The sequence below is a fragment of the Argopecten irradians genome, chromosome 1 (assembly GCF_041381155.1).
Source record: "Argopecten irradians isolate NY chromosome 1, Ai_NY, whole genome shotgun sequence".
NCBI lineage: Eukaryota > Metazoa > Mollusca > Bivalvia > Pectinida > Pectinidae > Argopecten > Argopecten irradians.
The window spans coordinates 49377502-49504083 of record NC_091134.1 but is presented as its reverse complement, the minus strand read 5'-3'; the positions used below and the strand labels follow the sequence as shown (position 1 = coordinate 49504083).

The following is a 126582-nucleotide window of genomic DNA, read 5'->3' as shown; positions in this document are numbered from 1 at the left end:
CGGATGTCCTAATTAGATTAATAATTCCATCAACTCCTCAGTTGTTATGTATTGCATTTGTTTAACATGCGTGACTTTGGCTCGGGGTCATCCTCGATACTCCAGGGGTTCCGATCACATACGATCTCTACACCCCTGGACTATCTCATAGTAAAACTGAAGGCAGTTCAGAAGAAAATATCTGACCAATCACAGGCCTGCAAAGATTTCCTTTGAAGACTGCAGAGAGAGCGACACCCAACTTCAAAGCCACACAGTCAACCACAGTGTGCCGTTATACGGTTCTTTTGATGTACAAAAGGACTAAATTACCTGTTCTTTCCAGTTGCCTCCAGTTTTACTATGAGATAGTCCAGGGGTGTAGAGATCGTATGTGATCGGAACCCCTGGAGTATCGAGGATGGCTCGGGGTATGGGTACAGCGTTCATGTGGTTCCTGCATAATCGCATTGATTAACGATTTGGAATTTCAACGGTATCAATCAAATACTTAACAATGTCGTAAAATTTATCAATATTTTTTATATGTTTCATAAGGAATGTAGAACAATACATTAATGTCATATTTTGGTTCGTGGTTATGTAACAGAATTAGCCTCGCTGAATTGCAACTTTAATCAAAATATTTAAGAAATGCCTATAATTGTGTCCAGAAACTATAGCTCCAAATAAAATATATTATGAGAATTATGATAATTTATGCATGTCCCTTAAATGATATTTCTTGATTAACACATAAGTTATATGACTATCCTGAAAAGTATTCATTCATGGTACTTGACTAATATAATATTCTTATAGAACAGAGATGTTACGAATCCGATTTCCAGTATTTTCTATTTTATGCCGACGATTTGTTGCGTCTTGTCAAGTCACACTGTTTAAACAATTACTTATCAAAACGACAATTAATCGTTAGTATACAATTCCTGGTTTCTTAGCGTTTTGATTAATTCCTTCTTCAGGTCAAAGTGTATTTCTTTAAATAGAAATTCAATGGTTTAAATAGAATACCAATCGATCATACAGATTTATTAGGCTAAAAAGTATTGGGATGATGTACCGGCGTTAATGCTCTGTTGCTAAGCCAAACCTCCACGTCCTAGTAGCTACAGCAACGGGTAAGTGATCTTTGTTATATTATAATTAAACTACAATAATGCATTAATATATTTTGACCTAATTGAATTCAGAATTATTTGCACCACGTCCCACTGTCAGGTAAATACTGTAAATATGTGTTAGCCGCTAGATTCCGCGTTCCGTCTCAACTCGCCGGAAGGTTTATTGCGTTAAATCTTATTAAATTACTTGTTTCCTATGTCTCCTTAAAATTTGTACTGATTTTTCTTTATCATATATGATCGCGATTTATTGGGTCTAGATAAAAAGGCTGACTACATCCTTGTAAAGCAGGAGCATTAGGAGAAAAGTGTCTATCCACTTTCAGTACCTGATTACCCTATGTTGGTTTAGAGCTCGAAACCTAAAAGTGGATTGCTATTGATGTAATACCTAGGACATACTGTCAAACCTCGATGATTCGAACTTCGATGAATCGAATTTCTAGCTGTATCGAACTCTTTGCCTGGTCCCGAATTTCTTCACTATATAACATTACTAACTAACCCATGTATGAATCGAAGTTTTATGAATCGAAGTTCTCGATGTATCGAACTTTTTTCATGGACCATTTGTTATAGACTCATAGGTAACTGACACTATTATGTGATATAATGATTATAAAGTTTACGGAACGGAGACGACATGTACACAACTACCACAGTTGGTCATGGTAAAAAAACCAACATCGGTCTAATTTCAACCACGAATAATTCGAAGTCTCGTTGTTTCGAAGTTTTTCTGACGGTCCCTTGAACTTCGATACATCGAGGTTTGACTGTAGTTTTAAATAAGGAAAGCATTTAAGACTTACATGCAATGCCCTAAACCACTGGCAACATTATTTACATTGTATATGCTGGAATTACGTTATTGTTACGTCATATTCATAAATCTGACTAAGGCTGCTTAAATCTGACTTACTCATTCTGCTGCGTTCCGTTACACCATTTCGACTTAACATACAGAATCACGGATAGGTAATGATGTTAAGTGGATGTTAATTTTCCTGTGATGTACAGGACATATTTCCCTCTGTAAATCTCACATGAACAAATAAGGCTTACCTATATGATGTGCATGTTTATGTTAATGCTTGACATGACGGTGCACTCGCATCGCACGCTTACATGAATCATACGAAACAAAATATTCTACGAATATTTAATTACGTCTCTATTGCAGTCTATTTAGTACATACGTCTGCTTTGTTTGATGATAGACGTAATTTGACATATAAAAGACCCTCCTTTGTAACTATTGATAATCTTATTGAAGAGCTCTTTTCAATTAACCTGGAAAGTGAACCATTGCCAAGAATCAGCAAGTGATTTCTTCGCAACACAAAGTGAAAAGATATTATGCATGATAAATACATTTTTCATATAACTGACTTGTTCAGTCATGTCATACGACCAAGTCATAAATATCGAAACACATGTGTAATAACACTATTGTGATATCACGGGTAGTTATGACGTCATAATCAATAAGTGACGTTGTACAATGTATTCTTGACTCAGTAGACGGAAATTAAAATTTTGCTTATATTTCCGCGATTAAAAATTATGTGATAAATGAAATTTCACACTACTGCCTATAAAATAGGAAATTTATTAAAATCATTAAATAATTTGATATCAAATCATTGAAATTTCATATTACAAAGCCACACATGTAAGAACCTCTTTTTATGTAAGGTGTTGCAGTTGTTGTGTCGTATTTTGCAGGATTTTATATTTCCTTGAACAATGAGGCATAAGCCTAGTTTTTAGTTTTACCTTATGATATATACCATACATAGCTATGCAGATCCATCAGACTGGTGTAACACTTATGCATTAAGTATTTATAAGGTTAAAAGGAAAACGCCACAAGGCCGCAGTAGGTTTACACAGCGATTGGTGTATGTTGATACATAGTAATAAAGCTCAACTTTAAACAGGAATACGCATATATTTTATTTACCCGTAGACTGACGTTTACTATAGGAATCGATAGATGATATCATTATGATAGATTTGAATACTGATAAATACATAAAACAACTTAAAGGATAAAGAAAGCAATTATAAACAATAACATTGTTGATATTCATAAATATGTGAAAAAGTCATGTTCTGAAAAATAACTTAATTTAGTGGGACAGTAGTTTACATGTTATAAAGAGAATAATATGATAAATTCTAGGTGGCGTTATTCTAATCAATCTTTTATGCTTCAAGTATAATTCCCGAATCTAGACGGGAAAGCCTGTGTGTTGGTGATTCTTAGCATATCAGAGAATCTAATTATCTTATAACAGATTCAAAAAGTGCGTAGGACGAGTGGCGTCATCAACATTAATTAAGAATTGAATTAATTAAGAAAACATGAGTATAGAGATGTCTTGACTACTATCCTGTCATATGAAGAGTTGTAATTACAAAGACAAAGAATATTAAATAGCTTCCGAATCATATGTGGCAGTGTTTATTCATTCGTAATTTTAATCATTGGCACCCAATATGAACCAATATCTAATAACATTCAATCCACGTGTTTCATTTGGAAAATGAAGCACTAAACATGCTCAAAGCTAGTCGATTCTTAAGTTCATTACGCAATATCAACTAAATATTTGCTTTCTATAGCAAGCAATCTTTAACTCGGTCAACAAACTGTTCTTGCATTATAAAAATTAAATACAAATAAATACTAACTTATATCCAATACGTTCCTATCATTTATTGAAAGTTGAACTAAGGACGCATATATAAATTTTCAGACTGATGATCATGTGCATAAAAAACTATTTGAATTCTTTATCTTAAAGATACATCTTTGTTATTGATGAAGGACGAAAACTTTTCGCTAAATCATTTATCGTTAATCAATATTTCAGAGATTTGTTTTAACTTTTTTATACTATTTAAAAACAACGATATAATCACATTGAATAAGACTTAAGGAAGAACAATCCATCAACCTGTGCTATCTACTTCTGATGTAATGATATGTGGTGGAGACAGAATCACATGAATTTCGCTCTTGTCATCCATCCATTTCTGATTGTATGATAGAGCAGTTTATTAATCAAATTAGCATTTCATTGATGTCATGTAAGCTGTACTGGGCGATATTACTCTGAGGAATAGGTGACAGTACATGAGTTTGCACAAGTACCAACATAAGACATAGGTGTATACGACAGGGTTGGGTCATTTCAACGGAATTATAAATACTACCATTGGACTTTCCACACAACATTGGCGTCAGTAAAAATGATAAACATTGAGAACTGTATATACGTTAGTTTACTAAAGAAAAACACAAAATGCATAACGTTTTCAAATATTACCTTCATAAAAATTGATCAAAATATGTATCGTTTTTACCTTTCCAATAGGCTTTTCAGTCGTCATTTATTCTTGTCATCCCATTTTATTGGCTAAATCAACTGTATCTTAAAAAAGAAATTAAAACTAAAAGAAAAATAAGAAAATATGATGATAAAAAAATCCTTTTCCTGTGTTTTCAATAGGTTTTGTACAGTTTATAACTTATACTTCGGAAATCATGATGTTAGAGGTAAAAGGATATACGAGCTCTATAGTGCAGAGACCTGATAATACCAGGAAAGTAAACTTGCTAGTAAATTTGAATTATTTATCGAATATTCCATGAACACATCGCTTTGTAAATGAACGCTCGACTTGCAAATCATCCATCTAATAGTAATTGCAATGTTGAAGGTTCTGACGCACTTATGAAGCTTTGAAAAAGAGTCGATATGATAAATGGATAGGCATGTATACTTGAGTATTACCGTTTCTATTATTTCTTCAGGGGTTGGTATTCCAACTTGTGCATGCGCAGTTGTTAAATATTAAAAATAAATCAAAAAGGGGTTAAAATCTGTAAAGCTATAAACAATCAAAGACAATTATAGTCTTATTATGGAGAATTAATGTTATGTTTCTAAATGAATTCAAATAAGTCACTTATGTATTGCGATCGATTGTCAAATATCTATCGATGATTAACATTAATATCTAACTATATATAGATAAAAATAAATTTGTATTTATTATGGAAATGACATTATTTGAGATAATACGCCAAAAATGCTTACAGACATTTACATTGTTTCCTAAATAAGCCTTTTGAATATTCATTAGAGTCTATTTTTTCAAAAATAGGAGTTGAATAACACCTTAACTACATCACTTGTAAAAAGGTTAACGGAAATATTATCTTGATGAATATGCATTACATGTTTAATATTATGTAAACTCGGTGACATTTCATTTGTATTTAATGCTACTTTTATTCATACTAACTCAGCTTTTCACTGAAATACATACATAATTAAATCAGAGACTCCTTAACAAGATAGTTGACACCAGCGAGAGGCGTGAAGTGACAGCGTCTCTTGTAACCGTTTACATCATCCATTGGATGGTAAATGGTAGGTGTAACGCCTTCTCTGGGTCACCCTGTCTCTAGGTATATATAATCAGCCGTGAACAGGACAGGTAATACACTTAACTGTGGTGCCCGATCACTTGTGATAACTGTTTTACCCATTCTACCACCAAGATGGGGCCAACTCACAAGTATGTGGATCCAGAGATCGCCAATTCTAAGGTAGGTTCTACCGACTTGGATTATTTCTACACTCAATTGGAAAATTGTCATAAATGAGAAATACCATTACAGTGATACGTAAGTGCAAATTTCTTCACTGAATCAGATATAAACAGCCTGGATAATAAATGACAATGTAGATAAATTAATCATGCAGAAGTAACAGTTTAATAATAATCAAAAGGCAATAAAGATGTCGAAACATAACATTATCAGGTAAATTAAAGCATATTATACAAATATGAAAAATCTTTCAAAATGCTTTAATTATGTTAAATCAAAAAGTTATAAAAACCGTGTTGAAAACCGTCTACTCTTTTGTAAGAGCTGTCATCTTAAATTTACCTTTGGATGTTATTGAAAATATAAGTATTTTATTCAGGAATTACCGAACAATTGTTGTTATTAAATTATATATCAAGTTTGCAAGCTTAAAATTCAAAAGCGCCTATTTTTCATATTTTTTATAAATATAAAGCATATCCATTTCAAAGATCTCAAAGATAAAGATCGCTTCAAATAATTGCAAACAAAAAAGTAACCTGAGATTAGAATTAGGTCATGTTGTCGTTTAAAAGCTTGCTCTTCCGGTAATAGGTTTGTGAAGTGTCTTGTGTGATTAAATACCTTTTCCGCTGATATATAAATTAAATGCTGACTTGTCATAAGAAATAATCATGACTTTAGTTTTTGTCAGTGATCATATTATGAATTTAAAACAATACCTTTGTAACTCGTGTTATAACGACGCGTACCGCTTGTCACTTTGGTGACGAATAGTCGCCACCAGTTAGTGTCCGCAGTGTACAGACATCATATAACACTTTACCTAGGCCTAACGCTGCCATTTTTTTGCATGATGATTTACTTTCATATTGACTGATTGAGAAGAGTATCACTCCTACACAACTATGTCTATTTAAGTAACAATGACAAAACACTGTTAGGGGGATCTTTGTTGATATAGTGTACACGTATACCATCTGTACGGTTCTTTATATTTAACAGAGACCTCAATATTGGGATATATTTAGACACATGTGTCTTGCTAACACTTACACGAGTGTTCTATAGTATATTAGTAATAGTATTCCAATGTTAATTGTGATCATTATCTGTATATCTCAATAAGAAAAAAAGCATCGACGAACAAAAGCGCTAGAAGACCTGGATTTTTTAGAAAACGAGTAACCACTGTATGGTAAGCTTTCGGTTTCGCTCTTTCAGTTCAATAAGCATTCTGTACAATTACTTTTTGATTTTCAGTCGTGATCCAAAGACTTTATTCTTACGAAATCAAAAATAAATTGTGCAAGTATCTTGTGTAAAAAATGTTAAATCACTCATAATGTTAATATATAGATATTATTGTTAGTGGTTATTAATAATAATAGTAGAACAAATTTAACAATTAAAGTTTGTAATCTTAAACGCACCAACTTCTTACTTTGGCCTTTGTTTTGTGTGTTCTGTATTTGAATAAAAATAACATAAGCTGGTTACAAGATCAGCAAAGTGAATCTGGGAATAAATATCAATATAATCACTAGAACATTGCGTGAGGTGAAATGTCATTACAAATGGTACCTCCTTATATAAAATCTGTAAGATCAATTGCCATATATATTCCTTATCTTTAACCTATTTCTTCCTAATATCGCTTACATTCTTATAATCAAAGTACTCAAAGTACTGCAAATACAACGCAGCAGAAACAGAAAAATAGAATGAAATAAAATGAATTTCCAAAATCAAAACATATAAACCATATCATAAAGACTTTTGATATCAATTATTTCAAGAACATTCAACTGATCACAGAAAATACATATGTTTTGTTTGACATTTTTCTTAATTAAAGTTCCTACATGAAAATTACAAAGAAAACATAAGTCTTCATTAAAATGAGTTTTTATCCTTAATATACTCTTGTTTCTTATGTTGCACATATACACTTATATTGGTAAAACCATGTACATATGAGGGCAGCCTTATAAGTTATTTTGCCTTTACCTCAAATCTATGTTTAATATTCATTTAAAAAAATTATTTTAAAGTACACAAAAAGGGCATGTGAATAGCTTACTTTAAAATTCTTATGTCTATAAGCCTTAGATAGTAAGTCCAATTTGAATTATCATTAACAGAGATTATGTAATTTGGACAGAGGAGTCACCAGCAGGCAACAGTTGACCTAGATGGGCTGTGTATTATATAACACTCTGTGTATTCTATACACACTCTGTGTGTTCTACCAATCAGAAGGCAGTCTTCCCATGACTACTGATTGGTCCAAAGGAATATTATTCAATGAATAGGGAATTTATGAATGGAAGTTTATGAATGAAATGGTTCAAAAGGTCACCACTAGATGTCATTGTAGGGCAAGTCCTACTCAGTCCTACACATCAATAGTAAACCGGATAGCATTAATACAAACGCTAGTCGCGTTGTATTAAAAATCAGGTATACACAAAATATAACCTTGACCTTCAACCTATGATTTTTTTTCATATGATCCGTAGCTACATAATGTGAAACATTCGTGAATACTTCCTCTTGTGGTTTGAACATTCAAATTACCTAATGGACAGAAACAATACTGTGGTTCATCTTTGTAACAATATCTCCACTATTGTTTTGGGCAAAATGTTTTGTTTTTATATTCCATAGCAACCACAAACCCAATTCTACACAGTGATAATTCAGTGTTATACAGTAGTCTTGACTGCCTTACCTCCTTGTATAGGTCATGTATGCCCCAGTAGAAAAAGCGCACTGATACACAGCCAAACCGTAGATGGGGACTCATGCTAGTTGGAGGACCAATTAGGTCTGGTAAAAACTGATTAGGCAGCATGATCTTATCTGTCATAGGCTGAAACCAAAAATTGTATTTTTTTCAAAGATTTTCAGAACACATCTGCAATATTGTATAAAATACTTACTGGTGAGTCCAGTATGCCATGTCCAGCAATGGAAATTAGTCAATTAAATCAAGGACGTATATGAGAAGGGTAAGTCACACTGAGTTTTGGGCAAAGACAGCGCAGGCGCTTTTGTGTTTGTGCACTGACCGTGACGTTGGGCGACGACTGATTTCCTTTGATATCTGCCGCCGCAGCCTTTGATGTAGCATGGGGGTGCGAGGGTTACCTTCTTACTTTCTGAAGCGTGCTGCCATTTCATAAGCGGTCGTGTTTTTTTAACGAAAGTTTAAGACATTTCTTCTATATCTTCCGTCTTTAAAGCAAGTCATAAACGTTGTGTAATTTCATTTACTTTACAGTGGTGTTTCGTTTGACTCGATAAGACAAGTATTTGTTGAGAAAAACGGTTTTTATTCCCGGTTCATAAGTGTCTCGCGTGGTGTTTAGTAGTGTAAAGAGACAGACACGAATCCTTCTCACTTATAAATCCTTGATTAAATATCCTAATATTTACCATGTCCAGCAATGGAAATTAGTCAATTAAATATCCTAATATTTGCCATGTCCAGCAATGGAAATTAGTCAATTAAATGTTCTTATATTTGCCATGTCCAGCAATGGAAATTAGTCAATTAAATATCCTAATATTTACCATGTCCAGCAATGGAAATTAATCAATTAAATATCCTAATATTTACCATGTCCAGCAATGGAAATTAGTCAATTAAATATCCTAATATTTACCATGTCCAGCAATGGAAATTAGTCAATTAAATATCCTAATATTTGCCATGTCCAGCAATGTAAATTAGTCAATTAAATATCCTAATATTTACCATGTCCAGCAATGGATTTACCATGTCCAGCAATGGAAATTAGTCAATTAAATATCCTAATATTTACCATGTCCAGCAATGGAAATTAGTCAATTAAATATCCTAATATTTACCATGTCCAGCGATGGAAATTAGTCAATTAAATATCCTATTATTTACCATGTCCAGCAATGGAAATTAGTCAATTAAATATCCTATTATTTACCATGTCCAGCAATAGAAATTAGTCAATTAAATATCCTAATATTTACCATGTCCAGCAATGGAAATTAGTCAATAAAATGTTCTTATATTTGCCATGTCCAGCAATGGAAATTAATCAATTAAATATTATAATATTTTTCATGTCCAGCAATGGAAATTAGTCAATTAAATATTCTAATATTTGCCATGTCCAGCAATGGAAATTAGTCAATTAAATATCCTAATATTTACCATGTCCAGCAATGGAAATTAGTCAATTAAATATCCTATTATTTACCATGTCCAGTAATAGAAATTAGTCAATTAAATATCCTAATATTTACCATGTCCAGCAATGGAAATTAATCAATTAAATATCCTAATATTTACCATGTCCAGCAATGGAAATTAGTCAATTAAATATCCTAATATTTACCATGTCCAGCAATGGAAATTAGTCAATTAAATATCCTAATATTTACCATGTCCAGCAATGGAAATTAGTCAATTAAATGTTCTTATATTTGCCATGTCCAGCAATGGAAATTAGTCAATTAAATATTCTTATATTTGCCATGTCCAGCAATGGAAATTAATCAATTAAATATTATAATATTTGCCATGTCCAGCAATGGAAATTAATCAATTAAATATTATAATATTTGCCATGTCCAGCAATGGAAATTAGTCAATTAAATATCCTAATATTTACCATGTCCAGCAATGGATTTACCATGTCCAGCAATGGAAATTAGTCAATTAAATATGCTAATATTTACCATGTCCAGCGATGGAAATTAGTCAATTAAATATCCTAATATTTACCATGTACAGCAATGGAAATTAGTCAATTAAATATCCTAATATTTGCCATGTCCAGCAATGGAAATTAGTCAATTAAATATCCTAATATGTACCATGTCCAGCAATGGAAATTAGTCAATCAAATGTTCTTATATTTGCCATGTCCAACAATGGAAATTAGTCAATTAAATGTTCTTATATTTGCCATGTCCAGCAATGGAAATTAATCAATTAAATATCCTAATATTTACCATGTCCAGCAATGGAAATTAGTCAATTAAATATCCTAATATTTACCATGTCCAGCAATAGAAATTAGTCAATTAAATATCCTAATATTTACCATGTCCAGCAATGGAAATTAGTCAATTAAATGTTCTTATATTTGCCATGTCCAGCAATGGAAATTAGTCAATTAAATGTTCTTATATTTGCCATGTCCAGCAATGGAAATTAGTCAATTAAATATCCTAATATTTACCATGTCCAGCAATGGAAATTAATCAATTAAATATCCTAATATTTACCATGTCCAGCAATGGAAATTAGTCAATTAAATATCCTTATATTTACCATGTCCAGCAATGGAAATTAGTCAATTAAATGTTCTTATATTTGCCATGTCCAGCAATGGAAATTAGTCAATTAAATATCCTAATATTTACCATGTCCAGCAATGGAAATTAGTCAATTAAATGTTCTTATATTTGCCATGTCCAGCAATGAAAATGAATCAATTAAATGACCTAATATTTGCTAAACACAATAAAGCAAATTATTTAGGATTTAATGAGTAATAATTTGGTCTATTGATGTATTGTCAATAAGATAACATTTTTCATCTTACATACCTTCCTCTCATTCTTGAGTCGTTCCTCCAGCAGCTGTAGCGCCTTTGTCTCACCCCCCAACCAATCATTGATACGCTCCATCTGTTCCTTACACTCCGGCTCATATCCTGATCAAGCAATCAAGACTGACTTTAAATGACATATCAGAAATTGTTAGAATAGAACATGCCAATCTAATGTAAACAATTTGGATTGGCAATGACATCAGTTAAACCATATTTTTGAAAAGGAATGGCTGCAACACATACGTATTCATGACTTGTCTCCTTGGGGAAGACTTAATTTCAGCTTTTCACGGCTATACCATACTGAAGCATTCTACTGCAGACATCAAGCCAAGACATTTCATCCACCCCAGTCATAATTGACAGATTGCCAGGCAGTTAACAAAGCCAAGCCTCGTGCTTGCACATACACATGTTCTCATTCAATGTCAGAACAAACATCATAGCATATACAATTAATACAGCAAATACTGCAAAGTCACCTGCTGTTTATCATGACAACTGAAAAATCCTACTCCCAAAGATACTGACAACTTTGTAAAAGTAGAAAAGACCTACCTAGATCTTTGACACTGGGGAGAGCAAACTTTTCATCAAAGTTGTTGGGCACAGGTTTGTTGACTATGCTCAGATCAGGGACTGGTATAGGGCGGTCTGGTGGGCCAAGCAGTTGGGTGGTCAGATCAAAATGTCGGAAGGTGACTGGTGGAGTACCGCCATTCTTTTCTATAACCCTATTAAAAAGTAGTAATATGACCATTTCTTCAAACTTTCTCATAACTATTTCTTCAAACTTTCCCATGACCATTTCTTCAAACTTTCTCATAACTATTTCTTCAAACTTTCCCATGACCATTTCTTCAAACTTTCTCATGACCATTTCTTCAAACTTTCTCATGACCATTTCTTCAAACTTTTTCATGATCATTTCTTCAAACTTTCTCATAACCATTTCTTCAAACTTTCTCATGACCTTTCTTCAAACTTTCTCATGACCATTTCTTCAAACTTTTTCATGATCATTTCTTAAAACTTTCTCGTGACCATTTCTTCAAACTTTCTCATGACCATTTCTTAAAACTTTCTCATGACCATTTCTTGAAACTTACTCATTACAATTCATCCAACAAAATCATCCCACTTGACTTAAAAATTTTGTATTTACACCATAAGTCGAACTGAACCAGATACTTTAGTTTATGAGTAATAAAGAGTTATCTTCTCTTGACATGTAATAAAGAGTTATCTTCTCTTGTTGACATGTGGTGGCTTCAATATATTGTTTAGGGGAGTAATACTGTAATTTTTTATCAAACATTGTTTTTCTCCAAGCAATACAAAAACTGTTACAATCAATACCTTATTCTGAGGGTACATGGCTCTGCATTACCTCAAGAACTTATAATTACATGTATGTAGGTAGACCTGAAACTTATTTGGATAGCTAATCATAAGACAGATCATGAAAGGCCATTAAAGCCGAAACGTACAGTGACAAGTCCCATAATGATCCCTGATACTCACTGATGGTTCTGATACTGTTATCACATAATGGGACAGGGTCTATGTGTATGAGTTATTCCAGATACCTACTGAGCTGGGTCCCACAATGTATGAGAGATCCTGGAGATAAGTTCGATACCATGCTCCTTACAAAGTTCCTCCACCTCTTTGTCACGAGCCTCCCATATAGGTTCTACCTCTGCCTCGTATGTCAGGCGGGTCACATTCCACTCCTGTCACAATCAAGTCAAACTGGTATAATTTCTATATACCTTGACATATTTTACATGTAGGACAGTCAACAATGTTCATCTCAAAACGATTGATTAGTTTTTGACGATACTAGGTAATTTCTTATTGAAACCTTAGATATTCACAGTCAAAATCACTAATATATCAGTTTCAACATTTGATACATCTTTGACAAATGTAACCTGGAAAGTTGGGGCCATAAGACAGAAGAAATTATTTATGCTCGAAGTTTGCATGTTGTGATTTACAAAATACACATTGTACTGACAGGAAGTTTATAAACCCGAAACAGATTCAATCTAATTATCATTAGACTTGTTATTCCGCTCACCTGCGATGTTCTACAATACGCTCCAATACAAGATCTAACAACTCCTCGTTCTGGGTCACCTCTGCATGACTCCCTGGCCTACAAACGGAACATCTCGGGATGTATTGTCAGTTTTTTATACTTCCGAGAGAATCAACCAAACCAAAGGTTCCGTAGGCGAGATGCTGATTGGCTAACCACAGAGGTCATGCTGAGGTGACCCTGAATGGAGAGTTGTTAGATCTTTTTGTAGAGGACGTATCTTAAAGAATCGTAGTGTAGCAGACTTTTAATTCGAATGGAAACTGATTTTAAACTCATTATAGCATTACCTTTACAAAACCTTCATTTTCCCAGACAAACAAAATGTATGATATACATATATAACTCATACCTGTAGCAAACCTTTCAATACATCCCTTGCCTGCCCGTGAAAGGTGTATAATCGGCCTCCACTCTTTTTAAAAGTATTGTCTAGATCCTCAAGACTTTCATGTAAAAAGCGCATACGGTTGAATCCAGAAAATTTGGTTCCTGTGATAGAAAAGGTTGCAGATTGCAAAATAAGAGATGTGCATTTAGAAGTTGTTATAGAAGCATGCATTGTGTCATTTTTTTTTATTTTCTCACTGTATTGAAAATTGATAACAGTACAATTTACATCTGCTAACATAATATTTATCATATAAGAATATCTTACTTGAAAAGATGAAAGTCATGTATAATACTAATTTACTTAGATTGTATATGTACATTAACTTACTTGTATATGTTTAGGATTTTAATACTGAAGTTTTAAAAAATGCTGTCGAAACATATATACTATTTCCTTAAAAAAATCAGCTGGTTTCAGAGATGGTAATTACCAACCAGTGGTTTTCATCAGCAACCGGCTTCTATTAGCGCTGTCAACATTTGAAATCCTGGATTAAAACTTCACATTTACATATTGGTAGAGATATAATATCCACCAATTTAGGAACAACCGAAGCTACAACCAGCAAAGACAATCAAGAGGAATCATTACAAGCTTAAACAAGGACATAGTCATTCAGACCCCCCCCCAATGGAGATATCAAAGCTGATTGTGGAGACTTATGTGTATGAAAAAAACCCAGGAAAAAGGAAGTTGAGCTAAAGAAAGATGGAGTATAATTCAAGTAGAGGGGGGCTGCAATTGTTGAATCAGGTATACAGTCTTGACATTTATATTAGACTATATACACAAAGATGGATGGAGTTTTGCAAAGTAACATTTACCATTTACCATGATATTTTCAGCAATGTTTCCAAGGTAACGGAAAAGGTGCTGGTTTTAGAGTTGTGCTCCGGAAACGATTCTTACACAAAAATCTGCCATTTTCAGCAATGTTTCCATGGTTACAGAAAAAAAATACAAAAAGTGAAAACCTTAAAATAGCAAAAGGCACTACAAGACCATAAGACTAATGTGCCTATGGAGTTCCGTGCATATATCTCAACCGGTTTTCCAGTTATGCTGCAGAAACGAACCTGGTACAAAAATATGATATTTTCAGCAATGTTTCTATGGTTACGGAAAAAGTGCAAAAAATGAAAACCTAAAAATAGCAAAAGGCACTACTATACCATAAGAACAATGTGTCTATGAAGTTTCGTGGAAATATCTCTACTGGTTTTAGAGTTATGCTCCGGAAACCATTCGTACGGACGGACGGACGGAACCCATTTGTATATCCCTCGCCAACTTCGTTGGGCGGGGGATAACTATAGCTTCCTTTGATGTGGAGTTCAGCCAAACTACCGCTTTCTTTGATGTGGAGTTCAGCCAAAGTTCAGCCAAACTGCCAAAGTATAATATGGATACAATCAAGAGGCATCATTACAAACAAGCTAATACATTGAACTAGCTTCCTTTGATGCGGAGTTCAGCCAAAGTATAATATGCATACGTTATGCTATAATTTATTGATAAATTGCTTTGTATATGTACCTGACACTTCTCCATCAAATATAAAGATGGGGTAAAACTCATCACAGTTTTCTAATGCATCACAGATGGCTGGGTTGTCATGGATACGAAGTCCATTCCTGAACCAATGAATAGCCACGACTTTCTGTTTTCCTGATTGCTTCTCCATTAATTTTTACTTTACCTGAAAAAAAAATATGCAGCATTGTTTGTATGATTTAGTAATAGTAATTTTTAAATCTATCCATAGATAATGAATTATTGCCCATTACATAAGTTCCCATTCACATGATCCACATCTTTACTGTAAAGTTGTGAAGATTGTGCATGGAAAAAGTATTTCCAGTATACCCAACTTCAATACAGATATGTAAATATTTGGATGGATTTGGTGACCTTTTTGGACTTTCGCATATTCATACTCATACTGGTTTACATGAAGAATTCTGGTTTTGGTAAAGTGGAATTTAGTCTAAGAAATACGTCTTGTCAGGTTGCATTTTTACATTGGTGACAGTTGACATGGAAACAATGCTAGTTCATCGAGGGGAGAGGCTTTACTTTCATTTGATTATGGTCAGGGGTTAGCGCGAACGCAGACCCCCACACTAAAAAATAGCGTACCCGAGTAATCCGCATTTGGGATTATCGCAGGGTTCAGCCCGACCGGAGTGCAATGGAAGGGCCTCGACCTGGGGGAACCGCCTTGCTGATCACGGTATCCCCTGTACCAGGTAAGTATGTTTGTTAAATTGTAATGCTACTTAATATATTGCTCGAAAGACGTTTCTACCCAGTCCCATTTGTATTAGCATCCAAAACATTATATTTATAATTTTAACTACAAGGAAGTGTTTGACGGATTGAAAAGGTAAATATTTTCTTTATAATGATATTTAGAAGATTCTTGCAGATATCTTTGTTAAATTTTCGCCTTGAATATCGTGTATTTGCAAATTTTCTTCAATAAGTTTTACAATATTATATAATGGACTACTACTGCCACCTGGTGTCAAGATGTAGTACACTATAGTCTATATAGTCTCAATCAAGTGGAGATAACTGTGTAAGGGTAGACGTCATAGTGTGGAAAAGAACTGTTATCCGACACTGCAAAGTGCTATTCATATATCGTTATAAAATGCATGTATTATATGAAGTAATCTTGCATTAACATTGGCAACTTGTGTATTTCATTACAGATCGTATTCATAATGTTCTTCATAATAGTATCACTGTAAACAATGATCTACAGTGGTTGCAGGTGCCCGTAGCTTTCGTAAACACATATTAGTCTAAATCTATATGTATCCTTTTAAGTATGGTCACTATGGTGTCTATTGTTTACAGTGCTATGTTATAAACTGTTTTAGATATAAACAATACAGCAAGATTCTTTACAATACCAGCTACGTAGACATCATATCTAAGTATCTGTTAAGCCTAATATACTTACATGTAAACGGTTTCCCCTGCTCATCGACCTGGAAAGATTAACGGCCCTCGCCCGCTTGACATCCATCGCCTAGGTCGTGATACGTCTGTTCTTTCAGGTTAGAAACACCCGCACGTGTATCTCCATGTGCTCGTTCGCGTCGGAGTCTGGTTACATGTATCTATTGTAATTTGAGACTACGTTAGCCCAGAAATTTAAAAATAATTATTATATTACAATTTAAATCTCAGGTTAGCCTATTAGTCCAGTAAAAAAACGAAAAATAGAGGCCTAACCTCCAAATAATTGCAACAGAATTTGTTTTCTGGTTTTTGGGTTAGAGGATCTTAGTATTTTACCGTGAAAAAAGTCGCCAAGAATCATGTTCGGAAAGTCGTTTTTTTAACACCCGAAAAATAAGAAAATATAAAGAAATCACACTTTTGACCACTTTAAAAGTACAATATCTGCTATTTTTGCAATATTTGAAATATGAAATCGGGTATATAGTAAGACAAACTTTAGGTTAGTACAAATTTAAGTTGAAATGATACAATAATTTCAGTCAATCAAAGAAATAAAGAAGGATGAAAACGGCTGAATACCAAAATATGTCTAAGTCTATAAATCTACAATACAAAAATCTTTATTTTTTGAATATGCTTTATTCGTTTGTCATAAAATTTTGCCAGTAAATAAATCAGAACTGTGATGATTTTCAGCTATAAAATTGAAATTGAACTCTTATTTATTTCCTTTATCTCATTGAAAATTGTGGTAACCCCCATCCGGTTCCATTATGGAAAAATAAAAAACTGACCTATTCAAATATTTGATAAAAAAAAAACCTTCAGTCTAACTTTATGAAGAACGCTCCATTATGGTGGTAATATCTGCCAAAGGATTTTGCAATCTGATAAGTCACAAAATAGATATTCACATTTTTGATATTTCAACTTAAGGACTTAAAGCCAATTTGAGAAGTTTACTTCTCAAATTGGCACTAAATGAGGATTTGATCGACCTCACGTCTTTTATATTTGTGGATATTTTGATATAGTTGTCTCTATTAGGTGAGAATAGCCTACATAGAATCTGAATTAATAACTATCTAAACACTTAAGACGGTACTTACTCAATAATTATTGAATAAAAAACACATATTATTCAATTTGGACTTAAAAACATCATTGGAAAAGGCCAAAAGACTAACTCTGAGCAACCATGATATCTCAGATAGTGAAAGTAAAATGTTTTACTTTTAAATCCTTTAATCAACAAGTTTTATTTTAAAAGATTCCACCAAAATGAGTATCAATGGTATTGTTGATAATAACAAATGTTTATCCTAACAATCCAACAAAAGCATATTTGGCTGTTACAAGGACATAATTATGCAATTTTCTTGTTGTCATACTTTTCCCCTGTGTTGATTTCAACTTATGGTTTTGGCATTCTGTGCTATCCTTATAACGTTCTTGCAATACAGTAGATTTTCTAGTATCTCATGATAACCATGTAAGTTTATATTTGGCTTCAAAGTTCGCAAATTATGCAAATATCCCTATTTTTCTGATTTTTGAGGGTCAAGAAAAACACTTTCCCAAACTTTTATATGGGGCGACTTTTTTCTTGTATAAAACAAAGTCAGATCGGTATGAAAAACACAGAAAAAATTCTGTTGCAATTATTTTGGGGTAACACCCTATCTTTACTGGACTATATATAGATTTTATATATTGGCGTCGAACATTCTTTTCCTTTGATTAGACGTGTCTGCCCATGCATCATGATTATGACACTTGCAAGCATTTACTGGTTAATCAATGCCCAATCTGATTAAATACAGATCCTTATAACAGAAACATATATACATGTATATATGTTTCTGCTTATAACCATTACGTTCAATAGAGGATCTGACATCAGGGGTCATGTTCGGATGACCTTTTTACCACGTGTACTTCAGATCAAATGCATTTTCTACACATTGTCATTTGATTACTCCAATTCGTCCCAGTATACATATACATTTAGCTTTGTTGTGCTCTCCATATATAGGAAAATAATTATGGCAGCCTTTTCAAACTATTTCGTCCCCAGTCAGGATTCTGGCAGTAGCAATTTGATTGGCCATGTTCAAAGGTCACCAGCACGTGACCCTTAATTGGATGTTGTCAGATCCTCTTATCAAACGTGGTGATAATAGGGATCTGTATTTTTATCAGATTGATCAATGCCGGACAGCTGTCAGATTATCTTTTTCATATATAAATGAGAGTGCCCGGCCGTAGTTCATGTTGATCAGCAATATAATGTGGATGCTTAAATTTCATGTTTCTGTACAATTTAAAGAAAGTTTCTGTATCTATAAGCAGGGGCTTCATAGTAACTTGTGTATAAAATGCACGTACTTGATATTTTATACATGTAATACTGCCTAGTGACACGGAACTGTATTCAATTATTAAATTTTTAGTTTAAACAGTATTTTATTTTCAATTAACTGCATCAAGGATAATCGTAAATCCTTGAGTGAATAAATATAACAATATATCTTATAGTAAGGAGTCAGAAAAAAGTATACAATGCTTATATGAAATTGTCCCCCTTAGTATATATATTACTAGAAACGCATTATGCATAATACATGTTTCTGATATTACAGACTGGTGATAACACTAAATAAAGTTCTAGCTAGGTTTTACATGTATTTGACTAATGCTTCTACTTTGGAGAAAAACAGAATGGAGAGGGCTGAGGGTAGTACGTAAAAGATGAGAACAATACCTCTTCAGGGACCTGCAAAACTAATTAAATATTAATTACAAAGCGTTCATTTCGAGAAATAAAGTTATAAAAGCAGCGGAATATGAATTTGTTGCCGACAATGGCCATGTTGGATTGTGATCTAGGAGATAGAAAATATAGTGTGTCTTATATCTCAACAAAGTGTTCACTGCATGATCTCGTTTGTCTGACTACAGGAGCAGAGGGTCTTTCTTAGGGTTTTTTTCCATGCCGCGTCTAAATTTCAATCGATCCCACCCAGTTTCTCTGTACATATTTTTCATGACTAGTAAGTTTAGTTTTCCCGTAATTGTTCTTGCAGATTTTAGTTGAATAATTTCTAGTATTTAACACTGATGATTTGTTAAGTTGTCCAAAACAATATCTGCATTTTAGCCTTAAAGGATTTGTGCAGCCAAATTTTTTTTTCTTGTAATACGTCAGGATATTGCTTTGGATGAATGAAAAATTAAGTCCCACCCAACGAATCGCCTATCTTTTAGCGCTATCGGTTGGTTTTGGTCGTGATTTACGGGTAGTGTCGACTACGGTTTAGAGTAATTCACACAATGCATTCAAAATACAAGTTTATTGAAAGAAGCCTCACACTCAATCAGGTAAAATGTAACTTACCTTCGATCACGATCACGATTCTATTCTTTTGTTGCTTTGTGCCTACCTAACTCTTCATTTCTTGAATTGCATGGTTGTGATTCCTTGGATTAAAACATTGGGATTAGTATATGAAGATTGGTAGATTGGAGTTGGTCGCTATTTGTGCACAAATCTGATCTACTTCCTCCAAGGATGTGTTTGACCATGTACTTACGTGTATAGTAAAATACGATTTTCTACCATTTTCTTTATCTAGACCCCTAAAACATCTAAAATGGTATATGGGCTCTCTGGTGGGTCCATGATTATATGAAATTTAACTAATTCTCAGATCCCTGTGTTAACTATAATGGCTAGTAGCAAAATATTAATTGACAAATAATGGATGCAAATGTGGGGACAATCTTTAGGTTATTTAATTACTGTTATTAAACATATGTTTGTTGTATAAATGTGTAATGCTTCTATGGTTATATATTCAATTAAGATCACGGATAATTCATGGACTGATGAATTCTTCTATCATAATAACCTACAAAATTTATAAATGATTCCTTTATGTATCCAAAGGAGCAAAAACTGTATCCATGCAACCCAAAAAGTTCCCGGGACGCTCAATGGGACCAATATAGGCATTTCACAATTTTTTTTGCATTACATTAGATTTTTTGCACAAAGTCATGCAGGCACAAATCAATTTGCCAAAGAAATATGATATGATATACAGTTTAATTTACTATATTTCAAAATCTGCATTGGGTAATTTTAATTCAAGGTACATGTAAGCCTAGAAAAGGGGAATAGGGTCAAATTCAGTATGTCTGATAATAAAAACATAATAAAAACAAAAGTGTAATTACTGTTGATTTTATATAATTCCATGATAATTTGAACTTTCGAAGTTATAAATATTGTTGAATTGATGAATTTCTCTGTACATAATTTATCAAATAAACATTGTGTAGATTTCCATCTGCTTAAATCTATCTTTGTATAATTAATTAACACAAAAACACCACATTTTCTGGAAACTTCAGTTATGATTGGTGATAATTGTTTCACAATTAAATCCTCTAGAATCTTGGATTTCAAATCAATAAAACAATGTTCACAAAATAACAAATAATTGAATGGTGGCCATTTGATAATACCAAAGAATTTTGGTAATGTAAAAGTTGAGACAATGGAAAAACATCTCAAAATACAAATATATAGCAAAATTGTATCTCAACATTAAATACTAGAGTACAATAAATAGCATATCATTCTGATTAAATAAAGTGAAAAAAAATAATACATGAACTTTTTACACAAAAGGACTTTTAAAGAAATGTCTTACCCAAAGTATTTAAATATATAAACAATAGGCTGGGTAATGAATTCATGCCAAATTCTTGTGTTAATAAACACTACAGCAGATAAATCTAAGTGAGTGTATTACTGCTTATCTCAAACTAAACATTAGATATTTAATGAGTATGCATCTGGGATTGACTGCACAACCAAAAGTCCCAAAAGGTGCTACTACTTTTGTTTTGATCAGTTACCTTATTAATCAACCCTTGATTCAAGGGTTGTTTCAAATTCTCAACTTAGACTAAAGAGACCACTTGCTAGTTAAAACAAATATTATCTATTTCTGCAGATTAAATTTCTAATTTTCATTGAGAATAATGTAAATCATATACCCAGTACTTAAATCACACAATTGTGGCAGAAGTAAAAAAAAAAAAAAAAAAAAAAAAGAAAAAAAAAAAAATTACAATTTTAATGTACAAATATTATGTACTGCTGCAAATAGTGTTGATTTGAAGTTTTGATTGACTACAGTATCAACAGAAATAAATAACAGGGTAGAATTTAAGATCTTATGGTATAAAGTAAAAACATAAAATTAACTCTGCCAGTGAAAACTGAATCTAGTCAGACATTAAACGTCCCTTGCCTGGAATAGCTTCATGATTTAAACAGCATTGAAAGACATGTCAGAGAAGCAATTATTTATACACTGTAGTTTACATAGTATATTGTTAAAAACGGTGAACAAATATTCTGATATAAATGAATATGATTCATACATGTATGAATGGCAGTGTTCAAGATTCAACGGCATATGAAAAACATTGATATTAAACATACAAATGTGTGGTTGATGTTTATGTTTTAGTCAAAGGCACTTTTAAGATGTTAAACATATAAATCTTTAACAATCTATACAAAACAATTTAAGTTCATTATTTCTTATATCTTCTCTCTAGACATATGTATACATACACACTTTCAATAATGAATAACATCATAGTAATAATATCTAGCACTAGTTTTATCTAGCACTGTCTATCTGATATAAATGTAAAGCCTACAACCTAACTTTCATATCTTAGATGTACACAAAAGCAATTTTTTTTCAAAATTACGTACTTTGTATTTCATTTGATTTCCTCTTTGATAATTCATCACTTAGGAAGGAATAACATAACTACAAATAGGGTATATGGTACAATTTCATATTTTTCCACAATATATTAAGCTATGGTATCACAATCTTTAAAATTTAAAGGAAATGCTGCTAAATACAAGAATTAAGATCGAAGAATGTTCTGAAACAAAATTTCTTCACTTTTCCTACCGTTTAATGATTCTGATTAAGGCCAGAACTAATGTGATGTAGTAAGTATAGTCAGCTCCTGCATGGAAACACTCTAAACTGTCACATGAATTGTGTATCCTCCCATGATGTTGTAAGACTACATTTTGCTGATGTCTACGTTTACTGTTGCAGCCTTTTTCTAAATTCTACCTCCAGTTTAACGGAATCAGCAGCAAATTTGCGGATACCTTCAGCAAGTTTTTCTGTAGCCATGGCATCCTCATTCATTTCCCAACGGAATATATTCTCATTGCATTCTACCGGATCAATGTCTGCCAATTTTGCTGTGGAAGAGAAGAAACTTTTATAAACGAACAATTTGAAAATTTCAAATATTTCCAAGGGAGACAAATTCTCATTAGCAATAAAAAATTTCCAAGGGAGATAACAAGGTCAGAGGAAAGATACTAATATCAAGAGAGAAACTTAACAGTATAACAGAGTTCTGTATTACCTCCTTTCTCTGATAACTGCTGATCAACTGTCTCAGAAGAGTCTGCAAGTTTCTGTAGTAAGGATGGCCTGAAATTAATACAAGTTTTATGGATAAATCACTTTAATATCATGATATGTGTACATACAAACACAAAAGCAAGAGAAATTGTGGTCATGTATAAGTAATATTATTTAGGAAGTGGTTTATATACAATGGCCCTTTGGACCCCATGATAGTGGTATTATTTAGGAAGTGGTTTATATACAATGGACCTTTGGACCCCATGATAGTGGTATTATTTAGGAAGTGGTTTATATACAATGGACCTTTGGACCCCATGATAGTGGTATTATTTAGGAAGTGGTTTATATACAATGGCCCTATTTAGGAAGTGGTTTATATACAATGGACCTTTGGACCCCATGATAGTGGTATTATTTAGGAAGTGGTTTATATACAATGGACCTTTTGACCCCATGATAGTGGTATCATTTAGGAAGTGGTTTGTATACAATGGACCTTTGGACCCCATGATAGTGGTATTATTTAGGAAGTGGTTTATATTCAATGGACACATGATAATCCAAACACTTAATTGTGTCCCTTCCTCAAAATGTCTGGATTGACATTTTTTTGGACTGCCAAATTCTGTTGACTTAGTCAATGAAAAACTTAATTCTTAATATATCAGTCTGGATTGTTTTATTTGACTATAAATGTGGTGATTATCACAGGTGTACAGTATAGGAAGTTGCTAAAGCAGGATTTACTGTACAACGTATTTCTACATACGAAATTGTGAGCAGATCACAGCCAGCCAGTCCCATGATCTGGTCCGTGTTCCGGAATGAAGCACCCATCACGACTGTTTTGTAACCAAACTTCTTGTAGTAGTTGTAAATCCTTGTTACACTTTTCACACCTACAGAAAATAACAATAGTCTAAAAAGTCTCTCACATTACTTAGTGTAGACACTTTATACTCATTAAAGATGTATTTAAAGTTCAACAAGAGGCCCATGCGCCTTAACGGTCACCTGATATTTGATACAAATTAGTTATGTCATTTACTAGCCAACTGATGTCTTTTGTTCACGAAATAGGAACATACATGTAATTGGTCTACATACAAAGGTTCATTAAAGTGAACAGTCGGGCAAGGATGGCTAAAGTCGGTAAAAATGGTGTGAATGTATCCAGTATAATTTCTTATGAAATGGAAAAATAAAATCTCTCGTCAAAATCTGTCTGCGTACGAAGAAATTAATTTAAAGTATGGGAATTCTAAAATGTCCTCCCGGCTCACTATGTCCGTGGTTACATTTCCACACAGCCTCGCTTTCAATGCTTTCAACTTTTCTTTACTATAATGGTCAGAACTGGGAAACTAAGCAGAACTTGACCGTCGCATTAATATGTGAGAACTTTTGGAAGGCCAATGAACGCATTTAGACTGGTTTTCTTTGCCCGACTATTCACTTTAAGCTTGGTGCATGTTTACTCACATTATTGTGTTCACAATTTTCAATAATTATTATGGCAAAGGGCAATAACTCCATAAATAAGTTAGAGTGGAATCAAGCTGATTTTCAAACTCCTATGAGATCTTACCAATGTTAGTCTACATACAAAGTTTAAATTAATCTAGGTGCATATTTACTCACATTATCGTGTTCACAAGGTCCAATCATAATTATTATTTAAAGGAACAATAACTCTGTCAATTATAGTCGAAACAAGCTTATTTTCAAAATTGTTGAGATATTTCCAATGTTAATCTATATAAAAGTTTCATTAAGCTCAATGTGTATTAACTGAAGTTATCATGTTCACAAGGTCCAATAATTATGATTGCAGAGGGCAATAACTCCGTAAGTTACAATTGAATCAAGCTGATATTCAAATTATTCCGAGATCTTTACAATGTTAGTTTACATACAAAGTTTTGTTAAGCTTGGTTCATATTTACATAAGTTATCATGCCCACAAGGTTCAATAATTATAATTATAAAGGGCAATAACTCTTGTTAGTTACAATTAATCAGTCTGATTTTTGAATTGTCTGAGAAGTCTTTCCAATTTAAGCCTAACTACAAAGTTACATGAAGCTGATTGCATACTTACTCAAGTTATCGTATTTACAAGGTCCAATAATATTAGTGCAAAGGGCAATAACCCCGTAAATTATAGTCAAATCAAGCTGATTTTCAAACTCGTCCCAGATATTTCCAATGTAAGTATACATACAAAGTTTCATTAATTAAGCTCAGTTTATATTTACTCAAGTTATTGTGTTCACAAGGTTCAATAATTATTATTGCAAAGGGCAATAACTCAGTAAGTTATGATCGAATCAGGCCAATTTTTATACCCATCCAAGATCTTCCCATTGTTAGTCTACATACAAAGTTTCATTAAGCTTGGTGTATATTTACCCAAAATATTGTGTTCATAATACTTATTAGTGCAAAGGGCAATAACTTCTAAAATTACTGTCCATTCAAGCTGATTTTCAAACTCGTCTAAGATATTTCAAATGTTAGTCTTATATAGTCTACATACAAAGTTTCATTAAGCTCGGTTTGTATTTACTAAAATTATCACGTTCACAATGTCCAATAATAATTATCATTGCAAAGGGCAATAACTCTGTAATTTACAGTCAAAACAAGCCGATTTTCGAACTCGTCCAAGATATTTCCAATGTTAGTCTACATATCAAGGTCAGGTGACCTAAAAATTAGTATCTCTAACAATACTTTCTTAAAGAAGAAAATTTATATTTCAGAATTTTCTAAATGCAAAGGACATATGTGTATATCGATAGAAGTATACATGGTTAATGGCTTTTGAATTTTAGAACCCTGAAAGAATATCTTGTTTCAACAGATCTAGACCTCATGATCACAGAAATTGAATCATTCCACTAATCAAAAAAAAAATTGCCTCTGATCTTACCTGGGTCTTCAAGCATAGCATATGTCTTTTTATCAGTGTTCTTGACATACCAGTCAAAGATACGACCAACAAAGGGTGAAATCAAAGTTACTTTTGCCTCCGCACATGCAACAGCCTGTCAATCAAATAAACATTCTCAAGATTCTTAAAAAATTATACATGTTCATGTACAAAATGCTCCTGAAACTCTATAAGTTACTTCAACTATTTATTTGAAGACTTTAAACTTGAATGAAGGTCAATTTGGTTATTTATTTTTTTAAATTAACTTGACATTTTGTGAAATAGTAAAAAAGATGAAGTTTTTTCAGCTTTTTGCAGTTGAAAAGCGGAGTATATTCATCCCAGCACGATGAAGACTAACCGTAAAGGTAATGTAAATATGTCGTTGAGTGTCTTTTGTATTAATTGGTCAATGATGTTTTAAACATGGAAAAGCTAACATGACACCAGACAATATAAATAAAGTGTAAGTAAGGCTCTAAAAGGTGATATATGACAAATGCCTTTTATCACAAGCTCAGTTGTCCCTCAGTCAAGTGAGCAGAATGCTTTTAACAAGGGGAGATAAGTTAACAACATGGTACAGAGTACTATTAGAAACAGAGAATGATTTTCCCTGCACCCCCTTATTCTGTGCACTGATATATAATATGGATTATTATTGATGATTTATGAAGTGATATAATACACAGTGAGCAAAGCAAATGCATCAGAAAATCTTACTTAAGGTTGTGTAGCACAAATACAAATACATGTACTAACTAAAAGTTTATCAATTTATTTTTTACAAAATGATTACAAATACATAATTTCATTTTCCTGAACAGAAAAAAAAGTACAAGAGTATTTCAGATGTTTTATATCGTATTTTTTTGTAAGACTCCTTGTATTCTTACCTGATGAAAGTTGAACAAGAGAGTCATGTTACAATGAATACCATGCTGAGATTCCAAAACCCTATAAAACAGAAGATCATCATCATCTGGTTTTAAATGAAATAAGTTTACGTATTTTCAACAAAGAATGCTATCCTTCAGCATAAGGGGTTAAGAACTTCACAATGTCTATAACATAGGTGATTTCAAAATTGATTGATAATTGTGATTATCATGATAATAAATTGAAATAAAAATATGGCAAATACTTTTGTTTCTAGAAATTCTCTTCCATTAAAATATTTGTGACATGTACAGTACATAACCAAATTCATCTTTTGATATAAATCTTTATCATTTAATATGAAGAACTAACCTGGCAGCCTCAATTCCCTCCCATGTAGATGAAAGTTTGATGAGAATCCTTTCTTTGCTGATGCCTTCCTTCTCGTATAAACCTATCAGTTTCAAAGCCTTCTTAATCATGGCATCTTTATCAAACGACATTCTAAAAAATAATTTTGATGAACAAAATTACACTGATATACTGGTGTCTGTATAATCAACAACAACAACAAACAAAAAAATGGTTGAAATTATGTTGAAAATCACTCTCTTTATCTAAAACAAAAACGAAAATTGTTTATAGTTTTCTATCATATAATTCTATATTCTGTAATTAAGCCTTCTGAGATTCTTTGCAAAAAAAGTTTCAGTAGTAAGACATTATCATAAAATTGTTGAAAACTGTTTCACACCACTGTAAAGACACATCAACAGAAGTACACAGTTACCTTGCATCTACCTCTGTAGACACTCGTCCAGGGATGATTTTCAGGATTTCGCATCCAAATTTGACGTAGACAATATCTACTGCATTGGTTAACTGTTCTTCTACTGATCTGAATAAAAAAAAACATTATACACAGCCTACATTTACATCATATTTCATAGCAGTCAGCATTGACTTTTGTTCACATTTTTTAAGTAATTTAAGTGGGAACAAAGAACTGCAAAGTGTGGCAATACAGTATACCCATGCCCAACTGAATCAGTATGAAGTTCAATAATTTGTGAACTGTGAACTCAATATGTAGGACCATTTTTTTTATTGATACATATGTTATTTAAAATTGCAGTGCCTTCTCAACTAACTCTGGAAATAGTAACAACAAGTTGTTTTCTTGATTTATAATAAACCTGTATCTAATGAGCAGAGTACATAGAGATGTATTACATGTAGTTTAAAACTATTACCCGCCCATGTTCTTGGCATTGGTGATCGCCTCTTCAACAAGCCTCTGATACTGTGGCATCTGTGAGGCAGCGTATATGAGGGACGGGTTTGTTGTGGCATCTGTTGGTTTGTATTTTGCAATAGCTGAAAACATATATACCGTATATATATATATATTTTTTGTGGTATTTTTCATTCAAAAAGGTTTATATGGAAGACAAAAAGGTATATCAAGAGGGATTTTGCCATATTTCAATTTGCAAAGGGACCTTGTATTTGCCTAGGGTTATCAAAGATGATAACATCTATACATGTAGTTTATACTCATAGTCATTAACAGTTAATATAGGAGGATAACTTTGATATGTAACATGTCATTGCATGTTAAATTTAAGAAAATTTCAGATGGGGTTTGAACAATATTTACAGTTTTTTATTGAAAATAAATTATTAAATAAATAATTTCCTATAACCAAAACAACACATTTATGTTGTCGTCCTACAATCTATAGATTCTACTTAAATGCTGGAATCGGGTTCACTTAATTAACTGACTTTTCAGACAGTGATCTTAATTTTAAAGGGCCACTACCGAAACGGCTTTTGATTTTTTAAATGGGAATGTAAAACGAAATTGATAATTTTGTAGAGATGCAAATGTTATTAACTTCACATTAATACTACACTTGTTATCAATTCCTAAATGATTTAATCAAAATAAATTAAAAGCTTATTTTCATTAATCTTAGAGCGGGTCGTATTAGGTTTCCCATCGTCGTCCTAAATACTGCTCATTTAACTGATTATCACTGTGCCAGACGGCAAAACAGTGAACTGAATCTTTACTGTAAATATAGATTATGCAGGAAAATTTGCATTTGTTTGGTGTTGTAACCTAAAATAAATATATTAGGCAATTAACATAAATTTTTGTTTGTTATTTATGTTTTTTAGAAACTATATTTTTTGTTTTGGAAAAGTAGTGGGCCTTAAAGAGCCTGTTCTCAAAATCCTGTAAAATGTATTTCCTCCCTAAAATCATTGCACTTTTTTTTAAATAATTAAAATTACATTCAAAACTAAAGAAATTTTACTTTAGATATACTAAAATGTTAAAATTGTTATTCACGTCATCACTTGATTTTGTTTCATGTATTAATTAACACTTGTCTTCTTGTTACCCGCTGTGGGCCCCTAAACCGGATAAACTACAGACTAATTCTGCCGGCCGTTGTCGACTCAGTATTTCGTGTAGTTTATTTTATGCTTACCCTCGAAATCCCCGGTGTCGGCAACTACAACTGTTAATGCTTTGAGTTGGTCTAAAGCTGTCACAGCTTGTCGTTTTGTTTGGGGTTCAGACATTTTGATTTAACAAATATATATCACGGCCTCTGCTCAAAATATTCTATCCTGCTTGTGAAGTTGCCGGAAGTTTGTTTTGGAAAGTGCTTCGTTCTGTGACGTCACAGCATCGGGGAGAAGTCATTATTCTAGTTGTAAAATTGAATTTAAAAAAAAAAAAAAACAATAAACAGGTATGTATAGGCCTACGTTGGAAACGCTTTGTGTTTCTTCATTTTGAGTGACTTTAAAGTTCTTAAAGGGCCACTACCTTTCCGGAGCAAAATTTAAAGGTTTCTTGTAATAACATAAGAATATATATATATATCGATGGCCTAAGATGAGGTAACAACACCAAACAAATGCAAGATTTCCTGCGTAATATGTGATAAATGTCGAGATCCACTTCGCTGTTTTGCCGTCTGGCGCAGTAATAATCAACTACCGCGCGGTATTTAGGACGACGGCGGGAAACATAAGACGACCCGCGTTATGAAATTAACATTTTATTTATTTTAATTATTTTTTCCTACGATGATGATGAGTGAGTATTAACGGTAAGTTAATAACTTTTGCGACTCTACAAAATTATCGACCTCGTTTTCCATTCCCATTTTAAAAATTAATAGCTGTTTCGGAAAGGTAGTGGACCTTTAATCAAACAGCAATTGTACATGTATTGTACTAATATAAGCTACAGTAGGGTCAAAGATCAAGTTAAATTTTGAAACAAACTTAAAAGAGAAAAAAAAAAGAAGAAGAAAATAAATGAAACAGATATTTAATTATTATACTGTGATATGCCTTTTAACATATATACATGTATTTCGTTAGCAAACGCTTTTGTAAAGGGCATTACCATTGATTTGTACTGGCTTGATCAAAGGTTAGGGATCAGCATTTGTCTGCTTAAAAAGATCGGAGGTCAAAATGTCTGTTTACTACCCAAAATTTCTATAGTGAGTTTATGAAAGGTCAAGGTCAAATTAGTTTTCAAATAATAACAAATGAGCAAAAGTCAAAATGTTTAGATTTTAAACAAACAGACAAAATTGAAGAAAAAAGTCACGGTTCAAAATGTCAAAAGATAAAAGTCAAAGCACTTTCAAACATTTTAAAAAGGGTCAGAGGTTAAAATAGCAATTGGGCAAATATTACAGAAAGTCAGAGATCAAAATATTGAAAGTCAGTCTGTCGAAATAGAGCTAAAGATAACACATGCATGTACCATATATATAGCTTACGCAAAGTTATTGTTTCTAAATTCTTAAGTTGGAGAACGTTTTTGATTGGAGTAACACGAGTATTTAAGTCACGAGTAATCGGATATGAAATGTGAAGTCATGCGTTATTGCTATCTAACAGTCTACTGGATACACATATTGTTGCGCGCAAAAATATGACCATAACAATTTACTCTGAAGTTAAAAAATCGACTAATAAAACCATACTTCATCTTTGATGTAATATGTGTCGAGTGGGGAGATAGCTAAAACGTAATGAAGGTCTATACTAATTAGTGTGGTTTGTTAGCATGGTTGTACAAACTAATTCTTACACTACCATGCATCAGTGTATTGCTTTATCACTTTTCTTCCGCTTACAGCCACTTTTGATATTTGTACCTCTACGCAGAATATGTGATAAATGGATCGGATTCACAGATTCTTACTGTTTATCGAGCCCCTACGTCAAAAATATCCCCAAATTTTCAATGACCATGCATAATTATTACAAGTCCCTGTATCTGTGCTAGGTTTGAAATTATGACTATCAGTATCAGGTCCCTGAGACCTCCGAGGCACGAATTTTTTTAACCAATAGTATACAATATAGTATACTGTTAGTTTAAAAAAAATCGTGCCAGGTCCCTGTGCTCACATCAGTAGACTCTTCACTGCCAGGTTCCTGTATCTAGGATAGGACCGAGTTCACATGGATCCTAACTATCAGGTCCCTGTGACTAGGATAGGATTGCACTCACGTGGACCCTATCTATCAGGTCCCTGTGACTAGGACTGGACCGAGCTCACATGGACTCATTCTAAATAATCATCAGGTCCCTGTGAATACAGATTCTGCAGTAATGATGCAGCAAGCCATAAATAGCCGCATTGCAGTGACATACCTTCAAAGTCTCCAGTGTCTGCTACTATTGTTGTGTAGCTCTTCATCCTTTCTAAGACAGTAGCCATTTTGGAAATAATTGACGATTCCGACAGCCGTTCCTAGTCCCAGAGAAGTCGATATGTCACCAGGATTTCCGACGTTCACTAAGGAAGACTTTCCAGTCAATACTCCGGAACATGCGCAGACAACACACGACTGCCAGTACACAGTATTAGCGCCGTTTACTATGATTTGCTAAGATGACTATGTATATATACCTTTAGGATATAAGTGATACATTAAGTGTTTACATCTAAGATAAAAAAAAAGTTCAATTTGTATCGTGTACACAAAACGTGTTATACGGTCGAGGATTTCGTTTAATTTTTTCTCACGGAAAAAACGTATTAGACTTGAAGTATAGAATGAAAGTTTACTACTTCAAATCGCAAACGTAGGAGATTCTTTTATGTTAACATAGGCCAGGGTAATTTGATATAACCGCAAAGAAAGATAAAGTTGAGACATACCTGAGTAAATATCTGAATTCCATAAAAGGTCGATCATGTTTCCTTTAATTGTTCCAATCCATGTTCAATGTGCTTTTGGATGCAATCCAAAATATATAAATGCCGATATTTAAGAAGCCATCTTGGGCATGCATCTATGCAATATATGTGGTATCAAAGGATTCATTCATGTCTAATCCACTGAACAGAGAAATAGACATTTCAAGTTCCTGTCAGACTGGTTGCCAAGGAAGCTAACATCTTTAGTATTTCTGTACAAATATATACATGTATACATATACATACATGTCTGTATACATGTAGATAGTCAATATTGCTCTAAATGTTCGGGTTCACGTTAAGAAATATTACCGTAAGTAAAACTAATAGAGAAGAAAAACTATGCTTTCCTTTACGACATTGATTTGTCAATCATTATAAGAGCTATCAATAAAAGTACACAATGTACATGTACGCGAGACATGGATCTCTACTTTTAGTGTTAACAGAAGATTGTGGACTTTGTATTCATGTCCAGAAAGATTTATATTGATCGTCATATCAATCTTTCAATATCATCTGATAGGGCATTATTAAACAGTATAACATGAATTTTTGACAATGAAGCTAATGGAAAATGTAATGTAATAAAAGGTCAACTCTACATGATTCGTAGCAGCCGGAAGGTCCTCAGAATATCCACATATATATACATGTAATTTCGTACACTACAGGAAAAGTTCTGACGAATTTATATTGAAGTTCCGGATATACTTACAATGACCGTGGTATTTGGACAATATCCGGAAACTCATCTTTACCTCAGTATATGGTAAATCTCTCTACCACAGGGGTTCGGCGTATAACGGGATCGACAAGTACCACCAATATATGGTATTTACAATAGAAGTCTATATAACGAGTTTCTACCATATCTCCAGAACAGGACATATATATATATATATAGTAAGAGTAAATCTCTACAAACACAGGGTCTCGACACATGCCCATGGTCTATATAATGAATTTCTCCTGAAATTCTCCGAAATATGTCTCTCCAACACATGCATTTTCTAATAGTGACTCTCTACCACAGGGACCCGACACATGTCTTCAATAATAAAATACATAACTGTTACTCATGTCATTTATATATATCACCGTGATACACTATATTTTAGTGCATGAAATCAATAAAAATATTCCAATGTCGTTTGTCGTATTAGCTAGCTAGTGCACAGGGGTCTGAGAAATACTTAATAGTTTAAATCACTGTGGACCAAACAGAGTGGACATAAATCATTTTAGACAGTTTAGGGATTCAGATAAAAAAAAATCGATTTAACCCGTATTCTACATGTACTATACGAATTTTACCGAAGGTTGATCTAGAACTGGTCAATGGTCACTCTTAGATAATGATGAGTTTCCGGATATTGTCCAAATAACACTGTCATGTTGAGTATATTTCGGAGCTTCAAAAGTGACCATTGATCAGTTTACGAAGTTTTAGGGGTCCAAACGTTTATAAACTGTATTTAATTCTCATAATTCTTTAATTCTCCGTCCAAACGTTTATAAACTGTATTTAATTCCCATAACCCTGTGAACTAGTAACTTGTGGGTTTCAAAAGTTTATTTTTGCATACATAACAAGTATGTTGTACATTACAGATATAGTATACGAATTACATATATACAATGTATACTAATTACACCGGTACTTTTATTGTATACATAGTTGTGATTCGTCCATGCTGTTTACAGACACTTATAATTATTTGTTTATTCTACCATTTTCAGAGTACGCAATATTTCAGTAGAATGTATTTTGGACGTCCGAGTGTTTATAGTTGTTGTTATGGTATTGTCTGTATTGCGTGACTGTGTGTGATTAACACGATACGGAGGTAATATTTCACAGCTAACAATTCAGTTTCAGTGTGTGGGCGTCTAGCTGAGCTTATTAAAGATTCGGTGATAATATAATATTTCTCAGGTAACAATTCTCAATCTCAGTGTGTGGGCGTCAACACGCACAAGTTATTCATAACACACGAAATATGTTGGTGTGCTGTCACGATATGCAGTGGCAACTCTCTTTAAAAAAAAAACATAAAATAAAAAAAGGAAAGTATCAATTTTTTATTACCACATATTTTCGCACGTGCATTATGCAATGGACATTTGACAGCAAAACAAACATTTTTTCGTACAATCAAAATTGCTTTATTTTGATACTGTATATGTTTTCATGCATTCAAAGTAAATTGAAAAAAAGTTTCAATACTATAATTCATTATCAGGCTCCCTTCTACATGTATTTATCAGTTCATATAGCCGATAGCCCATAGCAGATATAAGGAAGTATACGGTTTTATAGCTAATACATGTTTGTATTAGACCAAACATTGAACTACTTCAAAATGTCGTGTGAAAAATTACATTTTTATTAAATCGGAACATGTCACGGTTAGACGTACCTTTTTGTTAGAGTTAGAAGTGGTGTACATGGAGAGAAGAATTATACCATGGGCTGATGCATTCCGACATTATAAGAATATTGACATTTGATAGTTTTATACCCGGTATCTCTTACATCAAAGTCAACACGGATCCGTGTACCTGCTCAATAGACGGGGACTTCCACAACTTAATTTCTTCATTAAAAATGTTAACCTTTTTAAAAGCCTATTTTTACCTTCCTCTTTTCCACGCTTTAGTAAATAGACCAATCTTACCACTTACCTAAGAATATTAAATACACCTAAGTGGTAACAAAATAACTCCAAACGGATGTTAGATTCACATGTAATGAACGCTTCATTAACTACTACATGTACCTCATTTCCGTATTTAATAAGTTTTCTTTATAAACTTTGGCCGGGGGGACCCAAAGGATACACGCTGACTGTGCTATTTGTAAAACTATTGAAACCCGTGTGATTCAATAATGAGCGATAGTAAACTGATTTGTCTCGGTTATTATAATATATTACTGATAGTAAACCGATTTTGTCTCGGTTATTGTGATATATTACTGATAGTAAACCGATTTTGTCTCGGTTATTATAATATATTACTGATATAAAACTGATTTAGTCTCAGTTATTGTAATATATTATTGATAGTAAACTAATTTTGTCTCGGTTATTGTGATATATTACTGATAGTAAACCGATTTTGTCTCGGTTATTGTAATATATTACTGATAGTAAACTGATTTAGTCTCGGTTATTGTAATATATTACTGATAGTAAACTGATTTAGTCTCGGTTATTGTAATATATCATTGATAGTAAACTGATTTTGTCTCGGTTATTGTGATATATTACTGATAGTAAACTGATTTAGTCTCGGTTATTGTGATATATTACTGATAGTAAACTGATTTTAGTCTCGGTTATTGTGATATATTACTGATAGTAAACTGATTTTGTCTCGGTTATTGTGATATATTACTGATAGTAAACTGATTTTGTCTCGGTTATTGTGATATATTACTGATAGTAAACTGATTTTAGTCTCGGTTATTGTGATATATTACTGATAGTAAACTGATTTTAGTCTCGGTTATTGTGATATATTACTGATAGTAAACTGATTTTGTCTCGGTTATTGTGATATATTACTGATAGTAAACTGATTTTGTCTCGGTTATTGTGATATATTACTGATAGTAAACTGATTTTGTCTCGGTTATTATAATATATTACTGATAGTAAACTGATTTTAGTCTCGGTTATTGTGATATATTACTGATAGTAAACTTATTTTGTCTCGGTTATTGTGATATATTACTGATAGTAAACTGATTTTGTCTCGGTTATTGTGATATATTACTGATAGTAAACTGATTTTAGTCTCGGTTATTGTGATATATTACTGATAGTAAACTGATTTTGTCTCGGTTATTGTGATATATTACTGATAGTAAACTGATTTTGTCTCGGTTATTGTGATATATTACTGATAGTTAACTGATTTTGTCTCGGTTATTGTGATATATTACTGATAGTAAACTGATTTTGTCTCGGTTATTGTGATATATTACTGATAGTAAACTGATTTTAGTCTCGGTTATTGTGATATATTACTGATAGTAAACTGATTTTGTCTCGGTTATTGTGATATATTACTGATAGTAAACTGATTTTGTCTCGGTTATTGTGATATATTACTGATAGTAAACTGATTTTGTCTCGGTTATTGTGATATATTACTGATAGTAAACTGATTTTGTCTCGGTTATTGTGATATATTACTGATAGTAAACTGATTTTGTCTCGGTTATTGTGATATATTACTGATAGTAAACTTATTTTGTCTCGGTTATTGTGATATATTACTGATAGTAAACTGATTTTGTCTCGGTTATTGTGATATATTACTGATAGTAAACTGATTTAGTCTCGGTCATTATAATATATGACTGATAGTAAACTGATTTTAGTCTCGGTTATTGTGATATATTACTGATAGTAAACTGATTTTGTCTCGGTTATTGTGATATATTACTGATAGTAAACTGATTTTGTCTCGGTTATTGTGATATATTACTGATAGTAAACTGATTTTAGTCTCGGTTATTGTGATATATTACTGATAGTAAACTGATTTTAGTCTCGGTTATTGTGATATATTACTGATAGTAAACTGATTTTGTCTCGGTTATTGTGATATATTACTGATAGTAAACTGATTTTGTCTCGGTTATTGTGATATATTACTGATAGTAAACTGATTTTGTCTCGGTTATTGTGATATATTATGATAATATATTACTGATAGTAAACTGATTTAGTCTCGGTTATTGTGATATATTACTGATAGTAAACTGATTTTGTCTCGGTTATTGTGATATATTACTGATAGTAAACTGATTTTGTCTCGGTTAGTATAATATATTACTGATATAAAACTGATTTAGTCTCGGTTATTGTGATATATTACTGATAGTAAACTGATTTTAGTCTCGGTTATTGTAATATATCATTGATAGTAAACTGATTTTGTCTCGGTTATTGTGATATATTACTGATAGTAAACTGATTTCGTCTCGGTCATTGTAATATATATTATTGATAGTAAACTGATTTTGTCTCGGTTATTTACATTTATGTCCCAAAAATTACAGATAGTAAATTATATTGATTTCAATTTTCTTAGGATACACGTACAATGTATTTAGTTATACGTATACGTGTTTCATCGAATAAGTTAATAATAATTAAGGGCCTTTACCTTTCCGAAAAAATTAAGTTTCTTAAAATTAGCATGAGAAAGTTTAAACTGGAATATTTCTTATATAATCTATGTTTACAGTAAATATTGATATTCAACTAACGCGCGGTAATAAGGCGAGGAACATAAGGCGACACGTGTTATGAAAATGTTATATACTCAGAAGATGATCATAAGTGTAGTTATAACGGAAGGCAATAACTTTTGTGACTCTTCAAATTAATCAATCTCGTTTTACATACCCGGCCATTAAAGTGAATACTCGGGCAAAGAAAACCAGTCTAAATGCCTTCATTGGCCTTCCAAAAGTTCTCACATATTAATACGACGGTCAAGTTCTGCTTACGTTTCCCAGTTCTGACCATTGGAAAAAAGATAAGTTGAAAGCATTGAAAGCGAGGCTGCGTGGAAATGTAACCACGGACATAGTCAGCCGAGAGGACGTTTTAGGATTCCTATACTTTAAATTAATTTCTTCGTACGCAGACAATTTTTGATGGGAGATTTTATTTTTCTATTTCATAAGAAATTATACTGGATACATTCACACCATTTTTACCGACTTTAGCTATCCTATCAGATTTTCACGGTAGCTGAATGGTTTGTTCAGATATATTACCACATACCCACCATCTCTGGATTTTTAGCTCACCTGGCCCGAAGCTTATGTCATGGCGCGGCGTCCGTCGTCCGTCCGTCCGTCCGTCAACATTTAATTTAAATCGCTACTAGTCATAGAGTTCCGCATGGATTGTGACCAAATTTGGCCACAAACATCCTTGGGTGAAGGGGAACAGAACTTGTATAAATTTTGGCTCTGACCCCCCAGGGGCAGGAGGGGCGGGGCCCAATAGGGGTAATAGAGGTAAATCCAATAAATCGCTACTTGTCCTAGAGTTCTACATGGATTGTAACCAAATTTGGCCACAATTAGGGGAAGAGGAACAGAACTTGTATAAATGTTGGCTCTGACCCCCCCCCCCCCCCCCCCCCCCCCCGGGGCAGGAGGGGCGGGGCCCAATAGGGGTAATAGAGGTAAATCCTATAAATCGCTACATGTCCTAGAGTTCTATATGGATTATAACCAAATTTGGCCACAAACATCCTTTGGGGAAGGGGAACAGAACTTGTATAAATTTTGGCTCTGACCCCCCAGGGGCAGGAGGGGCGTGGCCCAATAGGGGTAATAGAGGTAAATCCTATAAATCGTTACTTGTCTTAGAGTTCTACATGGATTGTAACCAAATTTGGCCACAAACATCCTTGGGGGAAGGGAAACAGAACTGTATAAATTTTGGCTCTGACCCCCCCCCCCCCCCCCCCCCCGGGGCAGGAGGGGCGGGGCCCAATAGGGGTAATAGAGGTAAATCCTATAAATCGCTACTTGTCCTAGAGTTCTATATGGATTGTAACCAAATTTGGCCACAAACATCCTTTGGGGAAGGGGAACAGAACTTGTATAAATTTTGGCTCTGACCCCCCAGGGGCAGGAGGGGCGTGGCCCAATAGGGGTAATAGAGGTAAATCCTATAAATCGTTACTTGTCCTAGAGTTCTACATGGATTGTAACCAAATTTGGCCACAAACATCCTTGGGGGAAGGGAAACAGAACTGTATAGATTTCGGCTCTGACCCCACGGAGGCAGGAGGGGCGGGGCCCAATAGGGGAAATAGAGGTAAATCCTATAAATCGCTACTTGTCCTAGAGTTCTGCATGGATTGTAACCAAATTTGGCCACAAACATCCTTGGGGGAAGGGGAACAGAACTTGTATAAATTTTGGCTCTGACCCCCCGGGGGCAGGAGGGGCGGGGCCCAATAGGGGAAATAGAGGTAAATCCTATAAATTGCTTCTTGTCCTAGAGTTCTGCATGGATTGTAACCAAATTTGGCCACAAATATCCTTGGGGGAAGGGGAACAGAACTTGTATAAATTTTGGCTTTGACCCCCCCCCCAAACGGGGGCAGGAGGGGCGGGGCCCAAGAGGTAAATATTAAAATTCCTTCAGAAAAGAAACAGTGAACCTGTATTCATAACATGACTTGACATTACAAACCAGGTGAGCGATACAGGCCCTCTGGGCCTCTTGTTTCCGTGTACTCCCGTTTTCCTCTGCCATCTAAACCTGGCACGTGCTTATAATAAACTTTGAAAAAGTATTTTTCGGAGGTAATTTTCTTGAAGCTTTGAGCGTGCAATATGATAGATCTAAATGACCGTTTTCGAATATGGATATAGCGTATACATGTACATGTACACGTGTATCTATGTACCATTCCGTTTATTTAAATGTCATACCACTTTAAAACGCCGTTTTTTCATCTTCTATCGAGTTATCACGAACATTATATTCATTTATTTAAGTTTTTGGTGTTTTACTCCCTCTTTTCTTTTGTCTTGTTCTTTTATCTTTACCGCTATTTCTGCATCGTCGATCAACCTGAACAGAAAAGCTGATCGCGAGTTCGAGTTACGCTATTGGTGTTAGTAATTTCAATTTTACTTTTTCAGATTTCTGTTATAATTTTTTCTTGTTTTTTTTTTCAAACCGTTTGTGAATGCACATCAGTTTAAATGCGACGAACATCAATTCAATTATATACGCTTGTGAATTTAAATTTGCAATGTGTCAATATGTAAAAGAAATAATGATTTCTCCCCTACTTTCATTGCGCATGCGTGTTGAATAACTTGTCAACTTCCGACCATGCTGTCGTTATCCATGAAGGAGGTTAGTTTCACTTCAGCTTGCATTTGTTTATTTTCAGTTCATATCATAAATTTATGAATTTAATTTTAACATGTATTTCTGAAAGTTTGTTTATCTACATTGACAAAATTCAATAGAGTGCATAGGCTAACTTTGACAATCAGCTGACAAATGACAATGTAACAGTTACTGAAGTCACACTGGGTTTTGGGGAAGTCCAAGGCAGGCGTTGGGCGACGACTGATTTTCCTTTGATATCCGGGATCCGCCGGCGCAGCCTTTGATGTAGCTTGCGGGTGCGAGGGTTACCGTCTTACTTTCTGAAGCGGGCCGTCATTTAATGAGCTGTCGTAATTTTTTCATGAAAATTTAAGACATATTCTCTAAATCTTCCGTCCTTAAAGCAATTGATAAACGTTGTGAAATTTAATAAACTTTTTATTGGGGTTTCATTTGATTCCATAAGACAAGTATTTGTTGAGAAAAATGGTTTTTATTCCCGGTTCATATGCTTCTTGCGTGGTGTTAGTAATGTAAAGAGACAGTCACGAATCTTTCTCACTTATAAATCCTTGACTGATGTAATGTAAATCACTAAATGCCTGAAAATATCTGAGCTGATATTTAAGGTTCGCCGGGTTACGTAAGCCTGAAAATATCTGAGCTGATATTTAAGGTTCGCCGGGTTACGTAAAATTTACACGGGCTCCATTATCATTATACCCTCATAACCTCAACAAAATAAAGAGCTATTCCTTATATTTACAGTTTTTCAAGTAAATGAATGTTATTTTTTCCCGCGGCAGTTGCATATTTTTTATCAAAATACCCATATTTTTTTTCTCTCCCGTTATCGTCAACAAATTCATTTGAACAGTTGATTGGAATCGAGTCATTCATATCTTCCCGCCAAAAGTGGGGTCATGACCTCACGTTGCTACGCCATCGACTATTCACGTAAAAATAGAATCGCTGCGCGTGTTGTGCTAACATTATACACTGATAATGATAATACTAGAAAGCATGGTTATTGAGTCCATGTCAGTGCAAACTGTAAATATATAAAAATATATATAGGAGTCTGATGGTAGCTTTGACCCTTGTATTACATTTACTGTACAATGTAGGACCTAGTATGGACACTTTTTACGACTTCAAAGTCAATACCCAATTAGGTACACGTACTTGTCATCAGATGTACATGAACTATACAATTATCCAGCTGACGATACTGTCAGGCATACTCCCATAACAAGATTTTCATCTGGTCAGCAGGTTTCTTATTAGACTTTATTATTTTGTTGTACGTCCGAGACATATTTAACACTTTGCAACATGTACAACTAAGCCACATGCAGTTATGGCCCCTGTTAATTTTACACATGTACACACTGTGACATTGTACCAGAAACTAACATTCAAGCTCATTTGTTTCATTTATTGTAGGCTCTTAGCCGTCTGAAAGATGGGAATTTATCTGCAAAAGAACTTTGTGAGAAATGTATTGACAGAGCTGTAAAGACAAGGGAGATAAATGCCATTGTCACTCCAACATACAGCCAGGCTAAAAAACAGGCAGAGGTGGCGGCTAAAACATGGTCCAGGACAGGTGAGTACATAGTACAGCCAGGCTCAAAAACAGGCAAAGGTGGCGGCTAAAACCTGGTCCAGGACAGGTAAGTACTTAGTACAGCCAGGCTCAAAAACAGGCGGAGGTGGTGGCTAAAACATGGTCCAGGACAGGTGAGTACATAGTACAGCCAGGCTACAAAACAGGCAGAGGTGGCGGCTAAAACATGGTCCAGGACAGGTGAGTACATAGTACAGCCAGGCTACAAAACAGGCGGAGGTGGTGGCTAAAACATGGTCCAGGACAGGTGAGTACATAGTACAGCCAGGCTAGAAAACAGGCGGAGGTGGTGGCTAAAACATGGTCCAGGACAGGTGAGTACATAGTACAGCCAGGCTACAAAACAGGCGGAGGTGGTGGCTAAAACATGGTCCAGGACAGGTGAGTACTTAGTACAGCCAGGCTAAAAAACAGGCGGAGGTGGCGGCTAAAACATGGTCCTGGACAGGTGAGTACATAGTACAGCCAGGCTCAAAAACAGGCGGAGATGGCAGCTAAAACATGGTCCAGGACAGGTGAGTACATAGTACAGATGTCCAGGACAGGTGAGTACATAGTACAGCCAGGCTAAAAAACAGGCGGAGGTGGTGGCTAAAACATGGTCCAGGACAGGTAAGTACATAGTACAGCCAGGCTACAAAACAGGCAGAGGTGGCAGCTAAAAGATGGTCCAGGACAGGTGAGTACATAGTACAGCCAGGCTAAAAAACAGGCAAAGGTGGTGGCTAAAACATGGTCCAGGACAGGTGAGTACATAGTACAGCCAGGCTCAAAAACAGCCATAGGTGGCGGCTAAAACATGGTCCAGGACAGGTGAGTACATAGTACAGCCAGGCTCAAAAACAGCCATAGGTGGCGGCTAAAACATGGTCCAGGACAGGTGAGTACATAGTACAGCCAGGCTACAAAACAAGCGGAGGTGGCAGCTAAAACATGGTCCAGGACAGGTGAGTACATAGTACAGCCAGGCTACAAAACAGGCGGAGGTGGCAGCTAAAACATGGCCCAGGACAGGTGAGTGCATAGTACAGTCAGGCTCTAAAACAGGCGGAGGTGGCGGCTAAAACATGGTCCAGGACAGGTGAGTACATAGTACAGCCAGGCTCAAAAACAGCCATAGGTGGCGGCTAAAACATGGTCCAGGACAGGTGAGTACATAGTACAGCCAGGCTACAAAACAGGCGGAGGTGGCGGCTAAAACATGGTCCAGGACAGGTGAGTACATAGTACAGCCAGGCTCTAAAACAGCCATAGGTGGCGGCTAAAACATGGTCCAGGACAGGTGAGTACATAGTACAGCCAGGCTACAAAACAGGCAGAGGTGGCGGCTAAAACATGGTCCAGGACAGGTGAGTACATAGTACAGCCAGGCTAAAAACAGGCAGAGGTGGCGGCTAAAACATGGTCCAGGACAGGTGAGTACATAGTACAGCCAGGCTAGAAAACAGGCGGAGGTGGCGGCTAAAACATGGTCCGGGACAGGTGAGTACATAGTACACAGCCAGGCTATAAAACAGGAGGAGATGGTGGTGGCTAAAACATGGTCCAGGACAGGTGAGTACATAGTACAGCCAGGCTAGAAAACAGGCGGAACTGGTGGCTAAAACATGGTCCAAGACAGGTGAGTACATAGTACAGCCAGGCTACAAAAACAGGCGGAGGTGGCGGCTAAAACATGGTCCAGGACAGGTGAGTACTTAGTACAGCCAGGCTAGAAAACAGGCGGAGGTGGCGGCTAAAACATGGTCCAGGACAGGTGAGTACATAGTACAGCCAGGCTCAAAAAACAGGCGGAGGTGGCGGCTAAAACATGGTCCAGGACAGGTGAGTACATAGTACAGCCAGGCTACAAAACAGGCAGAGGTGGCGGCTAAAACATGGTCCAGGACAGGTGAGTACATAGTACAGCCAGGCTCAAAAACAGCCATAGGTGGCGGCTAAAACATGGTCCAGGACAGGTGAGTACATAGTACAGCAAGGCTACAAAACAGGCAGAGGTGGCGGCTAAAACCTGGTCCAGGACAGGTAAGTACTTAGTACAGCCAAGCTCAAAAACAGGCGGAGGTGGTGGCTAAAACATGGTCCAGGACAGGTGAGTACATAGCACAGCAGGCCAGGCTACAAAACAGGCAGAGGTGGCGGCTAAAACCTGGTCCAGGACAGGTAAGTACTTAGTACAGCCAAGCTCAAAAACAGGCGGAGGTGGTGGCTAAAACATGGTCCAGGACAGGTGAGTACATAGCACAGCCAGGCTACAAAACAGGAGGAGATGGTGGCTAAAACATGGTCCAGGACAGGTGAGTACATAGTACAGCCAGGCTAGAAAACAGGCGGAGGTGGCGGCTAAAACATGGTCCAGGACAGGTGAGTACTTAGTACAGCCAGGCTAGAAAACAGGCGGAGGTGGCGGCTAAAACATGGTCCAGGACAGGTGAGTACTTAGTACAGCCAGGCTAGAAAACAGGCGGAGGTGGCGGCTAAAACATGGTCCAGGACAGGTGAGTACATAGTACAGCCAGGCTACAAAACAGGCGGAGATGGTGGCTAAAACATGGTCCAAGACAGGTGAGTACTTAGTACAGCCAGGCTAAAAAACAGGCGGAGGTGGTGGCTAATACATGGTCCAGGACAGGCGAGTACATAGTACAGCCAGGCTAAAAAACAGGCGGAGGTGGTGGCTAAAACATGGTCCAGGACAGGTGAGTACATAGTACAGCCAGGCTACAAAACAGCCGGAGGTGGCGGCTAAAACATGGTCCAGGACAGGTGAGTACATAGTACAGCCAGGCTACAAAACAGGCGGAGGTGGCGGCTAAAATATGGTCCAGGACAGGTAAGTAAATAGTACAGATGTCCAGGACAGGTGAGTACATAGTACAGCCAGGCTAAAAAACAGGCGGAGGTGGCGGCTAAAACATGGTCCAGGACAGGTGAGTACATAGTACAGCCAGGCTAAAAAACAGGCGGAGATGGCAGCTAAAACATGGTCAAGGACAGGTGAGTACATAGTACAGCAAGGCTACAAAACAGGCAGAGGTGGCGGCTAAAACCTGGTCCAGGACAGGTAAGTACTTAGTACAGCCAAGCTCAAAAACAGGCGGAGGTGGTGGCTAAAACATGGTCCAGGACAGGTGAGTACATAGTACAGCCAGGCTACAAAACAGGCAGAGGTGGCGGCTAAAACCTGGTCCAGGACAGGTAAGTACTTAGTACAGCCAAGCTCAAAAACAGGCGGAGGTGGTGGCTAAAACATGGTCCAGGACAGGTGAGTACATAGTACAGCCAGGCTACAAAACAGGCGGAGGTGGTGGCTAAAACATGGTCCAGGACAGGTGAGTACATAGTACAGCCAGGCTAGAAAACAGGCGGAGCTGGTGGCTAAAACATGGATCAGGACAGGTGAGTACATAGTACAGCCAGGCTACAAAACAGGCGGAGGTGGCAGCTAAAACCTGGTCCAGTACAGGTGAGTACTTGGTACAGCCAGGCTACAAAACAGGCGGAGGTGGCGGCTAAAACATGGTCCAGGACAGGTGAGTACATAGTACAGCCAGGCTCAAAAACAGGCGGAGATGGTGGCTAAAACATGGTCCAGGACAGGTGAGTACATAGTACAGCCAGGCTAGAAAACAGGCGGAGGTGGTGGCTAAAACATGGTCCAGGACAGGTGAGTACATAGTACAGCCAGGCTCAAAAACAGGCGGAGGTGGTGGCTAAAACATGGTCCAGGACAGGTAAGTAAATAGTACAGATGTCCAGGACAGGTGAGTACATAGTACAGCCAGGCTAAAAAACAGGCGGAGGTGGTGGCTAAAACATGGTCCAGGACAGGTAAGTACATAGTACAGCCAGGCTACAAAACAGGCAGAGGCAGCTGCTAAAACATGGTCCAGGACAGGTGAGTACATAGTACAGCCAGGCTCAAAAACAGCCATAGGTGGCGGCTAAAACATGGTCCAGGACAGGTGAGTACATAGTACAGCCAGGCTCAAAAACAGCCATAGGTGGCGGCTAAAACATGGTCCAGGACAGGTGAGTACATAGTACAGCCAGGCTAAAAAAACAGGCGGAGGTGGTGGCTAAAACATGGTCCAGGACAGGTGAGTACATAGTACATACAGCCAGGCTACAAAACAAGAGGAGGTGGCAGCTAAAACATGGTCCAGGACAGGTAAGTAAATAGTACAGATGTCCAGGACAGGTGAGTACATAGTACAGCCAGGCTAAAAAACAGGCGGAGGTGGTGGCTAATACATGGTCCAGGACAGGCGAGTACATAGTACAGCCAGGCTAAAAAACAGGCGGAGGTGGTGGCTAAAACATGGTCCAGGACAGGTGAGTACATAGTACAGCCAGGCTACAAAACAGGCGGAGGTGGCGGCTAAAACATGGTCCAGGACAGGTGAGTACATAGTACAGCCAGGCTCAAAAACAGGCGGAGGTGGCGGCTAAAACATGGTCCAGGACAGGTGAGGACATAGTACAGCCAGGCTCAAAAACAGGCGAGGTGGCGGCTAAAACATGGTCCAGGACAGGTGAGTACAGTACAGCCAGGCTAAAAATCAGACAGAGGTGGTCGCTAAAACATGGTCCAGGACAGGTAACATAGTACAGCCAGGCTAGAAAACAGGTAGTGATTTTGTTACAGTCATCAAAGGTACTGTACTGAATTCATTTTATGATGTTACAGGAAAGTCACCAGCATCTGCCAGAAAGCTGGAAGGTCTGCCAATTGTAGTAAAAGACAATTTCTGTACAAAGGATATACGTACAACCTGTGCTTCCCACATGTTAGAGAAGTATGTACCACCATACAATGCAACAGTGGTTCAACGACTACTTGATCAAGGGGCTGTTCTTATGGGGAAAAGCAACATGGACGAATACGGAATGGGGTAATTATGTTTCATTGTAAGGATAAGCATAACATCAAGAGAGGTTACATTTGCATAACTGGTATTTTTTGCTGTCTCATTTTCATGTGTTCTGTTTTGATTTTGTATGCAGGTGGGGCATTAATTTCTTTTAGATATTTCCATTTCTATCATGTAGAATTATATCTGTCAACATACTTGTTTTTTAGTATGTTCAAATATTTGATTAACATAATAAATTACCTTACATACTGTTTTTACTGGTGAGGAAGATAATCAATTAAATATTTTCAGTGTTAATTACATTTTACATTACAGTACAGATAAGAATACTGTTCACAAATATTTACAATTGTACATGTTCTCCTACAGATTTGTAATGCACAAATGTTGTTTTGTTTGGCTGACAGGTCTGGAAGTGTAGATAGTATATTTGGTCCAGTAAGGAATCCATGGAAATACGAGTTTACAAACACACTGACATCATCTGACAACGTAATTGCCAATCCATCAACACACTCAGGGTCAAGGTCACAAGACTCCAGGGTAGCAACAGGGACCAGGGGACTCCATGGATCTACCAACCTCAGGAAGGATGCTGGAGAGTCGCAGCAGGAGGGGACGTGGCGTGTGGCTGGGGGAAGCTCAGGGGGCAGTGCAGCTGCAGTAGCTGCAGGTACATGTTTCGGGTAAGTTTGTAAAGGGAAGTAATCAATGTAAATGTTTGTTTATGGTTTAAGAAATTCCAGGATATGAGAGGGTTTATTGCATTATACCCAATTTTTAGCCCACCATCATCAGATGGTGGGCTATTCAAATCGCTTTTTGTCCGTGGTCCGTCCTTCCGTACGTCCTTCCGTCCGTCTGTTAACAATTCTTGTTATCGCTATTTCTCAGAAAGTACTGAAGGGATCTGTCTCAAAATTCATATGAAGGTTCCCCTAGGGGCCTAGTTGTGCATATTGCATTTTGGGATGGATCAGTCAACAAGATGGTCGCCAGGCAGCCATCTTGGATTTTGATAGTTAAAGTTTGTTATCGCTATTTCTCAGAAAGTACTGAAGGGATCTGTCTCGAATTTCATATGTAGGTTCCCCTAGGGACCTAGTTATGCATATTGCATGTTGGGACAGATCGGTCAACAAGACTTGGATTTTGATAGTTAAAGAGAGTGTTATCCCTATTTCTCAGAAAATGCTGAAGGGATATTTCTCAAATTTCATATGAATGTTCCCCTACGGACCTAGTTCATATGTGCATATTTGCGTTTTGGGACCGATCGTCAACAAGATGGCCACCAGGCAGCCATCTTGGATTTTGATAGCTAAAGTTTGTTATCGCTATTTCTCAGAAAGTACTGAAGGGATCTGCGTCAAATTTCATATGTAGGTTTCCCTAGCAATCTGATTGTGCATATTGCGTTTTGGGACCGATCTGTCAACAAGATGGCCGCCAGGCAGCCATCTTGGATTTTGATAATTAAAGATTGTTGTCGCTATTTCTCAGAAAGTACTGAAGTGATCTGTCTCAAATTTTATGTGTAGTATATGTTTGAAAAAGTTTAAAAAGTAGAGAAAAGATCCATTGTCAGACATAGATCATTCTTTGGTGGGCACCATGATCCCTCTGGTTTTTTTACAAATTTGTATCACTATATAAAAATAATATATGGTTTATTGAAATTTGTGTTTTTGTACTAAGAACCAATGAAAGAAAACATTGTCAACAAGATTTTGATATAGAATATCTTTAAAATAGCTAGAAGAAAACAAATCATGCCATGAATTAAAATTGAAGTTTAATCCAGTTCCATTTATTTGTTACTAAATACCTGTAAACAACTCACCATTTCCATACAAATCTGTTAGTTGTATTCCTCTGCATTGATTTCATTACAGGTCCCTGGGGTCTGATACAGGCGGGTCCACACGTAATCCCTCATCTTACTGTGGAGTGGTGGGGCTGAAGTCCTCCTACGGTCTCCTGTCTAGACATGGACTGATCCCTCTAGTCAACTCTCTCGAAGTACCTGGAATCATCGCTAGGACGGTAGATGATGTAAATACACTACAAAGTAGGTACAATAGACACTATTTATCCAGATACAATAAGTCTCCTTTCCCACTCACCTTTCTGTGTTGTGTGTCAGAACTTCATCAAGGAAAGAATATCAGATGTTGAAGGTCCAATAATAGACGTAATTCAGACCAGTACCCCAAATGGATAATTTGTGTAAGTGATAGCAAATTTAGTTCAAGAATGATGACATTTGTATTAGGTATATCAATTCAGCCTCGTAAATGGAACTTAAATTGCTTGTAACTAGATTTTTTTTAATATCTTCATGCAGGTACTCTTAACTTGAATATTTTAGTAAATTTTACTCTGAGTTTTTATGATACTCGTACCTACTTTGAGTTAACAAATTTGATTATACATGTACACTTTACTGACTACTGACATAAACCAGGTTTTTAGCAAACAGTAGACAATGTTTTAATTGGTCTTGTTATATGTCTTGATCTAGTTGTATTTTTCATCTGGTTTTATATTTACAGATATAATGGCTGGAACAGATGAGCAGGATTCCACGACACTTACAGATGAACGCTTCAGGATCTCAGATTTACCTTATGATATAGATGTTAAAAATTTACATATTGGGATTCCAAAGGTAGATCAACCATTACAATGGTATAATAATATATTGTAATTGGGAAATGTCCATTATAATAGAATAAGGAATGTACTAAGTCTGTTCCTCTATTTTTCTGTATTTTGTCTTTATAAAGTTATCCGTTCTTGTAAGTGGGTTGCGAATGTTTATTTGTTTTCGAGAAGTGAAAATAATTATTAGTTTACCAAGACCTGCTCAAAAGGGTAGACATCTCTGTCATACTAAAACTCAATTGAAAATTGTTGTTTTTATTTTGTATTCAACTGTCAGTTTCTTCCTTGGTACAGGAATATCATGCCCCTGGTCTGTCTGACGAGGTGTTGGATTACTGGAGACAAGCTGCGGACATGTTTGAGAGATCTGGAGCCAAAGTGACAGAGGTGTCCCTACCCCATACCCAGTACTCTATACTATGTTATATTGTGTTGTGCTGCTGTGAAGTCGCATCCAACATGGCTAGATACGATGGAATTGAGTTTGGTATGAGAAATAGAAATCTTAATATAAACAATTTTACAATGAGAGGCTATTTGATACGGATTACATTGATAAGACAAGTTAAATAATTATATCAAGACACAACCATTAAGATTTACAGTTGAAGAAAAGGCATCTTTTTTTTTTAATGTCACCAAACCCTTTTATGAAATGCGGAAGATTATTTAAAAATACTCTGAAGAAAATAGAAATATTTGTTGTACAGCTTAGATTATTTACCATAATGGTTAAGGTATCATCATATAATTAACCACTAGCCATATTTATGTACCAGGTAACTCTGGGTCACAAGTTTGAAGCATACACAGTTACGTTGCCAAGGTGATACATTCAATACATATAATAAAACATGGTAATGATAGATCATTAAATGGAAAGAAGAATACCTACTAGACTTCAGTAATTAATTTCCAGGTCACAGAGGAGAACAAGAACTATCCACAGAGCAGCTGTATGCTACATCTCGACATGAGGGATTCAATGAAGTCGTCCGAGGCAGAATATTTGCTGGAAATTTTTTCCTCCTAAGGAGGTATACTGCTCAGTCATATCTGTTATGTGATCTGTAGTGCTATACATGTATTGTAGAATAAGGAAATATGGGAGATGTGTGTACAAGTAACTTTAAACATTATGAAAACTTAAAGGTTTTGATTTTCTTTTGATATTTTTTTCAAAGTGCAGATATGTTCACGAAGTTTTGTCCCAGAGTTGTTTAGATCAATTTGTATATTTACAATATTTGTCTCTATAACTCCTTTGATTTTAACAATAATCATTACCTTGAAAGAACATTATAAAATTGCCAAGCTTGTATGAATGATAAATTAGATTCATTCTGTTAACAATGTTTTAAAAATTAAAATTCAGCCATTGCTATGATAAATCCAATTAAATTTACTCTCCTATGATTTTAACAATAACCATTACCTTGAAAGAACATTATAAAATTGCCAAGCTTGTATGAATGATAAGTTAGATTCATTCTGTTAACAATGTTTTAAAAATTAAAATTCAGCCATTGCTATGATAAATCCAACTAGATTTACTAGGTTGTATTATTTGAGGAAGTATTCTGTGTTATAATATTAATATATAGGTTCACCTTATTTGTAGGAACTATGAACAATACTTTCTCAAAGCCCAACGTGTACGTCGTCTGATCCAAGATGACTTTACTCAAGTGTTTAACGCGGGAGTTGATGTCCTATTGACCCCTACGACCCTGACAGATGCTCCAACCTACGACTGGTTTACAGCGGCAGATAATCGCACGAGGAACGAACAACAGGATGTCTTCACTCAACCTATCAATATGGCTGGTAAGGGTTGGAATTGTCTCATTATTGCTTTGGCTCCAACTGAAAATCATATTCATCTGAATCTTCGAAAATAAATTTCAGTCTATCGTTTATTTTAAGCTTGAACAGTTAAACAGAATATTGTGGATGTTGATTGTGTATTGTGGATTGAACTTGTTGGAAATGTTAGGATGAGTATCACAGAAGTTCATTAGAATAGATTTATATCAGTTATCTGAGTATCGGTTTATAAAGTAGTTTGTTGTAAGTATATTTTGTAAGCACATCTGCCCAGATCTAAAGGAGGTAATGCTGTGCTGGTTTATTCATCTGGCATCACCTGTAATCTGCAATTCTTTCGAATTCTAGGAAAATGAGGACTAGGGACCTGATATTAGGTCTGTAGTACTTGTATCATTTGTAAAGTGATTACGATTTGATATTAGTTAAATATATATTTACCATACTGTGGCATTCGATCGCCCATCAACAATTTACAACATTAGCTTCTTCTTACAGCACCATCTAGTGGATTTTAATGAAATGGGACAGTATCAGTTAGGTATTAAAATTGTCCAGATTGTAAACCTATCTGTGAGTTTACATTCTATTTACTAAATTAATCAGGAGAGCGATTCAGGTCCTCTGGGCCTCTTGTTAAAATATGAAAAACATCATCAAAGATATTGAAAGTCAGATATGAAATATTAGATTTGAATCAATTTGATTACATGTCTTTTCAGGAGTACCAGCAGTCACTGTTCCTGCTGGATTGACCACACAGGGACTGCCCATTGGTCTTCAGTTCATTGGTCAAATGTTCAAAGACAAAGAAATGTTGACTGTTGCTAAGTGGTATGAACAGCAGGTGAACTTTCAACCTTTAAATCTGGATCATTTAGATTTGGCAGACAGTTTGTGATAAGAGTGGTGCTTATTTGATCAAAGTATTGCTGTTCTTAAAATATGATTGTACCCTTGTCCAGGGTCGCATCAAGGTCAAAGTATACTTGTCATGGCAGTGATGACACAGCAGACTTTTCATCATCAAATAACTTTAATAAATTAATTTGTCATATTAAATTAAATCAGCTTCATTGATGTCTTTCCTCCTTTTTCAAAGTCAAGGTTCTCATACTTATGTGCAGCCTTAACATACCTGTTACCAGAATCATGCATCTTTCCATGTACCACTCTGGATGGAATTATCTCCCCTGTTTGGTAGAGACACAGCATTTCACAGACCCGAAACATTAATACTCGGGTTGTATAGGTAATATAAAAGTTGTCATTTGAGTAGTGATTAGTGTACTAAAATCCATCTCCCAGTGATTGTGACATCACACTGTAAATGTTGTCATTTGAGTAGGATTAGTGTACTAAATCCATCTCCCAGTGATTGTGACATCACACTGTAAATGTTGTCATTTGAGTAGGATTAGTACTAAATCCATCTCCCAGTGATTGTGACATCACACTGTAAATGTTGTCATTTGAGTAGGATTAGTGTACTAAATCCATCTCCCAGTGATTGTGACATCACACTGTAAATGTTGTCATTTGAGTAGGATTTAGTGTACTAAATCCATCTCCCAGTGATTGTGACATCACACTGTAAATGTTGTCATTTGAGTAGGATTAGTGTACTAAATCCATCTCCCAGTGATTGTGACATCACACTGTAAATGTTGTCATTTGAGTAGGATTAGTACTAAATCCATCTCCCAGTGATTGTGACATCACACTGTAAATGTTGTCATTTGAGTAGGATTAGTGTACTAAATCCATCTCCCAGTGATTGTGACATCACACTGTAAATGTTGTCGTTTGAGTAGGATTAGTGTACTAAATCCATCTCCCAGTGATTGTGACATCACACTGTAAATGTTGTCATTTGAGTAGGATTAGTGTACTAAATCCATCTCCCAGTGATTGTGACATCACACTGTAAATGTTGTCATTTGAGTAGGATTAGTACTAAATCCATCTCCCAGTGATTGTGACATCACACTGTAAATGTTGTCATTTGAGTAGGATTAGTACTAAATCCATCTCCCAGTGATTGTGACATCATACTGTAATCTAAATGTTGTCATTTGAGTAGGATTAGTGTACTAAATCCATCTCCCAGTGATTGTGACATCACACTGTAAATGTTGTCATTTGAGTAGGATTAGTACTAAATCCATCTCCCAGTGATTGTGACATCACACTGTAAATGTTGTCATTTGAGTAGGATTAGTGTACTAAATCCATCTCCCAGTGATTGTGACATCACACTGTAAATGTTGTCATTTGAGTAGGATTAGTACTAAAATCCATCTCCCAGTGATTGTGACATCACACTGTAAATGTTGTCATTTGAGTAGGATTAGTGTACTAAATCCATCTCCCAGTGATTGTGACATCACACTGTAAATGTTGTCGTTTGAGTAGGATTAGTGTACTAAATCCATCTCCCAGTGATTGTGACATCACACTGTAAATGTTGTCATTTGAGTAGGATTAGTGTACTAAATCCATCTCCCAGTGATTGTGACATCACACTGTAAATGTTGTCATTTGAGTAGGATTAGTACTAAATCCATCTCCCAGTGATTGTGACATCACACTGTAAATGTTGTCATTTGAGTAGGATTAGTGTACTAAATCCATCTCCCAGTGATTGTGACATCACACTGTAAATGTTGTCATTTGAGTAGGATTAGTGTACTAAATCCATCTCCCAGTGATTGTGACATCACACTGTAAATGTTGTCATTTGAGTAGGATTAGTACTAAATCCATCTCCCAGTGATTGTGACATCACACTGTAAATGTTGTCATTTGAGTAGGATTAGTGTACTAAATCCATCTCCCAGTGATTGTGACATCACACTGTAAATGTTGTCATTTGAGTAGGATTAGTGTACTAAATCCATCTCCCAGTGATTGTGACATCACACTGTAAATGTTGTCGTTTGAGTAGGATTAGTTTACTAAAATCATCTCCCAGTGATTGTGACATCACACTGTAAATGTTGTCATTTGAGTAGGATTAGTACTACTAAATCCATCTCCCAGTGATTGTGACATCACACTGTAAATGTTGTCATTTGAGTAGGATTAGTACTAAATCCATCTCCCAGTGATTGTGACATCACACTGTAAATGTTGTCATTTGAGTAGGATTAGTGTAAATGTATGTCATTTGAGTAGGATTAGTGTACTAAATCCATCTCCCAGTGATTGTGACATCACACTGTAAATGTTGTCGTTTGAGTAGGATTAGTGTACTAAATCCATCTCCCAGTGATTGTGACATCACACTGTAAATGTTGTCATTTGAGTAGGATTAGTGTACTAAATCCATCTCCCAGTGATTGTGACATCACACTGTAAATGTTGTCATTTGAGTAGGATTAGTGTACTAAATCCATCTCCCAGTGATTGTGACATCACACTGTAAATGTTGTCATTTGAGTAGGATTAGTACTAAATCCATCTCCCAGTGATTGTGACATCACACTGTAAATGTTGTCGTTTGAGTAGGATTAGTGTACTAAATCCATCTCCCAGTGATTGTGACATCACACTGTAAATGTTGTCATTTGAGTAGGATTAGTGTACTAAATCCATCTCCCAGTGATTGTGACATCACACTGTAAATGTTGTCATTTGAGTAGGATTAGTGTACTAAATCCATCTCCCAGTGATTGTGACATCACACTGTAAATGTTGTCATTTGAGTAGGATTAGTACTAAATCCATCTCCCAGTGATTGTGACATCACACTGTAAATGTTGTCATTTGAGTAGGATTAGTACTAAATCCATCTCCCAGTGATTGTGACATCACACTGTAAATGTTGTCATTTGAGTAGGATTAGTGTACTAAATCCATCTCCCAGTGATTGTGACATCACACTGTAAATGTTGTCATTTGAGTAGGATTAGTACTAAATCCATCTCCCAGTGATTGTGACATCACACTGTAAATGTTGTCATTTGAGTAGGATTAGTGTACTAAATCCATCTCCCAGTGATTGTGACATCACACTGTAAATGTTGTCGTTTGAGTAGGATTAGTGTACTAAATCCATCTCCCAGTGATTGTGACATCACACTGTAAATGTTGTCATTTGAGTAGGATTAGTGTACTAAATCCATCTCCCAGTGATTGTGACATCACACTGTAAATGTTGTCATTTGAGTAGGATTATGTACTAAATCCATCTCCCAGTGATTGTGTCACACGTACTAATCATTCAGTGATGTGACACACACTGTAAATGTTGTCATTTGAGTAGGATTAGTGTACTAAATCCATCTCCCAGTGATTGTGACATCACACTGTAAATGTAAATGTTGTCATTTGAGTAGGATTAGTGTACTAAATCCATCTCCCAGTGATTGTGACATCACACTGTAAATGTTGTCATTTGAGTAGGATTAGTGTACTAAATCCATCTCCCAGTGATTGTGACATCACACTGTAAATGTTGTCATTTGAGTAGGATTAGTGTACTAAATCCATCTCCCAGTGATTGTGACATCACACTGTAAATGTTGTCATTTGAGTAGGATTAGTGTACTAAATCCATCTCCCAGTGATTGTGACATCACACTGTAAACATTCTTATTTTAGTGGTAGTTTTCTTTTAGCACTTTTCGCATTGGCTTTGAAGAACTAACGTTTACATGTAATTCATGTACAGCACTAAGTTTTGTAAAAGAGTGTTTTTGGTATTGACCCACTGAATTGGGCTAATTTATATCTGCCTCAATAAATCATAACTTAAAAGTTATCAGCATTTGTGCTAAAATTTGACTGTGGTGAAAAAATAAGTACGTTTACAGTATTTTTTAGGTGGATTTATCTTTTCTAGAGCCAAATATTAATGTGAGATTATCTACATGTATGAAGCATTCGGCCAGCAAGGATGACGCCATATACATCAGTTCTAGCTCCATTTCCTTTGCACTATGAATGATGACAACAACTTAAAATTGTCTTTCAAGTTTTAATAGAGCACAAACAGTATACATAATTTACCTTTATCACAGCGTGTAACAGTTAAAAGAAATCACAATCTACTATAAAACAATTGGTCCACAGATCTTTACCCACAACAATTAATTTCTACAATTTTGTCTTCAAATCTGCCAAAGCAAGAAGAATTCATGATTACATATCAAAGAGAAAGATCTGAGTATGAATGATGAAGATTATAGAGATCTATCCATCTTTGTATATATTTCAGAGTTAGCTCCCTTGCGAGTAGGTATACATAATGACGTCATTATTTTGTAAGCGTAATTCACCTTGTTTTCTCCAAAACATATAATGTTATGCTTGCAAACATATGACGTCACAATCAATACCTACCCGCAAGGGCAGATAACTCTGTAATATGCAAATATAGAATACTTTTTTAAGTTCTAGATCAACATAGTATCTATCAACTTAATAAATGTATTTTATATCATTTGAAATTCTTCATGGAATTCTTTGATCAAAACAATTTCAAGAACAATGTACAAGATATAAGATGTTCGTTCCAAACAAAAACATGATGTTTGAATTGGCATAAACCATTAACTACTGGGAATACATAAATATATTGCTATCTTAAAGAGAAATAGAATACTGAACTAGTATGGTGGCTAACATACAAATGAACAAGTTTTGGCCAATGTAATAAATAAAGGGAGATACCTACTGGTAAAGGAAAATATTGAACACTGTTTAGGTGTTTATTGCTATAGAAGTTATAGTAAATATTGCAGGTGTACAATTCAATAAATAAATTAATGATGATGTGTGTGATAGATATAATGATAAATATGTTTATATGTATATATAAGTTATAGTAAATATTGCAGGTGTTCTAGTGTACAATTCAATAAATAAATCAATGATGATGTGTGTGATAGATATATTGATAAATATGTTTATATGTATATATACCTTGTGTATTCACAATCACATGATATTAACAGAATTTTGGTTCCTGTTTGATATAGATATGATTTAAATTGCAAGATTTATAGTCTTGGAAAAAGTCCTGTTCAAGTGTTGCAAGAAATGAAGAATAAATTGCTTTTCAATATTATAGAATCATTTACGGTTCCATTCAAAGTACAGCATACAGTTTAAGCGATGAAGCTGCTGACAAATAATGAGCACATTTTAATTCTAGGGAAGGGAGGGGAAGCTTATCTCAGATTCTGCATATAGATATATATAGCTCATGATTTAATTTCTCCATACCTTAATAATTCTGTCAAAATGTTCAACGTGAAGATATTAATTTTTCTAATTCATGCTGCACATTCTATATGTGTCTGCCATATCTTTTTAAGTAAAAATTTTGCGTAGGATAATATTGATATATTATGGACCAAAACATTGTTGATGAAATGAGGTTTCAATGAGATTTTTAGTTTTATACCTATTCTTTTTTTTAAAACTCTAATTTATGCAGGTTATCATAAAAAGGGAGTCGATTACCAGTTGTTTATTCTTTTGAACAATGGATACCACAACAGACAAGGAAAATTATAATTTTTCAAGTAAACGACTAATAAAAATAAATAACAAAATAATCATAGGGAACAACAAATCAATATCTACTCAATGCTACATCTATTTGATTTAATAATTAAGATTACAATTTATATATATGTTTACGTATATAACAAGTACTGCAATGATTAATTTACAAAATATAACATGAAATGCAGAAAATAAATATTAATAAATGATAATATGACTAAGATAATATGGATCATGATTAGAAATACTAAAACAAAGTAACTGTGCCAGTATACCTCACCAACGATGATAAAAACAATGTGTAGTGTATAAGTGCATTATTTTCGAGTCCAGATATAGGCCATCAAAACAGAATATTTTGACCATACATTAATTCTGATTTACCAGATGATTTTTTTTTTTACAAAATACAAACATTCCTGAATTTATATGCTTATTAACCCTAAAATTTAGATTTAGTTACTACCATTTCACTAATTTGATTCAAAGAATTATGTACTTGAAAACTACATAAGTTATTGCAAAACATGTATTTTTTCTATGAAGTTTAATTTGCATTGCCAGAGAGAATACAATCATGGTAGAAAAGAACTTGGCTTTATAGTTGAAAAATTACATTTATGAACCTGTTACATTACATATAGTCCATGTACAATTTAAACATATTGATCAATGCTTTAAATGCCATCAATTATTTCAAATGTTTGAGCAAACAATGCAATTGTTGATGAAAATTTGGATTTCTTTCAGAAATGCTAATGTACCAGTTAGTCTATTGTATGTATAGACTGTCTGTTGTTGTCGTAATTCTATCAACAATTTACAGTGAACTGCGTTCAAGCGTCCGGATTAGACTCCTCCCTCAAATGTTGTAACATTCTGTTACGACAGCCAATGAAATCTCTGGGAAGTTACCTCGATTGGTTAGACTCCATGTGGTGTAGCGCAAACAATGTTGACTTCAAAGAAATCTACTGATTTGACTTGGTCACACCTTTGTACGAAAGATTTGTTAGCATACACTTGGAGATAAAAGGTTTCAAACATGTTTTTTTAATTCAATAGTACCATATAACCAACGAAAGACAACAACACTATATCTTGATAGCTTCGTAAAACGTTCCCTGGAACATACACGGTTGTAGCTGTATATATAAGCTCAAAAAATATTTTTGTTTAGGGTTACATTGGCAAAAAAATAGGGTCGGTAGGTAGCGATTTAAAAAAATATATATATATATATATATATTTTTTGTCAAGTTCAGATGCAATAACGAGCTGTTTACTAAACAGATATATAGCTCCTATCTATCAATAAAATGATTTAACATTAGTGTCTTTTACTCTTGACTCTTTATTTAACAATGAATAATTGGAGATTTGACTAATAAAGAAGGTATTAACAGATTAGATTGGCCTAGAGTAAAACAGAAAATTAGGGTCGGGTAACCCTAAACAGACATTTTTTGGCCTAATATAGATGTTTCATCCGGAAGCAGACATCCCACGTCTAATTGTTAGTTGTTTGAATTGTAATGTTTAAAAGTATGCTTATAAATACAATGTATGTAGATTTCTATTCAAACCTATGATAAGATGTGTCTAAAAACACTCTATTGTAGTTCAAGAAAGCATAATTCGACGTTTGGAATATACATGTACATGTATAAAGTAACGACTCTCTAGCTCATGTGATTCCAAATAAGATAGTATTATCAAGTTAAGATACCAAATACCAAATTTCAACTCACTTTAACCTGTGACTATGGCTATGTACATGTAGGTCATGACTATATAATTACTTGTAATGCTGTTTTTATTTTACGATTTTTGCGGTATTAATGATTGAAATTGCGTACGCTTTTGAATGTGCAACAGCTATAACAGGTAAACTCCGCCCTTGGTTAGATTATCGCTGTTACTAAACTCCGCCCACAGTTTGACTGACGCTATTCCCGAGCCGATAAACGCGCATACGACTGGTTGAAACTATTCACGTGATTTGTGGTTTGAACGATCCGAAAGGCAATTCCGGACGCTTGAATGCATTTCACTGTACATCAGTAAATAAACATATCATAAATAACATCTCAAGGGGAAATCAATTCTATTTATACTGAATGTATAACAGAACCTCAGATAAAATGACTTTCATATGCCAACTGATATAATTAACAAGTAACAGATTTTGTAGAAATATTTTGACAACATGATCATGTAAATATAGTAGAAAACACAATAAAAAAAAACAAAAAAACTAAAGTATCCACATAACAACTAAAATAAGAATAAACAGAGCCAAAACTGTAAATATATATGACAATAAATATTTCTGTATATTGTGATTTCCTTTCATTGTTTGCAGCTTCAAATGTGTTTCCTACTTAATGAGTCCACGAATCAAATGAAAGTAATAAGTCATAAACACTACTGTTTTGTTTGTATAAATTTGTGATTGTATAGCAACAAGGGAAATAACTCCCAACAAACAGTTCTACAGTAGATGTAACTTTTCAGTATTTTTTCTGTAATCACAAACATTTACGAGAAAATTACCACCTTCTCTCTGCATAAAATATTGCTTAAAAAAACTGAAAAGTTATGTAAAGTGGGCCTTAAAATAACTGTTTATGTTATAATGATTTTCAACTTTAAAACAGGTGCATATCAGAAAGTATTAATAAAATCCTTTAGTGATTCATGTTAACGCCTTCAGACTGGGAAGGGTAAATGTACCAACCACATAGTTTGGCAGATGGGACAATTTTTTATTTCATATTATTAATGCTAGATCGATCTGTAGAACCAGAGCCATAACAGTAAATACCATATCAAATAAACACATTGAAAAATAATGAGGTAAAAGTGATTTGTACAATCACTGGTGATGCATTTTCTTTTTAAACTAACACTTGGAGAGTTCTGTGAATTACTTGATTTTCGCAAGATACAAGTTTCTGCGTAATTTCGCAAGAGAATGCAAACATAAATTCATAACATAATTACAAAATGTAAATACATGTATACTAATCAGTCTTTGATTGCCAATTAATGTATTTTGCAAAAATGTGTAAATGCAAAATTAGTAAACACGTACACACGGAAATAAAGAGTAACATCATGATTATATATAATACCAAGTTAAGAAAGCATTCATGTGAATTTCAATGAATGACTGAACTACTAAATTGATATTATGACTTCAACTTTAAATTAGTACCCAAGTATGTATTATTGAACTTTAATTCTAATACAGTGGTCAATGTTTTGTACAATAACGGCCTTAGACAAGAATAATAGGAGAAAAATAGGTGTATCAGACCATAGAAATTGAACTTAAGAGTAATACACTTGAGTATTCTAACAAGACAGAGAATGAAAGACCTTGGATATGGAAGATAACGTTTACACTACATTAATTGCACAAACAAAGTACCAGGACTTTGTTCTCAAGAGGATATTTGTACACTATAATGGACTTATTATCCAAGGTATTTACCACAAAGAAAGATGTAGGACAAAAGTATATACCACAAAAGGAAGATGTAGGACAAACGTATATATATAACAAAAGAAGATGTAGGACAAACGTATATATACCACAAAGGAAGATGTAGGACAAACGTATATATACCACAAAGGAAGATGTAGGACAAACGTATATATATACCACAAAGGAAGATGTAGGACAAACGTATATATACACAAGGAAATGTAGGACAACTATATACCACAAAGGAAGATGTAGGACAAACGTATATATACCACAAAGGAAGATGTAGGACAAACATATATATACCACAAAGGAAGATGTAGGACAAACGTATATATATATACCACAAAGAAAGATGTAGGACAAACATATATATATACCACAAAGGAAGATGTAGGACAAACGTATATACCACAAAGGAAGATGTAGGACAAACATATATATACCACAAAGGAAGATGTAGGACAAACGTATATACCACAAAGGAAGATGTAGGACAAACATATATATACCACAAAGGAAGATGTAGGACAAACGTATATACCACAAAGGAAGATGTAGGACAAACATATATATACCACGAAGGAAGATGTAGGACAAACATATATATACCACAAAGGAAGATGTAGGACAAACGTATATACCACAAAGGAAGATGTAGGACAAACATATATATACCACAAAGGAAGATGTAGGACAAACATATATATACCACAAAGGAAGATGTAGGACAAACATATATATACCACAAAGGAAGATGTAGGACAAACGTATATATACCACAAAGGAAGATGTAGGACAAACATATATATACCACAAAGGAAGATGTAGGACAAACGTATATATACCACAAAGAAGATGTAGGACAAACATATTATACCACAAAGGAAGATGTAGGACAAACATATATGTAGACAACATATATATACCACAAAGGAAGATGTAGGACAAACGTATATACCACAAAGGAAGATGTAGGACAAACATATATATACCACAAAGGAAGATGTAGGACAAACATATATATACCACAAAGGAAGATGTAGGACAAATGTATATATACCACAAAGGAAGCTGTAGGACAAGACATTAAAAGCCGTTAAGGTTCAGATCTTCATTTCTATTTAAAATAAATGCATGCATTAAGCAAACATGTACATGTATGCCCCTACATCAAGACGATTGCATTGGATGAGCACTCTTGATAATGATATGAAAACATTACTGATGTTAAACAATTAGACGTCACAAAAATAGCTGTCTATTACATATACAATCTCAAAAAATATTGATACAACAACCATTTGTTTCCCAGTATCTATCATAGCTATATAATAACTATTCAATCTGATATGGTCGACTTGTATAATAACAATTCAACAACCTTTAGCTTAAATACATTAATTATTCAAGCATACATAACATTACATATTACATAAGACTAAACCTTTATACAAGTATAATTTTAAAGCTGTGAAATTTTGGATGGGAGTATTTTCCCTTTATTGTCTATCTTAGCTCTCATTGTTAGATACGTATACAAGCAAGCTACAGCTTTACCCACACCTTACATAACAAGGGGAAGTAACTCTTGATGATTTTAGATTTTCTAATGTAAAATTAGGGTATGTATGACAAAGTGTGAAAAACAAAATTTAGAAACTCACAATTATATAATGTCAATGTCCCTATTCTGTGATGATGTATAACATTTTTTTGTGAGACTATAGCTATAGTAGCTGGTGTCTCATGAGATCAAGGGCAGAGGTAATAAAATTACACAATTTCCCAAAGTTGTATATAATTTGTTAAATAAAGTTCCCTTAAAATTTCAGATTTAAGCAGATATTATTTTTAATAAGCTATGTATATATAATAAGGGTAACTTTGCATATCTTTTGATACCTAGATGATATGTAACAATCTGAATTTACACTGCATGCCTTATTCAATTCATATACCGGTCATACAATTGCAAAAAAATCATTTTATCATTTTCCTAATTATACAATTTCTACTTTTGTAAAGTTTGCTTTTACATTTTTTAATTCTGAAATTTGTTTTACAAACTAAAACAAACTTGGTTCAATTGACAATCAGATTATCTCAATATACATAAACAATGATCTTAAAGTCAATCGTTTGCTGATTAGATTTTTTTTTAGTCAAGACAAGTCAGAATTTAATGGAATGCTAGATATGTGGCAATTAAATTGGAATGCTGAAACAACATCGTATTTCTTTTTTTTCACCTTTGCTATTATTGTCATGCAATTTCTAACTAAAACTTTTAACTACAATAGTACCAATTCTTATAAAACTATGTATTACTAAGTCTAGCTAATACTATTTAATGCTAATTCTTCCTAAAATCATTTACTGTTAATTTTACCTTTATACATATATTTACGGCTAAGTCTGTCTAAGCTATAGATCATATTCCATTCCATTTTGTCTTTACCTCTAGAACTGTTCAACATCTACATCTATATGAAGGTTATATGCATCAACATCGCTAGTCAAGGACTACTATAATTCAGTATGATACGTTACTCTCCCTTGGCTAGCCAAGTAATGCATGTGACAATTAAAATCAAACAATGTACCTGAGCTATATTCATGTATACACATATGAACATTTGTAGAAATTAGTTGTGATCTATCCTAAAAAGGCCACCAACAACTTTTAAAGCTTATAATTACTATATAGTGACCGGATAAGCTGTTCTGTATTTAACATCTATGGAGACCAAACCAATTTAAAATCACCAAATAACTAAAGAATTTCAAACATGAGAGATATGTAAAGGAAATTATTAAATGTCAATGCCATATAGCAACATGTGTCATAAAAATTTGCATGCTAAATGGGTTTTTTTTAATTGTAAATTGAAAATTCCTGAATTCTTCTCATCTTCTCATCTTTATCATTTTTGTGTTAATCTTTTTCAACCTATTACTTTTTAGTATATGGTATTGATATATATGGATGATGACCTTACCAACATTTTCTTGTCCTTATAGTAGCAATATTATATTTTATCTATATCTTTCAGTCTCTGTTGAATCCTAATCTATATCTGCATTTCATACGCCATTTCACAAACAAACAATAATGTAACAAGGATGAACGGCCATTTTACAGTTATACTCATAGATATGTAATGATATTAACAACAATATAGCATATACAAGATCTTTCATTAAAATTCTATTCAGAAAGTCTTAAACAATTCACAGGCAAGTCCAACCATATAACCCATATCCACAGAATCAACACTATTAACATACCTTATATATATAGCTTGAAGTGGACACAAACATTTCCCCTACACAATCTAGCTATAGTGCAAGGATTTAACAACACCTATAACCAAGGCTGTAATTATACATGTTTGACAACGATTGGTTCTCCCTTTATATGATTGTTCCAGAGCGATGCTTTATGGCAATAATATTATACAGTGACCATTCAAGAAAATCTTGCTATATTTATGTTCAATTAAAGATGTTTTAGATGACCTACAGATCTTCAGTATCATTTCTAGTTGATCAACATACCACACACATATTTGATCAATTTTTTTTTATGAAGACTATAAATCGTAACCTGTATAAGATAATACATGTACATGTGCTGAGAATGAAATTAGTCTCTCAAAGTACATCCTGATCTACCAGAGTTATGTCCCATCATTTCACTCTGCCAGTACTGATGGAGTGAAACAAAGGGAAGTCACTCTGGTAGATCAGCATGTTTGAAGTATTGAGAGCAGATGAAACAGCACTATATATTCAAAGCAGCATCCAACTACAGATGTACTTAATTGGAAGCTCATGATCATCAAATCATTTTTAGGACTATAAAAAGGTACATATATATGTCATTTGCATATTTCAAACTGGCTATTACTAATTATATACCCATGTAATACACTGTGTTTTACTTGGCTATTTATCCTATATTTATACTGCACATTCTTCAACCTATAATTTTTGGGACTTGGACTCTTCTCATCATTTGGGACTTGTGCAATTTGAAATAAATTAATGCTCTAGAAAATGTCTACAAACATTATCAACAAGGATTTGCGTCTGAAAGAGATACAAGTTCAAAGTTCTTATTTTTGACAAAAATCATATTCATGGGACTTCAAAGTTTGAGAATTTCTTAAACATCTAACCAATCATGTATAGGTTCACATCAATCTGAACTTTACAAAATATCTTGTTTACAAAACTCTTTCTATTTATTTAAAAGCATTATTTGGATTTCAATACCTTAATAACCAATTTAATGTTTTCCATATATCTACAATGGAATTTCAAATTTGAGACGTTTCCTAGGTTACCGTAGGTTGAGATACTTGTTAGGCCTAAACATCTATTTCTGTGACTGATCACCTTATATCTGTACAAGGTAATTAAGTTATTGTATGTACTTTACAGATAAATCATGCGTACCTGTACATTACAGGTAAATCAAAAAGTACCAGTACGTTACAGGTAAATCAAGAGTACCTGTACATTACAGGAAAATCCAGGGTACCTGTACTTTACAGGTGAATCATGGATACCTATATGTTACAGGAAAATCCTGGGTACCTGTACGTTACAAGTAAATCCTGAGTTCCTGTATGTTACAGGAAAATCCTGGGTACCTGTACGTTACAAGTAAATCCTGAGTTCCTGTATGTTACAGGTAAATAATGGGTACATGTATGTTACAGGTAAATCATGGGTACCTGTAAGTTACAGGTAAATCATTGGGTACATGTAAGTTGCAGATAAATCATGGGTACCTGTACATGTACGTTACAGGTAATTCATGGGTACCTGTACAGTACAGGTAAATCAATGGTACCTGTAAGTTACAGGTAAATCATGGGTACCTGTACATTACAGGTAAATTATTGGTACCTGTACGTAGGTCAGTATAGATAAGGCAACAATTAGTTTCGTTTCAAGGACATACAACCATATATAATAACAAGGCGACAGTATTTCACACAGAAACCAATTATCATACTGGTGATAAATTAAAATGGATGGCTACAGATTTAGCTGAACACAACTTCTGGAAACAATGGAGCTTCAGCTGGTGTTCAAATCAACAAAGTCTAAAACAAAATGTGTTGATCCTACTGTCCCGCACATGGCTTCTGGAACTCGACCTCGCTGTCACTGTCATCATTCATGCTGATCAGGGTCTGACCATTTGCACCAGTATGTATTAACCTTTTCATGGCCATTTCATTTTCATTGAAATCCTTAAACCTTTTATGAAAGCATGCGACGAAGCCTCCAATTGCACACATTATTAAGAAAACAGCACCACAATGCCAGGTGAAGAACATTGTTGCTATCATCAATGAATCATGATCCTCTGGATTCCACTTTTCAGCTGCTGGCGATGGATTATACAAGATGAATGCTACCTGCCAAAACCATGTTCCTTGCAAGAAAATGAAATAAGACCTGGCCAGTGCGACAAGAATATTGTTTCTCCACTTAATTTCGGCCATCAACGACAGCAAGTTGGCACCTATAGTATAAATCAGGAGTGTATGGAGCAATACGTCGAGTTCATCACGTCCATGTAGATGAAACTTGAACAGAAGCCCCTCTACTAGCAAGGCCAGCCACATGATGGCATAATCGAGGTCTTTAGGTACAGGAGCTCGGAAATACAGCAGCAAGTCTATCACACCCGTCAGTCCGAAGAAGAAGAACATAGTTGCATGTTGACCATTACCAAGAGCGGTGAATTTCCCATCGTTAAACCCGGTATAGATTTCCAAACTGAACCCAACAGTTACAAAGAATAATTTGACCAGAGGTTCTATTGGCCATTCTGACAATTTCCCACACAGACACGTACATGGATAGGTTGCCGTGGAGACGAAACGTGCATTCCGCTGACGACAGCTGTAGTATCGGTGGAACATTTGTACTGTCCACCATAGAGCAAACAGGATGAAGAACGATCCCGGAAGAGTGTGGCCGCCAAAGCTACCCATGTTTTCAAAAGTTCTGCAGAAATTCAAGCCCGTTTAGTTCTTAAATAATCCAAATACCTGAAAATTAAAAAAAGAGATTGTAAAATCAAACTGAAGAATAATCCAAGATGAACAAATGACATCATGAAATAATGATAATAATGAGTTTGACAACATGAAATAATGAAAAGAATGAGTTTGTAAGTGAATTTCATCATATACTGGTATATTGTTGTTACGTATACCCATGTTGTTATTTTTGTTGATGTCTAATTTTTTTTATTTATAAGTTTGGTGTTAGGGCCACAGGAAACTCTAAATCAGTAAAAGAAATTTCAAAATTTAAACTTTATAATTGCAGTAAAACAAGATATTAATGCATAATACGTAACTGAACAGATAAAACAGTACACTCCGTCATCAGTGAGCCAATGTTAATGGGTATAGGGGATAAGAACAACTTGAAAGATACTTTCTGACATAAACTTGCTGGAAGACATTCAAATCCTGATTTTGATTCATGCCCAAACACAGAGAATGTAAGAATCAATGTGAGCCTGTTGTTCTCACACCACATCCATCGTTCATACCCACAGCTCCTGTAATCAATGGCACACACAGGAAAGGTGGTGTTTATAAAGAAAAGCTGGTTTTATCTCATACCCGATTACATTAATCATTGATACAGAAAGCAGGAATCGATCTATAAACCTGCAATCACGGAGTCACAATAACGCGTTGTTAGATTTCAACAAAATACTCAGAACTAGTATAGGTAAAACATCAGAGTAGTACTCCCTGATCCATGTCTGAAGTCCCACTAGGGTTAAAAGTTTAGATTGATGATGCAGTTTGGCTTCTGTTAAAGACAACTTTAAAGATGACCTGCTGTGTATTAAACATGTAGGACTCAATTAGAATACAGTGCAAGTGCATATAATGTGTTTTGGAGATTACATGTGGTAATTGCAGTCTCCTTTATTATATAGCTTACAAAAGTGCATATAACTTTAATTAACTGTGCAGTACAATCTCAAAGTTATTGAATCATATTCTACAACAGAGGCTCTGTTGTTGATTATCATCATCATTTACCAAATTAAATTTTAATGAAATTGCCACTAGAATTAATTTTTCCAGTGGAATTCAATTGGATATATGGGCTTTCCAGTTTCCAATAAAGTTTTAAGTACGTATTATTATATATACTGTGCATATTTAATCGCTATCAGACTCTTTAAGATAAGTAATAACCATTAAAATTTGTCAGTTACTGTTATATATAACTACAAAATTTAGTTGAATGTGTACTGTAATTAACCCTACCATACTTTATTACATAACCCAACTGTCATGAGTGCATATATACAGAAATAAAATTGCTATCAGACTGATGTAACATGTACCACCTCACTCAATTTCCCCTTGTTAATCTGATTGACTCGGATGATCATAATGTCCGAACTTACCATAAAATGTCATAAAACACAATGGTATGGTAATGACCTGAAGTACAGTATTACAAGCAGACAAATCATGGACACAATTTTAAACAGATTGATTTTCCATATGTGACCAGTCTCATGTCCTGGAGCTTCAACTTGTATATATTATATATTATCCATTTTATAACTTCAATTAGTTTAATTGATCATGAGGCTCTTTTAATGAATTTGAGGTCACATATGTAGTCAACTTTGAGATAACAAAGCTTAATTGTATATTTATCATTTAAATTTTCCCTATGTTATTAGGTCGCAAGTTTGAATCCCACGAGTTACTGACTGCTGGACGGTGGTTTTTGTCTTTTATTTTCCGCCTTTCCTCCACTTATAAACCTGGCATAAAATGACCCTCCAGGGTCGTTATAGAATGTGAAACTATACATCAACTCATATATGATTATGAATTAATGATTTAAATGGAATTTACATATTTTCATCCAATTAATAGCAAATTGATAATCATATATCCCTGCAGCTATTGAAGAAAATTTCTACATGAACATTTTCCTTTTTCATTGCATCAGCATCTGAAACAATTCCATACATACAAACCTTTTTAAGACGTAATTTGCATCGCTGTCAATCTGTCTCTGACAGTCATTGAAATGAAGGGAGGTAATTCTGATACTTGAGTAAATATAAATCACTGTCATTACAGCACTATCCTGCAGACAATAGAGAAAAATCTATAAAATTCTAGAGACATCTGTCCCCACTATACAATATACTGATGGTTTGTGTACAGTCTGATTATTATGGATCAAACGAACCTGCAAGGTCACTGGAGTAAATTCAAATCAAGCCTACATTACAGTCTCTATGTAAGGAATACTAATATCTTATCAGGGAATAGAGATCATCCCGGCAGCTGTTGTAAATATAGAGGTATCATAACCACATGCTTAAGTGTTGTTAATTGTACAGGACATTATATTTAAGATTCATGGTTCACATTCACAGCACACATATGATGCAGCTACATGTATATATATGTAGGTCGTTGGTTTTTCCCTCGGTACTCCAGTTCCCCTCAACCTCCTAGCTAATAAACTGGCACTCATGGTGTTTCAATGGCAGTGGCTATGATAGGATATATTGGACAATAAAGAAATCAATATGTATAATCCTAACATGGTACAATATTCAAAACCTTGCCTATAACTGTTAAATTTAAAATCTATATAATACAATAATTCCTTCTACGTGTATAAATCTAATCAATAAATGTAAAATATGAAAAGGAAGTTCATTAACATCAAGATGAACATGTTTACCATTAACACCCACCAAATCACCATTAGACAGATCTAGACTACTACACATCCTAACTCAGGTCATCTAAATCTTCAACAAATGAAAACATTCCACTGAATACCTTTGTCAAACCCAGACTAGTAATTCTGTACCAACATGAACAACAAAATGGGCATGGAGTACTATAATGCATGACATGACAAAAATAACTCGCAGTCCTTTGATGCAGTAAATTGGTAATGTTTTAGCCTTAAATGATCAAAGGAAATTATATATCAGACTGAAATGAATAATTAAACAATAAGCCTTACATATTTCCCCACATGCAGGAAAGCTCTGCATGTTGTTGATACTGGTTCAATATGTATATACATGGTACATGTACATTTATTTGTTAAATGAACCAAAGAAATATTTTACAACTGAATTGTTGATATATATAGTGCAACAAATATAAATATAGGATGCTACTAGTAAATGAATGTTCATTTCATTTGAAATTGTAAGAAATAACTTTAGAAGGTTGTTTTTTTTTTTGAGCCTGTTCTAATTAATAAAGGACACCTTCATATAAAGGACACTGCCTGTACATACATGTCCCCAGGCCTATAAAGGATAAACCTTTTGATCCCATTTAGTTATTAATACCTCTGTAGAAAGGACACCAGTCTATAAAGGAAATTTTCCTACCCTGTATGTCCATTAAATTTGGTGTCCTTCATACAGACAGCCAAGATATTAGATATTATCAATCAGTCATGGTTCTTCGATGCAGGGGACTGAAGACTTTTCCCTGAAACGACTGATGAGCAAGATCTAATTGTGATGGGTGCCGTCACATAAAGTTTCCTCAATCTCCACAGAGCCTGATTTGACAAGAGTGACCTCCCCTGAATGATGACGTGACATTGTTTTACTGTAAATAAATTTTATTTCGCAGAAGAAAAATGCTTTTTGAAAAGTCACATCATTTAAAGTTAATATATCAACCATTGCAATGTCTATAATTGTATCAGATTTGTGTTCTCAACCATGTTCCTTTTTGTTCAATTTTGACCAATTGCATGCCGTGGCAGCCATCTTGGTTCCTGGTCTGCAAAAGTTGCACATCTACAGGTCACCAAAAATGACCTCAAAATAGTTTTATGTCACTAGTAACAATATGATCTATAACTTAAAAATACAACAAAAATGAACTTTGACCTAAAACGGATCCCTGCTGATCAGTGAATAAAGGGAGATAACTCTTACCGGTTTTAGAAAATTTGAAACAGTCACAAAATTTGTTTTTTTTCTTTACTCATAATTACGGTGTTTTTCACTTTTAAAGATTTAGAAACTGACTCCAGGCAAATTGGACCGGTAGTTAAATAACTATGAGCAGTTTAATTTTTAACAATGAAAGACTGTGGCCGCCATCTTGGATGCCGGTCGGAAAAAATCAAACGGGTCGACACATCTGCAGGTCACCAGAAATGACCTCGCAAAATTTCATGGCGATCTAACCTATAGTGTTTGAGAAAATGGCCAGACAAAGTCCCGGCGGAAAAAGAAGAAGATGAGAAAAATTATATCATTATTAAATAATAAGAAACGGAGCAAACACAATAAGTTCCCCAATCTGTTGGGGGAACTAAATTACTAAGTATAACAAAAATCTGATGCAAAATCCACTTACCTATATATGCCTTCTGTTATATATGTTTAAAGCTGTGATGGACACAAATATTGAAACGTAAAAATGAGCCACAAAACTGTGAATGATTAGCAATATGCTGAGCATGACTGTGACAAACAGACCATACAGACTTCATTCTCCTATCTAAAAACTTGTGCTAATTAACACTTTGACAAACAGAACTATACAGACATCAATCTCAGTTTTAAAATGTGTGTTATATATTAACACTTTTATGATACTGAAATTTAACAGCTGAAATACATGTAGTCAACAGTTTAATTTAGTTAACACACCAGATCTAATCTTAAAACATTTAACTTGCACTGTATATATACACTATGGTTTTCTATAATATTGGGAAAAGAATTTCATGTGATCAATTATAATTATAACCTAACAAACAATTATAAGAAATAAATAATAATTACATCTGTATATATAGAAATTTCATTAATAAATTATTCTACCAATAAACTTATATATTAGAATTTTAAGTTTCAAACTAGGGGGAGATAATCTAGTAACAAACTCTGCTGAGAAAGTACTAGTCTAACTACATGTAAACCGTGACTGGGCCTACAGACTAATATATATGTTAAATGTGATTGGCATGCATGGCTAATTATTAATTGTGATTTAAATGAGCAATTTTAACAGTTTTATTTCAGTAACCACGTGTCAATTACTAAATTATTTGTATGCATTAGCTACTATCTACTGTATTCGACCCAATAAGAGCCCAGGGCGCTTAAAAATTGATAAAAATGAAAAGGTGCTAATAAGTAAAAATTATTGCAAATCTATACTGTTTTATGTAATTTTGGTCCCTGTTTATGCATGGGCAATTGAAATTGAGGCCTCAAAAAGGGGGAGGGGCGCTTATTGGGTCGAATACGGTACCTGTTGCAATAGTTACTATCGTATTTATCCTATGGTGTGGGTGGGTATTGACGCCCCCAGGATTCTAAATCTTGAACTTCAGATATTATCAACCCATTTAATCTTTTCGCATATATTCACCACAGGTATTTATAGATAGTTATGCTTGAGCAATGTTACTAGGACACAATTTTTGAGTCAATTCATATTAGAAACCAAATGACTGGTAAAGCTTGTCATGATCATTAATTGATAAAAACTGATGATTTATATAGCTAGCTTTGCCATGATGCACATTGTACAATAGACATATACTAGTATGTAGTAGATTTGCAATTGAATGGAAGAATGTTGAGTATGTTGTCTCAGTTATTAAAACTATGAATATATATTGTCATATATACGTATTAAGATAAAAATCTATCTATAATATATCGATCAGCTATTACTCAGCTCTGATACAATCATACTAGCTCAATATATAAACAATAATTTAATTAGTATACTGTAAGTCATGCACTGTGACAGTATCTAACGGAATATGTTTATAGGCTGAATTAACACCATTCGGTTTGATAAAGTAAAACTTTCTAATAAAAGTATCATAAAGTTCTTATAATTAATTTGTTTGATAGTTATCTTCTTAACATTAATTAATACATCAATAACTGGAAAGGAAGAAATTAGTATTACAGACTAATTTTACTGACTTAATATAATAACTGTAATCAGTAATCATTGCGTAATACATATGGTATACGTACCATACATGGTATTTCGCAATTATAAGTTACTGGTATGTAACACACAGATTAATGTGGTCATGGCTATTTTTACATCCTTATTATATAATTGCTATATGTATATGGTAGGGTCATGCATGTGGGATTGAAACTCAAAACCCAGAAGTATAAGGCTAGGGCTTACTGGTATATAATAGTGTCAAAACACTTTAGGTTACACCAGGGCTCCTCAAATTCATACATGTACACCTGATACAGATGTCAATTTTGAAAGAAAAATTAACTTATATAAGTTTCTAAGCCATTGCAGTTCACATACAACAGTATATAACTCTATTGTAACAGGCCTAGGCCTGATTTTCCTATATAGTCACACTAAATAAATATATTACTGTTTGTACCCTTTGAATTCAAGTATAGTCCTTAAGTAAATAAAATCAAAATCAAATACTAATGTACCCATATATATATATACAGATCTGTATGGTCCCCATTACAAAAAGTGGCTGGGTCTAAACCCACATAAAAATTACCTGATTTTCTTCATTAGTAAATCTTCAGATATGGTCCAACCACACATCATGATATTGCAGCTACATGTATATGTAATGGGCAGTCTTTATGTAATAGTTTAATACTAAAGAATTTTACACTGAAGATATATAGCTAGCTGTCTTATTCTAGTTTTAGGTCATATTTCTTCCTTTCCAAACTCATCTCTCCATAATTGTGAGCACAAAAAACAATCTTAAATATCAAAAACAAGCTAATAATAGTTAAAATTTATCCCCAAAAATTAACCAACTGTAAGTTTGTATTACCTTGCTTCCTAGGCCAGCTCTTCCCTAGGCTTGACATAGAATTCAATAAAAATACTGAATAAAACCTATATTTATAGCATTCAATGACCTATGTCCTTACCTATATAATAAATAAATTGGATGTAAAGAGGACTGTAAATTAAGGTGCCTCAAAGAGAATGTAAAGGTTGACCTGCAACCATGACAACAGTAAACAAATACTTGGACTTCAAAATTGTACAGTTTTCAGTACTACTTCAATAACTTCAAGGAATTTGACAATTCACTGCAAATTTAATGTTAATCTACATAAAACTATATACGGTAAAGAGATATTTGTGGATTAACATTACTTGTAATATATATTATACCCATAGTAAGCTAGTCATACACTAGTTGATATTCATCTTGAATATACATATGTCTATTTACTGGTATACATGTTTATGTAATGTATATTTCAACTGCTGATCAGCCTGTTTTTAGGGGTCAGGTGTAGGTATATAGATGGCAATGATTGATAAATTATAATTAGAATGGCCACAACCATTTCATGACAAAGCAATTTTTTATAGTAATTTTATATAGATTTTACAGAGTTATACTAAAACAAAGTTCTTTCATGTTCTAAATTTGAGCTCAATACAGTGTATGAAATATTATCCATTAACAAATTATATTGTATTCTCATCTCGTGATCAGCCTGTAGCTGAATACATCAATCCGTTGCATGCAGCCATTACCCGGCTTCATATGTATAATGTTACTTTATATCGGTAAATGTGCATGATGTAAAAATATTTGTAGACTGCTGCTGGCCACTGCGATTCGCTAGAATATTAAAAACATCACTAAAATTTGGCTGTCTGATTCTTTGTTTCAAACAATGGGGAGACAATCTAGTAATTAACTCACATTGTCCTTTTCAGTCCCAATAAAAGCAGGGATCTTTATCTCACTGATATTCTGCCTAATCCAAGCAATAAAAGCAGGAATGTCTTGGCTATTATAACAAGAGATCCCAGAGGGATCTTGGCGCCCACCAAAGAATGATCTATATCTGACAAAGGAAAGATGGATCTTTTCTCTACTTTTTAAACTTTTTCAAACATACTACGGTACATATAAAATTTGAGACAGATCGCTTCAGTACCTTTTGAGAAATAGCGGTAACAAACTTCAACTATCAAAATCCAAGATGACTCCTTGGCGGCCATCTTGTTGATCAATCGGTCCCAAATCACAATATGCACAACTAGAGCCCTAGGGGAACCTACATGTGAAATTTGAGAAAGATCCATTCAATACTTTCTGAGAAATAGCAATAACAAACTTTGAATATAAAAATCCAAGATGGCAGCCTGGCGGCCATCTTGTACACCGATTGGTCCAAAAATGCAATATGCACAACAAGGGCCCTAGGGGAACCTACATATTGAATTTGAGAAAGATCCCTTCGGCACTTTTTGAGAAATAGGGATATCAAACCTTCACTATCAAAATCCAAGATGGCCGCCTGGCGGCCATCTTGTTTTTCCTATCAGCCTCAAAATCTGTATGGCACAAATAGGGACCAAGGGTAACCTCCATGTGAAGTTTGAACAAAATTCCTTCAGTAGTTCTCAAGAAATATCAATAACAAACTTCAACTGCCAAAATCAAAGATGGCCGCCTGGCGGCCATCTTGTTTTTCCTATCAGCCTCAAAATCTGTATGGCACAAATAGGGACCAAGGGTAACCTCCATGTGAAGTTTGAACAAAATCCCTTCAGTAGTTCTCAAGAAATATTGATAACAAACTTCAACTGCCAAAATCAAAGATGGCTGCCTGGCGGCCATCTTGTTTTTCCGATCAGCCTAAAAATCTGTATGGCACAACAAGGGCCCTAGGGGAACCTACATATTGAATTTGAGAAAGATCCCTTCAGCACTTTTTGAGAAATAGGGATATCAAAACCTTAACTATCAAAATCCAAGATGGCCGCCTGGCGGCCATCTTGTTTTTCCTATCAGCCTCAAAATCTGTATGGCACAAATAGGGACCAAGGGTAACCTCCATGTGAAGTTTGAACAAAATTCCTTCAGTAGTTCTCAAGAAATATCGATAACAAACTTCAACTGCCAAAATCAAAGATGGCTGCCTGGCGGCCATCTTGTTTTTCCTATCAGCCTCAAAATCTGTATGGCACAAATAGGGACCAAGGGTAACCTCCATGTGAAGTTTGAACAAAATCCCTTCAGTAGTTCTCAAGAAATATTGATAACAAACTTCAACTGCCAAAATCAAAGATGGCTGCCTGGCGGCCATCTTGTTTTTCCGATCAGCCTCAAAATCTGTATGGCACAACTAGGGACCAAGGGTAACCTCCATGTGAAGTTTGAACAAAATCCCTTCAGTAGTTCTCAAGAAATATCGATAACAAACTTCAACTGCCAAAATCAAAGATGGCGGCCTGGCAGCCATCTTGTTTCCGATCAGCCTCAAAATCTGTATGGCACAACTATGGACCAAGGGGACCCTCCATGTGAAGTTTGAACAAAATCCCTGCAGCAGTTTTTAAGAAATAGTGATAACAAGCATTGTTTACGGACGGACAACGGACGACTGAAGACGGACCACGGATACAGGGCGATTTGAATAGCCCACCATCTGATGATGGTGGGCTTAAAAAAATATGCGTATAACATACAAATGGTTCATTTGTTGTCAAGGTAACCGTCAACATGATCTTGAAAACTGATTTCTCGTGCCATTACGTACTGGTCTGTGAATAGATCTACAATTGTAGATAGTATAGATAGATATTGTATATGCTCATTTAAAGGTGATCAGTCACAAGTTGTGTATATACATGTCATATGGTCAAAAGCTGAGGTTTATAAAGTGATGGAAATTATATTTATATTAGTCACACTGAATAAACCTTCTTCAAAAACTCTACTCAGTAGTACCTTTACAAAAAGTAAATGTTCTGGACCTTCCCAGATATATCCATAGACTTCATGGAATCTTAAAATAGGCATATTGTTTTGTGTCAGATATATGCCTGAGGTGTAGAGAGTGGAGGAAAGCCAGAGTACAACAAAGAAAAAACACCGACCTGCAATCAGTACCTGGCAACTGTAACACAGGTTTCCAACATAGCAGTGGATTGAGGGCTATAGTGGTGGGATGTTGGATCACCTTGACGACTTATAGTCACTGTGACTCCCAACAGAATATTTGTTATAAATGAGATCACTCCATGGTTTGTGTATGTAACATATAGTATTGTATGCTGATCATGTTTCTTCTGAGTTCGTAAATAGTAATATATATTTTCTGAATGAAAACAAAAAATCAAATATATATATTATTATACTAGCTGGTACAAAAATTGTTTCTATACTGACATTTTGAAATGCAATATAACATACCCAGCTAATAAATGCATATACGTGTATTAGCTGGGGTGTATCTATATAATATTTATCACAGAAAATATTACATTATTACATCAACAAGTTAAAACTTAATTCTGATTTCAATTCATGCATAAATTGTATCAACTGATACTGTGGTGGGGCCGCGGTGGCCGAGTGGTTAAGATGTCCCGACATATTACCACAAGCCCTCCACCTCTGGGATGCGGGTTCGAATCCCATGTGGGGCAGTTGCCAGGTACTGACCGCTGGTCGGTGGTTTTTCTCCGGGTACTCCGGCTTTCCTCCACCAACAAACCTGGCACATCCTTACATGACCCTGGCTGTTAATAGGACGTAAAAATAAACAAACCAAACCAAACCAAAAGTATCAACTGAAAAATTCAAGAAATAAAAAAGAAGTATATATGCTGATCTATATAGTACATAATCTGAAAGTGTACTTCATTACGATATTCAGAAAATATTTTGTAATACCTTAATGAAACATTTTATCACTCTATTTACATTAGTACATACCTGCATAATGGGTTCCAACTAAAAGCTAATATTTGACTGTTTTGTTCCACACAACCTTTTAAATATACCTCGATTGACTGTAATATTCAGACGTTTAAAATTAAAACATTGTAAAACTATCTCTAAAATGCATTTTCACTTAATTTTGATATCTACATGGTCATTGTTGTCACGTGTAGGCACAAGGTATACCCAAGCTACAAAATGTAGCTATCACACTTTGTCATATACAATGTTTAATTCACTGCTATGGACAAACACTTTTATACCTCTAGGGTAGGACCTACAGTATTTTATTTATAGACACAGCATGACAACTTTGGCCCATTTCATGATTATAAGTTTAAAAGTCATTCCAAACAAGACAGGTGAATTTTAAGGTGTATAGTTGTAATTGGATTAATATTCCAGTAAGAAACTTTAAAGCTCCTATAGTACAACAAGAGGCCCAAGAGGCATTGACGGTCACCTCAGTGCTGATACAGAAAAAGTACTGCAAAGTTAATTGGTTCAAATCTGTAAAAGTATTTACGAATTAGAATAAACTTTAAAGTTGAACCTTCGTATTAGATTTTTTATTTTTTGTTTTTAATTTTGATAGTTAGTGTATTATGTTACCGAACCTTGTGCTTAAAATTCCAATGTGCTTTGCCAACGTTAAACAACAAAACCAAACTAGAAGTCAGTCAGTGTCAGTGATTTTATAAATTTCACTTTTTAATCTATGAAGATTATTTGGTTCCATCAAACCTGTGCATTCAGAAGAAGATTTTTGAAATTTTAGCCATTTTGACCCATTTTGGCCCCACCCCTCTGGTCTCTGGAGGTCGACCAGGACCAATATGGATATGATGTTAAAATGCTATCTCAGGAAACCCATTTTGACTAATTTCCTATGAAAACAAAGCAAATAATGTTCATAAATGTGTATTTGTTATATAAACTATAGTAAATTTGACCCCCTCACCAGGGGAAAATCTGAGATCCCAGGGCCATGAAATTCACAAATTTTGTAAAGGGCCATAATTAGGACCTTCCAATCTATGAAGAGTATCTGGTTCCATCAAATCTGTAAAATTCAGAAGAAGATTTTTGAAGTTTTAGCCTATTTGACCCCTTTTGACCCAGCCCCTTAGGCTCTTGTCAGCCAGGACCAATATGGATATGACGATAAAATGCTATATCAGGCTTATAATTCTAACTCAGTTTGACTAATTTCCCATGAAAAATAAGCAAATAAAGTCCATAAATGTGTTTTCCTATATAAACTTAAGTAAACTTGACCCCCTCCCCAGGGGGAAACATGAGACCCCAGGGTCATATAATTCACCATTTTTGTAAAGGACCTTAAGACCTATGAAGAGTATTTGATTCTACCTGTTCCAGAATTCCAGAAGAGTTTTAGCCTATTTGACCCCTTTTGGCCCTGCCCCTAAGGCCCCTGGGGGTCAGTCATGGAAAATTTGTTAAAAGGATTCAATGGTCATCGCATAGGGATAATCTGACAACATTTGACTAATTTTCTATTATAAATGACCAAATAAATCTCCAAAATGTGTTTTCACTACATAAACTATAGTAAACTTATATATAACCACCTCCCCAGGGAGAAACCGGAGACCCCAGGATCATATAATTCGCAATTTTAGTTGAGGGTCTTGAGACCTTTCTATCTATGAAGAGTATTTGATTCTACCACATCTGTGAGTGGAGAAGATTTTTGAAATTTTAGTCAATTTCACCCCTTATAGCCCCTCCCATAGCTCCCTGAGGGGTGCATGGGGGTCATATAATTCACAATTTTGATTGGCCTTATGCCTTAGAAGGTTTCTGTAAAGTTTCATTAAAATTGCTTCAGCAGTTTTCGAGAAGAAGTCGAAAAATGTAAATTGTTTACGAACACACGACGGACAACGACGGACAAAAGGCAATTAGAATAGGTCACTTGAGACTTCGTCTCAGGTGACCTTAAAATCTACAGACAGCCTGAAAGTTTTCATACCTATATTCACAACCTTTCATCAACAAATTAATTGTGTTAATTACACCCTAAAATAGTCAGTAACAGGGAAATTGAATTATGTTTAAGATCTTGTGTGTGTAGGGGTTGGGGTCGGTGGGGGTTTCTCAAAATACAACTAGCCAATTGCTTAATAAGCCTAGCCTTAATCCCCCCATCCCCCCACCATGTCCAACAAGGCATAAGAGATATTCCAACAAGTCTAATACTTGTAGCAATTAACATTTTCCACATAGACAAAGCAGACTACACAGTAGCAGATACACAGGCTGGCTTAGCTTTTGAAGGACCCTTTGGGAGATTAGATAAATTAGGAAGAGAGATTAGAAGAATGACTGCATGCCGACTGAAAGTCAGATCACTGACTATATTTATATCTGGAACTCTTGTAAACTCTATCAGATTACCGACTATATAACAGGAGTAAACTCAGTCAGATTACCGACTATATAACAGGAGTAAACTATGCATGCAGTCAGATTACTGACTATATAACAGGAGTAAACTCAGATTACCGACTATATAGCTGGAGTATTACTCCAGTCAGATTACCGACTATACAGCTGGAGTAAACTCAGTCAGATTACCGACTATATAGCAGGAGTAAACTCAAAGCAAACATAAGCAAATATGCGTGCAATGGTAACATTTTTCATGTTATCTAAGAGTGTGTATACTCACATTCTGTTTTCAAACATCATTTCCTGTAACAAAATGTTTGGTCTAAACCAGCAAAATCCTTCCCAAAAAAACCCAGCTAGCTGGCATGGGCTTAAAGTTATTCAAGTTATGAAATTATAATGAGGATCAGATTATTTTAAAATGCACCTTAGAATTCTAGCCTACAGTTTAATGTGTTTGTGTCAGATCAAAAAGAAGTACTGTAAATAGATCATGTGCATACAATTAAAACAAGTGTTATATATATGATATATATATGTATTTGTAGAACCATCCACGTGTGTAAATGTTATTGTATCGTGATGTGTTGTCTCCCTTTGTCTGCTTTTCAGAGTTTTAGTTCATATGTGTTATCTCCCCTTATGTGGAGCTCTCTAATAAATGAGTGAATAAAGTTATAACATGAGAAGAAGATGGTCTGTTTTCTACCTCGCAGCCAAGCGACGACATACATTTAACAATTCCCAGAGTCAACAATGAAATAAGACCATAACACAAGTCTAGAAGTTTAACATATCTGATTTCCCTATAAAAAAATATCATGTATGTACAATTAACACATCCCTGGCTTCAATCAACACACCTCATCGGTAGAATGGAAATCACTCTACATGCAAAAATTGTTGGTTTTTAATTTTCCTCTCAATATCTATGTCTATGATCACATTTAAAATGTAAACAACTACCGTCGGCCATTTTCTCGCTTTGAGCTCCCCCCATGCCGTCTAAGCGCCCCCTAAGTCAGAGGTATGCACCCCCTACCCACCCTGATTCCATGGTGGGCTAAATCAAACCAAACAAACATCATCAAACAAGTCTAAGAAAAAATTCAATTACTGTAAACTGGTTTATTTTTGCAGAAATTTGATTCAGCAAATTTCAGGGGTTTCATGTTCATGCAGAATTTTTTTCAAGCTGACTTAATTCCGCAAAAAATTGACATGCATGATTATATATATATATATATATATGCATGCAACGTAGCTTGTTAACATCTATGTACATTAATTATAACTTTGTAAAGATATATAATCGAATCAGAGCTTTTTTGTTCGTCAACCTAACTGGAGATTTCAAAAAATTATTAATAATTATGTTTGTTTCTAGTGTAAATCATCTACGTATTTATCAAGCGAATAAAATAATGTCTATTGACCCACATACCTGGTATGTATAAGGGGCCCTTATAATTACAAAGAGGTCGAACATCATCAAGGTGCAAAATTCCATCTATCTCCATATTTAATTTTATATAAGAAATGTCTGAATATACTCTAGTTATTTGAAAATTTACTTCTGGATTGAAAAACAACTATGTATATGCAAATATAGCGTAAACAGAAAAATTACTCTGTATATATTGACCTGAAATTAAAGCTAGTAAGATCGAGCAATAGTTATATAAAGGCTATATAATGGTGGAAAGCCATTAGTACTAAATCACCTAGGGCCATCACTTTTATCTGTTATAACAGGATATGTGACCGAGCTGTTTCCATTACCTACATATCCCTTGTAAGTATATAATGATATCTATTATCAAAGGTATGTTACATTAATACCAGCAAAAACAAGACACAATATACCACTGAACAATTGCAGCCCATTTGTACATATATTGAATTTAAAACAAACAGTTGGTTGTTCATATTATTTAATTCATGCTAATTTCAAATCAATTACACAGCGTACTTGACCCAAGAAGCCTATATCCAATATAAGCACCTATATAGCTAGCTCTTTACACAGACTGTAGAAGGGTATACATAATAAAGAGCTGTGTGGAATGTAGGGATATTACAACACTTTCATTAAAGTGTTTGGAAGCAATGCTGATTGACGTTGAAGCAAAATATTGTCATGTATTTCACTGTTTATGTCAAATATTGTCCAGTTTATAAACAATCAAAATACGATGACTTCCAAGATTCACACAGCCTGGCTATATATACCTAAAAGGACATTTATCAATCAGTTAAAAATCTTATCTTCAAGTCTGACAATGAGTATATATTCAGTCAGTGACCAGCTTCAGCTTGCAGCTATAGTGATGAAGTTTTGTCATTAGTTATATCAGCAGCTGAAACCACAGGTGTGACCGTCGTCGAGTCAGTCCATCGTGGAGTTCTCGGAGTCCAGTAATTGATTGACGTCAATACATGCTTCTGTAGTTGATGACCACCCCACTAATTGACAACATAACTGTTCCCAATCTAGGAGTTTATCACAGACAATCCCTGATTGATCAATTGCTTTATATATCGGCTATAGACTATAGTACTATTCATACAAATGGCGTTTTATAATGTGTCTGTTGAATTCTACAACATATATCAAACTGTCATATTTATAGAACATTATATATCAATTGGTTATTTTGTTTTACATTCTAAAAAGAACACTTAACCACCTAGGAGGTGGAGGTGGAGGAAAGCTGGAGTATGAGTACCAAGAGAAAAACCATCAAGCAATGGTCAGGATCTGGAAACTAACCCACACAGCAGTTTTGAACTTGAATGGCTATCAATTACTTGAGGTGGAAATTAAGGTTGTGTCGGGACATTACACCACTCAGCTACGTGTCACGTATATGTCAGACACCATTTTTATCAAGATATAATATTTGTACAAAGATATTTCTATTGGAATTTCAATGCTCTTTATGAATAAAATTTAGTAATCTATTTTCTATTTCAATGCTCTTTATGAACAAAATTTAGTAATCTATTTCACAATTTTTTTTAATTGAAATTAAATCATTATGGCTTTTATTTTTTCAATTCCTAACATGTTGTACATGATGATACTGGTACGCTTGACTAAATAATTAAACATGAATAGTTTTTTAAAAATTTCAACGCATACTGTAATTTAAAATGTTATTGCTGAATGACAAACAATTTCACCCAAACGTCCTGTACTCAGTTCAACATCATAATGTGTAAATCTGAACATATTGAGATTGTTTTAGCTATAATCAATCACATGGTATTCAAAGTCATTAAGGTCGCCTCAAATCAGGATAGTACATTGATAATAATCCTCAGGTGTTCCAGAATGTCATTATCCATGTACCGTTTGTGTTGGCTTGATTGATTTTTTCGTCTTCGGGTATACAGTAATGCTGAAAGTCTATACAGCTAATGGGTAGGTTACCATGCACACAGAAGTCGAGGCATCATAAACAGGCAACGATAAAATATGGGTGAACCATTCAACTCAGGGACATAAAATATTAATGATGTACTGGCCGTTCCTGCAGTTTTATTTATATTTTATGAGCGTACTGGAATTGACTGAAATGAAAAGGATGACTTCTTTATTTCCTTAAAGGCCAGTTTACAACTGTTGGCCTTTGCACAGCCCTAAGCGGTGAATATAAATTTATTGTTATTGTCATTCAATGCCTGAATTGAGTATGCATCAGAATAAATTACAAAAGACAACAGACTTCGGTGTCAATATAGAGGACTTAAACATCTTATTACCTTAATCACAGATTTTAATTTCTTGATTAGAATTTTATCAAATTGGATAATGAGACTGTGGCTTATGAATGTCCTACCTCTGGAAAATTAAGGTGTAGATCGAGGTTGTGGCGTATGAATGTCCTACCTCTGGAAAATTAAGGTGTAGATCGAGGTTGTGGTGTATGAATGTCCTACCTCGGGAAAATTAAGGTGTAGATCGAGGTTGTGGCGTATGAATGTCCTACCTTGGGAAAAATTAAGGTGTAGATCGAGGTTGTGGCGTATGAATGTCCTACCTCGGGAAAATTAAGGTGTAGATCAGGTTGTGGCGTATGAATGTCCTACCTCGGGAAAATTAAGGTGTAGATCGAGGTTGTGGCGTATGAGTGTCCTACCTCGGGAAAATTAAGGTGTAGATCGAGGTTGTGGTGTATGAGTGTCCTACCTCGGGAAAATTAAGGTGTAGATCGAGGTTGTGGTGTATGAATGTCCTACCTCGGGAAAATTAAGGTGTAGATCGAGGTTGTGGCGTATGAATGTCCTACCTCGGGAAAATTAAGGTGTAGATCGAGGTTGTGGCGTATGAATGTCCTACCTCGGGAAAAATTAAGGTGTAGATCGAGGTTGTGGTGTATGAATGTCCTACCTCGGGAAAAATTAAGGTGTAGATCGAGGTTGTGGTGTATGAATGTCCTACCTCGGGAAAATTAAGGTGTAGATCGAGGTTGTGGTGTATGAATGTCCTACCTCGGGAAAATTAAGGTGTAGATCGAGGTTGTGGCTTATGAATGTCCTACCTCGGGAAAATTAAGGTGTAGATCGAGGTTGTGGCGTATGAATGTCCTACCTCGGGAAAAATTAAGGTGTAGATCGAGGTTGTGGTGTATGAATGTCCTACCTCGGGAAAATTAAGGTGTAGATCGAGGTTGTGGTGTATGAATGTCCTACCTCGGGAAAATTAAGGTGTAGATCGAGGTTGTGGTGTATATGAATGTCCTACCTCGGGAAAATTAAGGTGTAGATCGAGGTTGTGGCATATGAATGTCCTACCTCGGGAAAATTAAGGTGTAGATCGAGGTTGTGGCGTATGAATGTCCTACCTCTGGAAAATTAAGGTGTAGATCGAGGTTGTGGTGTATGAATGTCCTACCTCGGGAAAATTAAGGTGTAGATCGAGGTTGTGGCTTATGAATGTCCTACCTCGGGAAAATTAAGGTGTAGATCGAGGTTGTGGTGTATGAGTGTCCTACCTCGGGAAAATTAAGGTGTAGATCGAGGTTGTGGTGTATGAGTGTCCTACCTCGGGAAAATTAAGGTGTAGATCGAGGTTGTGGCTTATGAATGTGCTACCTCGGGAAAATTAAGGTGTAGATCAGGTTGTGGCTTATGAATGTCCTACCTCAAGAAAATTAAGGTGTAGATCGAGGTTGTGGCTTATGAATGTCCTACCTCGGGAAAATTAAGGTGTAGATCGAGGTTGTGGCTTATGAATGTCCTACCTCGGGAAAAATTAAGGTGTAGATCGAGGATGCATAAGGCTTCTGAAAATGATAAGCCACATTTTATGTAACTTTAAGAAGAACTGATTTGAGAACATATAACTATGTATGTCAAACATACATTTATACATGTCCCCACCTCCAGAGTACTCAAAAAGTGAGGCATGATATATATATATGTTCATCAATATAGAAAGGAACAGGCATGGGGTACACTATTGTAATATTTAATGCTGCCCCCGCGGCCGGCTGAAGAGTCGGGACTCTCAGCATCAATCATGTCAATAAAAAGTGACTTTGTAAGTTATAGTATACGTATTAGACTTCTTTTGTGAAATGGTCTTTATTGAATTATATACTTTAGCATTAGTATATTCTCTAGATCGCCTACAAAATGAAAATGGGCTTATCTAAAACTGAAGTCTTTTAAACCACTATCTAAGACATTATCAACATCAGTATATTCTCCAGAGGTTATAAAAGATGAAAAGAGCGAAAAAAGTGGTACATTACCATATGGTATGATACTTTGATGTTAATTTTTGGCAAGCTTTTGGTTTTGAATTTTACAACATCATAATGAAACAAGTTCCTCCTTTTATGCATATACAGTCAGTAATACTTTTTTTATATTTGCATGAATTTTTTTTTCAATGTCATATTAATGGATGACCACAATAACTTCTGATTTACAGTTCACATATTAATACCGTTAAATATGTTCAGAAATATATATTTGTGATATGTTTGCATTGGTATAATTACACATTATTAATTTCTCCAAAGCCATATTAAAATCAAATTTACCGTATACCCATCAGACAAATTATCTCTGGCATTTGACTTTGTGCTACAGCTGATGAACTTTCTTTGATTCTTGGCACTGTATACCCCTCTTATGTACACTGGATCTATATACTACACACATAATACTTTTTGTCTGAAAATTCCAGCACTCTCTAGTTGTATGATCTATATAGGCTTTACACGCCATGGCAGAGTACATGTAGTACAGATATTCTGACCAATATTCAATGTTGATCAATGTATATGGCTAGCACCAATTGAAGCAAACATACATGGTGGTAACAAAGTCCTAATGCTATATCCCTACCAATAGAGGCCAGCAATACACATATCACTAGTATAAAGCTAGATCTTTTCTCATCGAACTGTGGGGTTTGGGCAAGACATTTGCATGTAAATTGGTAGTAGCTGTGACCTGAAAAGTTTGACGGAATTCTTTGCTACGGCCCATACGTACAGTATATTGGACAGGCTAATTATTCTGTCCCTTTTGTATAATGACATTTTCTGTCCGAAATGTACATGTTTTCATGATCATTTCACCCAGGCCAGGCCAATGTGTGTGTTGACATGAAAATCGGACAGATATGATTTCTATATAACATCATCAATCATGTATATTCAGAAACAATAAGAACCCAAATTTGCCCTGATAAGCACCCCTGCTGCTTATAATAATGTAATTAAAAAGAAACTATTTTGAAGCTACATTTAGTACCGGTAATTGGAACCAATTATTATAAGAATCCCATTAGCAAACTTATTGATCATATCATTAGTAACCAGATTGAAAGCTACATTTTTTTTATGTTGGGTAGAATTAATTCAATCAAGCTTTAAAGGGACATGAACCTTAAATAATTTGTTCTGTATCAATGATTGGTTATCTAAAACGACAGGAAAACGTGGGGAATACCTACCTCAAAAATGATAAAAATAGACCGTCATATTCTATTTTTAGAACACAAAACGAAAGGTGGCCGAAAGTGAGGTTATAATGAACAACAAACTTGCTGACATGACAAGGACTAGTTTTCCACATTTTAAGATTATTTTCTAATTTACAATGTTTGACAAATGAAGTTTAAGCCATATTTGTTATAAAACAAGTTGTATTTATCGTAAGAATGAAAAGTCAAAAGTCAAACGAGACTTTTCATTCGACAGGGCAACGCGAAGGGAGGTTCCTGACTTATTGCACATATGTACATCACGCAAGTATAAAGCGGAGAGTTGCTCCCGTCTCTTGCATTTCAGTGATCCATTTATATTCACCTACTTTCCCAATCGCACATGTTACTGACTCTTGACGTACACTGTTTTCTATCAGAATTTGTTTGTGTTCGCTTCACCCACGTTTTTGACCCACCATTTCGTTTACATATGCAGTGCATGGTGGGAGGTCACTAAAGTTCAACACTACTATACTATCGTTACAAAATTCGACCGGGCTGGTTCAAAATACTGAAAGATGGAATTTCCATTATAATTATTTTATTTATATTACTTAGTAAGGTAACTGACATGTCTTAAATATGTATTTCACTCAAATTTACATGGTTTATTTAGGTTCATGTTCCTTTAAGTGGTACTATATATATATATGTTATTTTATGTTACTACATGTATAGTAATATAGTAACATAGAGTAACATAGTAACATTTAGTACATCACATGATAATTACTAGGAATGCGATTGGATAACAGCCATGGTCTATTTTGCGACAGTTCCCTGTCCTTCTTGACTACGGGAGACTATACCTGACTATGGGAACTATACCAAAGTATATTCCCCCGGGAATGAGCATGCGACCAACTATATGACGTCATAATAAATGTCATGTGACGTACTAAATCTATTATGGCCCTTTCCCTCGGGACAGAGAACAGTTCCTTCTGGAAAGGGCTGTAATGGAATAATAGCTATAGTAACATAGTAACATATAGTAACATGTAGTAACATATGTAGTAACGTATAATAAAGTATACGTAGTAGTTCTAAAATCACAATTTCAACCCTTGGTTGGCTGAATGTATAACCATTTATATTGGAGTCGACAGAGGCTGGAAGTGCATTAAATACACTTATTTATAGATTAGATTTAATTTTCAATTCATTTTCATTTTTTTTATAATTATAATGCAAAGACGAAAAACAATTAATGTATTATTCCCACATGCAAAAGCTCTACATTCTATGTCTCTAACTGTTGTAAATACTGTACATTTTATATGTTCGACCACATGTGAGAAGAGTATTTGACGCAATGTGCAATCAAATGAAAAAAAAAAGTCCATTATTATTAACAGTTTTACAATATCAATACAAGCCAGATAGCCTCCAAAATAGGAATTATGTAACAGTGTTTGTATAACAAGATTTTGCTGTCAAATCCATGTAATCACTTTAATGGAAATGCTGAGATATGAAATGATAGTCGTACGTGCAGCCACTCACGTGTACGTACAGCCTTCTTTTAACAGGTTGGGGAACACCACCAACTTGCATATTATACGCAAACTTGAGTATTATACCCCAATTGGAGTATGGATTTGTAACTTAAAATAGATGATATTGCTTTAAAATTAATTTTTCTCAACTACTTTCACCAAGGACGTATATGAGAAGGATAAGTCACACTGGGTTTTGGGGAAGTACAGCGCAGGAGCATTTGTGTTGGTGCACTGACCGTGACATTGGGCGACGACTGATTTTCCTTTGATATCCGCAGGCGCAGCCTTTGATGTACTTTGCGGGTGCGAGGGTTACCGTCTTACTTTCTGAAGCGGGGGTGTCATCACTTGAGCTGTCGTATTTTCTAACGAAAATTTAAGACATATCTTCTAAATCTTCCGTCCTTAAAGCAGGTAATAAACATTGTGAAATCTAATAAACTTTCCATTGGTTTTTCGTATGACTCAATAAGACAAGTATTTGTTGAAAAAATGGTTTTTATTCCCAGTTCACAGGTGCCTCACATGGTGTTTAGTAGTGTAAAGAGACAGTCACGAATCCTTCTCACTTATAAATCCTTGACTTTCACAAATCACATTTATTCAACTATAAAACATTTCTCAATTATTTTCACAAATGGCATTTATTTAACTATGAAAGATAACACAAGTGCAAAAGTTAGATTTATTATCATGTCGGAAAGTATTGAAAATAGATGCAATAATTTCAGAAAAGTTGCATCAAGTTCTTAAGTAACAAATGCTTCTACTGCACAAATTTCAGTAAATTGTACTTAATCTTGGCATATATTAATGCGATCTTTTGACAAATATAGCAAAATTTGAGCTTTCAGCAATTAAGGCTATTTTAAGTAACAAATCCATACTGATTATTACTCCAATTTGGGTATTATACTCTAGTTTGCGTATAATACGCAAGTTGGTGGTTTTCCCCGACTTGTTTAAGTACATTATGTAGCTATAGACCCGTCACAATCTCAGGAATATTCTACCATTAGAACTAATTGTCTAGGAATGGCAAAATGGTAAATGTAAACAAAACATATACAGTGCCATCAGCATAATCCGTCGAGTTATGATTTAAGAAACATTCATAGAAACTAGTGCAAATTACATTTGAATGATACTCGATAGCCATACCGAGGAATCAGAAGATTTAAAAATTGCTCACAAATCACAGGCCAATTTTATTTCAGTCGATTAAAACCATTTGGGTGGGACGACCTAGTTTTTCACCGCAATCCGCATTAACTTATCAACATGAATGAAAGTGTAACACGACAGGCAAGTGTAGGCCTAATGTTGTGTATTTTATCGGTTTGTCGGCTTTGCAGCCGTCACCAACTCTATCAAAGATGCATTTGGTAAACATCAAATACTCCTTTTTTCCGTCAACCCTATTAAAATGTCATTCCTTACCTGAGCAGCTCTCAGTTGGGCATGTCTCCTCTCACCGTGTTATCCGCGTTGCGTATCATGCCACCATTATGCGTGTCATGTGACCACTTGGGCTGTCGAGATGGAACCGTCCACCGATAGGGGTTTGTATTCTTTTAATGAAATCGATTTCTTCTTCACTTCTTGTGATATCCGAATTTTTCTAAGTTGTCACGAAGTTAAACAAATTGTGAAGTAATTTAGGTATATCCTAGTCTAATTAAAAAAAATGTACTTCTGAAATAGAGTCATACGCCATTAATGGAAAGCTGAATCCCCATTCAAATTGAATTCTCCCACTTTCTAATTTTACGATAGATCATGTGACGACGTGCTTCATAACATTATTATGGTATATATATATATACATTTACAAGAGCTTGCGTGTTTTAAGTCACGTACGCGATTGTTTGTTTTAGATAATACTTTTTCCTGAAAGTAAGTTAACAGACATTTAAATTACGTTTCAAATCCTTTTATTGTATAAAGCAAGGATTTATAGGTGACACGCACATATCCTTGTATAAAGATAATGATCAAGTAGATGTAGCTAGGCTAATAATTGTAAAGCGTAAGGTGGCCTGACGTTTTAATCAGATGTCTCTGCTATAATATAGTATTCTACATGAAAATCATACGACTTATGCCTAAGGTTATTTTGTTTTTAAAATGTAATTTTATCATGCACGCATGGAAATAGTCCAGTACGTGAATTAATCACATCAACGTTGGGACACGTGTATAAAGTATACAATATACATGTACATGTATGTATAATGTAGCCTATATCGGTTATATTTTAAGATGAAATAATTAACTATATAAATGACGAATTAAATTTTAAAATTTGGGAAAACTATACCATAAATTGCACAAAAGTTTGATTTTATAAATAAAGGCTATTTTAAAATAACGAATTGAAGATTCGATCATTAATTGCCGCAGAAACATATACAGTATAAGCTTACACTATTGCAAAATTTCATATGTAACTTACTTGTATATTGTATTTTGAAATTAGTTTCGCTTATTTTTCGAAGCAGAAATGATAAAATAGTAAGAAAATCTGATACATACGCAATTATATAATTTCAAAAGTCTGATACAAAAATACCTAGAAAATGGCTGAAGTATATACTTACGATCGGGGTAAGATTTACTCGTGTGACAATGTTTTTATCTTAAAGAGTGCACTGAAAAACTTAAAAAAAAACCACTGTAATTAACCCCCTCCTCACGCCTCCGCGCATACCCCAAAAAATCGTCGACTACGACGGAGTGGTCTTACCACAAGTCAAGAAAAAGAACGTTCTATAGGCCTACCAGTCATTCAACTTAATAACTGAGGCCTGATATGTAAAGTACTTCAATAAATTATGACGATAATAAACTGGAGCCTATATATATTGAGCACATATAATATATCTTATATATAAATTTAACACGATGTACCATGATAACGCAGAATATTATATAGTTTAGTTGATGGACCGTGACAGACAGAATTGCACGTACCTCTATGTCCATATCTTAAATATTATGGTTGATATGTTCTGTTTAAATTTGTAGATGGTTAAAGTTCATTCTTTACTCGTTTCAATATTTTAAAAGTTTCTATGATGGCATTGTTATACGTGGTCATTCCTTCTCTCTACCGGACGACCCTTCTATCTCATCGTGGCTCGCGTACCCTAGACGGACGACCCCCAATCCCATGGTGGCTAGCGGACTTGGTATATAAAATCACCTTCTTCCCCGTCTTGCTTTTCCTTTGCTTCTTCTCTGAGTATATTTTCTCTTTCTCTCTGACATTTCGTTAAGTCGTTCCTAATGTGTATCAAGGGCGTAGCCAGGGTTAAAAAATGTGGATGCAGTGGCATAGGTTTTCCCCCGCCTAATACAGAGACAGACAAGGAGCCGCGAAGTGTTGCATTAAACCCAAATACATCAAGGTCAATGTAACAATTACTCAAGTATAAATATATGCGAGTATTGTAAAACTGAAAAAATAACAGCAGGTAATATAACAAATAGAAACTGTAATTTGGCATTTTTGACTGAGTTTCCATGGTAACAGAAAAAATAAAAAAATAAAAGGTCAGCAACAGTAAAAGTTACAACTAGAACAACTTTGAAAATGTCAATAGGATTATTTGAGGTGCATGCTACTAATCATCTCAAGGCCACAGGGGGCCAACTCAATGAAAATGGATGTTGTCATACATTTTTTGTATTTGGAGGATGGACTGATGAGTATATATGACAGTCATATGATTTTTTTCGAAAAATACGAGATTTGAAAAATTATTAAAAAATCGGGATATTTACTTCTGTTTTATAGTAAATATTTTTTAATAATTTTTCAAATCTCGTATTTTTTTTTTAAAAATCACATGACTGTCATATATACTCATCAGTCCATCCTCAAAATACAAAAAAATGTATGACAAGATCAGTTTTCATTGAGTTGGCCCCCTGTGGTCAAGGCAATATAATCCATTACACCGCTTGGTAGGCCAAGCTGGCTACTAATAAGAAGAAAAAAGACGGCCTTAGAACAGCACCCTGGATCAATTCAATTCTTTTATTACCCTGAGCCTTTCGACTCATCGGTTTGAAACAAACATATATATACAAATACAATACTCAAAAACCACACTCACATCCATGCTCTCGCCATACTTGCATACACACTGACACACAAGCAACCCTCGTAAGTATACATAAGGCTAGTGTAGAGGGATTTTGCTAATATTTAACTTACAAAATATTACTTCTTATTTTATTACTTAATTTAATGTATTTTGCTAAATTTGACAACTTTTTTTTGTTCTCTGTTTCTAAGAGTTGAATTAATTTGTACATACTCTAATGAAATAATATTTCTTAATAAAACGCTTTCTTAAAGCTAAATAACATTCACATTTTAAAGAAAATGAAACTCATCTTCAATGTCCTCACTGTTACTTTATCTGCATGTTCTTTCATTTCTTTCTAAATTGTTATACCTTCCCGTTTCAATGTTTAATTTGTGAGATGACAATCGTATTTTTGTTATTTCTTTTAAATTCATCACCAATAGGTTTTGTTAAATAAGGTTGTAAGCAGAAATTTTGACCAATAAACTTGTCAATGAACACTTTGAAGACGAATCAATTTTTTCTTTACATTCCTGCTTGAATATATCACATAATTTACATTTTATAACATTTATTATAGCAAGTGTTCAAAACACAATTGTCAGTCTGTTTTAATTTTATCCAATATTTGAAAATTTTAAGTTTTCACCCTATTTCTAAAGGCATTCTTCCTAATTCTTGGTATACCATAAAGTTTGCTGTAGTTTTTTTAACGCCCAATAATCGTTTACAAAAACCTAAATGAATTTTTTCTATGTCAGGCGCCTTCAGCTCCATAATTAAAGATACTACTGACATATGTATCAAAAATATTAAGTTGAGTTTCAACGTTACCTTGTCAGAAGCAATTGACACATGCAAAGGCAGCTTTATGATTTGCATGTTCAGGGGAAATAAGACGCAAGGTAAAAACCGTATAAATTTATGACCAATGACATGAACAAAGCTTTTCTTCCCTGTTCAGCAATTTTTTGTTGGGCTTTTCTAAATTTCCCATTGAAGTTAAGTAAAACAAATGATTGGTGAACAGTGCACAGTGGAGTTCAAAAGTACAACATCAACGCAACCATGACGTCACAAAACTAATATTAGTTGATGTTTCTATAAAAGGATATGCTATAAATATCGACCTCCACGTGACCATAAGATTAATGGAAATAGATGATCACTAACAATACATTTGCATTTCTAACAATATAATGTCACCAGCTAACTTTTAAATATAAATGATTATACACCAATTAATCTGGTTGGGAGTATAGATACTCGTGGGAGTTATTGCTATCTTTTATGTCGACCTGTCGAGTTATATCATGACTTGTTGAGATATTTATGTCGGCAAGTCGACTTACATCATACATCCTGGAAAATTGACTTACCTTATTACGACGAGATCCACGATAGTCAGTCGCGATAGTGTAACTCGACTTTCCAATATGAATATGTGGACTTATATATCTCAACAAGTCATGTTATAACTCGACTGGTCAACGTAACTATCTCAAAAAGTCATCTTATAACTCGACTTGCCGACATAACTATCTGGTCAAAGTTGAGTTACCCTAAGTCGACCTAAACTAACTCGATGGCAGAAATATGCCACCATAATCTTGCGAGCAGAGACATAGATACTAAATTTCTGATACAAGTAAAGAGAAATCTTGCTTCTTATATAATTCGAAAATGAATATGAAAATGATGTGGATGCATGAGAGTACCGGAGTCTATGGTAGCTACGCACCTGCTGTATCGAAGAATATCATTAGGAAGGCATATACAATGAACATGAAATAAATAATGTGGTCTACACGATATATATAATTGTAAGAAAATAAAAATAGCCTAATACGCTTCCGTAAAATACAAATACATAAAGTGTGAAAGTACTTTACTGCCACTCAGTCGGTTTTCGTCGAGAGTCTTCAAGATTGATGGCCGTAAGTCGACCGGTGACCTATTTTTCGGATACTCTGCCTTCCCTCTATCACAGACACCATGCACTCATGTCCTTATAACATTATACTACTACGCAGAATCGAACCAATATCACTGAGTTGTGTTATTCTAATAACCAATAACCATCCCATTCAACGCTAAACTACGATTGTCTTAACTCAATCGTAGGACTGAGTCATACTTGTCATCACCTGCCTGACTTCCTCCAGGTACTCCGACTTTTTTCCCACCCACAAGTAACTTTGCATATATAATTTATATTCTTGTGCGCGTTCATCCCAACAGACCACGATAGTGCAAAGTATACATCATGTAGTGTATTAGTACATCACATGACAGAATGCTGGATTCTGATTGGCACGGGCAAGCGGGCACTATTGAAGTGGCGCGAAATTGAACGTGAATGTATTGTGACGTCACCATTACATGAAGTCATTATAACGTTGCGCTTCGACCAAGACGTCAAGATGACAGACAGGCTGTTGTGTGCGGGGATGGAAGCAAATGTTGCTTTTCTACAGAAGACAGTTCACTCATCACGGTAGGGAATGTACGTCACAAACATTATTAAGAAAACAACGTAATGCCCAAGAGTTTGACGTTCTGTCAATAATATATAGTATACATATATAAAAAATACCCCTATATAATATATAAGTGTTTTTATATAGGCCTAGTATATAGGGGTATTTTTATATGTATGCTATATATTATTGACAGAACGTCAAACTCCTGTGCGTAATGGCTGCCGTGAGGCCCGCCTCGCGGTAAGTTTACCTCTGTTTGTATCTTATCAATCAACTTATTAATTATCAATGCCGTCTAAAGTACTTTGAATGTATTCAAGATTCATCGGCTGTTAATGGATTTCTTACAGAATGTGCCGTTTTTTCAAATATTCAAGGACAAACATCGTTCACTCGCAGATCAAACGTGGTTATCGTTAGGAGTTCTACGTGGAAATGCAGCAAAATACCCATAAATCTACTTTTCTAGCATATTTTGATATTCTGAATTGATTGTAAGCTATACCAAACTCGTTTAGAAACAGAGCTTGCTAAATGCCGAGCAGGAACAACTTGTATAGAGGACTTTAGAGAAGGGGGATATCGTTAGGACACACACAAAACAGTGTTGACGTCAGGACATGTTTCATGAATGAGTATTCTTTTTGTAGGATCATTTCAAAATATTTATCTGTGCTCCATATGTCCAATTAACGTATAAATATCGTTATCACACATTACTTCTTTATAACACCCCATTATAGAAAACACTTATATTTCTCTCAAACATGGAGACGGAATTTGCTGAGAAAGTTCCTATTTGGAACCGTTCTGAAAACAGGAAACGAAAAAAAGAGCGCAAGAGTACATGACTGACATTGACGAAGTTATTGAATAAATAAAATTTATTCCCATTTACATAATATATAATACACATGTGTGTAAGAAAGGCCTGAATACGTAAGCGAAATAGAATGCCATGTTGATATCTTAAGTTTTACTACAGTTGGTAGTAGACTAAAGGTTACACATTGTGCACACGGTGTGAACTACGAGTGGACACGGAGTGCACGAGGTTTAGACTACAGGTAGACACGGAGTGCACGAGGTTTAGACTACAGGTAGACACGGAGTGCACAAGATTTAGACTACAGGTAGACACGGAGTGCACTACGTGTGAACACGGTGTCCACTACAGGTGGACATCGTTTCCAGGTAAAATGTTCACTACATCCAGACCACAGACAGACTAGATGATGTGCCACAGAGATATGAGAAATGTATTTATTCTGCAGTCTATATGGACTTTGACATATAGAAATATTTATTGCGATCAGAAACTTATTGCAACATAAAAATTGGTGTTAATTACTGAAAATCATTCGTACTGTAATGTTTATTTTAATAGATACATATAAAGTAAAATGTATCAATATATATTATCATACAATTTGATTTATTAATAAGGACGTTAATTAGAATTTATAAAAGCAAATTAACTGCGTTGCAAATTAACTGCGTACGGTAAACCACATACTGGTTATGTCTCATCAATGGATAGTTCCCAGTAAAAACTACTTTTCTTAGCTAGTGATATGTAGTTTAAAGATGAATTTCTTTTTCGTACGCATAAAGTGATGAACCTTGCGTGGAGATTTTTAGTGTAAGCAAATCGTCGCCAAAGAGATATTATGATCGGCAAATTATTTTGATTAAAAATAATATATTGATGGGCATAATAAAAGCAAGGATATATACTATTATATTTATGTCTTTATTACAGTATTCTATACTTTTTTCATCCATAACATAAAGCTACAGTCCACTAATTAGCAACAAAAAAGTTTATATTTTACTAAAATAAAAGTGTTTTGTGGCAAGATACCACTCTGGCTTTCTTAATTTTGGAAACGACTCTTATCGACTCTTATACAAGCAGTTGTCAAAGGAATTATCAAATTTTAAAGACACTAAAATCATTTGTAACTTTTAAAACATATGATAACTTATGATACCGAGATCAATCATCATTGTTACAAACTTGGAATTGGCACATTGAACATGTGAATATACGGTACATGTATAGAAAAGAAATGTATGCTACAAACTCTAAAATATATGTCAACATTTCATTTTTTTGGAATGTATACTTAGAAAAAGAAATGCTGGTTATTTTACGAGATCGTGAACCACCCGAGAACAAATAACAGATTATTTCTGTAAAATTAATCATCTTTTCTATCTTCTTGTCTTTTCTTTGCTCGTAATTTTATTACAATTCAAAATGAAATATGAACAACAAGAAGGTCTAAGGAGGACCTATATCCAATTTGATCCCTTAAATTCTTTCTGGGGAAAAAGCTTAAATATCAAAGCTGCATATGCCAACGGACCGAAAGGGTTCTACCAATAAATTTAGAACGATCCCTTTTAGTGCTTTCTGGAATATCAGTAACAAACTCCAATTGACAAAATTCATCATGGCTGTCTGGCGGGCATGTTGATGTTATTTTTTTGATCACAACACGTCCAGAATGACATACGTCACATTAAGGTACCAAGAGAATCTACATACACTATACTCATTCTCTATCTCTCTCTCAATCTACGCATTATACCTCATATTTCTTGTTTCATTATGATATTCACCGTATATAAAATAAGCTATAAAATATCCTTTCTATGCTGACGGCGGTGGAGAAATGTATTTTTAAAGAACGCAACCTTGGAATGACAAGGAGAAAGCAACTAAAGAATGGAATGATGGACATTCGATAACGTAGAAGGATAAAGAAAGTGTAAAGTGTAACCACTGTCGTTGGCATCGGAAGTGATGTCTGTCTTGTAGTACATTATTTATTAATGGGACAATTCAATCTAAAACAACATTAAAATTTGTACATATATCGGGGGAAAAACCGGTTCTAATGGAAATTAGATCAGTCGGTTTTACTGTGATATGTCAGAAAATCCCATGGTGGTGAAATGTTCAAACTCACTCGCTGACCGCCATTACACATTGTGGTTGAACATCTTGTATGCCGAACCCTGTCCCTTGCTCGTAGAGTAATGCAACTTTTGTCTAGAACTGCTCAAATCGCTCTGACAGTAGTGGTTTACCTTATTAGATGAATTGTCTTGCCTAAGAATCATTTTATTACCTCCTCAGTGGTTATGTAGTTCATTTGTTTAACGTGCGTGACTTTGGCTCGGGAATGGGTACAGAGTACATACTGTACCTGCTTAATCGTATTAATCAACGATTTGTAGTTACAACAGTATCAATCAAAATACTAAAAATAACGTGGAATTTGTCAATATATTGAGTTAAATGTTTTGTAAAAGAATTAGCCTGAGTGATTTGTCACTTTAAGCAAACGACTTTTAAAGTTTTTCTTAATGTTTGTATTTTTATGGGGGTAACTGTTAATTAAACAAAGAAAAAATCCCTTCTCCCTTTTTCAGTTACATGTAAGATTGTATTGACTGTAATGGCATTGAAAAAAAAAACCCAAAACAAACAAACTTTAGAATAATGTATTTAATACTTTGTGAACATAAAATGGAGACATACTATAGTGTAATGTTCACAATAAGATATCCGAGTTGTTTGTTTTCAGTTTAAAAAAAATGCAACAAAAAACCCGTGAGCTTTTTTAAGCCTCTTTCATAAAAAAATAACAAAAAATATTCCATGGCCTAATCTATCACGTACGGAAGCGTATTAGGATCACGTACGAAAATATTTTTCAGGATAACGAAAATGTTTTATTTGGCGTATTATACGCTTCCGTAATCACGAGCAAAGAGAGACAACTCTTGTTGTTTTCTTGTGATATCAATCTGTTATATGGTGCTAGGGAAAGTCGCCAATCATCAGTATGGCTATGCATTGCATAAAATTAATCCATTGATTTCTGTCTGCAATATTGTAGCTCAAAAGACCGATAATGGTGTCCTCTTTATAGCTACAATTGGTGCCTAATGGAGCAAAGTAATAATAATGCAACAATTTTAAAACGTTTGTATGTAATTAACGCACTTGTTTTTAATCGCTTACCTACTAGGCAATACAAATAAAGCGTGTAAAATAACAAACTCACAGCGAGACATTATTTTTTGCTTTTATTTTATGAAGGTCTTTTCGAAGGAAAGTTATACGCCAAGCCTACAAATTGTGAACTTCATGTGATCGGTACGGTGAATATTAAGAATGATTGTTGTGTTTGTTTTGGACAAAAATAATATATGTAAGGCGTTAGAATTGTACCTGCTGCCCCTATTGCATGATTGTAAAAGGCGACTTAATTTAGGATCTTATATTTTCTCTTCTTCCTAACTGACTTTATTTTTTCCTAATGCCTCCCTTGGCAACGCCTCACTTTTGGCCTTGAGTTGAGCGTTCGCTCCTGTGAGGAAGGCTCTGGGTTCTGTCCCCTGGCCGAGACACACCAAAGTCTATAAAAGTGGTAGTTTCTGCTCCTGCTTAACGTTCAGCATACAGGGAGCGGGACGACTGGTTCGCCCGTTGTCAGTATAATGTGACCGGGTGGGGTGTGTTGCTTGGTGTCTTCGGCGGCATGCTTCAGTGTTATAGCACTATAAAAAGGGCAACAGTTCCACTATACAAGAAGACACAACATGAATATACCACAGTCTCCCAAAACACACACCTTGCACAACATACATGCAACACACCGCATACATGGGAGGCCGTCCTTACATGATCATAGCTGTTAATAGGACGTTAATAAATCAATCAAACAAACAAACAAACAAACAAACAAACGCTCAGGCATGAAATGTTTAGAAACTTACAAAAAAGTATAGAATACTGTACATGTGCCCGAGTGATTTTATGAGGCAGTGTTCCACAAGGATGGGACAGTTCCGTACCCGGCCGAAAGAATGTGGATAAAAAGGATTTCTGCATAAACTATACAAATCTTATCAAAGTTCAAGTTCAAGCTTTGACAATTAGATATTGTTCTCTAGTTAATTATGCTCACTGCATGCATCTTCGATACTCCAGGGGTTACTATCACTGTCGTTATACCCACTGTGGATATTACACTCACATCAGTAACTATGTAACCCTGTGTGACCACTGATGCCGGCCAGAGTTAAAATTAAAACAAAGAAATGGTCACGTGATCAAGGTGCCTGATGGAAACTCAAAATTGTATTTTGAAATCATGTTATCAAGAAATGTTAGACCACAATGATATATGGGTGATAAATATAAAAAAATGAATTGTATAGAATAGGTTTAGGTTACCTTTGGCAAACAGATAATATAGATAACAGTACTTATTCAATAATTAAACAAAGGTTAATGGATATATATAAACAAGATTGTCTTGAACAGATAAGAACATCTTCAAAAGGATTATTTTACTCGTGTCTTGACCACGATTTTGGTTTACAAAACTATTTAAGAAAACCAATCTTAAAAGATCGTCTCAAAGAAATTTCTGAAATAAGAACCTTTGCACACAGTCTTAATGTAGAAAAGGGTCGATACCAGAATATACCACAACATTTAAGAATATGTACTTTGTGTAATTTAAATGATGTTGAAGATGAATTTCATTTTGTTTTGAAATGTCCATATTACTCTGATATCCGTCAAAAACTCATGAAAAACTATTATTTTAAAAAACCAAGTATGTATAAACTAATACAAGTTTTTAATGTAACAGATGTGAAAGAATTACAGAACTTAGCAAAATACCTTAAAGCTGCAAACGCAAAACGATCTTCATTAATCAATTAGTGATACTCTTCCGAATGTAGTACTGTCTACCTGTATCTTTGTACAATATGTATTATATGATCCGTTTGAATGCCATGTATTAATGTATGTATATATATACAACTGATGAGTCAGCAGACTCAAAGTGAACAAAATTACAACTTGAAACTGATTCACCATTTTCTTGAATTTTTTGAAAACTAATACATTTTTTCAAACAATACAACACCATTATAAAGTTAGATATATTGCTGGTGTTTCAATGAAGGAAAAATGTTAAAGAGTGGATTAAAACACAATAATTGAATTTTCTTTATTTTTTATCTTTATTTCTGATCATGTTGATATACATTTGATAATGTACCATACAATGGCTTGACAAGCCGCCCCCCCCCAAAAAAAAAGCCCAATTATATTTTTCATTTCTTCTTATCTTTTTTTGTCCTTCTTTGTATTCTTTTCTTTCCTATTAAAAGTGTAATACACATGTATTTATTTTACATATCGATAAACTTATTAAACCATTAGTTACTAGTAAACTCTTGTTGATATAACTTAAATCTTCATTTAATCCTTATATTGAAGAAAAATGATTATGGAAATTAAAGATATGAATAAAGTAGATGGAAATAATGATTGAATGTGATAATCAGATCATAAGATATGAGTGCTGAGTTATTAAATGGACGAAGATATAAAGTGAGTGCTGAGTGAACGAATTCAAATGATGAATATTGTTTAGAAATGTGATAATGATTTGAGGATGTATGAAATACTGAGGATAGATATAGAATTTTGTATGTATGGTTGATAATTTAGAGGAGGTTGAGGATGGTAACAGTGAGAATGATGATAAGGAAATGATAATGTAATATGTATTGCATATGAAAAACTGAATAAAATACATTTTCTCATTTTCGATTAGTTTTTTCTTCGCCGGTTGAGAAGTTATATATGTTATATTAAGGATATAATATATAAGATTGCGTTTGTGGGTGTGTGTTTAAAATTAATTACATGTTCATTCATTATCTTCGTGCAATGGCTAATTACCGTTTATGTTAATTAATCAATACATTAACCAGTTCGGAGTTGGCCGAGGACCTCTTAGGTGTCCAATAATAAACGTAAATCCACTGAACAAACATGACAAGTAAATGTCAATCCTAGAGGACTTAAAGCCTTTAACAGTTAATGTATACATGTGCTACCTGTATCGGAGCTTTTATGTACCCGGACAGGTTCCTACATGTGAGTTCTATATTTAAAATTTCCGGTGTACACACGTACAAAATATAAACAGGTGTAAACAATACAACGGAGACATGTAATCAATACCGGATACGATCTTTTTTCTATAAATGTGGGATTCAGATTCCATCATTAACCTTCTGATCCCGTGGTAAGTATAATACAATATCAACTGTTATATTTATAATACATAAATACTGACATAGATGTATATGTTGTCTGACATATACAGCTATGCGTGTATAGCTACATAAATATGTACATAATGTTACCGATAATGCTTATAATTATAAACTCATTTAAAATACTATTGGAGTCACGTATATGTACTATATGTCGCATTATATACCTTTTTAAGACACTGTGATACAGAATAGGGATATTTATACACTGTATTTAGTCTCTTATATAGATATTAATTAATGGTTACTCCCACCTACCAGAAATATTTGTATTTCGCCAACCTACGTATACCCCATACACAATAATTCAACGTGTAAACGTGTACATTTGCGCTAGCATCTATCTTTTTATTGCTTAATAAATGCGAGGTAGTCGTTTTTCTATTGAAGTTTGATATTCTTACTTTGGTTTTCGCTAATAAGAGTTACTTCCCCTACAACCAAAACGTCAAGTTAAATTTGTTTCCATCAGAAGATGCTTATATGTTAATCCTTGTTTTCGTATATTAGCCTGCAAATATTGTACTTAAAATTTAAAGAAGCATTCGAGATTCTGTAAATTATATCTCCCTCTGTTTCAATGTCCATAATTCTTTATAAGCTTTGAGCTTTTTAGCTCAACAGTAAATGAAGAAAAATATAAAGTTATCATGACGTCCTACGATTTGGGAAACATATTCAGCAAGCAATGCAAATAATACAAAGTCTCGGGCCCTATCAATGTTGAGCTATAAGCAACAATATGTAACACAATTCTTTACACTTCTGTTACTCAATTGAAATCATATGGTTTATCCAGTTTTATCCAGACATGCTATAAACATTAGATTAACGTACATTTATTTTTACCAAAATTCACAAAACGTTTCTAAACAATTGCTCAGTACTTCCGTACTGCAACCGATTAGTTTGTGTGCATAAACGTATGGATTTTTGTGACCATAATAAATATCCCTAAAACACAGAAACGGCGTGTTCGTGTGTATGAACGTTAATCTCTGATGGAAGCTTACAGATTAAAATTGCATTTAGCAATGAAAAGGATGCTTCTTGAAACCCTTAGAAATATAAATTGTCCCAAAAATAAGAAGGTAGAGTAGATTTGTTAAAATATTTGCTATGATCATCAATTCTTGTCAAAGTTACAAAATTGTAATATTGCATAGCGCTGACTTTACTCATTGGTTTCTATATAATTCATTCACAATGCCTTTTTATGATTGTTTGTTTCTTATTACAGAACGGCCTTGGGATTTGTACTACTATAGGCAAATATTGATATCAAATATATCAAATATTAAATATGTTAAATATATCAAATATTGATGATCAGTAAACAAAAAGTTGATACATGTATATGAGGAATCTGAATAACACCATGCCTTAATAAGGAGTTCGCCATTTTAAAGGAAATGGACTTGGTGACTTATTTGTTATTTGGCAAGTTTTTCTTGCAACGTCTGTGATAGTGCTGATTTCCGTTCACACATGACTGGCTGTTCCTGAAACGCAACTATTCAATGACCATGGCGGCGATGGACATTGACCACCTCCTGACCTCTATGAGAGGGATGAAGGTCGAGTTGATGATCAGTTGTACAGACCTAGCCGACCTTGACACATTTACTAAGTCAGACCCAATGTGTGTTCTTTTTGTCAAATCCATGGGCAAATGGGTGGAGTATGACCGTACAGAATCCATCAAAAACACCCTTAATCCAAAGGTATGTATCTAAAGGTATTCTGTCTATGTACATATAAGTACACCGTATCTCATTTCTTTACATACTTTTATTCCAAAGGTATACATACATTATATACCCAACGGTACTATCTTTCCTTTCGTTAAGCACCCTGGTTTACAAAGTTGTGTATGTATAAGTACATCGTCTCCACTTTAAACACTTTTATTCCAAAGGAATATACCCAACAGTACTCTGTCTTTCCTTTCCCAGTTTCCTTCTTTACGAGGTCGTCTCACGGAAACCGAACTTCATTTAATTAGGGGTACTTGATGACCCGGATATCCCTCATACGGAAAACAACAGAAATATAATTGAATCCATGGCACGTTTAAGAAAAAATATAAAAAAAGAATATGCTTGGTTTTCATGGTTTCAAAGAATCAATTAAATTTTACTTCCCCTTTCTTGCTGATTTCGTTGACTTTTTCCTTTTCAGTTTGAAAGGTCCTTTGTCATTGAGTTTGATCCTAGAACCTACCAATATATGCGCTTCTCGATCTACGATATTGACTACAAGTACGTATATATATATATATGCACGTGTAAATTGATGTTAAAATGGGAGTGTTTTATACAACCTTATGTAACAATAAAAATAGAAATAATGTTGATGATGGTTTTAATTTAATAACTTACTTCGTCTGGTGATGCAGTTAAAAATCCTTACTTCAAAATCATATTTATATGATATGCAAATACTAACATCACTTTTACAAGAAAAATGTTTAGAACGTGAGGTTGCAATTGCGAATCGTTGTTTAGAGAACAGCCTGTAAGAAATGGGTTGACTTCTTAGTGATTAATTTAAGATTTAAGAGTCGGACTACCAAGTATGTTCACCACTATGTATTTATCTACATCAGCTGGTCATTCATGATAATGTCGAGTTTAACACAACTATCTAGCCAGGAGACTATCGCACTGAACACCCGAACCCTTCAACAATGAGTGAACATGTCTGTTATTGACAAATGGTGTTTCTATGAATATTATATGCGTTAAAGTTTTAGTTGGTTTTCCACAACGAATTATACACCTATACACCAAAACACATTTCCATATATATAGTATACATTTGTGTGTCAACGCAGATTTGATCCCGGTAAAGAAAGAAAGAAAGAAAGAAAAAAACAAAACAATTCCATACTGAAACGAAATCCACGCAAGTATTTTATGAGGAATTTTCTTTCTGTCCTGCTCAACGTGGAGTATAAAAGGAGTGAGACGACTGGTTTGCCAGCTGCTAACATAATGTGACCAGATTGGATGTAATGCTCTTTGTCTCTGACATTATGATTCATAAAGATAACACTATAAAAAAGAGAAATTCCGCTATTATAAAGCGACATGAATATTCACACACGCAACACACTGCACACAGGAAGCCGTCCTTAGATCATCTAGCTGTTAATATAACCAAAAATAATAAACCAAAATTTGTCCATGGGTGACCTAGTTGGTACATCCTTTTATTTACCGTTTGATGAAGGATGCATATTGTTGGGTAAATGTTATTATATTGTGATGCTATTGTTATCTTCCCCAGTAATGCCAAGCTGGAGCTGCAGGACTTTGTCGGCTGTGTAGACCTGAATTTTATGGACCTGATCAGTGCCAAAGACACTATGTACACATGTAACAAAGTACTCCGAGTTCAAGGTGAGGATAACATACAACGTTTGTCGACTTGTCTGATCACAGTATATATAGCATTTGTCGAATTTTGACGAATTAGTTTTATATCATGAGACTTTGTCACGCATACTCTATTCGTAAAAAAGGTAAGTTAAAAACTTTGTTTTAGATAGAAAATATTGTTGTGGTGATCCAATTTGGTACTGTGACCTTACACGTCCATTATGTATGGTGTTTTTTATAATGTAACTTAATATAACATTCGCTGATTTTTCTCTATATCTTTCTTTACATTTTTACCTGTTTTTTTATTGCAATATATACATTGTTACCTTTCTGTTGGCTAATATCCAATTACAAAATAGAAATTAGTCCTAAATGTACAACTGTATTTGTATATTGGTGTTTTTTTTTATTTTGTGATAATTCTGTGTTTAACCGCCAATTTCTAGTGGTACAGTAAAGTCATGGAAACTTTATTTCATGCCGTGGCCTTGGAGCAACCATCAATTGTCTTCATGTCGAAATGAAAGCATTAATTTTTCCCCGAGACTGTTTTCTGTAATAATTTAGCACTAAAGTTTACACGTGAACACCGTAATACTTGGGTGAGTCCAAGTGTGTCTTAGGACATGCTTGGTAAGGTTAGGATTTATTGTGGAAATTCTCCAGTGCCTGGGAAAATAGTGATAAAATAGTAATTAAATCACTTGGAAACGTAAAAGAGTACATTTATAACAATGCTAATGTAAAAACGCCAAGAAGTCTTGAATTTAAAACAGAGACACACTTAAATACAATAATACCGTCGTTTCATCAGTGCCACATCTATAAAGTGTTATCACATTATGTGGAAGGCACGATGTCAAATGGTTATATGACTACTAGCATGCATCGTTGTTACACGCACAATAGCAAGTTTGTTATTCCAACATCGAGTGACACGAGCTATACACATTTCATCAGATACCAACAAACCTTTGTATTATATAGTAGCTAACCTTTGTAGCATTATTGTAGCTAAGAAAAAGATTTCAGGATTTTATTTGCTCTCTCACATAATTGTATGTGTAACAAGAGTTATAACGCAATGACCCTAACTGCATTTGCTAACAAATACATTAAAATCTTACGGACATTTAATTATGTTTGTAATCAATGCAGACATTAGTTTATGGAAACAATTTTTTATGATTTCAGAATCATCTAAACCTCGAGGAACTATCAGTATTACGTCTGAAATCATGAAAGAGACACGGGATTCCGTCAACATCCATGTAACCGCCCGTAAACTCGACAAATCCAAAGGCATGTTTTCTAAGAAGGTGGGTAGTTATGTTGTAATGTAACGTCATTAGCTTTTAAACAGATATTTTTTTAAGACAGTTATTGACAAAAACATATACATTGTTGCGTTAATTGTGTTATCTGAAAGCACAAAACAACCTGTTTTATACACATGCATATTGATTATTGAATCACGTGATATATATTGGTTTTTATATTTAAAACAATATACATGTATAAACAAACTTGTTTTAATGGTATGTTGCCTTTTGAATCAGTGTCATGTTTTTTTATTTTATAAGACATTTAAATAAACGCAAATTTAAGCGCTAAAATGCTCTTTGTGTTTATTTACCTAGTATGTTAAACTGACTTTGTCGGTAAACATTGCTTTTGTAATCCATTGAAAACTGTTCATGATGCAAACTGTTTAACATTAAACGTTAATTTATTGCTTTGTTATTGACCTACATATATTGTATTTTTAATATGTATATCGATTTGAAAGCATTGTAATCATTTATGTCATCTAAAACAATATTTAAACGTGTTTTCGTGTTTAAAGCATCTAGTCGAGTTCTGAATACACAGACAATAACTTTCCTTGCCATTTCGAGATCAGTTAAAGTGCTTGAAACAAATTAATCAATTCTGTAATAATGCGTGAGAAATATTAGTCAGCAAAACGTTTGCGGCATTACATTACATTGACAGTTGCAGTACGTGATACCATACAAAACTTTGTCTCCATGTTTTGGTTAACAATGTGTTTTTGTGTTTCCTTAGCACGATGTGTATCTCGAGATTTCTAAGGAGTTATCACGTGACTCCGGGAACTTCCAGCCTGTATATCGCTCAGATGTGTACCCGAAATCGAATAAACCAAGGTACGCTTCATACCATCGAGAGAACTACATTGAAAAGGATTTGCAGAGAAGTACAGTCGATGTCATTTAGCAATATGTAACTTCTGAAAGGATGAAGTCTCCATGATTTATATGGGCAGTTTTTGAATAATCATGGAACCGTTCATTGATTTTATATCAAAGTTATTTCTTTCACCCTGATTATTATACATGTATATAAACTCTAATGCAATCTTATACATACAATATATATGGCAATATACAATATATGATATTATTGTAAACTTCTATGACTCACGTTTGATGGCCGTAAAATCATGACAATTCAGAAAGAAAATCAAATCAGCTCTAAAATTATAAAATGAAACTACATAAATCCTTGACATGTACATATATTAAGTAATCCATATATTGTTCATTTTCCATTGAAAAGGTGGCGGCCATTCTCGTTTAATCTTCAGAAGCTTTGCAACAACGAATGGACTAGGAATCTTAAGATTTCATGCTATAGGTAAGAATTGGTATTAAGCAGCTCTTGTTTTATCTTATTCCACAGTTTGTTCATAAATGCTTGTATCAACAATTATTTACGTCATGTCAGGGACCAGTTGTTAAAAAAGGTGTTTTGGTAGGTAGTTGTAATGCTTTTAGTGACAATCTTCAAATATCTAAAAATGATCATTCTTGATGGAAATAATTTAGTGCGAATTCATTAAATCCTTTATATTATTTCAAGTAAGATAATGCACTTCAAGAAACTGAAGCACATGAGACGAGGACTTTTCACTTATTACATGGTTAAGTGACAAGTGACCCTGCTATTGAGTGATGCTTAACTAAAGCAAACATTAAGGCTGGGTGCTTTATTAATATCTAGTTAAATGTCTTACTATTCAAAGAAATATATACTAAAACGAATCGTTAATTGAAACCAATAGATATTAATGCTGACCTCGTCTAGGTGCTGTGTACATTCTATTTTACTATCTATACCGGTATAGATTCTACATATTGATACACTACTAAGTACCTATATACGTATGGGTTATCATAGTTTTATAACGTATACCCAATATTATCTGCAAAAGTTGAATTAAACTTTTCATCAGTTTATTGATATAACATATCATGCCACTTTATGATGTTATCAGCATTTTCATAGATTATTTTGTACGTTTTGTTGACGAATTATAAAAACAAAAACCAAACACATAGGCATTGATAACCCAATTGACCTTCATTTTGTGTCAATGTCATGAAAACTTTGATAGTTCATATGAGTATTTAAACCTTTATCTGATGTGAAACAGGAAAAATTCCCATGTTTCCCAAACAGTGTCGGGACACAAAGGGTAGGTTACTATGTAGAATTGGATGTAATGCAGTGTACACAATATCTCCCCTCCACTTTGTCATGTCATATAAAACAATATACACAATATCTCCCCTCCACTTTGTCATGTCATGTAATACAGTGACACAATATCTCCCCTCCACTTTCACTTTGTCATGTCATGTAATACAGTGTACAAAATATCTCCCCTCCACTTTGTCATGTCATGTAATACAGTGTACACAATATCTCCCCTCCACTTTGTATGTCATGTATCATTACAAATCTCCCTCCACTTTGTCATGTCATGTAATACAGTGTTCACACATATCTCCCCTCCACTTTGTCATGTCATGTAATACAGTTTACACAATATCTCCCCTCCACTTTGTCATGTCATGTAATACAGTGTACACAATATCTCCCCTCACACTTTGTCATGTCATGTAATACAGTGACACAATATCTCCCCTCCACTTTGTCATGTCATGTAATACAGTTCAAAATCTCCCCTCCACTTTGTCATGTCATGTAATACAGTGTTACACAATATCTCCCCTCCACTTTGTCATGTCATGTAATACAGTGACACAATATCTCCCCTCCACTTTGTCATGTCATGTAATACAGTGTACACAATATCTCCCCTCCACTTTGTCATGTCATGTAATACAGTGTACACAATATCTCCCCTCCACTTTGTCAGCATGTAATACAGTGACAAATATCTCCCCTCCACTTTGTCATGTCATGTAATACAGTACACAATATCTCCCCTCCACTTTGTCATGTCATGTAATACAGTGTACACAATATCTCCCCTCCACTTTGTCATGCATGTAATACATGTACACAATATCTCCCCTCCACTTTGTCATGTCATGTAATACAGTGTACACAATATCTCCCCTCCACTTTGTCAAGTCATGTAATACAGTGTACACAATATCTCCCCTCCACTTTGTCATGTCATGTAATACAGTGACACAATATCTCCCCTCCACTTTGTCATGTCATGTAATACAGTTTACACAATATCTCCCCTCCACTTTGTCATGTCATGTAATACAGTGACACAATATCTCCCCTCCACTTTGTCATGTCATGTAATACAGTGTCACAAATCTCCCCTCCACTTTGTCATGTCATGTAATACAGTGTACACAATATCTCCCCTCCACTTTGTCATGTCATGTAATACAGTTTACACAATATCTCCCCTCCACTTTGTCATGTCATGTAATACAGTGACACAAAATCTCCCCTCCACTTTGTCATGTAATACAGTGACACAATATCTCCCCTCCACTTTGTCATGTCATGTAATACAGTGTACACAATATCTCCCCTCCACTTTGTCATGTAATACAGTGTACACAATATCTCCCCTCCACTTTGTCATGTCATGTAATACAGTGACACAATATCTCCCCTCCACTTTGTCATGTCATGTAATACAGTGTACACAATATCTCCCCTCCACTTTGTCATGTCATGTAATACAGTGACACAATATCTCCCCTCCACTTTGTCATGTCATGTAATACAGTGACACAATATCTCCCCTCCACTTTGTCATGTCATGTAATACAGTGTACACAATATCTCCCCTCCACTTTGTCATGCCATGTAATACAGTGTACACAATATCTCCCCTCCACTTTGTCATGTCATGTAATACAGTTTACACAATATCTCCCCTCCACTTTGTCATGTCATGTAATACAGTTTACACAATATCTCCCTCCACTTTGTCATGTCATGTAATACAGTGACACAATATCTCCCCTCCACTTTGTCATGTCATGTAATACAGTTACACAATATCTCCCCTCCACTTTGTCATGTCATGTAATACAGTGACACAAATATCTCCCCTCCACTTTGTCATGTCATGTAATACAGTTACACAATATCTCCCCTCCACTTTGTCATGTCATGTAATACAGTGTACACAATATCTCCCCTCCACTTTGTCATGTCATGTAATACAGTGTACACAATATCTCCCCTCCACTTTGTCATGTCATGTAATACAGTGTACACAATATCTCCCCTCCACTTTGTCATGTCATGTAATACAGTGTACACAATATCTCCCCTCCACTTTGTCATGTCATGTAATACAGTGTACACAATATCTCCCCTCCACTTTGTCATGTCATGTAATACAGTGTACACAATATCTCCCCTCCACTTTGTCATGCATGTAATACAGTGTACACAATATCTCCCCTCCACTTTGTCATGTCATGTAATACAGTGTACACAATATCTCCCCTCCACTTTGTCATGTCATGTAATACAGTGTACACAATATCTCTCCCCTCCACTTTGTCATGTCATGTAATACAGTGTACATGCATGTATACAGTACACAATATCTCCCCTCCACTTTGTCATGCATGTATACAGTTACAAATATCTCCCCTCATTTTGTCATGTCATGTAATACAGTGACACAATATCTCCCCTCCACTTTGTCATGTCATGTAATACAGTGATACACAATATCTCCCCTCCACTTTGTCATGTCATGTAATACAGTGACACAATATCTCCCCTCCACTTTGTCATGTCATGTAATACAGTGACACAATATCTCCCCTCCACTTTGTCATGTCATGTAATCAGTGACACAATATCTCCCCTCCACTTTGTCATGTCATGTAATACAGTTTACACAATATCTCCCCTCCACTTTGTCATGTCATGTAATACAGTTACACAATATCTCCCCTCCACTTTGTCATGTCATGTAATACAGTGTACACAATATCTCCCCTCCACTTTGTCATGTCATGTAATACAGTGTACACAATATCTCCCCTCCACTTTGTCATGTCATGTAATACAGTGTACACAATATCTCCCCTCCACTTTGTCATGTCATGTAATACAGTTTACACAATATCTCCCCTCCACTTTGTCAAGTCATGTAATACAGTGTACATAATATCTCCCCTCCACTTTGTCAAGTCATGTAATACAGTTTACACAATATCTCCCCTCCACTTTGTCATGTCATGTAATACAGTGACACAATATCTCCCCTCCACTTTGTCATGTCATGTAATACAGTGTACACAATATCTCCCCTCCACTTTGTCATGTCATGTAATACAGTTTACACAATATCTCCCCTCCACTTTGTCATGTCATGTAATACAGTGTACACAATATCTCCCCTCCACTTTGTCAAGTCATGTAATACAGTGACACAATATCTCCCCTCCACTTTGTCATGTCATGTAATACAGTGTACACAATATCTCCCCTCCACTTTGTCATGTCATGTAATACAGTGTACACAATATCTCCCCTCCACTTTGTCATGTCATGTAATACAGTGACACAATATCTCCCCTCCACTTTGTCATGTAATACAGTGACACAATATCTCCCCTCCACTTTGTCATGTCATGTAATACAGTTTACACAATATCTCCCCTCCACTTTGTCATGTCATGTAATACAGTGTACACAATATCTCCCCTCCACTTTGTCATGTCATGTAATACAGTGTACACAATATCTCCCCTCCACTTTGTCATGTCATGTAATACAGTGACACAATATCTCCCCTCCACTTTGTCATGTCATGTAATACAGTTTACACAATATCTCCCCTCCACTTTGTCATGTCATGTAATACAGTGTATACACAATATCTCCCCTCCACTTTGTCATGTCATGTAATACAGTGACACAATATCTCCCCTCCACTTTGTCATGTCATGTAATACAGTGACACAATATCTCCCCTCCACTTTGTCATGTCATGTAATACAGTGTACACAATATCTCCCCTCCACTTTGTCATGTCATGTAATACAGTGTACACAATATCTCCCCTCCACTTTGTCATGTCATGTAATACAGTGTACACAATATCTCCCCTCCACTTTGTCATGTCATGTAATACAGTGACACAATATCTCCCCTCCACTTTGTCATGTCATGTAATACAGTGACACAATATCTCCCCTCCACTTTGTCATGTCATGTAATACAGTGTACACAATATCTCCCCTCCACTTTGTCATGTCATGTAATACAGTGACACAATATCTCCCCTCCACTTTGTCATGTCATGTAATACAGTGTACACAATATCTCCCCTCCACTTTGTCATGTCATGTAATACAGTTTACACAATATCTCCCCTCCACTTTGTCATGTCATGTAATACAGTTTACACAATATCTCCCCTCCACTTTGTCATGTCATGTAATACAGTGACACAATATCTCCCCTCCACTTTGTCATGTCATGTAATACAGTGACACAATATCTCCCCTCCACTTTGTGTGAATATATGATTATTGATATGATTCATTATCAAAACTATAACTTATCAGTTGTTTCTTTTAAGAGTGCCATTTTCAGCTTGTTTTATTTATTAAAGATAATAGATTGATAATTAAGATTATATTAGTAATATATATAAAATGTCATAAAAAAGTGCCGGTTTGTAGAATTATGCTACAAAATATTGCGTTGTATGTGTGATTTGTATTTTGTACATAAAAAGCGACCGCTAGACAATATTTCTCTCACAACACACTATTGTCATTTTAGGAGTTTGATCAACGGCATAACTATTGCAAAGTGTGTAATCTCATAAACAATAATATGTAATTATTGCATTTATTTGAAATTATTTACTACCCTTTAAAGTAATGCATTACTGAAGGTACTCTCAGAAACCGTTACCAATTTTAATCAAAACTGATAACTGTATGTTGAAAACGAACACCTATAGGAAAAGGGAAAACCTAACTCTATAGTCAAGTTGTCTTTTATAAATAAGAATATCACATTGTGCTATAAATGGCCAGTTAAGACCATAAGAAATAAGAATTTAGTCTTTATACAGAGGTTGTCAAAGACAAGTTTTACTGTACCGTGAACGTACTTGTTGATACATTTATTAGTACTTTGTAAAGGAAAGACAGTGATGAATTGCACTAATTGAAGTTTAACATGTATAAAACCATACAGAAAATAGAATCAGCATAATTATACCTTGCTTTCAATATAATTTTGTAATTCTGTTCCATTTCTATTTATGCAACTCATTTCTTCCGGGTCCGTAATGTGATTATTTTCAATCAGATGCCCGGGGATGGTTTGTATAATAATATGATTACAAGTGCGTGTCTACATATTAATGTAATTATTTGTTCACGATACCTATATAATATTGATTATTTTGATGTAATTTAGTTTTCCGTTTATTTAAAACAGACTAGTGCCGAAGGAAGGAGCGTAAGTCCACACAGCGCCATATTAACGTTGTTCTCCATAGCTAGGCCGAATTGCTGTTGTCGACCTATGCGTAACTTACGTTATAGTTGATATCCAGTTGTGCTCATAGAATGATATGATATAATGAACAAATTAATGTATACATACCGCTAACTCGGAACATTTTCGTTGAAGTCACATTTAACAAAGTTAATTACAACCGATTGAACGGAATCTTGGCCAAGTCACGCTAGGGTTAGAGTTAGTGCTTACTAGCGTAAGAGCGTGCACTTCTTTTTTAAAACAATGTCATCACTTCGAAATCCATTCCCAAGGGAGGTAACCCTGTAATACGCAAACGTGGAATAGATAACTGTTTAATCTGGATGAGACACAATCGGATGACGAGTCAATACGCTGCAAAAAGAGGTCAAAGCATTTAAATGATGATTTTCATGATTATCTGATTTAAATAACATAATTTCGACATAATTTGGTGCCATAATTTTGGTTGTGCAGTTGACAGTGACATATTGCACACAAGTAACATGTTTTTGGGTGTTTAGAACGTGTTTGATTATCTATACGATGTTGTGTTTTAAGTTTTAGATTACTTGTCATGTAGGGTAGTTAATGCATAAGAAGACTCCGTTGTCTGGTTCTGTAGTGTTTGGTATGAATAAAAGCTGTACGATATCCGTAGTATAAATGATATTGCTTTACATCATATATATGCATGTGATGGCTTGGTATTGTCTAATATATGTATTCAATATATATATGTGGATGTACTGAAACAACGAAATGAAAGTTTAAGTATAAAATACATTTATATGCATGCATGAGTGACAAAATATCAATCAGCTAATTCGCCGATATGTTGATACCAGGTTATTCATATCATTTCAGCTTTACAAATTATGGAGAGAAACTTTACTCAAGGTCATAAACGTACTGTTAGATGTTAAGTTGGTGCAATTTACGGAATTTTAGAGTTAATGTCTACGACCTATAATATTCCGTATCGACTTTATTCTGAATTATGCTCATTTTCTAAAACTACTTTCTTTCTGTGTCCCATCTCGTTTTCTTGTGTTGTGTCCGAACAATATATGTTCGATAACAACGAGATCATTCAGTTTACTAATGAACATGTACTTACCATAATTTGTCCTCTTAAAGGACCATAGCTTATTGAATATATATATACGAACATAATATTATAATGATATTTTTTATATCTTAGCGGACAAAAGTTCGAACTAATTGGAGAAGTATCAACCACACTAGAGGATCTCCACAAGAAAGACACGTACGTGTATTTACTTTACCTTTCAGGTACAAAATGGATAAGTAAATGATTTAGCAAATGTCTTTACGATGTTATAATACTTTCTGCTATTAATGCTTGGTCGGTATAATAGTACTTGTTGATTCTCTGAGAGGTCGTCATTGTCTTCTCTGGTGCCGATTTCTCAAAAAAAAATACAGACTTAAGTCAAAACTTTAGTTTTTCTCCTTCTTTAACTTATGTAAAAATATGACTTACATCAGGTGTTGACTTCAGTTTGCTTCGAAAAATGTGTTTCTATTTTATTTTTATTTCAATGATAACTGTGATTCCTCAAATACATCACCATTAATCACGAATTGATATGTGAATGAAATGATATTTCCAAACCAACACATATACATGTATTACACACAAATGTATTCAGAAATATGTTTTTTTTTTTCTTAACTTGTCATACGAGCAGTATCAAAATATTTTAATGAGACTCCCTTTCGATCCATCTATTTTTGTCATCTAATTATACAGCACAAGAACGGACAGTTTCATTACCCTTCCATTAAAAAACCCCAAGGATCAGAACAAACACAAATGGGATCTCCGCATTATCAAATTCAGGTCAGTCAACTATAATCACATTTGTTAGTTTTGATAAAAATTGTTTTTATTTATTGACTTCTTTCTTTTTTTATTCAAATCGAAATTTATATTCAAGCAAAATGTTTGAACTTGGTGCGTTGCATTGTAAGTGAAACTCTTGATAAGCCAAACTTGGCATTTAAGCAATACAATAGAACTCAAGTTTATTATTGAAGTCTAAATCGATATTCCGTCGGTTTGTTTAAGCGTAATGTGTGCTTTTCATTGATTGGAATTCTGAAAATTGTCATAGAATAGCAGTACAATGTATTTTGTTTAAATTTATTATGTTGTAGAGTTGACAGACAGCACACCCTCATTGACTACCTTCGTGGGGGATTGCATCTTAACCTCATGGTCGCCATAGATTTTACGGTCAGTCTACTTCAATCAATTGTATATGTAGTATGATAGAGAGACATTATCGACGCTATGGTATATAATTCTTATACCGTAAATCAACTTTTTTCGCGGCGACAAAATTTTGCTATTTCAGCTTCAAAACAAGTTCGCAGAGATTAATATTCGTGGATTTAAAACCTGAAGTGCAATATCTTTCAATACTATCATAGTACAAAACTTTTGCGAATTAACCTTATCAAGAAAATCGAAGCATATTGGGTTGATGTATTGTCTAACCAATACAGAGGGAGAAGTGATAAAATGATACCTGAGAGTAGTAAGAAAATGTCAAAAAATTAAACATTAAAATGTTTTATGATGGTGCAATATAGGAAATTTTTATAATAACGCTCATGTAGAGAGGAAATATATAGCAGCGATTCATATTTTATCCATGAAATTATTTATATAGTTCCAACTAACTCCAAACTAACAAATGTAGACTTGCTGTCTGTCATACTCTGTGACAGACCTTGAAATAAAACAATACGGCTGACATAGTTCTAATCAGGTAAGCCGGGAGACAGACCTGTAAATGTTAGAGAAAAGCGCCTTGATAAGCAGAAACTGGATCAATATGAAGAGTTAGAATCCAATGATACTGTTATATATCTTTACCACAAATTGTCTTTAATGTAAGAGATTTAAGGCATTACCATACCAGACATTTATGTCATGACTGTATATTTTCACTCAGCGGAATGGGTATTATAATCTCTCAATGTTCTTTCGAAGACAAACATTTAAGACATAAAACGGCTATTTATTCCATTGATTGCAATAAAGAAATGGCGTGTTTCTTCAGTAGAAGCAGCTGATATCGTGACGAACTCCATCATTACCGACGTCTAATTGGAGTTAGAATCTGACTATCCTGTGACATTGGCACTAAATAGCCGCAGGCGAGTTCTTATTTCACGTATAAAAATCACTTCCTGTTCAAACTAACAAAATTATACTAATTTATCACATAACTAGCTTTCCCCAAGCATGTGTTGACCGAGACCAGCTTAATTGTAGTTATTTCATATTTAATTGGAAATGTAGTATCTGAATGGGATTTGTTATTTCTATTTTGCAGGCATCTAATGGGAGTCTTAACGATATCTATTCTCTCCATAACATACGGGACCTAGATGTAAGTTTCCAGCTCAGTTTATGATTGGGGTCATCATATGGACGATATCACCACGAATAACCTATATACCGTATAAAATGATATCTGACCTAATTCACCTTTAAGGATATCATTAAGGGACAGAATCGGTAATGAGATAGTGATAGATGTGTCCTGATTGGTACATTACACAATGTTTCCATTTCGTCTGGATATTGTATAACATTCAAACAAATTGTAAGCAATTAGGTGCTGGTATTTACATTTCCTCGACCTGGGTAAAAGATAACTTTTAAGATAGCTTTTCAGTAGCTTTATCTTTTCTTTAAAAGATCGTTTTAAAAACTATAAGTTATTCTTTTATGATTCACTAATTAAGTGATGTTTGCGATTATGTATTGTTGTTAATGTTGTTTTGAAATATTTACTCTGAAATAACCCGTGTTTATTTAACTGCATGTATCACTATAACAATAATATCTTACTTCAATTTATGAAATACATCCTAATTATTCATCTTTCTATTTTGTAATACTCTGCATTCCATACTTTTGATGAATTTTAATTTTGGATTTTACATTTTAACTTCCTACTCTACACGGTAATGTATATTTTGTATGGGCTCTTAGTGTGAAAAATGTGTTCTTTAAAGAACATGTAACAAAAACAGGTTATTTCAAACGAGCATGCGGCCTTATAAAGAATTGCAAAAGACCCGTATTTTTATCGCATTTTCAGTTTAATTTGATAAACGGGAACTTGTCCTCCCCAATGTCGCTTGTTTTACCATGTAGTACATGTCGTTTCCCCCCAGGCGAACCCCTATCTCCACATCCTTCAGACGGTTGGCAGGGTGATCTCAGACTGTAATTTTGATAGAAAGGTGGCGCTGTATGGATTTGGCGCCAAATGGAACGACAAAGAGTATCCATCACACTGTTTCCCGCTCTCTGGTGACAAGACTTCTCCGTACGTTCGAGACATTGAGGTAAAACACAGGACATCATAACTAAATCACACCAACAATGTTCATGTCCTTGTCTCGGTATAACTACATTTGTTCTGCATCAAAGGGGCCAAATTCAGCAGCGGTACTATAATGTTTTCAATCCGTCAGTGCTTGGATAATAGAGTGCATTCCCTTAACGGGTACCACGAGTACTTCGCTTGAATTATGCTATAAGGCAAAGAAAAACACCGAAAATACATTGTTCTAACATTAAAAGCATTTTATCTTTTTATATATGTTGATAAATTCAAATAAAAAAATTCTCGAACAATTTGTATTATTCTCTCCAAGTATACACTTTAAAACAATTCTATTGTAAATTCGTTAATCAGATATATGTTATTATTTCTTCATTGATATTCGAGTTATTTTTCATAAATATATTGTGTCAATATTGACGTCGTTATCCGTCTTTCGTTGTTATCATAATGGAAGTAATATAAACATGTACCTTAAGTAAGCATTGATGTATGACCTTTCGGTACAGGAAGTGATTCGGAAATACAAGGAACTACTTCCTGTTTTAACTTTCTCTGGTCCTACCATGCTAGCACCTATCATAGACAAGGCTGTAGCGTTAGAAGAGAGCCAGAACTCGTCAAAGGAAAACCACATCTACACAGTGCTTCTAGTTATTACTGTAAGTATAAAAATGCCGAGTGTCTTTGAATCTTGCAGCAGGAGCCAATAGTTCTCTTCATAGAACGTTTAGTGATATCTCTAAAATTAATATCCTGAATTTTTCTATTACATAATAGCATAATGACCTATTTATTTTCGAAAATGTTCGATGTTGTGCCTTGGTTGCATTTCCACTACATATATACTTATTTTCCTTCGCAAACGCCTGCGACAATGACACATCTTGATTTTGTTATCAGATTCTAGGTATAGATATTTATTTATTATCATTTTAATAAATTTAACAATGCAACAAGGTATTCAAATAAATCAATATAGAAATATTAAAAAAGGTTTTGATATCTGATATCTTCTCTCTGGAAAGCCAAAGAAAATCTCCAGCGAAAAATTTTAATACCTGAACTCTGTTGTGTTTCTTTGCAAAAGACATCAAGAGATCTTTTTTTTTTTTTAAGGACGGGGTCATCAATGACATGAACAATGTAATAAAGCGTCTTATAGAAAACAGCCATAGAGCCTTGTCAGTAGTGTTTATTGGAGTCGGACCCGCAGACTTCTCTCTCATGGTAAGCCCCATTATAAAGTTTCCAATAATTTTTTCAAATGTAATTTCTGATCACTGGCTCGGGTGTATGAATAAAGCAGAATTGTAGAGAAATGTAACTTTTTCAAAATTATTTTTGTTTTGGCTCTTTCATTACTTGTGGAAGAAGTCACATATATAACTACCGATATACAAATATGTAGTTATTTGTGTGTATATATATCATTTAAATAATATTTTGGGGGTCATTAATTCATGATGATCACTGTGATGTAATTCTGTATCCTGATTTTAAATTCACTTTATATTTGTTTTGTAGGAACATTTCAGTGATAACGCCGGCCTTCTCAAAGTGGAGAAAACAGGAAAGAGTTCTGAACGTCAAAACACACATTTCCTACCCTTCTCAATGGACGTCGAGGAGACAGATGGTGACAAACGTTTGGTACGTATCGTTTATGTAATTAAACTATGTATACTGTAAATATCACCAAAATTTTTCTAAATATTTGTACTTGTGGGCAAATAATGGTAGATTGTGTTTTAACTTTGCTTTATTTCTCCCTATGCCTTATGTTCTAAGTACATTGATATTCACGGTATTGCTGCGGAATACCAGTTTATCATAGTGGTTTTTTGATAAATGGTCAGTTGTTTCCATGTTAGAAAATGCGATATACATGGTAATTTATGCAATTTCTCTTGAGATGACTAATACAGGCGTTTTGAAATAAAAAAAAAACAACCAAAAAAAAAACAAAAAAAAAAACACGTGGGCCAAGTGCGATTTACCGTCGAGTAGATCCCCCTTTCGTACTTCGAACACATCATTTTGATATCTCGAAATCGACAAATTAAGGAGACAACTGCTGGATTGAAAAACGGTTTGTCCTTTGTTCTTTATCAATTGTAGCATCTAACCTTTGAATGCTTTATTCCTAAGATTGAATCTCTGAAATATAAGGTACATTTTAATGTTGGCATTGCAGGGCCCTAAGCGGTTAATACCCGTGTTAACCCGTGTTTTAACTTTCTTTTCATTCCGTTTTGCTCTTTTATTTGTATTTACTATGTAGTGCATTACTATCGCTTGGTCTATTGCAAGTTCCTTCAAACCTGTCCTCAAATGACCTTGGATATAAACTGATATAGATAATACAAATCAAAATAAAACAAAATCTAAGCATTACTGTTTCTGTTTGTCTACTAGAAACGTGACGTCATGACGGCGTTGTCCAAACAAATACTACAGTATTATAAGAATGTGGAGCCGAACAAGCCGCAGATGCGACGACGCGACCAGCTAAATTCTGTTCCTTGGGAGGCCATTTTATCGACACCATCCGTCGAGGAAGAAGATAATCTTAAAAGGTCAAAGTCCAGAATCAGCATCATGTCTGTCAAACATACAAGTAAGGAACTTAATGTAATAACATTTGTATTGAATTCTCTATATGCCATGATATGACAGTATAATTTTTATTACGGTTCTATGATTGCTGTCTTTTTAATGATTAGTAACAACACAATATCAACATAATTCTATTAAATTGATTCAATTGCATATTAAATGTCGTTCGAATGTCATTAAAGAACATGACTTACAATTTCTTTTGTGTTATATAATCTTAGAAGTTGCTTTGTTGACCCCGTGTCTGCTTTTGTGCAGTTATCTTATAAAGCCAATCTTTTCCCTCTCTACTTTCAGTCTAATTGCTTCGTATAAAATTCACCGCTAATACCTATTGAAGATTATCACCACATTGATCACATGCATAACTTGTAACTTGTTAAAGATAAAGAAAAATGTAAAATCAATAATCAACTCGGGTTTCATCAACGTTCTTCATCTCACGAACTTTTAATTTCCCATAGGAAAGCATAAAATAATGTAGACAAAATTATAGGTCAATGTTTCGTACTACCTTAGGTTCTGTAATACTTAACAATAAAACAAACCCCTTTATCTTCCTTATGATCCTACGATACTTTCTATGGAACTGGTACCTATTATAGATACACATATATGATCACTAAGTCTTTTTTTATCTTATAGAACCAATGTGTCCTACATGCGGTGCAGCCATTGACGTCAGCAAAACCGGAAGGAATCACACCACCCATAATGTAACAGAAAGACATAGCATGTATAATTCAACGTTTTCCATTGGTGGTAATTCCACATTTTCTCTTGGTGCTACGATCTAAGAGTGACAAGCCATTAAGTCCTGTGATCCTGTAATTATCATTAAAGCATGCATGTACATCTGTATGTGTTTGACTAGAATCATATTTATGAGAAAATGACGATAATTTCTCTATATTGACATATTTTTAGCACAAAGAAAGACATCGATGTAATACGAAATTCGAAATCTGCATAATTGAAAGTATAATACAAGTTTCTATTTCAATACAAGCGTCGAGTTTAAAACAAGAAGTGGTATATCGAACAGGCCAAAGGTTGAAAACAAACGTACCAACCAAGATAATGATGAAATCATACCGATGCTTTTCTTCACTTGACGCATTACTTCTTATACATTTAATAAAGATGAAATACATCTAATTTTTCTGTGTTTTCATTATACTAAATCTTATCATGATTTTTTGTGTCTGTTTTTATTATAATACCAAAATATGTTTTAAAATATATTTTCGCAAAGTTAAAATTGTCTTTGTGTTTTGTTTGATCAAAATCACGCATGTATGTCAAGAGCGCCTAAAACTAAAAAGTTTGCATCGACCTACAAAGCAAAACACTTTCATAAAGAGGTGTCCCTTCTGAAGCATGTAGTCTTTTTGTGATCTGAACTATTCTGCTTTTTAATTATCATTTGTAGACCGTGAACGATCTACGACGTTCATCAACAAATACGACATAGATTGACAGTTTAATTTGGACTAGTTCAATTGTATTTATTGATTTTTTATAGAAAATCTGTCATGAATTTGGACCCCATTTCATTAGAAACATAACCAAATGAAGACAGTAAGAATTCTACCTCTGTTGTTTATTACGATTATAGAAGGTTGCTAGTTGAGTAAAGTTAAGGCACATCTATATGTCGTTTAGTATATAGCATATCATCATACGGTATATGATAATGGCCATCTTTGAAAACTAACACCTAAACATATCATCATCCCGGTATCTCATTCTGGTGATACATGTATATATCTTGTCATTATTGAGGTCAAGGTCATTTCGTTACTTTAACAGAGATATTGTTTCATGTCGCACGATGTCAAGCAGTTTCAGGAAATATTGCAAATGTCAGCAAGACTGGTCTGCGTAACAAGCACGATCGTACATGTATTCCGCAGCAGTAGGGTTTAATTAGGCAGTGCTTTATGTGATGGCAGAACGTAGAAAATGGAAGATTATTGCAAGCTGTCAAAGACTACACAACCACATGGTGGTTTTAATTGGATTACGCCTCCTCACCAAGATGTTATTGACCCAAGTCTTAGCTGGATATTCGTCCAATTTAATATTCTTAAAAATGAAATTACGCAATAAGAAAAAAAAGATACATACATTTAAATATTATTCACCTGTTTCTTTACCAATTATCGCATCAAATTATGTGGTTATCGTTTTTTGTAAATGAAAATAAAATTAAATACCTTTTGCAATAGATGTTATATGACCAATGCTAGTCCCTGGTTGTTATGGAATCAGATCAAATTTTCAGCTCATGACATATACATGTCTAAATTCATCACAACAATCAATACGAAGGGCATTTAAAAAACAAATATCCACAACAATTAATATCTAGCGGTTAGTAGGCCATACACTAATTCTAACAAAACAGAATGAAATAGTAAGTAGTTATAACATCGGCCATTCAAATGATACAACTACAGGAGCCTTTCCAAACCCATCGTGGTTTTTTTCTTGTACAACAGGTTAACGTCAACCGGTATTGATAGACTTTATTAACGTCTTTGTAAGATCTGGATGGAAAGAAGAGCAGTGGTATTTTTTGTGATTTCGAGTTACTTTGCGCGAAAGACCTCATTGATGATATTCTCTCTGAAGAATATAAGTGTAACCAATGCTGACGTAATGATACCACAATCAGAACTTGAAATAGTCAACACAAAGGCACAACAAAAAAGACGGAGAATCCTTTTGGACGAACACTAAAGAAAACGTAGGACAATGAAACCAGTCGTATTAGATTGATGACATCTGTTGGGCAAGTCAGTGGTACATGTACATAATGGTTAAATCAATATTTTATATGATCGGGTTGTACCTTTAAGATACATATATAAAACATCTAGTCAGTAAAGTTTTAGTAACAATACATAAAATAAAATAATACGTAATAATTCAATTTCATATGTTACACTCATTTGTATTGGTAAGATATTTGAGATTATTTTTTACGTAGACCGAAAGAATTGTACGTCAAGTATTATGACGTCATATATGCAAAACGGTTTCGCGGGGAATTTTAAAAGCGGCAGAGCCATTGTTCCAACTAGATTATCGGAAAAGAAATCACTGCGCCACAACCCAATTTGTTTTACTTTAAAAGTAAGTAAAATAACAGAAATTTATGCCTAATTAGTACCTGAGTGAGTTATCTGAATTAAATTATAAGCATTATTTTCATTATCTTTTTGGGTTATGAAGTCAAATACAAAAACGAACGGACATTCTTTTTCATAGACGCTCCATATATCTATATGTAAAATATCCACCAGTCCACATGTTTGTCATTTTTTGGTATGTGCTATAATCCGCATGTACATGTAACTCTCTAACGACTTTCAACATAAAACGTCTTCGATCAATTCAGAAAAAATAACACTTTATACATCATAAATGGTTACAGACCGTATCAGTCATATCAAAATGCCAATTGCATGCCATTGTACCATAACAGTTTCATTTTTACATTGATTTAATCATTAAACCTGCAAAGGTTAAAAACATCTTAACTCCATCAAAGTTGGTGAAATGTTGCCAGGATTTCAGATATTTTCGAACATTAGTGTACTTGCTTGAACGTCATGCATATTAACAATACGTCATTACTTTAGATTTGAAAGATTGTATTCCGATCCCTAATAACAGAAGTGTTCCTGAGAGTTATCCTTACGGTGCGGAAGCTTATCTGGCTGTGTAACTGGCCGGAAACTTAATTTTTCAATTACTTCTTACGAGGATTGAGATTCAGAAACACTTTATTTGTCCTTGGCTCTTGTTGTCGGAAATCAGTCAAATTGACTGCAATTGTCTACAACCACGCAACCACATGATACATGTTCTATGTATTATCTCCAAGTATATCCATGTTAGGTTTCTGAAAGAAAAGCAATGCTTTTATTCACATTATAATTATAAAATGAATAAATTTTATGATTTGAAAGAATTTAAGAACGGCTGGAATTTTAAATTATAATGTTTATAATTTATTTGATGACTTATAATTCTGATACCAAAGCTTGAGGAGAGTTAGTTTGTAATAAGGATATGTGAAAGACGATCATAGCGGTCTGGGCATCAAGCGAGTTCGTGTTTCAGCACACGGAATACTCAGGCGCACAATAACTAGATGTGGGTCCATATGCAAGAAAGGTTTTGAGGACTCAGATTTCCTTAAAGCCTTACATATATGTTTCTCATTGAGAATGCATTGATTGAGATTTTCTTCATTTTTGAGATTTTTGTGACAGTGGACCAAATACATATTTCATCGATTTCTTTGGGGACAAATACACTTTTAAATCTATTGCTAATAATAATGATACACAACGATGTCTACGTGATTCGAGCCATGGAATTTAAACATCTTAAACATATCATCAATATAGTTCTCTTGTCTGTGATTTGTTAGGAATGGCATGATATGCCCGGAGAATGACCTGCATTCGTTAAGAAGAAACTATAATGTTGACAGTATAAGTATACTAGATCTCTAGTTCGTTATCCTTTTCAAGCATGCTAAGCAATTAAAATTTAATATTAAGTTAGTAAATGCTCATATTGAGTATATGAGTAAATGAAGCTCTGCTGG

The 126582-nt window shown here is 34.6% G+C and overlaps 5 protein-coding genes and 1 non-coding gene across 12 annotated transcripts; 2 read left to right on the top strand and 4 right to left on the bottom strand.

Moving 5' to 3' along the window:
- Positions 1 to 8368: 8368 nt before the first annotated feature.
- Positions 8369 to 16963, bottom strand: LOC138331249 (cryptochrome-1-like). 2 transcript variants are annotated; one of them, XM_069278757.1, is made up of 8 exons: positions 16833 to 16963; positions 15398 to 15560; positions 13820 to 13959; positions 13447 to 13524; positions 12954 to 13096; positions 11919 to 12094; positions 11356 to 11462; positions 8369 to 8629 (listed from the first exon to the last, which is right to left on the bottom strand). In XM_069278757.1, the coding sequence occupies exons 2-8, from the start codon at positions 15543 to 15545 to the stop codon at positions 8384 to 8386; spliced, it is 1038 nt and encodes a 345-aa protein (XP_069134858.1). In that variant the 5' UTR covers positions 15546 to 15560; positions 16833 to 16963; the 3' UTR covers positions 8369 to 8383. The 2 variants fall into 2 exon arrangements, with proteins under 2 accessions (XP_069134858.1, XP_069134866.1); XM_069278765.1 differs by lacking the exon at positions 13447 to 13524 and having other exon boundaries at positions 16833 to 16946.
- Positions 15955 to 16118, bottom strand: LOC138311167 (U1 spliceosomal RNA). Its single transcript, XR_011206538.1, has one exon. It is a non-coding gene; the product is annotated as a U1 spliceosomal RNA (small nuclear RNA).
- A 4104-nt stretch (positions 16964 to 21067) lies between the features above and the next one.
- LOC138331237 (transaldolase-like) lies at positions 21068 to 31988 on the bottom strand. 2 transcript variants are annotated; one of them, XM_069278745.1, is made up of 9 exons: positions 31848 to 31988; positions 28396 to 28519; positions 27933 to 28040; positions 27515 to 27646; positions 27160 to 27220; positions 26261 to 26375; positions 24095 to 24224; positions 23321 to 23388; positions 21068 to 23150 (listed from the first exon to the last, which is right to left on the bottom strand). In XM_069278745.1, exons 1-9 carry the CDS (start codon positions 31912 to 31914, stop codon positions 22987 to 22989), a joined length of 969 nt encoding a protein of 322 aa, XP_069134846.1. In that variant the 5' UTR covers positions 31915 to 31988; the 3' UTR covers positions 21068 to 22986. The 2 variants fall into 2 exon arrangements, with proteins under 2 accessions (XP_069134846.1, XP_069134837.1); XM_069278736.1 differs by lacking the exon at positions 31848 to 31988 and adding an exon at positions 29647 to 29832.
- On the top strand, positions 31931 to 52369 carry LOC138331225 (glutamyl-tRNA(Gln) amidotransferase subunit A, mitochondrial-like). 2 transcript variants are annotated; one of them, XM_069278715.1, is made up of 10 exons: positions 31931 to 32057; positions 41739 to 41901; positions 46613 to 46817; positions 47207 to 47485; positions 48695 to 48870; positions 49355 to 49470; positions 49761 to 49953; positions 50386 to 50503; positions 51088 to 51293; positions 52016 to 52369. In XM_069278715.1, exons 1-10 carry the CDS (start codon positions 31968 to 31970, stop codon positions 52192 to 52194), a joined length of 1725 nt encoding a protein of 574 aa, XP_069134816.1. In that variant the 5' UTR covers positions 31931 to 31967; the 3' UTR covers positions 52195 to 52369. The 2 variants fall into 2 exon arrangements, with proteins under 2 accessions (XP_069134816.1, XP_069134824.1); XM_069278723.1 differs by lacking the exon at positions 31931 to 32057 and adding an exon at positions 40251 to 40313.
- An 11961-nt stretch (positions 52370 to 64330) lies between these two features.
- LOC138331209 (transmembrane protein 45B-like) lies at positions 64331 to 90605 on the bottom strand. Of its 2 annotated transcripts, none has more exons than XM_069278695.1 (2): positions 90478 to 90605; positions 64331 to 67379 (listed from the first exon to the last, which is right to left on the bottom strand). In XM_069278695.1, the coding sequence occupies exon 2, from the start codon at positions 67320 to 67322 to the stop codon at positions 66444 to 66446; it is 879 nt and encodes a 292-aa protein (XP_069134796.1). In that variant the 5' UTR covers positions 67323 to 67379; positions 90478 to 90605; the 3' UTR covers positions 64331 to 66443. The 2 variants fall into 2 exon arrangements, with proteins under 2 accessions (XP_069134796.1, XP_069134804.1); XM_069278703.1 differs by lacking the exon at positions 90478 to 90605 and adding an exon at positions 89274 to 89294.
- Positions 90606 to 102598: 11993 nt separating this feature from the next.
- On the top strand, positions 102599 to 123210 carry LOC138331188 (copine-3-like). Of its 3 annotated transcripts, none has more exons than XM_069278676.1 (18): positions 102599 to 102753; positions 104025 to 104508; positions 104966 to 105045; positions 106076 to 106188; positions 107365 to 107489; positions 108238 to 108338; positions 108751 to 108828; positions 114901 to 114921; positions 116147 to 116212; positions 116720 to 116809; positions 117127 to 117205; positions 118314 to 118370; positions 119164 to 119337; positions 119846 to 119998; positions 120456 to 120566; positions 120864 to 120989; positions 121755 to 121956; positions 122601 to 123210. In XM_069278676.1, exons 2-18 carry the CDS (start codon positions 104305 to 104307, stop codon positions 122750 to 122752), a joined length of 1932 nt encoding a protein of 643 aa, XP_069134777.1. In that variant the 5' UTR covers positions 102599 to 102753; positions 104025 to 104304; the 3' UTR covers positions 122753 to 123210. The 3 variants fall into 3 exon arrangements, with proteins under 3 accessions (XP_069134777.1, XP_069134770.1, XP_069134786.1); XM_069278669.1 differs by lacking the exon at positions 114901 to 114921 and adding an exon at positions 109628 to 109669; XM_069278685.1 differs by lacking the exon at positions 114901 to 114921.
- Positions 123211 to 126582: the final 3372 nt, after the last annotated feature.

Coding starts and splice junctions, on each gene's coding strand:
- LOC138331249 (XM_069278757.1), bottom strand. CDS start 15,545: ATGGAGAAGCAATCAGGAAAACAGAAAGTCGTGGCTATTCATTGGTTC. Junction 13,525..13,819: donor TATTGAAAGGTTTGCTACAG/GTATGAGTTATA, acceptor TTCCGTTTGTAG/GCCAGGGAGTCATGCAGAGG. Junction 8,630..11,355: donor GACTCAAGAATGAGAGGAAG/GTATGTAAGATG, acceptor TTTTGGTTTCAG/CCTATGACAGATAAGATCAT.
- LOC138331237 (XM_069278736.1), bottom strand. CDS start 29,740: ATGTCTGAACCCCAAACAAAACGACAAGCTGTGACAGCTTTAGACCAA. Junction 28,520..29,646: donor CGACACCGGGGATTTCGAGG/GTAAGCATAAAA, acceptor ATATGTTTTCAG/CTATTGCAAAATACAAACCA. Junction 26,376..27,159: donor TCTTGTTCAACTTTCATCAG/GTAAGAATACAA, acceptor TTTGATTGACAG/GCTGTTGCATGTGCGGAGGC.
- LOC138331225 (XM_069278715.1), top strand. CDS start 31,968: ATGTCACCAGGATTTCCGACGTTCACTAAGGAAGACTTTCCAGTCAAT. Junction 32,058..41,738: donor CACACGACTGCCAGTACACA/GTATTAGCGCCG, acceptor CATTTATTGTAG/GCTCTTAGCCGTCTGAAAGA. Junction 49,471..49,760: donor TACATATTGGGATTCCAAAG/GTAGATCAACCA, acceptor TCCTTGGTACAG/GAATATCATGCCCCTGGTCT.
- LOC138331209 (XM_069278695.1), bottom strand. CDS start 67,322: ATGGGTAGCTTTGGCGGCCACACTCTTCCGGGATCGTTCTTCATCCTG.
- LOC138331188 (XM_069278669.1), top strand. CDS start 104,305: ATGACCATGGCGGCGATGGACATTGACCACCTCCTGACCTCTATGAGA. Junction 108,829..109,627: donor CTTAAGATTTCATGCTATAG/GTAAGAATTGGT, acceptor GATGTGAAACAG/GAAAAATTCCCATGTTTCCC. Junction 119,999..120,455: donor CAGTGCTTCTAGTTATTACT/GTAAGTATAAAA, acceptor TTTTTTTTTAAG/GACGGGGTCATCAATGACAT.